This window comes from Cavia porcellus, unplaced genomic scaffold (assembly GCF_034190915.1).
Source record: "Cavia porcellus strain 051 isolate PalLab524CR breed Dunkin Hartley unplaced genomic scaffold, mCavPor4.1 scaffold_10, whole genome shotgun sequence".
Lineage (NCBI taxonomy): Eukaryota > Metazoa > Chordata > Mammalia > Rodentia > Caviidae > Cavia > Cavia porcellus.
This window is the reverse complement of record NW_026947493.1, coordinates 12,200,978-12,345,156: the sequence shown is the minus strand read 5'-3', so window position 1 is coordinate 12,345,156 and position 144,179 is coordinate 12,200,978. Positions and strand designations below refer to the sequence as shown.

Sequence of the window (144,179 nt, the reverse complement as noted above, 5' to 3'; positions counted from 1 at the left end):
GATATAAAGCCAAGTTCCATTACCTTATTCTCTTAACAAACCTTTAATGTGTTTCTTCTCTGTGCCAGGTCTTATCTGGCTCAGGCGATAACAAAGATGAACATGACATAGCATCCTTTTTTCCTTCCTTACCCAGGCTCCTAAGTGGATGAAATAAACAGATGGTCACAATATAGTCCAGTGTGTGCCCTGGCAGAGAGAGAGGTTGCAACTAAGAGCTGTGGATCCTAGCACACCTAAGAGGGGTGGGCAGGGCAGGAAGACGTCAAGAAAAGCTTGTTGGAAAAGAAGACATCGGAGATGAGGATATTACTTTTTACTTATGGTATTTTATCTCTCAAAATTTACATTTTATTGTAATTTCAGGCTTACAAAATGTTGCAAGAACAATGCAAAGAATTCTCCTTCACCTTTTACCCAGATTTTCAAATATTTTTGCACCAAAAAATATCTTTTAAAAAATTATTTGAGAATAATTTTCAGAAATTATTACTCTTAAATACTCCAATATGCTTCCTTAAAAAAATGACATTTTATTCAATAGCCAACATGTTACAAAATGAGGAAGTTGATACTAGTACAATACTATTATGTTATCTATAGATCTTGAAATTTCAGTGTGTCTAGGTAGATTTCATAGCAAGAGAAATTCCCAGCCTGTGCACTACACTCAGTTGCCAAATCTCTTTCCTACCTTATAGTTCAGAACAGCTGTAGAATCTTTAGCTTTCCTGGTCTTGTTCCTCTTGATGTACATACTTAAGTTACTGAGTTGACTGTCCCTCATTTTGGATTTGTCTGATGTTTTCTTATGCCCATATTTAACAGAAGCAGAAATAACACAGAGTGAATGTGTGATCTTAGATGAGTCATGAAGGACGGAGAGTCAGCTTTCATAACCTATTGCCATCCTCATTTATTTTTACACGCATCCCTGGGAGGACAGAGCAAGAAAGAACACAAGTATAATTAGATAGTATTCTTCAGGTACTCATTCAGTACCGGCTATGGTTCTAAAAGCACATTATTCAGGCTAACTCCACCCCTCAGCATCCTCACTTCAGTTGTGCTTTTACCAGTTTTCAGATGAGCACACACAAAAGTGATGAAGCTAGCATGCAAGGAAGATGCGATTTCAATCGAGGCATTCCGTCAGCACAGGTAACTTGGTGACAGCAAAAACTTATAAAAGAAAACTTTGGAAAACAGTATGCTTCCAACTGATCCAAGAAATTGCAATTAACAGAAAGAGCTCGGTGGCTGCGTGTGGCACGCTCGCCCTCTACCGGCTATACCTGGTCATTGCATTATTTTGACTGCTTTCCTCCAAATTGGATGGCGAAGGGGGCTGGGTACACAGAAGAGGACTTTGCTGCAGAATCACTGCAATTTGTGCAAACCCCTTGAATTATGTCTGACCTATCAACATGCTTCAGGAAGAATCTGTCATTCCTTCCATATTTGTTCTCTGGGCACCGCAGCCCTCTACCACCTTCTAAACGTTGTTCAGCAGCCTAAATCTTAAACCCTGTTCTCAATTTCTTTTCTGAAATGACCCTGGAGATTTTTTTTTAACCATGACGAATTTGGAATCCATTGAAGCAGCAAGGAAGCTAAAGTTGAATTAATCAGAATATAATCCCCAGACAAGACAATCATTACAGCAGAGGAAACCAGTAGGGAAGATGTTTGTCCCTGAAAAATATTTGAAAAAGATCCAGTGCCACTGAAACAAGCCACCTCGCAGTGGGCTCTGAAGAGCCAGTAAGATCAAATTACTAAGCAAGTAAGATGATGAAGAGGGAAAATTCCTCTAAACAATCATAAGAAGCCTCTATTTTCAATCAAATCGCCCTTCTCATCACAGATAAAAGCCTGTTCCTGGGAGATTTAGAAACCCCTGGGGCCTCCACAATATTGTATATTTTACTCTTTAAGGGGAAAGATTGAAGGTAAAAAATAAACCTACAAGACAATGGAATGATCTTAAAAGGAATACACACTGATTCATTCCCTATACGCCACAAATGGATATGGCAAGTAGAAAAATGTGTTTAAATTACCCAAAAATACATACTATTGGCAATTTGCTCAATGGCAAATACAGATATGACAGTGACCATTATTAAGCCATTTCTAACCTCTAAGAAGAGTGAGTTCTTTGCTGGAATCCTGAGAATGTGGATGCAAATAGATCCTATGTGAATATGAACTTAAGTTCCAGACATGAATGCTGAACCCTATGCCCCCAGATCATAATCACTCAATAGATAAATGCCTTGTGGGAGGTGCTTAGACTAAGGAAGACTGTCACCTCAGGACTTCTTGTTTATTTTAATAAAACATCAAGAATTCTGTGAAGGATTAATCAGAAATCTATATCTTCAATTTAAACACCCTCAAACCATCAGGGGCATCTGATGCGAGCATTTACTGCTCCCGTTTCTGGGACTGTCAGCAAGATGGCTCTTGAGGCACTACCTGGGCTCACTCACATGCATGATGCTGGGGAAACCATCTCTCATCATCTGGTAAGCTAACCACTAATGTTCTCATGACAGTGTTCTTAGCAGGGCACATGCTAAAACACAATGTCTTCTCAGACTTAGGCTCAGACATGGCATGCTGTCATTTGGATTCTGCTGGTCAAAGCACGTACAAAGGAAAGTCCAGATACAAGGGAAATGGATTCTGCCTTTTCACTGAGAGGAAATGCAAGGACAGCACAGAGGGTGTGAATACAGGAATAGGAAAAGAAAAAAAGCCATCACTGAAATCTGCTATGGGCAAGACCAAAACACCAGTAAAATCTACTAGATTATTCTAATTTCCCATATGCAATCATCCCAACAAGTGATTTACAAACTATGGTTCCTCTGTACTGTCCAGTAAGAGTTAAGAAAAAGGAAGATCTTAAACAGGAAAAATGTTCATCCTTATTAGACCTGAAGCACCTCAGCTAACTGAAGACATGATTCCTGGGTCTTTGCATCAGAAATAAATTATCAGTTTCTCACCGGTTCTTTGTCCAAATTTCATTCAAGAACAGTCCAAAGTTTAAGAAAAAGGAAATCTTTCATTTTTTTCTCCTAAAATATCACAATCTTTGGTCTAGAAAGGTATACTCATCTATATATATATATATATATTTTAATCAAGTAATGAATAATAAAATAAAGTCTAAAAATAAGTAAATTCAAGTTAATTTTTTGATTATTTGCATTAATTATCTGTGTAAAAAATTAAAATACATACACTATCTTGAATTTTATAATTGTCAGAAAAACTAAAAACTCTTTTCTTCCTTTTTTCTTTTTTTGTTTATTCTATCGGGTTGAATTCCCTTTTTTAATATCTTCATGTTATGACTATATACCTCTCAAGTGATAAGTTTTAACCATAACATTACTTCCTTTTTTCATCTATTTTCATTCCATAACCACTCTATTTACTTCTGAATAAATAAAATATAAATCAAAAGCATTATAAGACTCCTTTTTCCTGTTTATAGATTTATAAATGTAATTTAATGAGAGAACCTAATATATTTAGCAATTATTTTTACTACATTCCAAATGACTTTGCAAAGACAAAGACAACTCTTAATCTTTTTTTTTTTGTTTTGATTTGTTTTTTTCTTTTTGCCCCTTGTCTAAGACTAGGAACAGCAACATAATGAACCCTAAAACATTGCTCTCAGTTTCATCGTCCTGGATTGGTATACACAAAAGTCCAATATTGCCACAAAGGATAAACACACATTTAAAATAATAAATTCTTAAAAAAAACAAATATGGACATAATTTGAGATTCCCATTTCCCCACTAAATCTCTTAATATAACCCCTTAACTCTGAGTTCCTCGTTTCACTGTGTACAAGTTACTTTACCTGACAGTCTGCCTACTTTTTCATATGTTGGAATGAAAAAAAATTCAAGAAATAAAACCACCTCCTCTAACCTATCTCTGCTGATGCCAGCTATATTGATTGCTTGACCTTTAGTAAGTCCACAAACTAGATGGAATATAATATTTGGGGATTAAGGATGCTGACTTACTTCTTTCCCAAGTCAAATTTAACTCTGACTATCCAGAATCAAACCATGCAGACTGTCTCAAGCTGTGACCACTTTGCACAAATCTGTCTGACATTTGGACATCACTTATTGATTAAATTTTCAGCAGCTGTCATTCAAGGACACCCAGCTTTAACTGAACCATCATTAGACTGGCAGATTCCCAGGGGCCTGAAAATGACCCAGTTTGACCCAAATGTGTATAATAATTCTGCAGAAATAAAAAGGTTCAACTAGGTCATCTGTTTAACTGATAATTCTCATTCATTTATGATTGTCACAATTAAGAGACACTTTAGTAAAAGAGACACTCGGAGATTTTCCTTCTTTAAAAAAGAAATAAGGATAATTTAGCATTCTTACTCCTGAGTATTTGGTATGAAATCCATGTACTAGAATCTGTTTATAACAGATGAATTTTTAGCTTAGTGATATATGATTCTTTTTCATAACTCCCACAGTAGCTACCAAAAAAAATCCCATAATGCTCTGATAGAAAAAAAAGTCTGTCAAGTTTGATAATGAATCTAGAAAACTAGCCTTGCATGCATAGAGATTGAGTTTTACTTAGCTTGCAATTAAAAGAAAATATTTCAACTTTCAAAAAAAGATTCAAGGCACTTTTACAATGGCAAATGTATTTTTAAATTAAGTACATATCCCACTTTTGACAGCATATTTGCAAGTCACTCATGACCTTAAAAACAAAGGCCAACTCTTTAAATATCAGCTAGTGAGAAAGACATTTCTATCAGAAATTATCAACAAAGCACCACTATTGACTCAATTTAGAATTTTATATTAGGACATATTCTATATATCTTAGCATTTTGCATGGTTTCATTTCATGTTCAAAGGCAGAGGAAGACACTAGCCTAAATTCATTTGAGCAGTTTTTTCACTGACACAGGAAAGACTTTTAAAGTTAAATTGCATATTGTGTTTACACAAAATACAATTAGTTGGTTGAAATTTTTACATTTCATATGTTGTTAATTTTATTTTTGAAATAATTAAAGATAACAAAACCTTTCAAACATTTATTCACTCATACATTTGAAACAATTAATTGTGGAGGCTGAAAATATGATCACCGTATTTATATAACTCAGTAGGAAACAGTGGTCCCTATTCCCTAAAATAGTGGTTTCAAAATTTTAACATACATCACAATCAGCTGGAAGGCTGTTTTTAAAAGAAGCATAAAATAGTTTACTAGGCAGAATTGTTTTTTCAGTTCTTCGTTTCATTAGGACGCTTGCAGTACTCAGCACTTACATTCCTTGCAGGGAACCGGTGCACGTGCGTAACAGTTCAGTTTCGTGTTCATCCCCTGCCCTGCCACTCCTTTCTTCCCTCCAATTTTAAACAACAAATCTATTTCTCTACTTCTTATTATGTACATTTTATTTTGCCTCATTTCTTTTTTTGGTCTTCTCATATAACAGAAATCGTGTAATACTTCAGCTTGTGTGCCTGATTATCCTGATCCTTAACCCTGGAGATTCTGTTTCACTAGATCCTGGACGGAAATCAAGGACTTGGATGTCTAACAAGTTCAGAGATAATGCTGACAGAAAAAGTGCAGAGACCACACCTTGAGAAACACTGCTTTCTGGCTAATTTATGGTAATCACTAACCTAATAATTCTGTGATAACAGTCTACATGCCTTTCACTCAGGCTAGTGTTCTATTAGCTGTGTTTCCTGAAATACTAGACCAAATCTCATTAAATGCTTGTTGGTAATTCTGCTTTAAGGTCTGATGTCAAAGCTACAAAAAGTCTGACAAGTTCTCCACTTCACCTCTTCCTCAGTCCCTGGAGCTCTGTTCTTCTAAAACGCCAGATGCTACTTTCAGATGTGCAATTTAGAAGCTGTCTGCTCATAGCCCCAGCTGTTTAGGAAAACTGCAGACACTAATCCTTTCTCTCTCTTCCTCTCCCCAGTCCTCATAATAGAACACATAACTTTAATAGAACACATGTAACTCAAACGCAAAATAAAGCGAAAATAACTCCTAAGTTCTTTGACAAAATAGATTTAGCAGGGGCTAAATGAAGTTCTGTCATGGAAGAGGTATGAAGGGACACTATCTCAAGTGGAAACAGCCATGCAAATTGATCAGGGCCCAAGGAATTCAGAGCAGGAGGATAAATGGCTTCTCAGAGGCTCCTCTAAGCCTGCTTTCATTTTAGTTTAACAAACAATAATAAAGGCTCTTCATTCAAAAAAAATAAGATGATGTTTAGAAGGCCATTTTAGAAACTGGTCCTGAGGGAACTAGGATAAAGTTGATAAGATTAGGTATCAAGACAAATGATCACTAAACATAAATGTTGATGACATGAAGAGAAATTGTAAAGCAAGAGCTATAGAAAGGGGTCAGCTTCCCAGAGACCCACTGTCCCCTTGACTGCTTCAAGTTTTATCTCTGGTCAGATGTTTTCTCATTTTCTAATACATGGTTCTGTTATATCTAATTAGTACGTATCTAATTAGTACATTACCAGAAAGTTAGGAAAATTTTTAAAGAGAAATAATCTCTTTGCTCAACAACAAGAGGCTATTTTTATCTCTAGGCTAAACCATTTCTTGACCAGGGAAACATTCCTTAGACTTCCACTATAAAAAAGGAGATGAAATCTAAACTCAAAGCAAAACACTGAAAAAATAAAGCAGCCATGAGCCGGAAGGAGAAAGAAAGCCAATTCACCTTTCCTGGGAACCAGCAGCAACTGTGGACCAGAAGAAGAAACAAGAAGCACCCTTCCCATGAACCAGTGGCAGCCTTGAGCCAGGAGGAAAAACAAGAAGCCAAACCATCCTTGCTATAAGTCAGTTGGGGCGCAGGCTAGGAGACAAGAAGGGCCAAGCCTCCTCCCCATAAGCAGCCGGCTGATTCAGAGGAATACAGGCAGAGCTGATGGCAACTGAGGAACAAAAGCAGCTTAATGCTTGCATTGTTTGATTGGCTTTGCAGACCTATGGCTGGTAGTCTGACCATCTTTTTAGAGGACAACAGTATGCAATATAGCAACTAGGGGGGATTTCCTTCTGTCTTGTTTTTGAAATCCAGTATTGTTCTATTTTATTTTGTGCCATTTTATTGTTTTGCTTTGATTGATTTTATTCTGTTCTGTTTTGTTTGATTTTATTACATCTGATGGTATGGGCAGCAGTTTTGAAGATAACAGAGGCATTGTGGTAGCCATTTTGATTTCCTATTTTCAAGTTCTGCATCACTTTCATTGTTTTGTTTTGATTGGCTTTATTCTGTTTTATTTGGTTTGGTTTTATTTTCTTTAAAATAAAATTAAGACCAGCAAGCAAGCCCAGTTCAGGAACCAGTGCTATGTGCAGGCTGCCACCAAACTGGAACAGCAAGACCCCAGCCCCTTCCAGTGTACAGGCTGGCAAATAAGAATTACCAATATCCCCTCTCCCACCCACCATAAGTGACCAGATTTTCCAGAGAAACACAGGCTGTGATAATAGCTACGGACATGAAATGTAATTGGACGCCTGTGGTGCTTTGTTGTTTCACTAACATTGCAGATCTAGGGCCAGTGGTCTGATCATGGGTAGAGGATAGTGGCACACAGTGTGGCATTTAGGGGGCGTCTCCTTCTGAGGGTTGCAGCCATTGCTGACTCCCTATAGTCTTGTTTTGGAAGTCCTACATCATTTCCATTGTTTGTTGGGTTAAGTAGTATTCCCTTTTATTTTGTTTCATTATTTCAAACCCAATGGCAGGAACAGCTATTTCAAAGACATCAAGATATATTATGGTAGCCATTTTGTATTTACTACTGGCTTGTTTTGAAGTTCTTTTTTGCATTCATTGTATTGTTTTTATTGTAGAAACAATAAAATAGAATAGAAATTCTATTTTGTTGTTTGATTTTTACCATGTCCAAAGTTATCTGCAGCTATTTTGAAGACCTCAAATGGCATTATGGAAACTATTGTTGATTTTATAATGTTTTGAAGTCCTGTATCTCTTATAATGGTTTGTTTTGATTGATTTTATTCTGTTTTATCCTCTTTAAAATAAAAAGCATAACAAAATAAATTAAATTTTTTAAAGCACTGAAAAAATAAAAATAGAACTTTATTATTTCTTTTGCATATTATATTATTTACAGTAAGGGGTTTGCATACTTTCAAATCTGTCTCATTTAGCTTTAAATATCCTTAACAGGAGAAACAATGGATTTGCTCAAAATATAAATTAACCTTATTGTTAGCTTGAACAAAAAAATCTTGAGGTTGTAAATTCTTGTCCATATATACTTACTAGAAATTTCTGGCATATCCCTAAATTAGTGCTTTAAACCCATGTATAAAATCAAAAGTTATCATTTTGAGAAAAGTATTTATACTCTCCAACCTCAAAAGGGGGTAAAAATTGAAGTTAATAGCATGCCCACAATAGCAATGATATGTATAATTTCACCCCCATGTATCCTTCCTACCCAGAAGCCGCTAACTTTATTTTTTTCTTTCCTCATTCTCTGTCACACTTTTTATACCATCTAGATTCATCAGCCTTTGTAGGCCCTTGTTTTCCCACTGTATGATTCTTTAAATGATTCACACTTAAAAACAATAAAGATAAGAAGTTGGCATTCATATGAAGCCAGTTTAATTGCTTACCGGGTGCAAGATACTCTTATTCAAGAAGTATTATATAATATCTCCTAAATTAAGATGTGCTTTGTTAAGAATTCTGAATGTGCTAATTTAAACCCAATAGTTTTGTATCAGAACCTGAACAGATGTTTGCTTCTAGTACTGATAAACGGAGCAAGCCTTTATTAAACATATGCCAAATTCTCTAGACGTTAAATTCATTATAAAGAGGAAATTGCTGTTCACTATCAGCTTTTATTTACCTACTCATCTTTTCCGTTTCAGATCTTCTAACAATATTAAGTCATATCATCATATCCTCATCATATGCTGGGTACTGTTAAGCACTTTACACCATAAACTCAGTCCTTATTAGCTCACTTGATCATCGAAACAGTCATTTCACAACTACAAAAACTGAGTGTAAAAAACTAAGAATCATTCTGGTTCACACAGCTTGTTATGGCAAAGCTGGATTCCACACACTGAAGTTTCCAAGCTTATCTATTAAATTCCACACCCTGAAGACTTCCTTGAAAGCTATAATTCCAGGGAAAGAACTCAAAACGAAAATGATGGCAGAAGTTTTTCAAAGTCTAATGAGATCCACATGCCAACTAAAACTTCCCATCAGAACTATTCATTACAATTATCAGCTATTGCTGGCTTACAAATAGGTTAAAGAGGAAATTAGCTAAAGTAGATTGTAATCACTTAAATGACTTTTTTTCAACAGGTGATTTGTTTCACCAAAAGCAAATCCTCCCAAGAGAATTAGATAAATAAGGAACCTATAATTGAATGGTTCTTATCTAGTCTTTTTTGGAAGTTAGTGGAATTAGATTCATGGTTTCTGTGTTTTGGCTATGAAAAAAGTTAATATTTCAACTAATATAACAGAAAAAGAAGTTAACTGTGACATTTTATGTTTTTCTGTCTACTATGTTCAGCTTTTTATAGCTGAATAAATATTACCAAAATCACATGGATCGCTCAAAAACATGGACCTTGACTTTGCAAGTTATTTCACTATTAAAACAAATCAATGTGACATAGTTCTTTGGTTACATATATATTATTCATTTCTTTACCGTTGGCACATAGAGATTTCATCAAATCAATACTTGTTCAATAGTTACAATTTTAACATCTTCCTTCTTAAATAAATTTGGATGATGGGTTTCTTTTGAACACAAAGGAAAAGTTAAAGAATAGGGTGGAGGAGTAAAATTTCTAGTGAACTTAATTAGAAAAACCTGGGATACTATAGCTATAAGTCTTGAAATTAAAACCTTACTAGTAAAACACCTTACTAGTACAAGTATAAAAATAAACCTGCTAAAAACCCTAAACCATCTGACTCCTACTCATTTGCTTTTCCTTTGAATGTAATAGATAATTATTGAATGCATCCAAGAAGCCTACTGTACTATGTTAGGCTGGGGACATGGGTATCAAGAAAACAAGCATGGTTCCTACTCTTTTTAGAAAGCTGACAGTGCCAGTAGAGGAGATAAGTTTTAAGACTCCCTTAAGTTTAAAGACACATAAATAAGAGCGTAATCCTCTACATATCTCTAGAATTATGTTTTCTGGGAAAAGTTCCATGAAACACTGTCCAGAGTTCCCCAGCTTTGCCAAAGTATGCTCACCCTTATTTTCTTCTCACAAGTTTCATGGCCTTGAAAGATCACAGAATGCCAGACAAGAATTTACCTTTTTTTAAATTGGAATCTGGCGTATCTAAAGGCCGATGTGTAAAAGGATTGGTCCTCAGCTTGCTGCTGCTAGAGGGTGGTGGAAATTTTTAGCAGGTAGCGTGTAGTGAAAGATCTTTAGGTCTTTAGGGATTCTTGGGTGATGGTCTCTTTCTTTTTCCACTTCCTGGCTGCTATGAGATTAGCAACCTCCTCTGTCATGCACTGCTGCCATGGTTGGTGTCTCATTCCAGACTAAAAGTCAGCCACCTCTAGACTGAATCCTCTAAAACATTGTCTTTTCTCTTTTTAACTTGATTATCTTAGGTATTTTGTTACAGTAGTAGAAAGCTGCTGAACACAACCTCTAAATTCTGCGGCTAGAAAAGGTGGACACCTTCCAAGAGTGAATAAATTCTGAGATCTCCTACAGGGCATTAGTAAACACAATCTCAGAGACTCAAGAATAACACTCAAGCCAGGACCATGTTTTAAAATCCCCTCTTCATACTTATTTCAGTACTACACAAACAGAATCAGTGAAGACTACAGAGAACAAGATGCAATATGTGATGACAGGAATTTTTTCTCCATTATAAGTAGCAGAAACCAAAACAAAATTGATTCAAAAAGTAAGGGGAATTTTCACGTTCAAGTCACTTGAAAGTCCAGAGTTCAAATACTCTTTAATATTCTTTACAATTTCATCCAAGATTTACTTTTCTTTCCCTGTGATTCTTTGACACTCTGTTGTCTAGCCATTTGTTTTTCAAATGGCTTTTGTCATGTACTTAAGAGCATTGCTAGCAAAAAAAAATTTTTTGAGGCAGATATATTCAGGGAACAAGCTGATAGAAATTTGTACAACTGAATAAAACCCTCAAGCTTTATATTCTTACTGTTTCATCCCTCAACAATCTCTCTTACCAAAAGGAATAGCACCTAAATACTGCTTTCGGCCTGGGTCAGGAGTCCGCATTATTTGTGGCAAGAAAAACTGGACAATTCTCAGAAACCTTACCTACTTCATTTGCAGTGTATGAGATATGATCATAATAAACCCTAAAGTGTGATAAAGTGGAATGGATGACAGGAAGACAATTAGAATGTGCATTTGTGTGGATTTTTTAAATTTATTATCTGTCTGTAATATGTTTGCTCCTATCCAAAGCAAGATCCAGCAAGCTGACTCAAGACCCATAAAAGGAGGGCAGCTGTGTTTCAAAATTTTTATTCCAACCAAATCAATTATAGTGCAGAAATTCATGTGTGTTTCTCTCATAAACTTTATCAGCTACAGTAAAGAAACATGGATAACATCCCAGCTAATCTGTCAGCAGCAGCTGGAGAAAACATCAAAAATTAGTTTTTCGATTGTCTGTCCGAGTATTGTCTGCACTTAATCTCCACATATCCAACCGTTAATGCTAAGAGAATTCACTTAAACAAAACAACTGCTACAGCACTGTGGGCACAGAGCCTCATGTGACCGTCTTCTTAGAATGTTAATTAAGAAGTCCATATTCAGGGTAAGCTTTGCTTGCGAAATGTCCTTAAACCCAACAGAGCAGCCTGATTTCTTTGCTACTTGTTCTGATCCCCAAATGTCTTTAGAGGCTAGAAAATATTCTAGGTGAAATATAAATGTGTCCAGCTTTTTTGTAAATGAAATTTATTCCTTTTCAGTTTCATTTCTTAATAGAAAACAATATTTTAAACATTGGCACATTAGTCTTAATAAGCAACTTCCTTTTGTTTCCAATTTTATCTTTCTGCTTCCCACTATGACATGGCCAGTAAGAGCACATACTTGTTGATATGAGTCCTATATGTGAGATGTCTCTACTAGTTATGTACCAAATTTTTGATATCTTAGAAATAATTTTGAAAGTAAAAACATGACTTTCATGCAAATGAATACACCAAGAACATGTGTCAAATATTTTATTTCATGTATTAATGAAGGAACCAGTAACATATGCAAAGGATAATTCAAAAATGCACATATCCAAGCGATAGAGAATGCTGAATTGAATTTTGCAAATAGATTTATCTGTCCGCTGGGCAATAAGTCACTATATTTTATGTGCAGTTAATTTGCATTTCTAGGAAGAAAAATTATGATTATTCATTGTCAAAAGTTTCTAGAGTTGTAAGCTCAAAGATAAGAAGTATAGAGACATAACCCCAAAAAGTATACTAACAGAACAATTTTTCTTTCTCTACCATCTCAAAGCCTTTCACAATATTTTTCTGACAATAACTGTCACATACAAAACAAACCGACTGAGAAAATGAAAAGGCAAGACATAGGCAAGGAAAGTATATTTACCATAGACATATCTAATAAAGTACTGTTATCTAAAATATACAAAGAATCTTTAAAGATCAATAAGAAAATAAATGGGCTAATTTAAAAATTAGCAAAATACTCTGATGCCCCATCAAAAATAGATGCAGATGGAAATAAGTATATAAAAATGTACTCTACATCACATGTCATCAGGCAAATGCAAATTGAAATAATAAAATACCTCTATATAAGAGTAGCCAAAATTCAGATGTCACCAATACCTACAAGAATGTAGAACAACAAGAACTCTCATTTGGTGACAGGAATACAAACTGGCACATCTACTGTGGAAGACAATGTAGAAGCTTTTTACAAATCTACATAAGCTTTGCCCATGGGACTCAGCAATATGTTTCTTAGTATTTATCCCAAGGAGTGGAAAATTTATGTTCACACAAAAGTCTGCCCACAGATTTTTACAGTAGTCTTACTGATAATTGCCAAAACTTGAAAGAAACCAAGATGTCCTTCAATGGGTAAATAAACCACCAAATTAAAAAAATATGATATTATTTATTCCTAAAGAAAAATCAAGTATCAAATAATAAAAACACATGGAAAAAACATAATTATATATTACTCAATGAAAGAAGCCAATCTAAAAAGACCTCATTATATGTAATTCCAACTCTATGGTATTGTAGGAAAAGAAATCTATTCTGACAGTTAAAAGGTCAGTGGTTGCTGAAGGTTGGAAGAAGAAATGCATAAGAAAACACAGAGAGGGCAACTCACTTGGACCCCCTCTGTCTCTCAGTAAATATAACCTGCTCTTGATGTCCATTGTTCCTAAAATTCTTCTTCCATTTTAGAGAACACAAACTCAAACTGGATACCTAGTAGGTTGGGAGTTTCTTTCCCCTGCATCAGTTGGAGGTCTTTCACCAAGGTCATTGGATGGAGTCAGGGGTAACTCAATGTCAATGTCTTTTAGTCCTTTGGAATGCATTCTTAAGCGCTGAAAGATGTTCAACTCTTATATGTTGAAAAAAAAGCTATTTGATATTTCTGTACATGTGTGCATGACTTACTACCCCCTAGAACCAAAATGGAATGCAGAGGGAAGTATTAATTAGGATGCCATTTTTCAACTAGAGGCACATTGTAAAAAGGCAATGGTCAGCATTGTCTGCTGTTCAGACTTTCTTTACCTTGAGAAATGCTCCTTATTTATATTCTAAATGTAATGTGAGCCACAGGAAAACCAGATACCTCAGGCCCTTCAGATGTTTTCTTACTCTGGATCCTGAGACTGCTGCTCCCAAACTTTTGGAACCTGAGGACAAGACAGCCTTAATCAAAACTTCACCCACCATTACTGAACCTAAGCTTTCCCCTACTAGCCTCCCAATCTGAATGATGGGTCTTCTAGACCAACTGTAATACAGGCCTCTACAGGGACATAGCCATCCATAGCTGAGTTTATGCAAATTCTCAAGGACAATGTCCTTTACAGGAAGTACACTGACAATTTGGGAATTCCAGAATTCATGTGCCTTTTCAGTGACTTAAAACAGAGTAAGTCAGACCTCAGGAAATTTTCAGATGACCCTGATAACTACAGCGAGGTCCTTAGAGTACTTACTCAGACCTATGAACTAGATAGGAAAAATATAATATTACTCTTAAATCAAACACTGACTTCTAGTGAGAAACAAACAGCATTACAAGCTACGATTGCATTTGGAAATGAATATCATATTGTTAATTTTAGAAAGCCACAATATAGACAGCCAAGGGAACTACCAATTCCTACTGGTTCCCAAGCAGTCGCTATCCAAGGCCCCTAGTGGCTTAGCAACTGGATTGGAGAATGGAGTAGGAAACATTTCCAGACATCTATTCTTAAAGGTCTAAGAAGAATAAGAACTAAACCATTCAATTACTTTAAGTTAGCAGCTATTCAACAAGCAAAAAAAGGAACATCACTCTGCCTTCTTAGATTGTTTATGGAGAGGCATTACTAAAACATACTTCTCTAGTTTCTGATCCAATAGAAGGACAAATTTTGCTTAAAGACATGTTTATTACTCAGTCAACCCCAGGTATTAGTAAAAAGTTACAAAAGATTGCCTTTGCTCCACATACTTCACTTGATTGTTTAGTAAAAACTGCCTTAGTATTCTATAATTAGGACTAGGTGAAAACCAAAGAGAGAAAAAAAAAAAAAAAAGGAAAAGAAACCAAAAAGCAGCACTAAAAGAAACAGACCTTAAGTCTGATTCTTGGGACTCCAAGAATTGCTCAATGATGACATCTGTCTGCTATAGCTGCCACAAGCCAGGCCACCTTAAGAGGGACTGCCTTAAGAGGCCCCCAGGCAATGCCCTGTCTGTAAAGGCTGCCACAGAAAACAAAACTGCACTCTGAGGCAGAGACCCCAGATCTCAGATTTGTCTCCCCAGCTGCTCCAGCAAGACTGCAGGGCTTCAGTGCACTCTGCCTCCTCTCTCTGACCAGACTGTCATCTCCATGGAGGAGTCCTGAGTAATTATAATGAGAGGTAAAAGAAACCAGTCTACTGCTGGACATTGGCACACGTGTCCTTGTCCTTCTCCAACTCTGACCTTCCTTCCAGGCATTGTACCTCAATAAAAAGAGTCACCAAAACAATCTTTCCCAAGCTATAACTGAAATAACTTTCTCTTCACCTATTGCCTAAAAGCCCAGCTGTCATCCTAGAGAGATTTTTATCCTGTCTAAATACTATAGTGTAAAAATCGGGGGAAAATGGCGGCTTGCTAGGGGATCGGGCGGAGAGTATCTCCGGAGAAATCATATTAGAAGCTAGAATATGACAACATGGAGAGGGCCAGACAAATGGATAACAATTCTTATTAACCAAGACAGTGCAGCTGGAGGATTTAAAGTCGTGCTGAGACTGTGAAGGCTGATAACAGGAGGCTGCAAATCCCGCACCTTTAAATCAACAAACTGACCCGTGGACCCAACAGGAAAAGCTGTGTTGGCTTTTGGTGACTGCTGGAAACTGAGACCTGAAATCCCAAGAAGCAGCCAGGACTGCACCGCTGCACCAGAGGAGATCGTGAAAGGCTCTGGAGCAGAGCAGATTTCTGACCGTCCCGTGCTGTGCCGGGAGTGCACGCTGCATGGATTTCTGACTGTTTCGCGCTGTGCTGGGAGCACGGGAAAGGTGGGTGGCGTGGACCCTGGTGAGTACTGGGGACCCCGCGGCTGCTGGGGTTGGCCAGAGAACATCTTGAAACTGGGCAGTGCCCGCCACCACGGGGACATCAATAACACAGAGTCTGGTGGCAGCCATCTTACATTGGGCAGAACCTACAACTCAGTGGCATCACTGAGTCCCCTTGTAGAGAGGGCTGGTGGAAGGCATCTTGAAATTGGGCAGAGCCTAAGTACATGTAGGCTTCAGCGTCATACAGAGAACTAGTGGGAGACATCTTGGATTTGGGCAGATCTGCTGTTCTGGTGTTCCTGTCACAGAGAGGTCTGGAAGAGAACAGCTGGGATTTGGGCAGGACCCTGTGCCATAGTGACATTAGTCAGCTGCTTCTGGTACAAAGAGAACTGGCAGGAGCTACTGGAGCTAAACCAAGCCTCTGCTTGGGGCCCAATAAGCAGATACAAAATAGTCACAATTCAGTGACATCCAGAAAGTACAGCCTAATTTACGGATTGACTGGCGCAGAGGCTGGAGACTAGCCTGTACCGCCCCTGCATCCCAGCCTACCCCAGATAACAGCAAATTGGGGAGGACAGCAAAAGCTCAAGTCAGCACGCTTCTGAAAGGCCCTAAGCAATTCGGAGAGGGCCAGAGAACCCCAGGACAGTCTGAAAGAAACCAGAAACATGACAAGAGATAAAAATAAAAAAAATCTCCAGCTGCCCAACATGAGAAAATAAGCCCAGGAGAAGTAAACACCGAAGAGAACAAGCACAGTAACCATCCATTGCTTGACACAGCATCAGCCGAAATTAAAAAGTACCTACATGATCTCATAGAAGAATTTAAAGCTGTACTCCTGATTCAAGTGAGACAAGATATAAAGAGATTAATTAAAGAAATGACAAGCCCCGCCCAAGAGAACACAGATGGAAGAACTGAGGAAATCAGAAAAGAAAGAGAAACTTCTGAAGAAGAATTTAAACATAACTTAGAATGCATGAAACAGATCCAAAGAGAATACCAGGAAACTAAAAACTCCATTGAACACTGGCAAAATGCCTTGACAGAAACTAAAGACAGCCTTCTGAAACTTGAAGAGAGATTTATGGCATATGATCGTGAAAGAAAAAGCCTCTTAAAAATAACAAGGAACCAGAAAGAAGCAATTCAAAAACTAGAAGATGACAAAAAGATACATAACTTAAGAATAAAGAATGTGAGTGAGGAAGCAGGAACAACCAAAAATGAAATACAAAGAATATTCACAGATATATTAAAGCAAAATTTCCCATATATAGCAAAAAGAAATGACATCCAGATAAAAGAGGCATACAGAACACCAGCTACCTACAACCAAAACAGATCTACGCCTAGACATATAATAATCAAGATTCCAGAAATCCACCAAAAGAACAGAATATTAAAAGCAGCCAGAGAAAAGATGCAGATTACCTACAATGGGAAAACTATCAAAATAACAGCAGACTTATCAACACAAACTCTTAAGTCAAGAAGGGAGTGGGGAGAAATATTCCAAGTCCTGAAAGAAAATAATATGCAACCGAAGCTCATATACCCGTCAAAACTCTCTCTCAAAATTAATGGAGAAATAAGATACTTTCAAGACAAGGAGGAACTGTGGGAGTTCATGGCCACCAATCCAACCTTACAGAGAGTGCTGAAGGACATTACAGAGAAAGAGAGGAAGAGATACCAGGATTCCAGCAACAGTGGCAGAGAGGCCTCAGTGAATGGGGCAGACAGTGGAATGAGGGAATAAGGTGGACAAATTATAGCAGAAAAGTGGAGTAGCAGACATGAGGCAAAAACGGTAAGCTATAGTCTTTAGTATAGACAGCTCTGAAACTATATTTAAAAAAAAAAAGCAGAGGTCATTGTTAATGGTGTATAATGATTTAAAAGACACAGTAGTCCTAGTGCCATATTTAGTTTGAATTTAATTTGTTCTGGTCTGTCCACTCATGTCAGATTTGAGGGCACAGACCTCTTGAACCAAAAATAGCAGGTTATACCATGGTAACTATCCTTACTTTCCTATTAACTTAAACTGAAATCCTGTATTACTTACATTGTCTTACTATGACTGATCTTAATTGAATCTGAATCATAAGACTATTGGTTGGCCTTGGCTGATTTTATTTGAAATTGGTATGCTTGTTAGCATCAGCCCTAAAAGTAGAGGTAACTACTCTGAGCATGACAAGTTGTAAAGGATATCCATACTGGTATTAATTAGTAACAGCTCTCAAATCCTACAATGCTGTCAAAGTTAAGTTTTTATAAAAATAGGTGATACTATATTTAACTATAATAAACCAGTGTTGTGGTCAAATCTATTGAAAATAACAAGAGAAAACATAGTAACTACGGAAGATCATCTATATTGTGGTCTTGTATGTCTTATCCATTGCATGTTTTTCTAGGAAATTGTTTTGCTGTCTTGCTATGACTTGGTATTCCCTATAATATAGAGAGGATAGATATATATGTAGAAATTCACACATGGGTTTTTTTTTTCTTTTTAAATTATTTACGGGAACAGATTATATAATGCAAGATGTAATGAACAGATACTCTGAGGAAGAGACGCTAAGAAACCCGAGGCTAATTTTGTAGCATTATGAAAGAAAATCTAGCAATACTATTGTTCGCTGATTAGAATGACATTGGACTGGTTTCTTGAGTTCAATTTCAGCATATGTAGAGATGGGGACAGCTATCACAAAGAGAATGAGAGATGCGATGGTAGTTACGATTGTCTTCCCTAATTTGGAACTTGAGGACCTAAAAAGCCTCCAATGATTTGATTAGTTCTATAATATGCAATAAGTATATAAAGTCTGTGAAGATGGGGACAACTATTTGTAAGAAACTAGAGACAGTTAGATAGACAATGAAGATCTCCAGTGGGCTTGCTGCGAAATCTGTATTTCTTTAAATTGTTTTTTAACTGCTTTGTTCTGTTTTGATATGCTTAATCTTACCCTCTTTGAGATGTAAAGCAAATGTGTAGGACTGATAACCATATTACTGAGCTTTTGTTCGATCATAGAGCAGAACGGTTTGTAGTGTCACTTTATGAATGTATTCTAAATACTTTAATTCTATAACATGAACAGCTATTTCTAAGATGACAATGTGTAACTTATCAACCAGCAATTTCTTACCCTTTGTTTTTCTGTAAGTTTGTATTATTTCTACCCTTTTTTATCTCCATGTATTCTTTTGTTTCCTTTTCTTTAAATAAAATTTTTAAAAATAAATAAATAAATAAATACTATAGTGTATACCCGGTGCTAATCAAAATAATGCTGAGACTGGTTTTTACAAATACAGTACATGTTGTTATTCAAGTACAAAACTTAAAAGCTTTTTATTAATCTGAACAATGTATTAATCTAGTTCTTCATATGTCATCAAAAATTTAGAGATAATTATAACTAAAGCTAGAGGAATTTATAACAAAAATGTCAGACTCTATCGATAAAGAGCCAGTGAGTTACAATTTGTATCCCTTAAAAACAGTTTCTATCCCTACCTGACAGTTTTAATGCTCATGTTTTGATTATACAGGCTTTAATTTCTCAAACTTTGTTCTTGCCTAGATGATGCCAAACCCCAAGTAATCATACAGATAAAAAAGTAACAAATATGCTAGATTCCTTTTATTGAGGTCCACCAGATCTTGTCCAGAGAAAAGGTTATATATGACACATTTCGAGGCTTTGACTAACTATACTCAGTGGACATTAAATGACACTGCAGATGGTCTTTCTCTCTCTTAAATGAAGAAATAAAATTAATGAGACAGGTTATCATCCAAAATCAGATGGCATTAGACATTCTAACACCACAGGAAATACCTGTACAATTGTAAAAACTGGACATTGTGTGTACATTCCTGATCCCTCTACTAATATCTCAATAGCTGTTTGAGATATTAGATGACAAATCAAGACATGTCAGACTCTAAAATTCCCTGGACCTTGTCCTTATCCTCCTTATAGAAAGATATTACTAGCTCCTCTTGGTGGAAATTTTTGTTAACTGTACTTAAAATTATTCTGCTAATTCTATTATTTGGCCCATGGATTCTTAATTGATTGGGGTTGTTTTGTTTTGTTTTGCTTTGCTTTGCTTTGCTTTGGGTTTTTTTTTTTTTTTTTTTTTTTTTTGCCTTTGTCACCTCCAGACTTAAAGCTGTATGCCTACCCAAAATTAAAACATCTGGTGTCCACTAAGGGCTTTAAATAGATCTTCCACAGTGTATCCCTGGCTGCCAATCAACAACTATGACCCCCTTAACCATGAAGAAGCCAGATCAGTCATCACTCATCACTTCTTCATGGCAGCTTAGGTTATTTCTTCGGAGGGCAGATTGTTACAGGCAACTGAGTTAGACAGAAATATTGTTGGCAGTCAGACAGAGATGGGCCCTTGAGGAGCCAATGTAGGAGACCAGATACCTGGTAACTATGGAGGAGACAGACATCTCCCACTGTGGGCCAAACTTCAAGACAAAATATCAAACAAATATACTCCCTCTCCTAAGGATAAACATCAGAGATTGATATTCTAAATAGCAATCTGAGGAAGCCAGGAGTCACCATCCCAACCCCTTACAGGAAAAGTCACTGTTGTTTAGGCATGCCTGCTTCCTATGTGACTCTCTTCCCCACTTTTTCCCAATTTAATCAATTTTGCTTCAGCAATTAATCTTGTTAGTTGGCAACAGTTCTGTCCCATCTCATGCCCACTTTGCAAGTTTCCATTTTGGATCTGCCTCATTTTATAGTTTTGCTCTATAAAAGTACCTAGAAAAGACAGAGTCTTCTGTCTCTCTCTCTCAGACAGAAGCTTTCTTTCTCTCAATAAATATATTCTACCCTTAAAAAAACAGAATAATGAGGTAGTAAATTTGCTTATTATGACATTATAATGGTTGATATAAGTCATCATACTTTTCTCTAAACCTGTGCAATTTACAACACCAAGTGAAATCTAATGTAAACTATAGATTTTGGGTGATACTGATATACTGGTGAAGGTTGATTGAGTGTAACAAATGTACCACTTTGTGCAAGAAGCAGAAAAAGCACTTTTTTTAAAAAAAAGATAAATAACCCTACAGGGAACAGAATGGAGACATGAATGAATAGATAGATGGCCTGTTTGGACAGCTGATTTGGGAACAATTTCGCTAAGGTCTACTGATTCTCCAGGAGCGCTATGAAGAGAGATGTTACACATTCCAGTCTTCAAAACTGGGCCAAAATTCAGTGCCTAAGAGAAGGAGAAAACTCTACTATTTGTTCAGGTCAAGTCAATGGTATTTTCCTCAGCATGGTCAATAGGGACAGATGTTTGAACTAAATAAACATTTATGAGGGAAGGAATGGAAATTTTGAGGGTTGTGTATGGTTTTGTCATAGGTAAAAAGGAGTTCATTCTTGAATTTTATGTGAGTCATACAGGGAATAACAGTGGTTGTGATATTGTGACATATATATATATAGTCCCAATTTCCTGCCATACTACCCTAAAGCCATAGGAATCTCTGAAGTGACACACTGACTTTTTATGCTAATGAATGACCAAGGTCAAGACCCCCTAGATGGCTTCAAGATATGAGCTGGTCACTAAGAAAAATCAGAGCATGATTAGAAAGTTGGGACTGTCATCTACTCCCCAACCTGCAAGAAGGTTAAATTGGTTACAAGTGGTCAATAATTTAACCAATCACATCTATGTAATAAAATCTCCATACCCCAAATCCCAAACACAGGATTTGCATGAGTTTCCTGATACCTGCACACATGGATTTTTGTGGAGGGAAAGTTAATGCACCCTAAGAGGGCATGGGAGCTCTGCACTCCTTCCCACATGCTTTGCCTTTTGTGTCTCTTCTCTACAGCTGTTAATCTGTTTAATTTTTAATGTTTCTGCAGTAAAGAAAAACAAGTAAAGTATTTCCCTGAGTTCCATAAGCACTGTAGCAAATTCATTAAAACTGAAATGGGAGCCATGGGAGCTAGAGATTTATAGTTAACTGGTCAAAGGCATAAGTGACAACATATTATTTTTGACTGGTGTGTGAAGTAGAGGGGAGATATGTGGGACTGAGCTATGGGATCTGATGCTATCTCCAGTAAGGTGGGGTCATAGTTGGGTTGGGTTGGATTGGACTGGACTGGACTGGACTGGACTGGACTGAACTGGACTGGATTGGATTGGATTGGATTGGATTGGATTGGATTGGATTGGATTGGATTGGATTGGATTGGATTGGATTCAGTTGAATTACAGCTGGTGTCTGCTGGAAAAATCCCTGCAGAAATGATTGGTTGGTGGGCAGAGAAATACTCCAAACATGTAGGGTCACCAAAATGATCTGTATTGTGAGAACATAGTAGGAGGAACTGTTTTTGCTTTTCCTAAATCTCATAAAATATTATCTTGCTATAAAGTACAGTTTCTCTTAAAACTATTTACAGAACAGAAAAGAGAGGGGAGTTTCTTAACCCTCACTACTTTGTGGGAGCATAGGACTCAGGTTAAGTTCATCAGTGTCAGTCAACCTTTTTGTTTGAGATGAATGAATGTCATTATTTGCTAAATAACTCAGAGGCAATTATAAATCTCAGCAAGATCTCAGCAATAGCCTTTGGCAGCCTCTTAGGATTCTTCTTTTTAAAAAATTGTTGAACCACCTGTTCAAAAGCAGAAGCAAAGTTCAGTTATTTTAGGTTTTGAAAGAGGAGACATCTAAAAAAGAGAAATATTAATAAAAATATATTGCAGCAAAAGGCTGAACCATGAGGACATATCGCTCAGGTGGCAGGTAAAAGTCTTTTTTATTTTAGAGCACCACTTCAATTTCTAAAGGCTAAAATTTTAATGTTCTAGGTTAGTTGTCCAGTTTGGGTTACCTGTCACATAAAGGCACGTACAACCTGCGCCTGACTTGCTCAGTGGTCCAGCCAGTGCTCTGTACAGAGAGAAACCCATCCTGTGTCTGGGCTGTTACAGGGACAAGACTTTGAAAGTATGTCTCAAGTCAGCAGGCTTTATTAGCTCACTGATCTTCAGTAGTCTGGGGGAAGGGGGTGTCAGTTACAAGGGCAGTGAGGATATGGGAAATCAGGTTTTAGTTCTTGGTAATTCCAAGTAAGGATAAAGGAAGAAAAACTGGATATGTTCATTTGGAGGGTTATGATTGTAGGAAAGGGATCAAATAGACAAATTAAAATAGCAGGGTAAAGCCCTCAGTAAGCTTTTTGGCTAATCCTGACTAGAAAGAGTTACGGCTTAACCTGGAGAAAGCCATTAACAAAACAATGAAGCAAGCACCCTAAGTCAGCCTAGTTATGTTTCCTCAACTGACAAAGGAGACAAAGGCTGGTCACTTAAAAGACAGCTCCTTCTGTCCCCTCTCTCAAGTCTCCTCTGTCTCTGTCTCTCTGCCTCCCCACTCCTTCCTTGATTTAATTGCTAACTCAACATTATATACAAAGGCCTCTTTAAAAAACCATAAATTCTTCTGACAGGACAAAGGAAACCAAACGAAGTTTATGGAGGAATCTGCGCATAGAATATGGATACCTAGGAGAGGGTCCTAGGGCAGTACCCTAGTCCTAAAATAACCAGATTATTACAAATTCTATGCAGGGGGAGCCCTCACACTCAGTGAAAAGCAGCTGAGAACAAAGTGTCTTCAGGTCCTCCATCTTTCTGCAGCTAGTCTGATTTATAGGGGTAATTATCTCTCCTCTTTCCCTCTTTTCCAATAAAGTGTCCAATAAAAGTCTTCCTTTCCTTAAACTTTACATCTCTGAATATTCATTGGTAGGAAGTTGGGGAATCCGGGAGAGCTGTCCCCACAGAGGGGGAGGAATGCTCCTCCCCCTCACCAGGGCAGTAAGCAGTGCTGGCCCCACCCCTCAATCAGCATAATCAGATACTAAAGGACACTAATTAATTCACGATGACAAGACCAGGTATAATTCATAGGTGGATTACAGTAATAGAAGAAATAAATCTCTACCAGAAAAGATAAATGCTATGATTAAGAATTATTGCAATTCGTGAAGAAATACAAAATAGCTCAAAAACAAAGATCAGTCAGAATCTGATAACAGACACAGTGTGCTACGGTTTTCTACTGAAACACAAAATCTCTCTACTTGTCAGAGAGTTGAAATAGCATGGGCTTCATAGGGCTGCCTTTGGAGGACTAACAGGCCAAAAGTCTAGAACATGCCAGATTCTTAACCTAATGGTAGGTGCAATGTTAAACAAATGTGACTATTACTGTGTCTATTACTGTGACTATACTGTAGATATTAAAGTATTTATTGTTCATGCAATGTCACAACACCTTTTATTCGACTTTATTAAACTACTTTTAACTATACAATTCATTACTGCCCACTATCATATTGTCCAGATAAATTCTGTTAAAAAATTTAAATTGTTTTTTATCACTGCTTCTATGAACAAAAGGTCACAAACCAAAATGTCTAAAAATAGGAGAATAAACAACCAAACTGTAGTTCACCTGCCCAAAGATGGAAAAAATAGTAATCAAAGCAGCCAAAAGTGGATAGACAGTAAATAGACAGATAAATAAAAGATATAAAGCATATAAATGATAGAAAATTGTGTAAATAAATAAGATTGATAGACAATAGATTAACTCAAAATATGAAAACAACAGTTGCTATATCATTAGATTCTGCTTCTCTTCTTTTCACGATACTATGTTCTGAACATTTCCACACTTCTACAAACAGTCCTTGAGAATGTGCACTCTTAAAGATACAACACAAGACATATTGCCCTATGTTATTTTTCTATTAACCTCTGATGTTCTCATTAAGAATTATGTGATAGAGAATGGAACATTAAATTGGCAAGCTCATGCAGCAAGGAACCAAATAAATCTTCATTTGCAACACAGAATAGTCTGACCTATAAATGCCATGGCCAAAAGAGAACTAGATCAGAGAATTAATAGAAAACTGGTTACTGAAATTTTGAGAGAAATGTATCATAGGGTTTGGAATGAGCCAATCTGAAGACAGTGAGATCTCCTTCCCACCCCAAATGTGAACTAGAAAGTCAAAATGGCTGTTGTCTCGCTCGTGAGCTATCTATACTATATGCTAGCTCCCTGAACAGCCTTTTCTCTCACATCTGTTCTTCCACAGGCTGCTCTGTCTGGGTCTCTCACCCCCACCTGTTCATCTGGAAGATTCCCCCTTATTATTAAATGTTAGTACAAAGCTACCCCCTGTACAAAACTTCCCTTATTACCCCACGAAGAATTAGATTTTCTTTCCCTCATTTTCGTAAGGACCATCATTATGGCCACCAATTTATTAATGCCTAACTCTTTGCCTGTTGGTCCCCTCTAGTAGACAGTGAATTCCTTAAAGACAAAGTTTTCCCATCATTCCCAGCACTTAGCATACTGTAGATGCTTAACAATTACCTCATAATTATTAAATAAATGGAAAAACAAATAAAATTGTGTGGTGGAATGAAGTGGAGTTTAACTGATAATTTAGAAACAAAAATAAAGTTATGAGGCCATAGAAGGTTGAGCTTTCTAATTCCTAACATTTACAAGTCTTCCCATTTTACAAATAAAAAAACTGAGATCCAGAATGATTAAATAACTTACTCTAACAGGTAAATTTCAAAAAAAAAAACTAACTACAAATGGTTTGTGATTATGTGAAATGATATATACAAAGGAAAACCATCTCTTACTTGTCAAACTCTCAAGAAAAGGTGTTTTGTTTTGTTTTTTTTAGGTTTGATTTTCACTTTTGTTGAGCAATACAGACTGAGGTGCAGCAGTTCTTCCATACAGACAATTAGGGTAGGTTCTGAGGTCTAGTGACAGACAGAACACAGATGACAAAGTTTCAAGAAAGAACAGAACTATGTGACTGCAAGAGGTGACAGAAGGAGCTATCAGAGCCTGAGAAGCTCTTGAATTTTTTCATTTCCTTTCTGAATATCCAAAGCGTGAGTTACCTGACAGAGAAGCAGCATACAGGCAGAAAACAGCAAGTGCAGGTCATCCCAACCCCTTGACAGCCAACACCTCCTACAGAACTTCTGAACTTCATGTGCTTTTGTTTTTTGGAGGTCGAATCACTGGCCACTTCTGAGAATTTATCCAGGGGTCAGTCAGCTGATCCTGACAAACCCCAGGACTAAATGGCTCCAATTGACTCCCCTTACTCAACAGCTGGACAAGTGGCTCCTCTTAGAAGTCATGCATGACCTGACAAGAGGAAAAAGGGAAGCAACTTCTACTTTCTTGGGTCAGTCAGAGAAGGAAAGAGCAAGGACAGAGACAAAGGTGGGTTTCTTTCTGGTCAGACATGGAATTCCATGAAAAACAGATCTCAGACCTTCAGCTGACATACTTCATATAGGTATGCAGCCAGCATCTTGGTTCCTTCTATATAGTTATGCCCGTTGAGCTTTTCATTCTGAGAATGAGCACCATCATTTGCTGACCCACTGGTAAGAGCGTCATGTTCTTGCCTGTGGCCTCCAGAAAGGTCATGGTCACAGAAATACTGCCTCCTTCCCTGGTCAAATCTGGTTCAACACCAAAAACTGCTTTTAGAGCTCTTCTCCCAGCCATATAATGTGGGTAGCTGAAGTCAGATACCCATGACCCATGTACACCTGAAATTTGTTTGGGCTATGCAGTTCAGCAAACTTCTTAGTCAAGTATGTTGTAACCTGCTTGCTGATAACTTCAGCAGTCATGTTCAGCACAAGCCTGATGGAGAAGAAAACTTGCCAATCACTTTTCTTGACTCACAGGAATCACAGTCTTGGCCCCAGACCCAAAGAAGTCTCCTTTGATGCCATGGAGGGAGAGAGATGGGTACCACCATCGGTGCACCAGGATTTTTTTTCCTGCAGCTGTGCAGAAGGGTCTGCACACCAATGTCCTTGGTGAATTCCTCCATGTCAAAGTTGATGTGGTCATAGAGCTCGTGCTCCTCATTGATCAAGGAGGCAATGGCCTTGTTATTTCCAGGGATGAGAATTTTCCCCTTGTTGTCTATCAGAGAGCCCATCAGCGAGATCAGATCTGTCATGGCATCAATGACAGAGCTGTCATGTACTCCAGAATGGAGGTCTTTGTTCCTGCATTTCACCTTGATGAAGAAAGTAGCAAACACCCCTGAGACCATATGTGAGCCAGGGCTTCTTCTTTCCCAGCCAGTTGTTGTCAGAAAGGCAAATGTAGTCCACATTTTTAAAGAAGCTGTCTTTCTGGGAAAAAGTCAGCTCATCCAGGCCTTCAGAGCCAGACTCTTCCCTGCCTTTGAGGCAGAATCTCACATGGACAGGAATCTCCTGACCTGTCTTTGGATATGCTTCTAGGGCACTCATCCAGCCCTCACCATCAGCCCATCCTCTCCCATACACTTGTCATCCCGCTTTACCACAGTGAAGAGCTCTCTGTCCCAGTCATCCCCCTGGGCCAGGGGCTGTGCATTCAGATGCCTGTGAACACCCACAATCTTCTAGGGACCGCAACCCAGCTTGTCCAATAAAATGGGAAGAAGAGGTATTTCCAAGCCATCAGGGAACTCGTTTCCCAATACCCACCAGTTCCACAGAACCTCTCAACTGCTGGATGTCAGCAGAAGCTACTTCCACCATACTGATCTCTCCCCTCTTCTTGGGCCAGCTCAACACACACTGAATGGTCACCCATTTTGCAAATTTCTTAATGTAGTGGTCCTGGTTTTCATCAATATACTGAAACATGGACTCAGGGCTGACATCTTTCAAGCAGATAGCAGACAGTTCCACTGGAACAGCAAGAAAAGCTTTTAAAAGACCCTTTTACAATACTGTAACAGGTACACATACTGATGGGAGAAGAGTAACTCTACCATCTGTCTGTAATACCAAGAGGTTCGAAAGATCTCTGCCGTCTACATGCTAACCATAATACTGTACATAATAGCAGTGATTTTCAAAGTGTGATTCCTAGACAAAGCATCAGTCTCTCCTGGGAACTTATTAGAAAGACAAATGCTCAGACCCTCCACCCCAGTTTCTGGAAGCAGCCTTGGAAATAGAGCACATTAACCTATATGTTAACAAGCCCTTCAGGTAACTATGATTTGTACTAAAATTTATAAAACACTAAAGCAATAAAGCACATTGGAGGATGAAAGGACACTGCTGGTCATGAGTTGCTAAAGCAAGATAAACATTTTGTTGGATGAAGAAAATAACCCACAGAAGAGTGTCTGAAATACATTACCTTTTATGTAAAAGGGAAGAGGAAGTAAACTCGACTTTAAACAGCTTTTATGTGTATTTATTAAAATCTAAAAATTTCGGTAAATAGGAAATTTAAAAGAGTGCTTACCTACTGCTAAAGCATCTTGGCAGACGGAAACTGAATAAAGGACAGAGTTGGCATTATAAATTTTTTATATTTTGTGGTTCTTAGAAACACATGATTATATTAAACCTATGCTTGTTTCCAAAGTAGTACTTAGAGAGCACAGAGCTAAATGTTACCTACTATATCTTTATTAAAACCTTGCAGAATTACAAGCTGCTCTGGGCTTCTTTGATTGTTTTTCTTTTTTTTAAGAGGTGTTGATAACGTAATAAAATCAGGTAAACAATACATATATACTGTTACACAGAAACCACACACAAGTATTTAAATATACATAAAACTGACCGCTGTGCTAATGAGACAGTTGTCCAACTGCTATTTTTAAGTTTAAGGACATTTTCTGCCTCTATTCAGGAGTTCACTTAACTGCAGAAAAGCACATTTATCCAGAAACTGCCAGCTTAAATTGGGGCAATTGGTTAGACAGACCTAAATGTAAGAGCCATAATAATGCAATATCAGATCACACTAATGGATGATAAGTAAATTTAATAAGACAGTGCACTCACTATATGGTTTGTAACCCTATAATCTGAGCAAAATCCAACATTTTCTACAACTAGCTGAGACCAAGAAATGTTTTTGGTGGTTACACTAAACGATTTCATGAATATATAGCTATAATTACTTTGATATGACCCTCAATAATTCCTAAAGGATTCATTTGTTCTTTCTATTAAAATAACAATATAACCCTCATCTATCTCATTGGAATGTGATAATAATTAATTAGGGATAATTTTAACATAGTAATATATTTACTTGTCAATGCCAGACCTTATGCTGAAAGCAAATATCCTTGTCATAAATGTCTTATTATTTTGTCCTATTTTCAGTGTAGGGACATTCGGACAGAGTTAAATCCCAAGATCCTTTCTTGCTGCCAAACTTCAAAATAGAATAAACAGCAATGACCTCACCAAAATCTCCAGAAGGATGGAAAATTACAACTTCAGGTGGCTCTTTCTGGCTTCTATCCTCAGGAGACCTTTACAGGCCCTGTGCTAGGGTACATAAGACATACACTTGGCTTGTTCACTGTGCCGTTTGCTTTGATCTGAATTTGCCTTTGATAAGTACCTTTGAAGTCCACATATTTTCTGAGACTACTGCACTGCAAATACCCAAAAGGAGCCATGAGAACAATTAAATTGTGTCTTGACTTGCTGGGGAAGCTCAAATGAACCATCAGTAATAGGATATAAGAGAACCAAGAGAGACTATAGCCAGTGATGAGTACAATTGCTATCAGGGTACTTATCTATTTCAGAGACAGGCTGTAAAGATTTCAGGAAATGTTTGCCAAGTGCTTTGAATCCTAGAGAAAAAATATTACAGGAATCCTTTGAGACAAAGAAGAGAAAAGACATTTTCTTAAAGGCAGAAAGAACAAAGGGGATAATAGAAATCCCATCCAATAAATCTTGTTGAGTGCCTACCAAGTTACAGAGCCTGGGCTCAGTACCAAGTGGCATGAAGTGCGCACTGGGCAGTGCTCTGAGAGAAGAACAGGAAGTTAAGTTTAATAATAACAAAGTAGATTAAAGTAAATTTTATAAGAGAAGTAATTCTGTTTTATAGTTTTTGTTCATTAATTCCCAGCAATTGTGTGTGCATCACACAGAGCATATACTCAGAAATACGAAAGATGAGAATGAACAGATACAAAACACGGAAAAACTTATTTCTGGCCTCTTACCTCTTTGCCTGCCTTCCGTTCCTGCACATTTCCCAGCTCACAACTTTGAAATTCTAGTCGTTGCTTAAACATTACGTGTTTTTCAGAGGCACCAATTGTAGGGCTCAAAGTTTATCAGTGGCATCTGTTCTACCGCTTGGTTACTTACCATCAGCAAAGGCAGCTTGGAACTCTACTGAAACACTACAAACTGTATATTAGAAGTAAGGAAACCAATCTGTTTCATTTTTTAAAAACTAATTTAATAGTGAAAGTCCTACTTTATGGAAAACTTCTAAATTTCAATCAAACTTGAATGGTTGCTCACCATAATTAGGGCTCCCTATGGGTTTTTCCTCAAGTATTTTACCTGTATGTTTGAAAATTAAAATGCTAGACTGCTTTACATAATTCAGCTTAGCAATTTCCCTTCCACAACAATTAAAGCTCTCCCCATTTCTCAATGCCCTCTGAAATACATTTTTAATGTACATTTTTAATGACTCCTATTGCCCTCGCCCCCAAGGATTCAAAATTTTAGCACTAAAATATAGAATTAGCTAAACTAGTTCTCTTTTTACAGTTGAGGAAACTTGAATCCTAGAAAAGTAATTTGCCAGAGTCAGGAAATTTTTTAGTTGGCAGAGCAAGGTAAATCAATGCTATAGTTTCCCAGGATCCAAATTTATTCTCTTTCTTTCAGATGTAGATGTTTAAAAATATTTCTTGTGTTCAATAAGTTAAACATTAATTTCATATTCAATAAGCTCAAACTTCTAAATGTTGTTTGCTTCATTACTGGATTTGTCAGTTTCTAATAAAGTCTTTCATAATGCTTTTGCAATCATTACGTGATCTGATCAACAGTTGTCTGATTTTAAATAAAGCACTTGGCTAATGAAAAACTAAATTAGCACAAACATTTCTATCGATTTACAAACATTCTTTAATCATTCAGTGAGAAAGGAATTTCTGAAATTAGTTTCCTTTTTTTACTTTTTTTTTTATAGGTACTGGGGATCAAACTTACGACTGCCTGCTTAAGGCAGGCACTTATGCCACTGAGCTAAATCCCCAGCCCAAAAGTAGTTTTATACATCATTGTTTATCAAACTTCTTTCTCTTGCCAGGGTCTATTAGACTCCATGGCCAAGTAACACCAAAGATAGCTCATGAAGCATTTATCAGCTTAACAGTTATTTAACCTATAATAACCTTTGCAGGCAATTAAAAAATTCTAAGAATTGTACTGTAAAATCAGTATAATGCACAGTGATAAAATGTACAGATTTGATTTAAAAGTGAATTGAATCTCAGATATTCATACAACAAGTTTGAAGAAACTTGCCAATGAATAGGTCATTGATACTTAAGGTCACAGGTCAGGTCAGAGAAACCAAAGATGCTGGCTTGAAAGGAGAGGAATATCCCAATAGAAGAAAAGGTGGCATCAAGCTACTCTTATTCTGATGCTCCAAAATTCCACCATGTAACCAACTACCTTTATTTGTATTCTATTCTCCCTTAACACTCAACTGTGATTGAATGTTTCAAATAGTTTCCTACAAAGATAATACAGAGTAGCCAGAGAATGCCACTGTCCATTCACAGTGACCTTCATAGTAATCACTCTAAATTAATAAATTTTCATGCTGTTTAATAGATAAGTTTTCATAAATTCAGGTAACAAGTTCTGTTCCAAAGGAAGGTGCAAATCTCAGGTCACAGAAAACACTGGACTCTGTGAATTATGAAAAATTCACTTTGATGAATAGTTCCTCCTGCCAGTCATTTCGTCTTAAAGAGTGACTGATTGTCCGGAGCGCCATACCTTCCACCAAACACCATCTAATAACAATCATCATTTTACACATAAGAAAATGAAATCTACAACTTAAAGGCCTCGCCATGGTTACTCAGTATAATCGTGAATTGTTCTGTATGCATGAGGCTGCCTGTGTCTCCAGGAACCTGTGAGTATAGTGAAACCAGGAAGCCCTCATCTATTCCTCCATCTTTATCTGCATCAGACCTCAGTGTCTCAAAATGGACAAAACACTGAGCAATCCTGCAACTCTGGCAGGACTCCTCTCTGATCTCCAAAGTACGAGCTGGGTGGCTAAAGTCTGGGCGATAGAACCATTTAAAGGTTGGCTTACTCATCCATATATCTGCCATTGATGCTGACACTTGCCTGAGACCTTAGCTGAAAATGTGGCTGGAATAGCTAACACAAGTTCTTTCCATGTCACTGTTAAATTTAGGACAATCCAGTGCCTTCGGCAAAGCTACTCAGTAAATGTATCGCTACCCATGAACACAGGCTGGGTTTCAAGGGCACCCGTCCCAAGAGAGTCAGGCGGAAGCTCTACCACCTTTTGAAGCTGGCTTAAACAATCACCAGTTTGCATTCCACTCACTAGCCATGAGCCACTAAAGTTGGCTTTTATTATTTTTTAAGGGATTTGATATTTTTTCTCATTCTTTTTTATTGAATATTGAGCTTCATTTTGGCAGATTTGTATAGTCACGTACATACTTTATCATTTCACCACCCTTGTTACCCTCTTTGCTTGGTCCTCACCATGAGTTTTACATGTAAGGGCGTAGTTTATTGCATTTAATATATTATGCTTACATTCATGCCCCCATTACTGCTCCCCTCTCTTACTCCCTTCCGCTTTATTTTTTTCTTTTCTTTTTTTTTTTTTTTTTTTTTCATTAGTACACATTTGGAGTGCATAACATTTATATTCATTGTGTGGAACTGGTACGTGCATTTTTCACATCTTAATTACCTTTTTACCTCCTCCCTTTTTTTAATCCCCTTTCCCCCCCATCCTAACTTCCTCCATCTCTTGATGCCTTTCTTTCTTGACACAATTTTATCTCTCTATTCTCTCTTTTGCTTTCTTGTCATCTTTTTTCGATTCTACATATTAAGGCGAACATGTGGTATTTGTCTTCCTGAGTGTGGTTTATTTCACTCAACATGATGGTTTACAGATTTGCCAACAAATGACAGAATTTTGTTCTTCCTTATGCCTTAAGAATACTCCAGTGTATATACATACCAGATTTTTTTTTCTTTTGGTACCAAAGACCAAGCTCACAACCTCACACTTGCCAGGCAGGAACTTGTACCACTAAACTAAATCCCGAGTCCCCTATCCAGATTTTCATTTACATTCACCAGTTGATGGGCACTTAATCTGGTTCCATAACTTGACTATTATGAACTGTGTTCCAGTGAGTAAGATTAGGCAGATATTCCTATTGTATGCTCAGTTTAATTGCATTGAGTTGGCTTCTGCCAAAATGGTGGACAAAGTATCATCCATTGAGGAATCTGCTATTATAAACCCTGCAATACTATCTTGTTTTAAAGATCTGATCCTTGTATTCTCTAAACTGAAAACTAGTCCCTAGATCTAAACTACCAGAACTCAAAGATTTGTGATAGTCTTTAAAAAGCACACAATTCACTTTTCCATCAATCTATTTGGCAGATGGGCACCTAGATCAGGCTTAAATGCATTAAACAGCAACAAGACAGGTCAGTATTTCTCAAACTGCCCTATTCACTGTGAAAAATTCTGCTGAAATATTCTTCCTTATCAAAGTCTAACATTCCTTGAAAGTTTCAAGTCTTGGTTTTATATGTAACTGGAAGATTACACAAAATAAATCTAATCCCTATTGCACTTGGCAGCCTTTAAATACTACAGAAAGTATCTCCAAATCTTCTCTTTCCTAAATTTAACATCTCTAGCTTTTTTTTTAACCCTTTCTTACAAAATGGAGGCTTATAAGATCTCTCTTTAACTTTATTTTTTAACTGAGTACAATTTATACATATCTTAATTCAATTTTTTAACTATCATTATTCATTATTATCTGTTGTGATCTTGAGGAATTCTAATAGACTTAATTCTAACTAGACTTAATTTTTAAATAAAGTTCAAGGGGCCAAAAGTTTAGCTCAGCAGCAGAAGTACCTCCCTGGCAAGTGCAAGGTCGTGAGTTTGATCCCCAGTATCAAAAATAAATAAATAAAGTTCAAGACTCTATTTAAAAAATAATAACTGCCCGTCATCTGCTACTTTTTTGCAGGCATGTGGACATAGCAACCAACAAAATAGACAAGGTATCGGCTTCCTATGAGGAAAGACAGATAATAAGTAGTTGAATAAGTGAATAAAAACACATTAGAGTGATAAATGCCTGGGTCAATGGGTAAACCAAGGAAGGCTCCTTGAATAAAGTGACATTCTTAATGAGATCCCAATAAAATAATCAGTCCTATGGACATCTGAAGCCAGCAAGATATAAAAGAGAAAAAAAAACTATGGCCATTGTGAAAAACAAAAGAACAGCTAGCTTGGTTGGAGGTAATGAGGAAGGCAGCCAGTGGCACAAAATAAGGCCAGATATGGAGGAAAAGCTACTGCTTAGAACTACTGTAAGGTGTTCAGGTTTTGTTAAATGTGCAACTAGTAGCTAGGTGTAGGAATTACAGAAATTCCTGAGACCATCCTCATTCTGACACCAAATTAAATTCAGGGATCCCCCAAATCATCCTCAGGTTCCATAATTCACTAAAAGGACATACTGAGTCATTCAAAGTTGTTATACTTGGGTTACAGTTTATTATTATGAAAGGATACTGATCAAGCAAACACAGTGAGGCATAGGAAACAATATAATAGAGTTTCATTCATGGATTTCCCATATTTTCCCTATGGTGGAGTCATGGACAGCACTAAATTCCCTTGACAACTGTGTGAGACACTCTGTTGGGAATAGTGCCAGTGAGGAAATTCCCCTGAGCCTCAGTGTGTGTAGTTTTTATTGACTGACCTCATACACATGGGTTGATTGCCCACATCACTTGCTCCTCAGCCCTTCTAGCAGCTGATCTGGTGTTTCCTGGCCCTGTACTCCCACCATAAATCACACTGTCAGACAAGGAAAGCAGCAAGAATAAAGGAGACAAATATAGAAAAATTCAAAGGAGGGAAAAGCAGGCAACTCAGGAGCAGGTTAGCTTACCACTACCCACAATGGTCACTGTTTGCTAAGAGTACCTGCACTGCTAATTTAGCAAACTATTCTGAAGTTTCGGTAGAAATTGCAAAGTGAGTTAGTTATCTTAAGAATGTATACTTTTATCTACTTTTGAAGACCTACAATGTCTCCAATGTTTTGGTTTTGTCGGTTTTGTTCTTTACTGTTTTGTTCAATTGTATTATAACTAATGATATAGGCAATTCTATTAGAGATAGCGGGAGGCATTATGGTAACCATTGTTGATCACCTTGTATTATGTTTTTACATTATCTATTATGTCCACCCTTTTGACTTGACCGATTCTGTTCTGTTATGTCACATTTGGTTTTACTCTCTTCCAAAAAAGTAATAAGAACCGTGGGAGCAATGAAACCCAAAATGTGTAATAGTCATGGTACAAAAGAGAGGAAAAGAAAGTGCTCCAAACTATATAACTGCATGTATATTTAAGTGTATAAGATAGAAAATGATATCACAGAGTTTTATTGGATCAATGAACAGAACTGTTTGCAGTATCATTGATGGAATGTCCACTTTACAAGCTTTAATTTTGTGACTTGAACAATTATTTCTAAGATGACAATATGTAATCCATTAACTAGTGATTTCCTACTGTTCAATTTTTTTCTGTAAATCTGTATAACTTGTACCCTTTCCCTGCTTTTTTTTCTTTCTTTTCTCCTTAAATAAAATTAAAAATAATAATAATAAAAAAGAATGTATATTTTCATCTTTTAAAAGTTGTATATTTCCCATTCTTCCTTTTTTTGAAGATTTTCATGTTATCTTGATCATATAATGGTTTGAATATAATTTCTACAGTTACAAATTGGAGAATAAAAAAAATTTGAAGCACTTAATAAATGTCAGATAATGCAAGCCACATTTATGTTACTTCAGCAAGGTATACATTAAAAATTGTCTTAATGTTTATTTTAAAGAGAATAAAACAAAATAAAACAGAACAAAGAAAATCAGATCAGAATAATGCAAGCAACACAGGACTTCAAAACAAGACAACAGGAAATCAACAGTGGCTACCATAATGTCTCTTGTTTTCTTTGAAATAATTGTCAATACCTTCATACATAATAATAGCAAACATAACAAAATAGTACAAAACTAATCAAAAGAATGAAAGCATTACAGGATTTCAAAACCAGATAGCAGAAAATCAACAATGGTTACTATGATGTCTCATTTTCATCAAAACAGTTGTTCATGCTATCACACATAATAAAATCAAATAAAACAAAACAGAATGAAATCAATTAAACAAATGAATGAAAGCATTATAGGACTACAAAACAAGATAATAGGAAAACAACCATGATTGCCTTAATACATCCCAATGTGTTCAAAATAGCTGCCCACACCATTAAACAAAGTAAAATCTAACAAAACAAGACAAAACAAAGCCAAACCTAACAAAATTGTGAAAACAATACAAGCGTTCAAGACAAGACATTAAGAAATTAACAGTAGGTACCACCTTTCCCTCCTAGGTGTTTCTTCCCCTATCACTCTTACAATAACAGTTTTGCTTTTGGATCCCATTAACTCCTTCTGTTTCTTATGCTGCGGTTCATGCATATGAGTTCAAACTGTTTCACCCATGAACATGATCTCCAGTTGCATCCATTTACCTACAAAAGCCACGAGATTATTCCACATTCTAGCTGGCTAGCTTCCCACTGCATGAAAATATCGTATCTTTCTTATTCATTGACAGGCAAGCTACTCTTGCTCTTTTTTTTTTTTTTTTTTTTTTTTCTGGTCTCCTGTCACATGGAACAATTGTTTTCTCTCCTTTGACTTTCAGTCCCTAAATTTCCTCTCAAGTTAAATATGTTTCTTGCACGCAGTATATTGATGGGTGTTGTTTCTTGATGCACTCTACCTGTTTCTATTTATTGCTAAATTGATACCATCTACATTAATGGTTATAACCAGCATACACTGGATTGTCTCTGCCCTGCTAGCCTCCCTTTGTAGCCCTGACTTTTCATCTTCATTCAATTGCCCGTCTTGTTTGGCTATCAAACTCTGCTGCTGTTCCTGGAACCATGGTCAGCTTTATCTCTCTTTAGAATATTCTTCAGCATTCTCTGTAGTGTTGGTTTGGTGGTCATGAATTCCTTCAGTTGTTCTTTGTCATGGAAATATCTTATTTTTCCATCAATTTTGAAAGATATTTTTTCAGAGTACATCAATCTTGTTGGAAGTTGTTTTCTTTCAGGATTTGAAACACTTCACGCCAAATTCTTCTTGACTTGATGGTTTGTGTTGACAAATCTGCCACGATTCTGATCAGTTTTCCTTCATAGATGACCTTCTCTAACAGTTTTCAATATTCTGCTCTTGTGCTGAATTTTTGGGATCTTGATTATTATACATCAGGGTGTAGGTTACTTTGCTTATAGCTAGTTGGAGTTCTATTTGCCTCACTTATCTGTATGCCAGATCCTTTTCCCACATTTGGGAAGTTTTCTGCTCTTACTTTTATAAATAGTCTTTTTATTTTATTTTTGTTGACCCCTGCTTCTTCACTGATACCTATCACTTTTAAATTATGCTTCTTTGCATCATCTTGCAGCCATTGAATTGTTCTTTCCTGATTCCTTCTTATTTTTAAGAGATCTTTCCTTTCACAATCACTAGCTGCAATCCTGTCTTCAAGGTTTGAAAATCTATCTTCAGTCTCTTTCAAGCAGTTTTGTTTTGCCAGCTTTCAATTGAGTTTTTGATTTCCTGGCTATCTCTTTGAATCTGTTTCATGCATTGTATTTGCTTGCTATATTGTTTACTCAAGGTTTGCATCATTTTGCTATGCTTCTTTTTTAAGTCTTCTTTAGATATGCCGAGCAATTCTTTCAGTATGTTGGTGATTTCTTCTTTTACCTGAGACATTATTTCTGATTTGACTACTTTTACAGTCTCATTATGTTTTTTCTTTATTTTAGTTGCTATCCTCTCAGAGATTTCAGGTGTGTGACTTCCGTTTTCTTCTATAACTGTATCCCCCAGATTTGTTCTGTGTGGACTAGAGGTCTGAGATTGCCTTTTGCTCCTTTGTCTTGACATTCTCCTAGGTTCCTCCAACAAGCTGGTAGTGGGGCCCCAGACACTTCCCATGTTGGCAATCCCTCCATGGAGTACGGAAACAGAACAGGCACCTGGTTTTCTCTGATCACAGGTGTACAGGGAGGTAGCAGAGCATGGAGCAGGCTTCTCTAGACTTGTGAAGCTACCCTGGGGCTTCCCTGATGGCCAGGGGTACGTGGTGCTGGAACTGCTTCTCTCACCTGACACTGGGACTCCCACTATGGTGGCAGGCACTCAGGGGCGTGTTTGTCTCATTCTCCCAGAGAGTGATGGATACCAAAGGAAGCAAGGGCTTCCAGTAGTGGCCTACAGGTACCTGGGGCTTACCTGGCAGCATGTACCTGCTCCTGCTGGCTTCACACAGAAAGCAAACCTTTTAGTGATGGCAGCTGGCAGGTAGAGGTGGATTTGCTGGTCCTCTCTGCCTGTGCTGGGTGCCCACAGGAAAGAGCCTTTTGGTGGCAGCAGCTGGCAAGTAGAGGCAGATGTACTGGTTCTCTTTGCTCAGGATGCTGCCCCATGTCAAACAATTTTTAAGGAAGCTAAGACATAATTCAGCTAGGTCTGAAGTCTTGATTTTACACAAATAACTATCTCAGAAGATCAAAATGCAACCCTAAAGTCATGACTGCAGAATATATATACATTAACAAGTTCACTTATATAATATTTATCAGTTGCTCACTATATGTCTATAGGATTCAGTGCCACCATTGCAAACAGCAGACACTGGTGTCCACCTATGTGGAGTATACTGTGTACCTCTGCATGAGGAAGCAAAAAGCCCACAAATGGTTAGCACCAGGCACACCTCGATTAGAATGACCCAACTACTGTTATCTACTTGGCCGTGAACAAATTCCTGAACTTCTCTGGAACATAATTTGTGCATCTGCCAAACAAGACTAACACCACCCACCTTACAGGTTGTTGTACGGCATAAATAAGAGAATAAATACATGCAACATGCCTGGCCTATAGTAAGTTGTTAGCTTTCCTCTGACCTAGAAGTGATATCACCTATAAGCCACAGGTCAATCCTCAAATTCTTCTTATTTTTAAAAGCCAAGACAGAGTCCAAAGCTGAAATAGGACACTTAGAGTAATGGGATTATATGCTTCCTAAAGTAGAGAAAAATGTATTTTTATAGTCCATTAGAAGATTCTAAAACCACAGTACTAGTCTCATTTTCTGCATGACTTTTGGAGTGCCATGTTTCATAACCAGCCTCTACACTGACCCCCAGCAATCTCTACTTCCTAATATTCATACCTATCAACATACAATAGTGTCGATCTATATAACCAGAGGATGTTGTGAAAGTGACAGACAGTGACTTAAGTAATAGCCATTTACATTCTACCTTGCTGTCCCTTGGGTCACTCACTCTGGAGCCAGTAGCTGTCATGCATGAGGACGTTTGGTCAGCCATTGGGAGAGCCCCCATGGCAAGGACTGAGGCCTCCTGTCCAACAGCAGCACTAACTTGTGATCCATGTGGAAATGGATCCTCCAGTCCCAGAATGACCTTCAACCCAGTCCATCTTAAAATATCAAAAGAGAACCTGAGCCAGAACTACCTGCTAAGGCACTATCTGTGTGGAACCAAAAATGTTTACTGTGTTAAATTTGTAGATTTTGGTATTAGGTAGCAATAAATAATACACATACAACAGTCACTTGAAGAACCAAAATCAAATGACAAAGTGTTTTTTGAGACAAGTGTGATGTAAGGGCATTTCTCCTTTGTTTTCCAATATTCTTCAGAAGTTTTATTTGAAGGTGATTTTCTTTTGTTATTTGTTTCAGTGTTTCTCTTTGGCTTTGGTTTATGTGTTACTAATACAAAAGTGATGGCACAATAAAAGGCACACTGCTCATGAAAAACTAGGATTTAAAAATGTTAGAAGTGCTTCAGAGGAACCAGCCCCAACCTTGTAAATGTAATTTATTATCTCACCAGGATACAGGGTAGAAACGCAGGTTTTTATTTCAGAGGGTTCAAAAAATGTGCTGTAGAATTTTCTTGAAGTACAGATATAAAACAAACTACCAACAAATATTGCTTTCTTCCTATAAGTAAAATTGTGCATTTGGTAGCTGAGTTATTTCATATGCAATAATGTTACCTAACAAACTTATGGACCCAAAATTAAACAAAGAACTAAGACGATCTTTATGAAAGATGTAGATTAAGAGTTGAAGAACCTGAGGAGTGGAATGAAATATCACTGTGTAAAAAAAATGGACAATTTTCCATGAAAATGTATCTCCTTACCTAATTTTAATTTTCACTACGTTCTAGGAGATTAAAGTCATAATTCTCAAGTTCTTCTCTTCCATTTTTGTACTTTCAAACAGTCTACATTGTATACACTACAAACGCAAATCCATATCCACCCAACCTTCCCCTGCCAAATATGTACACAATTCCTTCTTCTTTGCAATAGCTGTAAACTTCCACACCTCACCCAAAGGAAGGTAAAAATTCAAATTCTCTTTTCACAGCAGGCTGAAAGAAGTCAGTCTACAGTTAAATTTAAGGCAAAGTCTGCATTCTCAAATACAAAGACTATAATTAGGCCTTATTTTTGTTCTGATGAAAGAGTCCATACTTTGGTTCTCTTAAAACTGGCTTCATGTTTGCAGAACTAGACTGCTTAGTTCTGTGCATCCCAGCAGGGCAAGCTCTGTTTACAAAGCCACACTCTCATCACTGCACCACCAGAGCCCTGAGCCACCCTGCAGGATTTTCCTACAGGCCCTCCTAAAGTCTCACTGGCGCAGCAAAATCTTAGCATCGCGTTTATAGAAAAGCCATTCTAAACTTGCTAAAAGTGATTATTATTTCTGTGAAGGTAACAACCCACAATTTACTTTGAAAAACTTTTTTCAGTACTATATAAATAAACAGAATGAAACTATTGTCAACAAATATTTTATCCTGACTCATAAGCACTATCCCAAATTCTAGTCTAACACCAATGGTTTAAAATATTCAGCTCTATCACTTAATCTCAGTTGCCATTCAAAACCAAGAATAATTCTAACAAAGTAATATTATGGTTTGGATACTAAATTATGGTTTGGTTATCTATCTTGCATACTTTTGATATTCTTCAAAGGTTCATAAGCTAAAAACATAAGAATGTACTGTTTTTCCACGGGTCCAAAACAACAGGACAAGTGGTCATGAACTGAAACCTCTTAAACCGTGAGCCAAAATAAACCTTTCTACTTGCTTTATTTCAGGTATTTTTCCAAGGAGACAAAAAGCTGACTAACAGAAATTATTATTTATTTTCTACTATTTATCTAAAGGTAATATTCAGGTTAAACTTTTGGATCATGAAAATTTTTGGATCATGAGAATTTAAATATCATGCACTAATCTTTCAAGATCTTTTTTTTTTTTTTTTTTTACTTTTTTTTTTAACTTTTTATCAGTACCGGGGATCGAACTCACGACCGCCTGCTTGCAAGGCAGGTGCTTATGCTGCTGAGCTAAATCTCCAGCCCCCAAATCTTTTTTAACAAAAATTTTTCATTGTACAGTTCATAATCTCTTTATAATCTTCAGTTCACTAACTAAAGTTTCTGATTCAAATATTTTATTCACAAATTATTGTCACTGACTACAAAGAAAACTGAATTGAGACAGAACACAAAAACATACGTGAGATTATATTGGTGAAATTCAATATACAGTTGGCATACATACCTAACAAAGGAGATGGCGCTACATTTAAGACCTGCTTTACTGCTTCATTCTGTTTGAAATATTGAAATATTTGTCTTGAGAGAAAGAAGTGGAATAGAAGAAATATTCTGTTATACGATCTGCAGGTCTTCTTTTGTTAGAGAATGAGATCATGTATCATGCATCATTGAAGTACTCAAAATTTTGATCTTCATTATTTTTATCCATAAATGTTCATACTTGAACATTATACAATGTACACATTATCAAAAAATAAGACAGTTTGAATCACTAGTCCTGATTGAGGCCTGTAGTGGGCTGTGAGGCCAGAGATACCTCAAAGGGCAACATTAGGCCACAGCTGTGGACACTCGGCTCCAACCCCAATTAACAAGATAGAAACTGCAACTGCAAAGATTACTCCTACAGTCTCACTTTTACCATGTCTTCATGATAAGACAGTTCTACTAAATTGACTTGATTCATTACTTGGAGACATCCTTGCAGTAACTCCCAAGGTCCTGCTCATTGCCTGCACTGACCTCAGTTTCCCTACCCTTGTTGGACCTAATAAATAAAGAGGGAAGTCCAGAAAACTCTTTGTCTTAGCCCTCAGAGTCAAGAGATTAATTAAAGGGTTTTTACCCTCTTGGAGCCCTAAAAAATTCATACGATTTATCTCTTTTTATTTAACCTCTACTTACACTTATTTGGGAGAGCAGGGATCTAGGTCAGGACCCAATAAACAATGACACTATAAACTATTCTGTTTTATGAACTAACAAAAACTTGGTAGTATGGTTATCTATCTTGCACACTTAAACCTACATACAGTTATATATTTAGAGCACTTTCTTTCCCTTTCATTATTACAACATCTATTATACATTGTAGATATTATCACTTCTTCAGTTTATTATTATTTTTATACTAGAGAGACAATACAATATTTACAAATGTGAATCTGATTTATTTCACTTATGAGGATAGTCTCAAGTTGCCTCGATTTACCTATAAAAGCCTCAAGATCATCCTTTTCATAGCTCAGTAATATTTCATTGTATAAAAAAAAACACATATTTTTTCATCCATTCTGTGGTGATGGGCATTTGGATTGTTTCCAAGATTTAGCTATTACAAATTGTGCTGCTATAAATATGGGTGTACATATAGCACTGTGACATGACCTTTTCAGTTTTTCTAGGAAAATACCCAGAAGAGGAATAGCTGAATTAAATGAATCTTCCAATCCTAGTTTTTTGAGGAATATCCATACTTGTTTCCATAGTGGCGGCACCAATCTGCACTCCCACCAACAGTGGACCAGTGTTCCTTTCCCCCCGCAGCCTCACCAACATTTGTTATCAGTTGATTTCTTGATGGCAGCCATTCTTTCTGGAGTGAGATGAAATCTCAATGCTGTTTTAATTTGCATTTATCAAATGACCAAAAGTGGTGAACATTTCTTCATGTATTTATTTGCAATTTGAATATCTTTATCTGAGAAATGTTTGATCATGTCAGATGCCCATTTTTGGAGAGGGTCTTGCATTTGAGGGACTTGACGTTTTTCAATTCTTTGAACGTTCTAGATACAAGTACTTTAAAGGGTTGCTGGCTAAAATTCTTTCCCATTCTATGGGTTTTCTTTTCACTTTGTTGGTGATTTCTTTTGAAGTGCAAAAACTTTTTAGTAAGATGAGACCCCAGTTGTTGATTCTTTAAAGTACTTCCTATGCAGTCTGCATTTTGTTCATGAATTCTTTGCCTACCCCTATGTCTCCAAGATTTCTACCTACTTTGTCTTCCAGTAGATTTAGTGTTTCTGTTTTAATATTTAGTGGGGGAAGCCCTGTAATTGGCTGCCACCCTATATCTGCAGGCAGTACCACCTTAACATCTGCAGGCCGCACCACCTTAACTCCCTCTAGGAGTTAAGTTTGGTAGTTAAGCAGCACCTTGCCTACCTAGCTTGTTTGGCCTATGCAGGAATTATGTTAATCAGCCTGCCTTATGAGCCCAGGAAATTTGCACTGATCTATAAAACCTCTCTTGCCACTGTTGCTTGCTAAGTTACCTGCTGATGTCTCAGCACCCAAATCCCTCCTCCCCAATACCCTATATATTTGTTACCCTTCCATGAATAAACAAGACTTGATTGGACTTCCTCAACTTGTCTCCGCTCTTTGTGTCTCTTGTTCCCTTTTCATCCCCACACCCCCTCTAGGGTCCCCATGGACTTACCTGCAGGCCGGGTCAATTTAGACCTTTGATCTATTTTGACTTTACTATAGTGCATGATGATAGACACAGGTCTAGTTTTAGTCTTCAGCATGTGGAAAGCCAATTTTTCCAACACCATTTATTAAAGAGGCTATTATTCTTCCAGTAAGCACATTTAGCCTCTTTGTCAAATATCAGATGGATGAGTGTCTTTGCAGTGTGTTTGAATCTTCTAATCTGTTTTGTTGATCTTCAGGTCTATTTCTTTGCCAGTTATAGTACTGTTTTCTAACAAGCACATGTTTATGTCTTTCAAAATCAGGGTAAGTGTAGTCGAGGTAAATTAACTTTCTAAACATTTTGTGGAGTCTTATCACAATAAATCTAATATTGCAGCAATGCTAAAATAGAGGATATTATGATGAATACTTACTGAAGTCTCAGGACTTTGTATTATAAATGTGGTTCTTCAAGACAAGCCCTTTTTTTTAAAAAAAAATCAAAGCTGGCCCAACAAAAGAAGACTTGCAGATTCTACAGCAGAATCACCAGTAACTAGGCCACATTAATAGCATTGCAGTATAACTGGGTGCATCCAAAAGATTCCATTGTTCTCATTTTCTATGGTTTGTTAAAACAGTATGAACTGGGAAGCCATTCCTACAGCCCACATCATTCAGAATACCACTTGGGCATGTAAACCCATCAAAAAAATACATCAAAACAAATTTAAAATAATTTTCTTATTTTTCTTACCTGGGTTCAGATTCCAAAGCACCGAATCCCTCTGTAGAAATCTTCAGGTTTTAATAGGTTAAGAGTCCAATTTCACCACAAGTAACTGAGGAGTAACCACCAAAACATCCTGATAAGTGTGTCTCAGACTATACTATCAAAAACACATCAGCACAGATTTTTGGGCCTCATCTTCTGAGTTTCTTATTCAGAAGTCTGAATTGGAACTTAAGAAAGTATTTCCAGGTAACACAGATGCTCTTCTTCTACAAGGATGACCATGAGGACGACTCCCCATGAAAGAAGAGCATTTGTTTCCATTTTGGCTACACCACGCCCTGAATCTATGTACTGACATGTACAGAGCCAGCTAGGAGACTTCTTTATGCCCTCAGTTGACTTGAAGCAATGAAAATGGGTCTAGCCAAGATGATGTCTTCAAAATAATGCATACATGTACATCATGTCAATATACTGAAACATCCAGAAATGTGCTCCACCAATCCCCTGGGTGGAACCCAAAGCCAATCAAACTACAATTCTATCCAAATCGCCACAAAAAGACATTAAAGATTTACCTCATATAATACAAGAGAAGTGTGAAGGGAGTAGAAAGTAAACAGAATTGGTCATAAATTCATAATTGCAGAACTTAGATGATGAGTATATGAGAATTTACTAGGCTGTTTTGTCTACTTTTATATACACTTGACATCTGCCATGACAAGATTTTTACACAAATATTCTTGATAGCATTATTAAGACTCTAAACCTGATAGGAAAAAAATCCATCAGTTGGTGATGAATAAACAAAATGCAGTATATCCATTCTGTGTGCCCACTGTGACCTAATCTATAAACTTTGACCACCTGGAACAATGCCATTCCTGAGCTCTCATCCAAGACTGAGATGTGAAGATTCCAGGCAAGGCTGGCTCCTGCTCAGAATCTGGCTCTGTTCAGCACAGTATTCAACAAATAGTGAAAGTTCAACACTTTCTGTGTGTTAGAAAGGCAGTGATAAAAAGTGTGATATAGATTCATCATCTTTCAAATTACACTGCAAGTTGATTTGTTTCAAATCCTGTTCCTTAATTCCCTGGACAAGCCTGTATTAATCAAGTAAATTGAACACTGTTGCACATTATGAGACTAAATGATTTAAGCAGATACAATATACATGTTCCTTAGCAGTTATTTTGAGAGGAATTCAGAAAGCACTAGGAAAGCATGTTTAATTATGAAAGGGCATGCTCTCGAAATCTCATAAGAAACACAAAGCAGCAATTATATACATTAATACACAAGAGTTCTAGAAACCAATGCAGCTAATAAGTACAGATTGGGTACTATGTTTTTTCTAAATTTTGTAAACAATGAATACAAAGATATAAAATCAATTGTCAGAGGCATATCTGATTAGATTCACACCTAAATGAGGTCAAAATAAAGGTGGCAGGTAAAGTTTTGAAATAAGCAATAATAAATACATTATTACTTCAAAATTTGATTTTTCAATCAAGTTCCTACATTACTTTATAAAACACCGTGTCAGGTACGTTTAATTACATCTCAAAGCCATGTTTGCTTATTAGTGCAAAAGCAAGAAATGCAACTTGATTTTATTATCTAGACTGAAACTGAAAACCTTCCAGGGTTATTTCCACTGTGTTGCAGAATTTCATCAGCATTACACTTGAACTTTATACCAACATGAAACAAAGATATTAAACAAAGCCTCTTACTCAAACTGTAGCAGTGGCCGTTTAGAACTATTGCTTGTTAGATTAGAGAAGTTAACCACTTGGAAAATGCTACAAAAGGCAAATCAGAAACCAAGATAACCACTTTCAAAGAACCTATATGCCTCTCTCTCAGTCTCAGACTGATTTCTGAGTTTAGGTTTTGACCAAATTTACTCTTCTTCCAGCTTCTGAACAATTCCCATTCTCTTCCTCCTTTCTTGAAATAAACTACTGAGGAACCATGTACTTTAAAAAGATAAATGAAAATAATTTTTTCGTTTAGAGACCAGATTGAGAATTTTGCTATATTTCTTCAGATAATTAGAAGCACCCTGGAGTATTACAATTCATGGTTTGGGGAATAGTCCCAGCCAACAATAAACATATGGTGCTGGGCACTAGTTCTTAGCAGGAAACTGCTGGCAACAAGGTCATAGGGACCAGTAATGAGGCCTCTGCACAGAAGGTGAGGTGATGGGTAATACTGGCTGGCTACAATCGCTCAAGAGCAAGCAGAGGGTAACTCTTCTGCCCTCTTGTAACAACCCTGCATGTTAGACAGATGCAACTTGTTCTCAAAAGGATCTTTGCTTTTGGAAAGTTAACATGGAGGCATCGTAAGAAGAACTGCCCAAGCTCTCTACACAGGATCAGCAGATATCTGGTTAATAGTCAAGCATTATCATTTAAGCAACAAAGAAGCCACTCAAGCAAAATCCAGAATTAAGTATCTATATCCATGCACATTCTTTTATTAACTTATGGGAACATATACTACAAGTTATATGGTAGCAATAGTTTTAGCATGAAATAAAAAAGACAAATCTGTGAAGTTAATGGATTCTCTGGGACTTGGTGTGCAAAGCTGATTGATTGGAGTTGAAAACCTCCAGTGCACTTTAAGTTTAAGCTTGATGTAAATAAATCTGTCCCTTTTGTAAGTTAAAAGAGGGGAGCCTCTTCCTGTGCACTGATATATAAACACAATATGACTATTGCTCTACATGGATATGTAATAAAAATGAACCTATATCTGGGTAAGCCCATGTTGGTCGTACAGTAGGGAAACATTTTTAAATACCTACTTGTATTCTTTGCTAAAATATAAGTTAATAAAAATTTACAAATAAGCATAGTTTTGATATATTATCTCTACTATGGTAACATATATTTTTTTTGGCGGAGGTGGTGGAGACAGGGTCTTGCTATGTAGCTCAGGCTGGCTTTGAACTCATTAAGTAGTCCAAGCTGTTCTTGAACTCATAGCAACCCACCTGCCTCAGCCTTCTGAGTGCTGGGATTACAAATGTGTGCCACTATGCCTGGAAATGTGGTAATATAAATAACTGGTAAGAATAAGTTAAAATTAATCATCTACAAGGTAGATTTAAGATATTAGTAATTTTATTAAAAATTTCCCTTGAAAAGTTAGAATGGAGTGCATCTGACCCAAAACCGAAACAGTGCCCAGGGAGGAAAGGAATCAGGTTCACAAGACTGCCGAGGAGATCGAGGAAGCTCACTGCGGAGCAGACTTACTGTGAAAATAAAGCGGAGGGCATGGGGAGCAGAAAGGTTCCGGTTTCAGAAAACACCACCCATCCATCCAGAGCCGGCAAAGTGTTGGCAGGAAGCCTCATCATTCTGTACCTGCTCTGATAAAGACAGACGGGCAGGAAGACCTGACAGAAAGAAAGGCAAGAAAGCATTTGTATGTAACATGGCACATCTTCGGCAGAAAACAACTACTACAAACTAGATGTTTATTGTTAAGATCAGCAACTGTATAAACATTGGGTATTGATATGCTTTCAATACAGCAGTTTTGCAGGTAACGATCTAGGTTTAAAATATTCTCAAAGGTGTGCCTTTTAAGGAATAAATTGTTAAATTAGTAATAACATGCAAGGAAAGCATGAGGAAGCTCTCTAGTTAGGTCCTTTAGTGGCTCTTCCATCGCCTTTAATATAAAACCCAAGACAGAGTAACTCACGATGAACTCTGCCAAAAGTCTCAAGCTTTATTTTCCATCACCCCTCCTCTCCTACATTCTACTTCATAAAAATAAATAATTCATACTTCTTTGCACATAAAATGGGTTGGCAACAATTGTGAAAGACTTTAAAGTAAGGGAAAATGATTACTAGGTATCCTGATATGCTCTTGCAGATTGCCTTCACCTTTCATTGTACTTGAGTTATTTTTCAGCTCAGTAAGTTACAGAAAACTGATTGTAATGCAAATGTGTATTGGTATGTTAATGCAAATGAGTTATATCCTAGGGAAATGCAGTTAATTTTTGTCCCTGGGATATTGACCAATTTTGCAACTATTTATAGATGTATAGCACTGCTCCTGATTGCTTATATTTACATGTGTTTTTTTCAAATTTCTTTTTTAAATTAGTTGTGATAGCTTCATGATTCTTTAACTCATGAGTTATGAAACCTTTGACATACTTGTTTTATATTTGTATAAAGCACAGTTTAACTTTTAAAAATACATATTTTGGGGGATTATGGGTTTACCTCAATTTTCAAGCACTTGCCTAGCATGTGCAAGGTGCTAGGTTTAATTTCTTGCACCATAAATAAATACATTATAGATGTGTGCATACAAATAATGATTCACTCCTCCAAACCTTTTTACATATAGCCTATGGTTCTAACGGCCTCCATCATCTTCAGGACAAAGAATAAGGGATAGCAGAGGCCTGAGTGAGCAGGGAAATGAAGAGAAGATAGTTAATGAATATAGTCACAACCAAAAAAGAGGAATAAATTCTACATGTATTCTACACAAAGGATACTTATAGTTAATAATAACATATCATGTATCTCAGAACAGCTAGAAAAGATTTTGAATATTCTCACCATAAGAAATAATAAATGTCTGAGAACATAGGTAATTTAAATATCCAGTTAATACACAATGTGCAGAGGGACCAAAGGTTACACTGTACCTCATAAAGACTACAACAGTCATCTGCCAATTAAAAAGCAAATCCTTCATGACTTAAATTACTTAGTAACATTATGTTTTAAATAAGCTCTATTGCCAGTGATTTTTTTTATCACTCATGCTTAATCTTCCTGGCCAGACATCATCCTCTTCCAAAACACCCTTGTAATCACTTAGCTATCTATCAACAAAGAGATGTGACTCTCCAGATAATTTGCTTTTAGGAAGCCTCTGTATCTCAAGGGAGCCAGACTGGTTTATGTTACACAAGAAGTTTAGTGTGGGTGGAGACACAAAGGGGAAAAATGATGAGCAATGACCATGTCAGTTAGTGCCTGACCTAAAATCAAGACAAAACCATTGACATGATGTGTTACATGAGATTGATTTTTCTTTGTTTTTATGTTTTTGAAAACATCATAGTTATTGAATGAGAAACATAGGCAATAGCTTAAAGATCAATTTAGGAGACAGAAAAAGACCACATAAAGAGGCTATAGCAATTGTTCAGATAAAAGGTGAAAGCAACTTCAGGGTATTGGCAGTAAAGGTAAAATAATAACAAGGTGGGTGATTTAAAAGACCTTTGGGAAGGAAAATAAACAGGATTTGATGATGAGTTTTTAAACATGGAGCAAAGAGGTGGCAGTTATCTAGGAAGACTGTGTTTCTCTTCTACTTAATAAGACAGAAGAGGGTATACCCCTTGAAAAAAGAGTATGGGAAAAGAAACTGACCTGATGGACTCAAGTATTGTACCCTTTGAAATGGAATCTTCAAAATTAAAAAAAAAAAAAAAAAAAAAAAGATGACTCATTCTCTAGAGCTGGACACTTCCTGAAACACGGATGATTACACACACAAAAGATAAATTTTCTGGGTGGAATATTTTAGTCCATTGTTGGATGATCCGTTAAAATCAAACTACTATCTCAGGAAATATCCAGGCTGTGAATTTTAAAAAATGAAGAATAGCTGATAGCCTAGACAATGCGCAATGATGAGAGCTTATTCCAGCTCTAGTTTTAGAATCGTGTGGCCTTTTCAAGTGACTTTAATCCTTGTCCCTTCATCTGAAAAGAATATGTGGAAAAAGAACACATGAATAGCAGCTTTACCCCAAGTGCGAGATGAATTCAGTCTTCCTGACCTCATATTTCATCTGTGATGTGATTCATCCAAGGTGGGCCTTTTTTCCTTGAACTACCCAGTTTGACTATCTTAATCAAATTGTCCAAATAATTACAAAGTACCTGTATCAGTTTATGATATAGATTAAAAATTCATTTTACATTGGACATTCTTTCATTAACTAATTCTTACAGATTTATATTTCAGATCTTCTCAACTTTTTATAGATTTTTAAAATGACCTCCAAAATTTCAACTAAAATTGATATTTATACTGAATACTACCTGAAAATTTTATATCACTATTAGGCCAATAATAAATTTAATTTAATTATAAAAATAATTAAAAATCAAATACAATCAAGATATGAAACTAGTGAGTGCAAAATAATGGAAAAATTAAAATATTTGAGAAGGGATTATTATGACCTCATTAATTTCAATAATTCATATCTAGTTAAATATAATAGTAAGTTGGAAGAAAATTCAATTTCAAATAAATTTATGAGACATAAGTACAGAACCAAGACAGTGGTACAGTACTTGCTTGGCAAGCTCAAGGTCCTGAGTTTGATGCCTATTACAAAAAAAGCACAAATTGTTACATTATTTAAATTCATCATTTGACTTACATCAGCAGAAAATTAACAATAGTAATTTTAAGAATTTGTGAAGCCTTCGAGTGTGATAGGGATTATAAATGATTTCTATAATAATATTTTTATTTAGAGACTACAAACCAACAATACTTCTGTTCATGGAGGAATTACAGTGCAAGCAAGGTGTATAAAAGAATCATTTTTCCCTGGTAATGAAAATTTAATTTAACTTTTTTTTTATTTTAGCAAGTCTTAATTGAAATCCTTTTAGATGTACCAGAGATGCTTTCTAAGAAGAATGTGGGAGCAAACACATTTATTTAAAATATGTCCTAATGCCCAATGAAAATTCTAAACCAACAAAAAAGGTTAAAAAAATAATCTGTACTAGAGCTGGGGTTTTAGCTCTGCAGTATAAATGCCTGCCTGGTAAACGGTGAGGTCATAAGTTTGATTCCAGGTACTAAAAATAATAATAATAATAATAATCTGTTCTAATACCAGAAAGGGCTCAAACTTATACAAAAAAAAACATAAGCAATGTTTAATCATTATACATAACTCACAGTATAGACCAAGTGGAGCACGGGTAGTAGAAGCAGTCCCATTCCCTGGTGCACCATGAAGCAGTGCAGGAAGGAAGGAGAACTCTCTGGGCTTGCACTAACACCAATGAAAAGGGAGAGTCTAGGAATTTAGGAAGCCTCATCTTTGGTAAATTTCCCTCCACAGATCAGCAGTGAAGGGAGAATTAAAGGAAATGCTCAGAAAACTGATGCTTCCTGAGATCAGCATTGATGATAGCCTAGCTTTTCACTGAGAAATACGATGTCTGTACCAAAAATAAAACATTCCCACCAAAATAAGAAAAAGGTACTTCTTTATGAGTCATCCTTTTAATCCAACCTTTGACCAAAGAACATGCTATATGAAGAAAACAAAGATAATTCATATTTAAAACAATCCCCCTAAGACATTATCACAACAGCACATATCAAAATTGTCTGACCCAATGGGTGAGTTATGTACTAATCCTTTTGAAGTGCTGTAATGAAACTCCCAGTGCTGAAGCATGGGAAGTTCAAGGTCAAAGCACTACCATGTTCAACATCTACCAAAGGCTCCCTACCTCACAGATGCTGGCTTGTTGCTGCATCCTTCCACCGAAGACAGGAAACAATTCTCTGGGGTCTCCTTTAAGAAGGTACTGACCATCACCAAATGCCCATCTGCGATGTCATCACCTTCAGAGTTAGACTTTCAGTAAACTTTATGAGGAAGCAAAATTCTCAGTTTGTGGCTTTGCATCTCAACCATCACTAACAAGCTGTGTAAAGATAAGCAGAGAACACGTGTGGCTATCTTCTATCAATTCGGCTCAATTTATTAATGGAAGAGTCAAAACCAGGACAAGTTAAAGGTACATTCAACCCTGAAGTAAGGTAAAAAGCTCCAGATTTGCACAAAACTTCTGGGGGGAAAAAGTAAGAACAGGAATACAGAATGCAAAAGATAGGTGAAGACAGCACCTGGAGAGATTCGTTGCAAGACACAAAAGAAATTTTTAGAATAAAATTATTTCACACTCTCAGATAAATTTTTAAAAATGAACTTTATGAAAATGGAAAATGGTGAAAGCGAATTTTCTTACCACTTAGCAATGGTAAGGAAAGAATTAAGGAGGAAATAAAATGAAGCTGCTACAAAATTTTGAGTAGCAATAAAACAATATTTTAAAAATATACAAATTTGTATCAAAGAATGAACTTAGTACTTCAAAGGCTTAATCAGTGGCAGGGAGGACAGACTACAAAGAAAAGAACAACAGAAACTTGACCAGGATCACAGACACAGAGGACAGCTATTGGAGATCCAGTCTATGAATCACCATTATGCTTAAAGAAAATGAAGGTTTTTTCATAAGAAAACTTCTCTAAAATGCAGGACACAATTGTATTTCTTGAAGATATTGAAAGTATTTTAGAAAAAAGCTATGATTGAAAAATGTCAAGATGTATAGTGAAGAACAAAACCCAGAGTGCACAAGAAATACTTTAAAGAACCAACAACTGGATCTTATTAAAAGCTGTTGCACCGGACTTCCGGGAGAACATGGTGGACAGATAACAGCAACTACCGGAGGCTCTCTGAAAAACTAGGCTCAGAAGCCAGGTATGGTGCGGACTAAAGAGACATAAGCAGGTGGAGTTATGCTCTGCTGACTCAGGAACGAACTCGGCTGAGAGAAACCAACTTGGAATGTAGTCCTGGTGCTAAAACAGGAACAGAAAAGTCTCGCTGCTGAGGCTGGACCCTGCGCCATTGGAAGCCGCGATTTGGGTTTCCCGCCGTGCGGTGGCTGGCTGCCTCTACATCAGCTCGGGAAGGAGAGAGACGCGCGGAAACTCTGAGAACGGGAGTCTGCGAACGGAGTCGAAAACAGGACGGGCAGGGAGGCATGTTCTGACTTGTGGCGAGGTGAGTGAGAGAAACTGACACTCCACCACAGTTTGACTCCAGAGGACTTTCTGGGCCCGAGCAGTCCTGCGGGAGCAGGGCGCGCTGGCGACTCCAGCCACACATTCCCCTCTCGGGCGGGACTGGTGAAAAGTGCCTGGCCTGCGTGACGCTGCCGGCGGACCCCATAGGCTGGCCCAACCCAGATCCCAGAGCCTGACGGAGGCCGGGAGGGGCGGGCCCCCGCGTAGGCTGCCTGGTGCGCATCGGTGAGTGGGAACACCTAACCGGCGCAATTCGATCAGGCTGTGGCTGACAGGGAGAGAAGCTGGGCCTCTCATATAAGCTTGAATATATAAGGAACAGAGAATATGGGAAGAGGCAGCAACAAGAAAGGCTCCTTGGCCCCCAATTCTGAGAAACAGGCAATAGCGGACACCGCACCAATACACATAAAGCACCATATAGAGAGCCTCATAGACCAATTTAGGAATGAAGTTATCAATGACCTGAAGCTAGAAGTATGCAAAATAGTTAGAGAAATGCTAAGCCCCACCCAAGAAAAAACGGATGGTGGAATGGAAGAACAGAAAAAGAGGGGAGAATTGTTTGATGGAGAAAACAGGGAAAGCATAGAATACGTGAAGCAGGTTCAAAGGGACTACCAAGAAACTAAGAAGTCTATCGAAGACTGGCATAACAGCTTGAAAGAAACTAAGGACAGACTATCTGAACTGGAGGGCAGAATTGTAATATGGGAGAATGAAATGAAAAACTTCTTAAAAATAACAAAGAAACAAACAGCAATAATACAAAGACAAGAAGATGATAAGAGGATCCATAACTTAAGGATTAAGAACATAAAAGAAGAAGTAGGGACACAAACAAATGAACTACAAAAGCTACTCACAGAAATAATCCAGGAGAATTTTCCTAATTTAGCAAAAGGTAAAGATACTCAGATGTATGAGGCATACAGGACCCCAGCTACCTACAACCCAAACAGAGCAACACCCAGGCATATAATAATAAAAATTCCAGAAATTCAATACAAGAACAGAATATTAAAAGCTGTCAGAGACAAGAAACAGATCACTTACAAGGGAGCACCCATCAGAACAGCAGATTTCTCTGCACAAACCATCAAATCACGAAGAGCGTGGGGGGAAATAATTCAAGCTTTGAAAGATAATAATCTCCAGCCAAGATTGAGATATCCTGCACAACTGTCCCTGGAAATTGATGGGAAAACAAGGTGCTTCCAGGATAAAGAGGAACTGGGGGAATTTGCAACCACCAATTCAAATCTACAGAGAGTATTGCAGGATATTCTAAAAAAAAGAAAAATACAAAGAATCCAGAAATAGTGGAGGCCACGACTAATGGAGCAGAGAACAAAGTGAAGAAGACAAACTGACAGCTACTGACAGAATAAGAGCTCAACAGAAATGAGGCAGAGAAGATTGGATGATAGGAACAGCTATTTTGGAGAAAATGACATCTTAATAGGTAATACTGATTTAGTATCATCTTGTTTTGAAGTCTCATCTAGCTTTTGTCCTTCTGTCTCCAATGGTCTAAATAAGTTGTATCTTACTGGATTTTATTATGTACAATAGTATAAGCAAAAACCTTTTAAAGACAAGGAGTTTATACAGAAACCATTATTCATTTTCTGTTAGTCGATTCTAAATACTCTGTAATGCTGTCATTCTCTTAAATGGTTTTACATTGTTTTGATATACTTAATGCTACAGTATACGAAGTTGTACTCAAGGATTTCAAGGAAAGAGACAATATGGTAACTACTTTTAGGTCAGGATTATCTGGTGGTGAAACACTATTCTGCTTAAATGGTTATATTTTGATCTGTGCTGTTTTGTTGTTATGCCCTCTTTTATCTCAATCTCCACTCCATTATTTACTTTTTTAATACTTTTTAAAAAATTTTTTTATCCTTTTAATTAAAGGAAAAAAATAGCAGGATATATTATAGTAACCCACTTTGACTTTCCATTACCTCGATTTAAAGCCCTGTATTACTCTCACCATCTGGTTTTTAACTGATGTTCCCCTATTCTGTTTTGCTGGATAGTATCAGGTTCGAAAATTTAGGCATCAGCTGTGAAGATAATGAGATTCATTATAACGCCCATTCTCGTTGACTTTTATCTACTTTTGAAGACCTACAATGTCTCCAATGGTTTGGCTTTGTCGGTTTTGTTCTTTACTGTTTTGTTCAATTGTATTATAACTAATGGTATAGGCAATTCTATTAGAGATAGCGGGAGGCATTATGGTAACCATTGTTGATCACCTTGTATTATGTTTTCACATTATCTATTATGTCCACCCTTTTGACTTGACCGATTCTGTTCTGTTATGTCACATTTGGTTTTACTCTCTTCCAAAAAAGCAATAAGAACCGTGGGAGCAATGAAACCCAAAATGTGTAATAGTCATTGTACAAAAGAGAGGAAAAGAAAGTGCTCTAAACTATATAACTGCATGTATATTTAAGTGTATAAGATAGAAAATAATATCACAGAGTTTTATTGGATCATTGAACAGAACTGTTTGCAGTATCATTGATGGAATGTCCACTTTACAAGCTTTAATTTTGTGACTTGAACAATTATTTCTAAGATGACAGTATGTAATCCACTAACTAGTGATTTCCTACTGTTCTTTTTTTTCTGCAAATCTGTATAACTTGTACCCTTTCTCTGCTTTTTTTTTCTTTTCTCCTTAAATAAAATTTTTAAAAAAAATTAAAAAAAAAAAAGCTGTTGCACCACAAAAGTAATCACAAACAAAGTGAAAAAACAACCACCAGAGTAGAAAAAAATTTATCCTCAGACAAAGGACTTCTATCTAGAACATATAAAGAATTGAAATCAGATGCCTGCCCCCACGAAATGCAAAGACCCAATCAAAACTTGAGCATTTGAGATGAAGACACACTTATCAGATGAAGAAATACAAATGGCAAATAAATATATAAAACAATGTTCAATGTCACTGGTCATTCAAGGGATGCAAATTAAAACAACACTGCAATTCCATCTCACCCCAGAAAGAATGGCTATATCAAGAAATCAACCAATAACAAATACTGGAGTGACTGTGTGGAAAAGGAACCCTTCTCCATTGTTGTTGGGAGTGTAGACTAGTGCAACCACTGTGGAAACCAGTGTGGAGATGCCTCTAAAACCTAGGATTAGAGGTCCATTCCACCAAGCTATTCTGGGTATCTTCCCAGAAGAATTAAAAATAGCATACCACAGAGATATATATGCACCCATTTTTATAGCAGCACCATTTGTGATAGGAAAATGTGGAAACTACTCAAATCCCCATCAAATGAGGAATGGGTTAAAAAATGTATTTTATACAATGGAGTACTACTCAGCCATAAATAAGGATAAACTTGAGACTTCTATTGGTAAATGGATGCAACCACAGAACATATTCATAAGTGAAATATCAGACTTACATGTGTAAACATCATATTGTCTTCTTGGTGTGAGAAACTGAAAGAGTAAGTAAGTTCTAAAATGTAAAATATATATATATATACTGAAATGGAAAGAATTGTTCAAAAGGAAAAAAACTAGAATGGATAAAAGACAAAAGTACAGTAGGGAAAAGAGAAAAAGTAAAAATGAGTTATACTATTAGTGTCTCTTAGTTCATTAAAAAGCAAGGTCTGTGCAACATCAATTGCAGAAATGTTTAAGCCCATCCTGTCTACCCTGAGCAACTACTTTACAGATAACAACATGCAATGTATTGACTATTGTTATTCCATTACTTTGTTATGAAATTTTGTTGTACATTTTCGCATAAAACAAAAAAGATATATGTACAGCTTTTATACTGCAAATTTGTAAAAGAATTCAATGAATTTTTTTGTTGTTGGACTTTTCTATAAAGAGCTGAGTGAAGATTTGCATTCACAATTTTATCACCAAACAGTGAAATCATATTACAAGATTAATATGTGCATCTTCACAAACAAGAACACACACTTTATTTGGGGAGGTGTAATTAATGAAATGCAAAGTTAGTGCACCTTGAAAGGTACTGGAGGTCTGCATGTGTATGCACTCACACACAAACATACACACACAAATTCAAATGTGGACTCTTGTGTTTTTTGGAAAGTGTAGTTAAGAGATAATTCAGATCCTAAACTGAAGAGAATTTTCAATAATGGAAAAGACTGTTTTGGGCATCCTTCTCCTAAAAATTTAATTTGTTCTGTTTTCCAGGTATTATTTCTGAGATTTGTTTCTCACAGCTAAAGAGGTGCAAGACAGCAGCTCTTCTTTCTGGGCGTTTGCATAGAGAATTCATAAGGCAGAGGAACACCTCACAAAATTCTTACATTTCCTCACTTTGTGAAACATAAGAGGGTAAGATTAATTCTGTTAATAAGCAAAGGAAAATGGAGTAATTATGATCACAGATTATAGCCAGACTGCTTTATCACTACAGGATGCGACTATAATTAAGTCACTATTTTTTGTACACAGTTTATTCATCTATAGAATGGAGATAATGATATGTAGTTAGCAAACTTAAGGTAAAATTTAATATATGTAAAAAATATATAGCATGGCACAAAGTAATTTTAAATAAGCATCGGTTCTTATTTCACTAATTTGGGATGTTTGTTCCTTAATGACTAGCCTTGGACAACCAATAGGGCCATTAATAATCCTATCACCTCTGACTACCAAATCTGGACTTGTGGACCACCAATGAGACATCAACTACTTCAAGGAAGTGGATGCATTGGATGGCACAGAAAAAGAAAATAACTTAAAAGCATGGGAAAGGATAAAACTAACTTACACATGTAAACACACCAATTCCTAGTGAAACACATTTGCTGATTAACTCTGAAAACACAAATAGTACTTAATTTTAAAAGGTCAACCATATTTTGCTTCAAAAAGTATTTTATCAAATGGTTTCTGCCAGCATTCTTAAGAAATACCTCACCCAAGTTGATTGACTAAATGCACACAGTCAAAATCATTAGAAATGAAGCAGCAGAACATCAACAATGACATTTTACTAAGTGCTTATACAGCACTATTAATTTACAAGTGTTTTTCACATATTAATTTATTCCATCTTTACAAAATCATACATAATAGATTCTTATACACATAAGTAAACCCATAAAAGAGATGTTTCACTCCAGAGGCTGAGGCAAGAGGATCATCGCAAATTTGAAACTAGCCTGGGCTACAAAGTGAGCCCAAGGCCACTTGCATAGTGAGACCTGTCTCAAAAGTACTAATAAATAAGTAAACAAATATTTCATCCCTTATGAAACAAACACTAAATATAAAAGTGCTGGTGGTTTTCTCAGAGTGTTCCTGAAAGACCAACGTAGACTGAAGATTTGGGTGAAGAATCAAAAGTGAGAGTATAGAAGAGAGGAACAAAAAACAAGAGGAAAGGCCAACGCTGAAATGCAGTATTCAGTGGGCACTGTGGGGTTTTTTTCTTGATTTTCTTTGAAGACAGTAAAAATATATCAGAACAAGACAAAACAAAGCCAATCGAGACAATGCAGTGAAATTACTACAGAACGTCACAGCAGGAGACTGGGATAGCAGTAACAGGTACTCTAGTATATCAATATCTTCACAATAGTAGTCCAGTCAATTAGTTGTAGTGAAATCACACCAAAAACAGAACATTACAAAACCAATTGAAAGAGAGTACTGAGTGGAATAAAACAAACATAACAACAACAACAAATCTTTGCCTTCAAACAGAAGATACAAGGAAATCCCCCATATTTTCTGTATTGCACATGGTCATCCACCCAAGAGATGCTAAGACTTCTGTCCCCAGTTGCTACAGGGAGGAGGCTGTTTGATTCTCAGCCCGTGCACCAGTAGCTCACGGAAGCCACTGATTCTCCTCCTGGCCTGCACCAGAGGCACTTACCAAGAAGGCAGATGAATAAGCTGCCTAAGTTCCACTATGGCTGGATCTTAGGAGTGCTGGTTCTTCTCCTGGCCTATGCCAGGAGCACTTACCAAGAGGGTGGGCAAATAGGCTGCCAAAGTTCCACCATGGCCAGATCTCAGGAGCACTGGTTGTATTAGCCCATACCAGGGGGGCTTACCAAGAGCAGATGAATAAGCAGCCTAAGTTCCACCATGGCTGGATCTCCACAGCGCTGATTCTCCTCTTGCCCTGCACCAAAGGTGCTTACCAACAGGACAGGCAAATAAGCTACCTAAGTTCAACCATGGCTGGATGTGAGAGGGTACCTTTATAAATGTGTTTCAGAACTGCCCACCCAGGAACAATTCATCGCACTCATTCATCATCACTGGTCAAATGACCTGCTGAATGTTAGCTCAGTGCCACTACTTTACAGAGTACTACAATGATTCTCCCAGGTGTTCCTTGATATCATTTGACAGAGAGAAGTACAAGTGCTTTGCCTTGGCAAGAGACATTGTCTGTTCTAATCCTCCTGAAGCCTACCAAATATCTGGGAACATGTTACTACAGCAATGGCAAAAGCAAACTGTGGAGCCAAGAGGGTTTGCATTCAATAGAGTATCTCAGAATTTATCTTTGTATCGCCCCTGGAATTATGCAGAATATTTTCAAACAGAAGGATTCATCAAAACGTCAAGAAATTTGACTTGAAGAAAATGATGATGTCTTATTTCAAGGCTGAAAAATTTGTAAAAGTTGTCACTAGAAACATAATATTGAGTCACAGTTGTCAAAAAGCCCTTTTTAAAATTTTTTATTTAAAGAAAAAAAACAGAAAAAGGGTAGAAATACTACATAATTTCAAAAAATAAACCGTAAGAAATCACTAGTTGATAATTACGTATTGTCCTCTTAGAAAATAGTTGTTCAAATTACAAAACTGAAGCATACAAAGTGGACATTCTAACAGCGAGACTGCAAACAGTTCTGCAACCATCCAACAAAAACTTAGTAATATGGTTATCAGTCCTATACACTTTAACATGCATACATTTACATCATTTAGAGCACTTTCTCTTCCTCTCTTTTTTACAATAGCAATTACACATTTTAGGTTTTATTACTACTACATTTCTCATTACTTTTTGCACTAGAGGCACAATGTGATATATATAAATATGATTCTTATTTATTTCACTAATGATGATAGCCTCAAGTTCTCTCCATTTACCTATAAAAGCCTCAAGATTATCCTTTTGTATAGCTGAGTAATATTCCATTGTATAAAAATACACTTTTCATCCACTCTGCAGTTGATGGGTCTCTTGGTTGTTTCAAAGATTTAGCTATTACAAATTGTGCTGCTATGAACATGGGTGCACATATATCACTGTGTTATGACCTTTTCAGTTTTTCTAGGAAAATACCCAGGAGGGTAATAACTGGGTTGAATAGAAATTCCAATGCAAGTCTTCTGAGAATTCGCCATACTGACTTCCATAGTGGCTGCACCAGTCTACATTCCCACCAACAGTGTAGCAGTGTTCCTATTTCCCCCACAGCTTCTTCAACATTTGTTACCAATTGATTTCTTGATGGCAGGTATTCTTTCTGGAGTGACATGAAATCTCAATGCTGGTTTAATTTGCATTTCTCAAATGACAGTGATGTTGACCATTTCTTCATGTATTTATTTGCCATTTGTATATCTTCATCTGAGAACTGTGTATTCATCTCAGATGTTCATTTTTGGAGAGGGTCTCTGAATTTGAGGGGCTTGATTTTTTCAATTCTTTATATGTTCTGGATATAAGTCCTTTGTCTGAGGGGTTGCTTGCTATAATCTTTCCCATTCTGTGGGTTTTCTTTTCACTCTGTTGATGATTTCTTTTGAAGTGCAGAAACTTTTCAATAATAGGGATCCCAGTTGTTAATTCTTTCTTGTCCTAGCTGGTGGTTTCTTTCTGTGGATTTTCTGGGGATTGTGGTCATTTTTATCTCTATGTAGTATGCCTTTCAATACTCTTTCTAAGATTGGTTTGGTGGACATGAATTTCTTCAGTTGTTCTTTGTCATGGAGGTATCTTGTTTCTCCATTAAATTTGAATGAAAGTTTTGCTGGGTACATCAGTTGTTTTCTTTTTTGTCTTTTTCATTTTTATTGGTACCAGGGATCAAACTCACGACCGCACACTTGCAAGGCAGGCGCTTATGCCGCTGAGCTAAATCCCCAGCCCCATCAGCTGTTTTCTTTCAGGGCTTCAACTACCTCACTCCAAGCTTGTCTTGACTTGAGGGTTTATGTTGAAAAGTCTGCCATGATTCTAATAGGCTTTCCTTGTTAGGTGAGTTGTGTCTTTTCTCTAACAACTTTTAGTATTCTGCTTTTATGTTGAATGTCTGAGATCTCAATTATTATATTTCTGTGTGTAAATTTATGTTGGTTGTGAGAGTTTGGCATTCTATATGCCTCACTTATCTGCATATCAGATTTTTTCTCCATGTTCAGGAACTTTTCTGCTGTTACTTCTGTGACTACTTTAGGTATGTCATTTGTATTTATTCTTGCATGTTCACTGATGCCTATTAATCTTATATTGTTATTCTTGGCATCACCTTGAAGCTGCTGAATTGTCATTTTATGCTGCTTTGTTATTTGCAAAGTTCTATCCTTTCATGATTGTTAACTGTGATCCTGTTCTCAAAGTCCAAAATCCTATCCTCAGCTTCACTTAAATGGTTTTGCCAGCTCTAAATAGAATATTTTGTTTCTTGGATGTCTCTTTGAATTTGTTTCATGAATTATGTTTGTTTTCTATATTATTCATTAAAGTTTCAATCAGTTTCCCATGCTCCTGTACTTTTTTTTCTCTATTTCTTCTTTAACTGTGCTCAGCAACTCCTTTACTAAGGTAGTTATTTCTATCTTTACATGTGAGAGTACTTCTAATTTGATTTCTTCTATAGCCTCATGGAGTTGTTTTTTTTTTTTTTTTAACTTCACTCGCTATCTTTTCAGAGATTTCTGATGTGTTGCTTTTGAAGTCCTCTATTTCACTGTCTCTGGTAACTGCTCCTTGTGGACACACTGACAGAGCCTGCTGAGATCTTCCATTTGGGTGAGGCAGTTACTGAATCTCCCTTTAAGCTAGCACAGTTAATCTGCTGTATTCCAAGGTTCAGGGAGACAGGTTGGAAGCTGAAGATCAGCAACAGTATTAGGTCCAGGAGATACGGTGTGTCCCAAAGGGGCCAGCAGATGTCCTGGATCCGGGCATCTGCTGGGCATGGGCCAAGGTCCTAGGGCAGCATGGCATTCCTCAATGCTGACTGAAGTCATGCAGGAAGTATGCATCTGCATGAACCAAGGTCCAAGAGCAGCATGAGTTCCCAGGGCTGGCAGGAACTCACAATGGCCCAGGCCAAGGTCCCACGGTGGCGTGGCATTCCACAGTGCCAGCTGGAGTCGTGCCTATTTTCGGGTTTTGACCGATGTTTCAAAGCTTCCTCAGTACACTGGGAATCACCTGGCCCATTTTTGGCTTCCAGGGCAGACTGCTGGCAACAGCTTGCCACTTGGAGCTCTCTAGGTGTGGGCCAGTTGGGCCCTCAGTGACTCCATGTGTCTTCTGGTGATTTGAGACCCAGGGTATTGTACTGCCTGGGAGTGAAGTTCTAAGGCTTCCTTGTGACTAGAATTCAACCTACACACAGTCAGGGCCTGGCACTGGATTCCAGACCCTGCTTGCTGCTTGGAGTTAGCTAGGCATGGCCTGGTAAGCCCTTTATTTTTAGAAGAAGCAAGGCAGTTAATATTTAAATTTGCCTGTATGTTGTTATAAGAAGTATAAAGATCTATGTACTGTCGAGGTAAGGAGTAAAATTTCTTGTGCTTATGTTTTTTAATTATATGTCATCCTGAAAAAACAAAATCACCCAATAGATTGAAAGAATGTGGACAATGTACAAATATCACTAATTTCTATGGGTGATTCCTTAAGTTCAATTTTACAATGAGACCCCTCCATCCTAATAGAGAAACAGTAAGACCTTTTTAAAAAATATATCACTTGATCCAGGCATTAACTTCAGAAAGGTAAACGTAATTGTTTATATACTATTTTAGTATACTATGCTAATATATACTAACTACAAATACTCCAGGTGAAACAAATTCTACAGTCTCCAAAAGGGTGTATAGTTTACAGAGAGGAAAGGCAATCACTACTGTACAGAACTACATTCCCTAGCAAAGACGGAAATTCTTGTTTAATGTAGGTATACCTTTTATTATCTTGAATCAACATCAAATGTTCAAGACTTCTTAGGAGTTGGGACAAAGAAAAAGTCATACCATTGTTCATAGTTTCCTTACATACTTGTTCTTTGACAACAGTGTGTGCCAATAGAGATTTCTCAAGTGATATATGACTTTGGAACCCAAAGCTTATAAAAAAAATCACACAGCAAATTAATAAGCAATGCTCCTTTAAAATATTTTATCACTTTCATTAAAAATAAATCAAATGTAGGAGTCTTTTCATTTTAGCCTTTGTACTAAAAATCAAAAATATATATTTTTAAACCTAGATGCTTTGTTTTTCTGGATAATTGATAATAGATGTAACAGCTAACATTTGGTGAGATTTTATGCTGTAATCAGTGAGCTACATGTTTTGAATACACAACTAAATATTTTCACAAGATTATGGAGTATGTTTTGGTCTAATTTCTGTTATTGCTGAATACTATATACTGGGTAATTATTGAAGAAATTTTTTTCTTAGAATTCTGGAGACTGAAAAAAATACAAGATTGAAAGTCCATATCTGGTAAGCACCTTCTTGTGGGTAGAAATTCTGCAGCCCGAAGGCAGAGTCTCTCTTCCTCTTCATACAAAGATACTAATGTAATCATGGGGCAGATAGCCTCATACTTTCATCTAATCCTTGTTATCGCTCAGAGCCTCCATCTTCAAATATGTTTCCATTACATGAATTTTGGGGATGCTTAAGGCACAGCAAATAGAGTCTGGAAACCAGCACCATGCATTTGCCACCACCAGGCTGGGACAACCAGACCCAAGCCTCTCCCCATGAGTCAGTGCCATTCATAAAATGGAGGAGACAGAGAATAAGGCCACACCAGCAAACAAGCCCAGTCCGGGAACCAGCGCCATGTGCAGGCCACCACCAGACTGGGAGCTGCCAGACACCAGCCCTTTCTGGCACATGGGTTGGCAAACAAGAAGTAGCAAGCATCCCCTTACTTTCACCCAATGCGTAAGCAACCAGCTTATCTGGCAAAACATAGGCTGTGATGATAAACATGCAGGTGGAATGGTTTGATGTTGCACTAACATTGCAGGTCCAGGGTCAGTGGTGGTTCAGAGGATAGCAGTACTCAGTGTGGCATCCAGGGGTTTCTCCTTCTGAGGGTTACAGCCATTGTTGATTCACTATGGTCTTGTTTTGAACTTCTATATCATTTCCATTGTTTTGTTGGATTAGGTTTTAGTCTCTTTTTTTGTTTGTTTGATTATGTAAATCCAATGGCAGGAGCAGGTATTTCAAAGATAGCAAGATAGATATGGTAGAAATTTTGGATTTAATATTGGCTTGTTTAGAAGTCCTCTATTGCATTCCCTGTTTTGTTTTTATTGGTTCTATTCTGTTATGTTCTGTTCTGTTTGATTTTTACTATGTGTGACATTCTCTGCAGCTATTTTGAAGACATCAAAAGGCAGCATGGTAACTATGTTGATAGTATAATATTTTGAAGTCCTATATCTCTTACACTGGTTTATTTTGATTGGTTTTTTGTTTTATCCTTTTTAAAATAAATTTTTAAAAAAGACACACAGCAAATAGATATTATTATCCTAATATAAGACATGAGAAAACAGACAAATTGTTTGAATCACTGGCCCCATGTTACTCATCCTGGGTTAAAAAATAGCTGACCTATTTGGGTTTAAAGTCATGCTCTTGCTGACTGTCATACTTTGTTATTTTAGTGTCCTTGAATTTTAAAAAGAGTCTTTAAGCTTCTTCTGGTTTTTAGTTTTTTAATCATACAATTTATGTATTTTATATATCTCCCAATTTCTTATAAATCCTTTTTCATAGATCTCTGCTTTTACTTTGCAAATCATGTTTATTTCTGCATTTTCTCTGTTAAATTAGTACATTTTTCACTTATCTTTCCTGAGAAACAGATGTTATCCTATGTTACAAATTACAGTCACTCTGGAGGCCTGGGGTTGCATTTTGCTTCTGCATCCTGTAATTTTCTATTATATTATTTTACTTTATTTTGTATTATTTTATTTTCTGTGTTGAGGACTTTCAGTTTCTTACAGCAGATAGCATTATCTCTAATGTCAAGACTTCTATAACAGATATATGTTCACAGAAATGTGTTCTCGGTGTAAGGGGTTTTTAATCTTTATGCCTATCTCAAGGCCCTGTCCAATTTATTAAGGATGAGATGTTGCTATCTACTTGGCTCTTTTGGCTAAGTACATAGTTTTTACTTTTCTTTTCTTTCTTTCTTTTTTTTTTTTTTTTTTTTGTACCAGGGATTGAACTCACAACCTCATGCTTTCCAGGCAGGCACTTATGCCTCTGAGATAAATCCCCAGCTTGAGCACCTAGTTCTTTGTTACTGGACTATAGTAATAATTATGACCCTAGACAGTCATAATGTTGTCTTACATGGGAGAACAACTGATTCAAAGAGAGTTTACATCCTGCCTAAACTAATACAATAGGCAATAACATTAAGCATCAAGCACAGCCTAAAATCTGACAAAATGTGGTAATTATTTTTTATTTTAAAGGGAAAAAATCAGAAAAAAAACAAAAGCAAAAGAGACAAGTACAACAACTACAAGAACAACAACAAAAAACCAATAACAATATATGCTTTCAAAACAAGATGATAGGAATTTAACAATGGTTGTTATAGTGCATATTATTATCTTCAAAAGAGTTGCTTAGATTACTAAATACAGACCTACAAAAATTCCATAAGAGTATTAACTGTTCTTTTCCAAGAACTAATAGAATTAGTAGAATAATCATCTTAGCTATCATATATATAGATATATACACATATCTATATATATATACAAATTTATGTCTTTTTCTTTTCACTTCTTTCTTTTCTCCTTTCCCCTATCCCAGTTATTTTTCCACTTTGAGGAGTTTCTCACCCTTTCACAATATTCATTGTAGATCCTCTTTACTTATTCAGTTTCTTACACTAGGGAGACAATACAGTATTTCCATATGTGAGTCTGATTTATGTCACTTATGAGTATGGCCTCAAGTTGCATCCATTTACCTATAAAATCCTCGATGTAACCCTTCTTTATAGCTGAGTAGTACTCCATTGTATAAAAATACCGCATCTTTTTTGTCCATTCCTCAGCTGATGGACATTTGTGTTTCTTCTAAGATTTGGTGGCTTATAATTGTGCTGCTATAAACATGAGTGCACATATATCACTGTGGTATGATATTTTCAATTCTTTTGGGAAAATTCCTAGAAATGGACAGCTGTATCTAATAGGACCTCAAATCCTAGATTCTGAGGAAGCTCCACACCGATTTCCACAGTGGTTGCACCAGTATACACTCCTACCAACAGTGGAGGAGGGTTCATTTGTCCCAACAGCCCCTCCAGTATGTGCTACTGGTTGATTTCTTGACCTTGGCCATTCTTTCTGAAGTGAGATGGAATCTCAGCATTGTTTTAATTTGCATTTCTTTAATGACAAATGATGATAAATATTTTTTCATATATTTATTTGCCATTTGTATTTCTTTACCTGAGAAGTATATATTCATCTAAAATGCACATTTTTGCGTTGGGTCATTGAATTTTGGAAGCCTGATCTTTTTTTATTTCTTTATATGTTCTAGATAAAAGTCCTTTGTCTGGGGGACAGTTGGCTAAGGTTTTTTCTCAATTCGTAGGTTTTATTTTGATTCTGTTGAAGATTTGTTTTAACATGCAGAAACTTTTTAATAAGTGAAATCCCAGTTGTTGATTCTGGGAAGTATTTCTTGTGCAGTTTGATTTTTGTTTATGAAGTCTCTACCTACCTCTATGTCTTTAAGATTTCTACTTACTTAATCTCCCAGAAGATTTAGTGTTTCTGTTTTAATATTTAGATCTTTGATCTGTTTTGGTATTAGTTTAGTGGCTGTTGGCTTATCATATATGGCTTTTATAAGATTGAGGTAAAAATCATCTTTTCTAATTTTCAGTAGGGTTTTTTTATCATGTTGGACTTTATGAAAAGCTTTTTCAACATCTATTGACATGATCATATGAGTACTGTCTTTGGCTCCATTGATATGGTGCATTAAACTTACTGATTTGTGTATGCTGAACCATTCCTGGGATGAATCCCACTTGGTCATGGTGTATAATCTTGATGATTTGCTGTTTGCCAGTATTTTGTTCAGGATTTTTGTATCTATGTTCCTTAGGGAGATTGGCCTGTAGTTTTCTTTTGTGGTTGGGTCTTTCTCTGGTTTGGGTATTAGGGTAATACTTGCTTCCAGGAATGAGTTAAAGAGAATTTCTTCCTTTTCAATTTCATTGACTTTGAGGAGTGTTGGAAGAATTAGGTCTTCCTTGAATTTCTTGGAGAATTCAGCAGTGAATCCATCTGGACCTGGGCTTTTCTTTTTTGGTAAGGTTTTAATTACATTTTCAATTTCATGAGTTGAAATTGGGTTTTCAACAGATTTATGTCTTCTTGATCCAGCTTTGGTAATTCATATGTTTCTAGATCTATCCATTTGTTCTGTGTTATCAAATCCACGACAGTAAAGGTTTTAAAAGTAGGTATTGATGATCTTCTGTATTTCCACAGAGTCTGTAGTGATTTCACTGATTTTATTCCTTATTGCATGAATTTGATTTTTTTCTTTCCTTTTTTTGATAAGTTGGCTAGGGGCTTATCAATTTAATTTATTCTTTCAAAGAACAAACTCTTTGATTCATTAATTGTTTTTAATGTTTTCATGGTGTCAATTGCATTAATTTCTGCCCTGATCCTTATAACTTACTCACTTCTTTGGGTTTTGGACTAGACTTGTTCTTCTTTTTCTAGATATTTGAGGTATAGCATTAGGTTATTTATATGTGTTCACTCTGTTTTCCTGATGTGAAAATTCACTGCCATAAATTTCCTTCCGAGGACTGCTTTCATTGCACTCCACTCGTTCCAGTAAGTTGTATTTGCATTTTCATTTGCTTGTAGATATTGTCAAATTTCTTCTTTAATTTCCTCTATGACCCAGGAGGGTATTACTTAGTTTCCATGTGTTTATGAAGTTTTCACGATTTCTTTTTTCATTAATTTCCAATTTCATGGCAACATGGTCAGATAATATGTATGGGGTAATTTCAATTGCTTGGTATTTATTTAAGCATGTTCTATGAGCTAGTTGATGGTCTGTTTTAGAGCATGTCCTGTGTACAACTGGAGAGAATGTATATTCTGATTTTGTTGTGTGGAATACTCTGCACACATCTACTAAATCCATTTGTTCACAAGTTTGATATGGTTCTATTATTTCTTTCCTGTTTTTTTTTATCTACTTGATCTCTCTTTGTGACAATGAAGTGCTACAGTCCCCCATTCTGACCCTTTATTGTTTATTTGATTTTTCATGTCTATTGATATTTGTCTTAAATACTAGGTGCTCCCATAGTTGGTGCATATATTTATAAGTGTTATCTCTTCCTCTTGAAGTTTTCCCTTCACATGCTTATAGTGACCTTTTTTATCTCCTTTGATTATTCTTGGTTTGAAGTTCACATTTTCTGCAAACAGAATTTCTAATCCTGCTTTTTTCTGAGTTCTTGTCACATGGAGTATTGTTTTCCATCCTTTGACTTTCAGTCTATCAATTTCCATTTGAGTTAAAAGTATTTCTTGCATGTAACATGTTGTTGGATTTTGCTTCTTAATCTACTTTTCCATTCTCTTTCTTTTGATTGGTGAATTAAAACTATTTACATTAATGGCTATAATTGACATGCATTGGATTATCTTTGCCATTTTAATCTTTCTGCTATAGGTTCCCTACTTTCCCCTCTGTTAAATTGTTTGTCCTGCTATCATGGGTAATTGTGGTCATTTTTAACTCTTTCTAGAGTGTCTTTCAGTATACTTTGTAGGGTTGGTTGGGTGATTGTGAAGTTCTTCAGTTGTTCTTTGTTATGTAAGTATCTTATTTCCCCATTGATTTGGAAAGATAGTTTGCAGGGTGCATGAGTCTCAGTTGGAAATTGTTTTCTTTCAGTACTTGAAATACTTCTTTCCATGTTCTTCTTGACTTGATGGTTTGTGTTGAGAAGTCTGCTGTGATTTTAAGAGGCTCTTTCCTTTATAGGTGATCTGTTTCTTTTCCCTAGCAGCTTTTAATATCTGATCTGTTGAATTTCTGGAATCTTGATTATTATGTGTCAAGGTGTAGATTTATTTATTTTTGTTATGGGCCATTGGAGTTCTATATGTGTCACTTATCTGTATGTCTGGTTCCAGGTCTTTGGGTACAGACAACCAGTTCCCATAGACTTTACTGAGGGTTTCCAGATTACTGCAGGTTCCTGGTTCCTGACAGTCTAAGCGATGGTATTTAGGTGTGGGTAGGCCCCTGTGCACAGCTTCCCAGCCCCCAAGAGCCTCAGTGAGGGTTTCTGGATGACTACTGATCACTATGTCTCAAAACAATAATTTCATGTGAAATAAAATGTACCAATGTGAAAATATTACACTATCTCTCTGGTGTAAGAATCCAAATGTATAAATAAGAACAAAAATGTGTAACAGATATTGTGAAACATGAAGAAATGTTTCAAAAGAAAAGGGAAGGAAGAAAAATAGAAAAAAATGAGAAAAAATAATAAAATGGAAATGAAACATAAATAAGGAGAAGAACAGGGATTGAAGAAGAGGAGGGGAATGAGAAAAAAAGAGGAATCAAGATAAATCATGTAAAGATACAAATTCTCTATGGTGAATGTGATCATTAAATATATCTAAATGTTATGAATAAACTCACTACTACTAATAATAATGATCATTGTATTGCTTGTGCAAATGTGTTCAACTTTACATGTTATACAGATTACTTTCATATATTTTGTTATAACTATTCAAGTACTTCTTTTCAGGCAAAAAGTAATGTTTAGTTTACCTTTCCATAAATATTCCATTTGCCACTCTCCAAGGTGTTTTGTAACTGAAATATTTTTATAACGACACAATGCTTCCCTTACTGAGGACTAAAATCCAAATTGCTACTGGTTTTTCTACCTTCTGACTTAGTAACTCCTCTACCACCAGAAAACTTCAGCACACAATCCCTTAATCTTTGTAATTTTCAATAGTCTTCTGACACTGACTGTATGTTTGCCATGTTCTGTTCCCATCTTTTCTTGGATCCTCTAGTACATTTCATTATTTTGACTCATTTTCTTGTTCACTGCTTGTTATGGTTTGTGTCTAGATGTCCCGAAAGGTCTCTTTCTAGGTGGGGCTTTCCAGAGGTGGCTGGATCTAGACTTTGTGATGCTGGGATGAAGGGTGAGTTAATGCTAAAACAGTCCACACTGATTTGTTGTGCACCACACTAATTTCAGTAACCTAGATAGAGCACAAAAGGATAGAAAAGAACTGCTGAAGTCGCTTGCTTGCTTTGGTATCTTCTGTTGCCATGAACTGCTTCTCCTCTGTGATGTTTGTCTACCATCCCACCCTGCCTTGGAACCACTGGACTACATAGAGTAGATTCATCTCTACTTACATAAAGTAAATAGATTAATCTGTTTCTGTTTCATTTTCAAAGTTGACATGTTTGCAATATCAGGTTCTGCTCACTGAGTAACAGGATAACTTTATAAAAGTTTTCATTTCATATTTTTATTAATGATTTACTCTTTATATACTTCAAAACAAGAATTTCTAGGGCTTATCTGTCATATTGTACACTTAGACTTAGTCAGAGAAGCAATGATATTTTGTGTAACTTCAATGATTCATGTAACTTTCATGATTCAGTTACAAATATAAAAGATGAAGACTAGGAAAATAAAATACTTTCAATGAAAATTTCAAACTGGAAAATACAAGAAAAGCATGCAAGTTTTCTTGTGTTGTAATCATGATAAGAGCATACATATATTTTGTGTATTTACACAAATAACCTAACTTTCTATGAAATATTATAAGAAATAGTGTTTAATGATTTGCACTGCTGGTCATTTAGATTATGAAGCATTCAGAATTTAAATTACAATGAGTTAGATACCCATGAATTGTAGGAAACTGAATAGTCATATGTTGATTAAATTCATAGATGTGAAACATACATACACAGAGTGTCAAGTGTATCTTACAGTTCAGTAGGAAAAAACAGTTACAAAGCAGTCAAAAGAATTAAATAGACATTTGTCCAAAAAAAGAAAGAAAAAGACATACAGCATATATATGAAAAGGTGCTCAAAGGCACTATTTCTCAAGGAAATGCAATTTAAAACCACAGTAAGATATTACCTCACACTTGTTATGAAAGCTATTGATGCTTTGAAAAAGAGAAATAAACTTTAAATTTTGGTAAGAATGTGGAGAAAATTAAACTATACACTGCTGCGAATGCAAATTGGTGTGACCACTATGGAAATAGCACAGATGTACCTCAATACTTAAAATAAAATTACCATGTGACCTAACGAACCCCTTTCTGGTTATATATTCAAAGGAATTGAAATCAGAATCCCAAAGAGATCCTTGTATTCCTATGCTCACCGTAGCATCAGCCACAGCAGCTAAGACATGGAAGCAACTTAAAAGTCTAGCAAAAGCAGATAATGTGATATGTACACATGATGAAGGATTATTCGACTTTTAAAGAGCAGAAGATTGTAACCTATGTGAGAGTATGAATGAACCTGGAAGAAAAACATAATGCTAAGTGCAATAAACTAAGCACAGAAAAATAAATATTATATGATACTACTTTACATGATGAATCTAAAATAATCAAACACATAGAAGCAGAGAAAGGACTTATGATTGCCACAGTGAATGAATGTAGAACTGATAGAAAAGCAGCAAAAAGTTCCAGTAAGGCAAAATTAGTAAATCCTACAGATCAATGGTGTAGCATATAGTTCCTACACCTAATAATACTATATTTCATAATTAAATATTTGTTAAGAGTAGATCCTAACTGTCTTGACAACAATAATAATAATAAACAAGATGTAGCTTTTGGAAGTGATGGATATGTGTAATGGCATAAATCATGATGATGGTTTCACGAGTATATACTCCTTTTTTCAAATTAATCAAGTTGTATACATTAAATATATACACCCTTTGTATGTCCATCTCGATTTCATGGTTTATCTTACATGAGAAACCCATTTCCTAAGTAAATTAAATTGCAAAAAAAAGACAGATAATAGGAAACTGGGAGATAGTTCTTTCAGAAAAAGGAAACAAGCAACAGATAGAGGGAGGGGGTACAGAGGAGAGGGGGAGAACAGGAACAACTGAGGTGTAATATTTCCATAATGAATATAATCATTATATTCTAATAAATATTGAAAAAATTTTTAAGAAATTTTTTGAAACTATTAGGTAAAAGAACTACCTAAATAAGGTATTTATGGAGGTAAATACCAAGACCATCAGCTAAAAAGATATGAAATGGTTGTCTCTGGTAAGGAGAAAATAAGACAGTAGAGAGATGAACTAAAAATAATTTTCATAATAAGCTTTATAAAATTTTTTGCTCTTTATATTTATGCATGCATAAGATGGATAGAAATAAAATAAATATGACTCATATCATCCAAAAGAAAAGAAAAGAAGATATTTTTCAAAAAGATTAACAGCAATATTGAAGGAATTGATGTTCCTATATTAAAGGAATTGATGTTGGCAAGATCAAATTGCTAATGCCTGCCGGCATCCAAGCTCTTTGACATGTGATTTTGCAGTTTATTTCATTCAAAGGGTAAAATATATTTTCTCAGTTCTTAGCTTTATGTTTGATCATATGACTTGCCATGACAAATATTGAAAAAGTGTACCATTTCTGAACATGGATCTTAAGCATCCTTGTTTTCATTTGATCTTTTGTATCTCTACATCCTGTAATAAGAAAAACATGACTAGGAAATCCTGCTGATTCCAGAAAAAAAGGATGAGAAATTCATAGAACAGACTCTCACAGCTAGAAACCCTAGCCAAGAACACCCCACTTTAGTGAGCTACCTACACTTGTTTACACTAAATAAATGTTTGCTGACACATGCCACAAAAAAAAGTGTAATTCTACTTTTGTAACAAAAGCTGATATGGAGACTCATAGGAAAGAACTGTGCTAATATTGGTAATCATCTTTTGGATATATGCGTATTCACCTTATAACAATTACAGGCCAGTCAAAATCAAAATGACCTCTCCATTAATCATTCTTAAATATCCCATTTTAAGAAAAGTAAAGATTCTGAATCCAAATGTGTTAAGTACTGCCGGTTGCTTAGTTCTCATAAACAACTACAGTAGTAAAAATAAGCAGTCCTGTATGTATAGACTTTGAATTCCTTTATCAAAAAAAACATAAAAAATGACACTGCTAGTCCATGGCTACATAAGAAAGGCAGATCAGAAGGCCACCTTTAAAAGGGAGGAAATTTTACGTTACCTGGATTCATTACATGACTAGCGTTATCACTTTTCAATTCACTTAGGATGTTTCCTATGAGACTTTGTTGCTACTATTACAAGATTTTTTTTTCTTTTTAATTCCCTTGGGTCAGTCCCAAATTTTAACCAGTATAATAGCAAGCTTAATTTTATTTTTGCATTCCACAGTCCTTGATAATAGCAAAGTAATTTTTGTAGGTGCATTTGATGAAAATATGCTGATGGAACTCATATTTCACAGCATTGACTATAATGAGCTATTTTATCAAACTGTCCATATGACAGTGTTATAGAGAAAATGATAAATCTACTAATTTATTCACTTGAGATTCCATTTGAAATTTTTAAAAGAAAGGAAAAGATCAATGAAGTCAGCTAAATTAGGCTTTCCCAAATGATATGTTGCATCTATAAAAAACAATAGCACTAACCATCCCTGCTCTTAATGAAATGCTAACTTTAAATAAAGGTTGATTAATTATTTCTCCTAATAAAATTCTTCAGAACAAATAAGAAACTATGAAATGCTCTACTGTGAACACGCATGAACAATACCTATAATAACTGCCATGATTTCAAATAGAATTAGTTTTTTTACACTTTGATAAATTTTTTTATTTTTATTGTCTTTAACTTACAAGTGATCAGTAAGCAGATATAACAATTAATGAAAGTTACTAGTTATTTTATGGAATTAGAACTTTATGGGATTAAAATTACTAGTCATTTTATGGGATTAAAACTTTGGAATAATTAGAAACTGTGGCATAGGAATTATTTCTGGGACTTTAGAGTGCCAGCTGGAATAGACGTTGCTAAAGTTGGTACAAAGAAACCAGACACACAATATGCTAAAATATCTTTCGCCAGTAATTGTGCTCTATGGAACTTATGTACACTGACCTCCAGAAACACCACTAACCTAGCATAGATCAGGGGATTTGCTGGTCTGATTAAATAATTGTCAAGACCATGACATTTTGTTTGAGAATTTTTGTTGATACAAAATAAATGTATTGATTTTGGGGGGGGGTCCATTAACAGACCATCAACAGTACAAACAATTACTCTACTAAATTAGTTAACTTGTTCACTTCTTAATGGCTTCATTTCACTATGCACCTTTCTCACAAAAAAAGAAAACATTAATATAGTAAAATTATTTTAAGTGATAATTATATTCCTGCTAACTGCTCACGGAAAAAGACATTCGGGCCATTGCAGAGGCTGTTTCTTTGCTTTCTTGTTCTATTTCAAGCATTTCCCAATTTCTAAGTTAAATTGCCACTTTTCCCTCCATTCAATCAGTAAGTACTCTCCCAAATTCTAAGACAATAATGAATTCTAAGCCGTTGTGATCTTTTTGATCAGCCCACTTTTGCCCTCTTTCTGCCTTCAATGAATGTATTCTGGCTGCTTTTTCAAGGTGTCTTGCCAAATTCCTTGTTCAGAACACCAAGAACCTGGAAACAATCCCACAGGACCCTCCTCCATCCACTAACATTTCTTGGACAACCCAGCCAGGAGTTAAGAACCCCCCTGGCGGAATTTTTTTTCTTTTTTCTCTTTATCATTTGTTTGTCTTTTATGTCTTTGGCCATTCATTGTGGGCATGTGCTGGACTGTTTAAAAACTATAGGGCATCTACTACTTGAAAACTCTACTGACAAGAAAATAGCTCATGGAATGGAACATGTTGGCTGCTGTTGGGCACAAGACAGATACATGTTTCATGTGTGTGAGACCTAGTTTAATGTGTGTTTTTTGCTCCATTTTTTATCCTAATACTTTATCATTCTCTTTCTCTCTCTCTCTCTCTCTCTCTCTCTCTCTCTCTCTCTCTCTCTCTCTCTCTCTCTCTCTCTCCCTCCTTTTTTTAGAACAGTTTTCAGTATTCTGGTCTACCCAAGTAGCCACCTATCCCAACCTGCCTCTTTTTGTGTTCACCACAATTATAGTCTCACTTGGACAATTCCCTTAGATCACCTTTTATCTCTGATTATCCTTATAGTGAGTCACTTGCTTCAGGGCCCCATTTCCTAAAAGCCCAGGGCACCATCCCAGTTCACCTTTCTGTCAGGTTTCACAGTTGTTCTCATGCATACCAGAAAATATAGAAGCTTCCTCCTGTGTCATTTCTAAATCTAGAAATCGCCTCAGTTCATCTGATAAAACTTCATGTCATTTAGGAACAAATGTGTTTGCAGGCCTCAGTGGAACAAAGGGAACAGGCAATAATTGTCCATCTACTGGGAAAAAGTAGCTGATTTTTAGAGGAGGGAGAGATGGAGTATTTTATCCAACAGATAACAGACCTAACCTTGGGAGCTGTCACTTTCCAAGACATTCCTTTAAGTGCTGAGGGAGAGGATTCTATTTCTACTGCTTTAAAAAAAAATTTACCTTTACAAGTCTTTCATTGTTGAAATAAATAACAAAAATACAATACTGTTTCTCAACGTGTTAGATATAGAAGGAGGCTCCACTCCAGCCCACAAGGAATCATAGTGGTCTGAAAGCTACGGAGAGATCACAGAGAGAATACGAGAGCACTATTGCCAATTACTGCCAGAGAGATCGGGTAGGAAATTTGAGTGTCTGGGGACACAACACAGCTCAAAGGATCTCTGTCTTTCTTTCTTTATTTATTTATTTAATTTAAGGAGAAAAAGAAAAAAACAGAAAAAAGGTACAAGTAATACAAAATTTAAAAAATAAACAGTAAGAAATCACTAGTTAATAGATTACATATTCTCATCTTAGAAATAGTTGTTCAACTTACAAATTGAAGCATATAAAGTAGACTTTCAAACAGTGAGAGTGCAAACAGTTTTGTTCAATGATCCAAGAAAACTCAGTAATTTGGTTATCTATCTTACATACTTAAACATAAATGCAGTTATAACCTTTAGAGCACTTTCTTTTCTTTTCTTTTGTACAATGATAATTACACATTTTGGGTTTTATTACTCCCACAGTTCTTATTACTTTTTTTGAAGAGAGTAAAACCAAATGTGACATATCAGAACAGAGTCAGTCAAATCAAAAGGATGGACATAATGAATAATGTAAAAACAAAATACAAGGTGATCAACAATGGTTACCATATTGCTTCTTGCTATTTTAAGAAGAATTTCCAGTTACAATAAAATTGAACAAAACAGTAAAGAATAAAACCAAAGCATTGGAGACATTGCAGGATTTTAAAAGAAGATAATAGTCAACCAGAATGGGCATCATAATGAATCTTATTGTCTTCACAGTTTTGCCTATACTTTCGAACTTGGTACTATCAAGCAAAGCAGAATAGGGGAAAATCAGTCAAAACAAGATGGTGAGGGCAATACAGGATTTCAAATCAAGTTAATAGGAAATCAAAGTAGGTTACTATAATGTATTCTGCTATTTTTTATTTATTTTTCCCTTAATTAAAAAGATAAAAAGAAAAAAGTAAATGATTTTTAAAAAGGGGTATTGAGATAAAAGAGAGCATAACAACAGAACAGCGTAGGTCAAAACATAACCATTTAAGCAAAATAGTGTTTCACCACAGATATCCTGACATAAAAATAGTTACCATAGTGTCTCTTTCCTTGAAATCGTTGAGTATAATTTCATATACTATAGCACCAAACATATCAAAACACTATAAAACCATTCAAGAGAATGACATTATTAAAGGGTATTTAGAGCTAATTAACAGAAAATGAACAATGGTTTCTGTATAATCTCCTTGTCTATAAAAGTTTTTACTTATATTATCATATATAATAAAATCCAATAAGATACAACCTTTTAAGACCGATGGAGACAGAAGAATACAAGTTTGATGGGACTTCAAAACAAGATGATACTAAATCATCACTAGCTATTATGATGTCTTGTTTTCTCCAAAATAGCTGTTGCTACCATCCAACCTTCTCTGCCTCATTTCTGTTGAGCTCTTTTTCTGTCATTTGTTGTCAGTTTGTCTTCTTCATTTTGCTCTCTGCTCCATTCATTATGGCCTCCCCGCCACTATTTCTGGAATCTTGGTATTTTCCTTTTTTAGAATGTCCTGCAGTATTCTCTGTAAAGTTGAATTGGTGGTTGCAAATTCCCCTAGTTCTTCTTTATCTTGGAAGCACCTTGTTTTTCCATCAGTTTCTAGGGACAGTTGTGCAGGATATATCAATCTTGGCTGGAGGTTATTACCTTTCAAACCTTGAATTATTTCCCCCCACGATCTTCATGATTCAATGGTTTGTGCTGAGAAGTCTGCTGTAATTCTGATAGGTGTTCCCTTGTAAGTGATCTTTTTCTTTTCTCCGATGGCTTTTAATATTCTGTTCTTATATTGGATTTCTGGAATTTTGGTTATTATATGCCTGGTTGTAGCTCTGTTTGGGTTGTAGGTGGCAGGGGTCCTGTATGCCTCGTACATCTGAGCATCTTTACCATTTGCTAAATTAGGGAAATTCTCTTGGATTATATCTGTGAATATCTTTTGTAGTCCATTTGTTTGTGTCCCTACTTCTGCTTTTATGTTCTTAATTCTTAAGTTATAGATCCTCTTATCATCTTCTAGCCTTTGTTTTGGTGCTATTTGGTTTTTTTGTTGTTGTTGTTATTTTTAAGAAGTTTTTCATTTCATGCTCCCATATTACAAATCTGCCCTCCAGATAATCTATCATTAGTTTCTTTCAAGCTTTTATGCCAGTTTTTGATAGAATTTTGAGTTTCCTGGAAATCTCTTTGAATCTGCTTCACGTATTCTATGTTTTCTCTATTTTCTCCATCAAACAATTCTCCCCTTTTTTCCTGTTCTTCCATTCCACCATCTGTTTTTTCTTGGGCAGTGTTTACCATTTCTCTAACTATTCTACTTATATATTGCTTCGAGTCATTAATAACTTCATTCCTGAACTCGTCTATGAGGCTCTGGAGATAGTGCTTTATGTGTATTGGTGCCATGTCTGATATTGCATGTTTCTCAGGATTGGAGGCTGAGGACCCTCTCTTTTTTTTTTTTTAATTTAAGAGGAAAAAGAGAAAAACACAAAACAAACCAAAGCGGTGTAAGGGTACACGTAATACAGAACTACAAAAAAACAAAAAAAACAAAACAAAAAAAAAACATAACAGTAAGAAATCACCTGCTAGTAGATTACACACTATTTTCTTGAAAATAGTTCCTCAAATCACAGTATCAAAGAACACAAGGTGGACATTCAAACAGGGAGACTGCAAACAGCTGTGTTCAACGATCCAAAAACATTGATATAGTCAGCTATTTAACACCCCTAAACACACTTGCTGTTATATCTGTTAGAGCTCTTTTTCTTTTTTTCTTTTCCCTCTCTTTTTTACAACAAAATTTACACATTTTGGATTTTATTACTCCTTAGTGCTTATTACTTTTTTTTTGGGGGGGGGGAGAATACAGTCAAATATGGCAAAACAAAGCTGTCAGTCAATACCAAGGATAGACATAGCACATGGTGTAGAACAGAGTACAAGTTTATCAACAATGGTTATCAACGTTGTCCCTTGTTTCCTTAAAAAGAATTGTCTATCTCATTAGATATTATAAAGTTGGACAAAACAGTAGAGAACAAGACCAATAAAACTTAGGCGTTGTAAACATTACAGGACTTCCAAAGAAGACAATAGTCAAACCAGAATGGGTATCTTAGTGAATCTTATTGTCTTCAAAGTAGTTGCCTATGTCTTCAAACTTGATACTATCATATAGAATGGAACAGAGTCTAATCAGTCAAAACAAGATTGTGGAAGTACTACAGGACTTCAAAACAAGTTAATAGGAAATCAAAAAGAGTTACTATTTATATATCCTAATTTTTTGAATTTTTTATTTAATTAAGACAAACATAAGAAATGACTAAATAATTTTTTTTAAAACAATAAGGGGGAGATTGAGATAAAACAGGACATAACAATATAACAATAGAGATCACAGCATGACTGTTTCAACAACCTAGTACTTCACCACCATATAATCTGACTTAATAGTAGTTACCATAGTGTCTTTTTCCTTGAAATATTTGGATAAAACTTCATATACTCTAGCTTCAAATATTTTCATATCAAGAAGCCCAGAATAAAGCCTTTCTAATTAATGAGTGAAAACTTTATAAGGCTCCAAGGCCACCTAATGGGGAATCATGATTACCACATATTTTTATATATTTGAATCATTACTTACATTAGGGAAACTATTCGGTATTCACGCGAGATTGATTTATTTCACTTATGAGTATGGTCTCAAGCTGCGCCCATTTATTGATGAATATCTCAATGTGACCCTTCTTTATAGCTGAATAATACTCCATTGTATAGAAATACCACAACTTTTTTATCCATTCCTCAGTTGATGGACACTTGGGTTGTTTCCAAGATCTGGCGATTACAAATTGTGCTGCTATAAACATAGGTGCACATATATCACTGTGGTATGATGCTTTCAGTTCTTCTGGGAATATGCCTAGAAGTGGAATAGCTGGAATAAATGGGATTTCCAGTCCCAACTTTTTGAGAAATCTCCAGACAGATCTCCACAAAGGCTGTACCAGTCTACACTCCCACCAGCAGTGCAGGAGAGTTCCTTTTTCCCCACAGCCTCTCCAGCATTTGTTGTCGGTTTTCTTGATCCTGGCCATTCTTTCAGGAGTGAGATGGTATCTCAGTGTGGTTTTAATTTGCATTTCTCTAATGACCAATGATGATGAGCATTTTTTCATGTATTTATTTGCCATTTGCATTTCTTCATCTGAGAATTGCATATTCATCTCAGATGCCCATTTTTGGATTGGATCTTTGAATTTCGGAGGTCTGAGTTTCTTTAATTCTTTGTATGTTTTAGACAAGAGTCCCTTGTCTGAGAGAGAGTTCACTAAAATCTTTTCCCAGTTTGTGGGTTTTCTTTTCACTATGCTGGAGATTTCTTTTGACATGCAGAAACTTTTTAATAAGAAGTGGTCCCAGTTATTGATTCTGGGAAGTATTTCCCGTGCGGTTTGAGTCCTGTTCATGAATTCTTTACCTACTCCTATGTCTCCAAGGTTTCTACCTATTTTGCCTTCCAATAGATTTAGTGTTTCTGCTTTAATATTCAGATCTTTGACCCATTTAGATTTTAATTTAGTACATGGTGATAGACATGGGTCTAGCTTTAGTTTTCGGCAAATGGAGAGCCAGTTTTTCCAGCACCATTTATTAAAGAGACTGTCGTTTTTCCAGTGAACCTGCTTGGCTCCTTTATCAAAAATAAGGTGGTTGAGTGTGTTCGTAGTTGTGGTTGTATCTTCTAATCTATTCCACTGATCTTCAGCTCTGTTTTGATTCCAATACCATGTTGATTTTACTACTGTTGCTTTGTAGTATAACTTCAAGTCAGGGATTGTGATGCCTCGTGCTTTGTCTTTGCTGCTTAGAATTGCCTTTGCGATTCTAGGTCTCTTCTGGTTCCAGATGAAATTTAGGAGTGATTTCTCTAGATCTATAAGGTATGTTGATGGTATTTCTATTGGGATTGCATTGAATCTGTATAACAGTTTTGGGAGAATGGCCATTTTCACAATGTTTGTTCTTCCTATCCATGAGCAAGGGATGTCTTTCCATTTTCTGAGATCAACTTCAATTTCCTTTTTCAGTGTATTATAATTTTCACTGTATAAGTCTTTCACTTCTTTCGTAAGAGTAATTCCTAAATATTTCATTTTTTTGCTTGCTAATGTGAATAGTCCAGTTTCTCTTATTTCCCTCTCTGTAATTTTGTTGTTCGTGTATAGGAATGCTATTGATTTCTGAGTATTGATTTTGTATCCAGCCACATTACTGAATTTATTTATTGTATCTAAGAGTATTTCAATGGAGTTTAGGGGGTCTTCTATGTAGAGTATCATGTCATCTGCAAACAGTGATAATTTAACTTCTTCTTTTCCTATCTTTACCCCTTTTATTTCTCTTTCTTGCCTAATTGCTCTGGCTAGTACTTCCAGTACTATATTAAATAGGAGTGGTGATAAAGGACATCCTTGTCTTGTACCCGATTTTAAAGTAAAGGCTTTCAATTTTTGGCCATTTAGTATGATGCTGGCTGTTGGTTTGTCATAAATGGCCTTTATTATATTGAGGTAAAGACCATTTATTCCAATTTTCTGTAAAGTTCTTATCATGAATAAGTGTTGGACCTTATCGAAGGCTTTTTCTGCATCTATAGAGATGATCATGTGATTCTTATTTTTGGCTTTATTGATATGGTGGATTACATTTATTGATTTGCGTATGTTGAACCATCCTTGCATTCCTGGGATGAATCCCACCTGGTCATGGTGTATAATCTTCTTGATGATTTGCTGGATCCTATTTGCCAATATTTTATTGAGGATTTTTGCATCTGTGTTCATTAGGGAGATCGGTCTATAGTTCTCTTTTATAGTTGGGTCTTTCTCAGGTTTTGGTACTAGAGTAATATTTGCTTCCAGGAATGACTTAGGAAGGATTGCTTCCCTTTCAATTTCATTGAATAGTTTGAGGAGTGTTGGCATTAGGTCTTCTTTATATTTCTTGTAGAATTCTGCAGTGAATCCATCTGGGCCTGGGCTCTTCTTGGTGGGCAAGGACCCAATTACATTCTCAATTTCATTAGCAGAGATTGGGTTATTCAACAGTTTTATATCCTCTTGATCTAGCTTTGGTACTTCATATGCTTCTAAGAATCTGTCTATTTCTTCTGTGTTATCAAACTTTTGAGAGTAGAGGTTTTCGAAATAGGTGTTGATGATCCTCTGTATTTCTGTTGGGTCTGTAGTGATTTCTCCTTTTTCATTTCTTATTGCATGAATTTGAGCTTTTTCTTTCCTTTTTTAAATAAGGTTGGCTAGGGGCTTATCGATTTTATTTATTCTTTCAAAGAACCAACTCTTTGATTCGTTGATTCTTTGGATTGTTTTCTTAGTCTCTATTGCATTGATTTCTGCTCTGATTTTTATAATTTCCTCTCTTCTTTTGGCTTTGGGCTTGACTTGCTCTTCTTTTTCTAGCTGTTTGAGGTGTAGCATCAAGTTATTTATTTGTATTCGTTCTGTTTTCCTGATGTGGGAACTCAGTGCAATAAATTTTCCTCTCAGAACGGCTTTCATTGCATCCCACAGATTCCGATAAGTTGTATCTGCATTTTCATTTTCTTTTAGGTATTGTTTAATTTCTTCTTTAATTTCTTCTGTGACCCACTGATTACTCGAGAGTGTGTTATTTAGTTTCCATGTGTTTGCGGAATTTTTGCAGTATCCTTTGTCATTAATTTCTAATTTCAGAGCGCTATGATCCGATAATATGCAAGGGATGATTTCAACTCTTTTGCATTTGCTTAAATATGTTCTGTGAGCTAATATATGGTCTATTTTAGAAAATGATCCATGTACTGCTGAGAAGAATGTGTATTCTGATGTTGTTGGGTGGAACATTCTGTATATGTCTATCAAACCCATTTGTTCACAGGTGTGATTCAGTTCTGTTATTTCTTTGCTCATTTTCTGTCTGGTTGATCTGTCCCTTGGTGTCAGTGGTGTATTAAGGTCTCCTGTTACAATTGTGTTACTGATAATTTGAGTTTTCATTTCTGTTAATAATTGTTTTATATAACTGGGTGCTCTGGAGTTTGGTGCGTATATATTTAAGATAGTTATCTCTTCCTCTTGGAGTTTTCCCCTTACGAGTATGTAGTGACCTTCTTTGTCCTTTATGGTCATTGTTGGTTTAAAGTTCACGTTGTCTGCAAACAGAATGGCTACTCCTGCCTTTTTTTGGATTCCTGCTGCATGAAGAATTGTTTTCCATCCTTTGACTTTCAGTCTGTGAGTATCTTTCTGGGTTAGATGGGTTTCCTGTAAACAGCATATGGTTGGATTTTGTTTCTTGATCCATTCTGCTAGTCTGTTTCTTTTGATTGGTGCATTGAGACCATTTACATTAATGGTTATTACTGTTAAGTGCTGGTTAATTGTAGGAATGTTATCTCTCTGCTGTTGCATCTTTATCTTTCGGTTCTGTTTAATTATTTGCTTTGCTTAGTGTTTTTTTCCTTTGTGTATCTAAACTGTCTTTCAATATTTTTTGCAGGGTTGGTTTGGTGTTCATGAAGTTCTTCAGCTGTTCTTTGTCATGGAAGTATCGTATTGCACCATCTATTTTGAATGATAGTTTTTCAGGATATATCAGTCTTGGTTGGAAATCATTTTGCTTTAGGATCTGGAATACTTCACTCCATGCTCTTCTTGACTTTATCGTTTGTGCTGAGAAGTCTGCTGTGATTCTGATAGGTTTTCCTTTATAAGTGATTTGTCTTTTCTCTCTGACAGCTTTTAATAATCTATTCTTGTGTTGGATTTCTGGGATGGTGACTATTATATGTCTGGGTGTAGTTTTATTTTGGTTATGACTGTTTGGAGTTCTATATGCTTCACTGATCCTGATGTCAGTTTCTGATCTCATGCTTGGGAAATTTTCAGCTATTACTTCTCTAAATATCCTCCTGACATCCTTCATGTTGTCTCCCTCTCTTTCATTAATCCCTATCATTCTTATGTTATTCTTCTTTGCATCGTCTTGCAGTTGTTGAATTGTTGTTTCCTGGTTCCTTGTTATTTTCAAAAGATCTTTCCTTTCCTGTTCACTAGCTGCAATCCTGTCTTCAAGGTCTGAAATTCTATCTTCACTTTCATTAAGGCGGTTTTTACAACTTTCAGTGGAGTTTTTTATTTCCTGTATATCTCTGTGCATCTGTATTATGTATTCTGTTTGTTTCTTATATTGCTCGTCTAGGGATTCTATCTTTTTGTTTAGTTCCTCCAATTTTTTATCTGTGTTTTCTTTAGATATATTTAGAATCTCTTTCATTTCTTTTATCATTTCTTCTTTTATCTGGGAGATTATTTCGAGTTTGAATTTCTTTAAAGCTTCCTGGAGTTGCTTGTCAATTTCAGTGGCTATTGTGTCCGATATATGAGGTGGATGGGATATATTTTCTTCTATATACATCGCTCCTAGGGTTTCTTGAGATGGGCTGGAGGTTTGAGGTTGTAATTTGGTCTTTCGTTTTGTCATTTTCCTATATTTCTGTGTTTCAAGTGTTATTTGAAAGCTTCCTCAGGATCTGTTGAAAATCCCCTTCTATGTTTGGAGCTACTGGGACTCTGGCGCCACGCTACTCCAAGCCATTAGGCCTACAGATCGAGTGGCCCTCCTCTGCCTGCTCAGAACTCCACAGTTCCAGACAAGCTGGGCCTCAGGGACACTGTGCGCCCACCTGCCCCTTGGAAGCTCCACAGTTCTTCAATCGCAGCCGGGTTAGGGTACTCACCACAGGCCGCAGTGCTTCAGGAACCTGTGGACCCTCCCTGGTTGCAGAGATATCCACAGTCCTCCAGACATGCAGAGAGGCCAGTGAGGGCACCCCAGATCTGCCCAGCTCCTCCTCTGCAGACCTATGGCCAGGCGCGGCAGCTAAACAGGCTGGGCTAGGCTGGTAGTGTGAGCCAGCCCACCTATCGGGAGCTCAGCAGGTCTCCAAATGAAGCCAGGAATGAGGAGGCTGATGTGGAAGCCTCAAACCCACCTCTCTCCTTCACTGCACCTGGAAGCCTGAGGGAACTCCAGCAGTCTGGGCGCAGAAATCCAGAGTTCTCCAGACACGCAGAGAGGCCAGTGAGGGCACCCCAGATCTGCCCAGGTCCTCCTCTGCAGACCAATGGCCAGGCACGGCAGCTAAACAGGCTGGGCTAGGCTGGTAGTGTGGGCCAGCCCACCTATCGGGAGCTCAGCAGGTCTCCAAATGAAGCCAGGAATGGGGAGGCTGATGTGGAAGCCTCAAACCCACCTCTCTCCTTCACTGCACCTGGAAGCCTGAGGGAACTCCAGCAGTCTGGGCGCAGAAATCCAGAGTCCTCCAGACACGCAGAGAGGCCAGTGAGGGCACCCCAGATCTGCCCAGCTCCTCCTCTGCAGACCTATGGCCAGGCGCGGCAGCTAAACAGGCTGGGCTAGGCTGGTAGTGTGGGCCAGCCCACCTATCGGGAGCTCAGCAGGTCTCCAAATGAAGCCGGGAATGGGGAGGCTGATGTGGAAGCCTCAAACCCACCTCTCTCCTTCACTGCACCTGGAAGCCTGAGGGAACTCCAGCAGTCTGGGCACAGAAATCCAGAGTCCTCCAGACACGCAGAGAGGCCAGTGAGGGCACCCCAGATCTGCCCAGCTCCTCCTCTGCAGACCTGTGGCCAGCGTGTCTTATACTCTGAATAACTAATTTAAAAATAACAATATGGGAGAACATTCAATACCTCCCAAGAATGGGCCATGCTCGGATTTGGGCGACCAACCAAGAAATCAACTAGCCAGCCTTCCTGGTAAACTGCACAAACTGCCTCCATTTCAGAGAAAAGACAGCACATCCCATAAGCCTACTGGCATGCGGGCTGAAAAATCAAATACTGTCCATAGCACCCCTCCCCACCCTGTTAGCAACCTGTGGGTTCTGTGGTCAACCTGAGTTGATAGCATAAGGTACATAAAGCAACTAAATGCTTGTGTTGTTTGGTTGATCATGCAGGCCTGGGGCCACCGGTTGAGCATCTTTTAGGAGGAGGACAGCATGCAAAAATGGGGAATTTCCTTCTATCTTGTCTTTGAAGTTCAATATTATTTTCACTGTTTTGTTCTGTTCTAATTAATGGTTTTTGTTTTATTCAATATTATGTTTTGATTGGTTGTGTAGTGTTTTATTTTTTGGTTTAATTTTGCTATACCTCATGGAATGGACAACTATTGTAAAGATAACAAGATGTACTGGTATCTTACCAGGAAGGCTGGCTAGTTGATTTGTTGGTTGCCCAAGTCCCAGAATGGTAGCTATTATTGTTTTCCCATATCCTGCTTTGAAGTTCCATGCCAACTATACTGGATTACTCTGATTGGCTTTGTTCTCTATTGTTAATTTTACTATCTTTAAAATTTAAAAAAATAACAATATGCAATGTATTAACCATTGTTACTCTTCTATTACCTTGTTTTGAAATTTTGTTTTATCTTTCTCTTTAAAATAAAATTTAAAAAACAAAAAGGAGAATATGATATCCTTAATAGTAATAGATATAAAAAGAATGAAATTATAGTTTCTGGAAAATGTCAAATTTTCATTAAAATAAATATTGGAAACACAATTGAGCACCAGAAATTAAATGCTAAACCCCAACATCCTCTATCACTGTCAGGTCAGGACTGGGGAAAAGAATGCTTCGAAAATAAATTACTTTCATAAAATCTATTTCCTGGTTCACAATGCCTAAGTTCTTTAAAATAATAGCTAAAGACAAAGGAAAAGTTTATCTTACTTTGGCTGAGCTGAGTAAAAATGAATGGTCTGCTGCATATGCAATTTTGTAAACAATGCTATGGTCATCAATGACTCTATGTTTCATCATAAAATACCTGATCATCAACATAACAACTCAAATTATTGATTATCATGTGACAGGCTCCAAGAATGTTCTTAAGTATTCCTAATCATTCATTTGTCACATAAGGAAAGTGAGGTTCTGATTTAGTATATTGTCTGAATTCACAGAAGAATTTTAAATTGACAATGTAGCTGGAATCAAGCCCATCAAAATCTAATATTTCTTAATGTTGAAAATTTGCTCTAATTTCTGAAGTTTCAAATGAGGCTCTATGCTATAATGATAAATGAGAAACTATTTATTTTCATGACAGAAAGAAATATAGCACATAATTATCTTCCCACAGTGTCATCAATAAAGTACTGAACTAGTAATAAAGTTCCATGTCTGATGATAAAAGTTAGGATTGGACAACTTGGTATTCTCAGAAAGTGGAAAAGTTCTGTAAAGTGACTTGTTTTGAAAGGTGTCTTTACTGTGAGATATTTCAACTCTCATATTCTGGAGTCCTGTACACCTAGTGATTAGATCAACTGTTTTACTGTGAAGTTCTGTATGTCACATAAGTCTGCATACAAAGCTAACACTAATTTTAAAATTTAAACTATGAAAAAATAAATAAAAATTCAAAATTAAACTATGTCTTAAAAAGAGCTACACATCTCTTTTAAATAGATGAATAGATTTTTTAAAATGGCACACAAACAGATGAATGGTGAATGGGGGCTTCTGACTGTGGTTACTCAGTGTGGGGTGGAGTGCGGGTGCCCGGCAGCTTCCCTGGGTCCTCCTGGTGCTCCACTCTGCTTCATTGCTGGTTGCTGCCTCTCACTTCAACTGGCTTCATTCGAACTTCTATTAACTGAAAAAAATTTCTTGACTACCAGAACACTGGTTCTGGTCTAACAATACAGTTTATTTTCCTCTCTGTCACGGGTAGGTTGGCATTAGGAAACTTAAAAAAATATTGAAAGACCTCAAAAGTTCCCATGGTAAAACTGAAAGACAATTATGATAATTCAGTAGTAGAATGGCCACTCAGAAAAATATTTGTTTTGTTTGTTTTTTCCTTTCCTATCGTGAGAATTGTGTAGTGAGCCCTCTTTATCTTCTGCTTTGGAGGAGACCAACAGCAAATTTGTAGCTTAAATTTTGACAGTATTTGAGACTTGACCATATTTAGTTGTTGTTTTCCTTCTGGTATAATTTACTTCATTTTCATTGTTCCTGCTCCTGATTTTATTTATATTTAACTAGTAAATATAAACAAACAAATTTTTTATATTTAACTAGGCATTTCTCCAAATGGTTTCTTATAAAACTAGCTCTTTTATGTATTAATATCTGTACAAGGAAAAAAATACTTTTAAAATGTATTTGGTAAATACAATATCATCCTCAAAAGACACAATGTACCAGAATTAAGTAAAACTTCCAAAATTCTAAGTAAATATGAACACAGAGCAATTTTGTCATGGTATCTTCTAACATCTGAGAATACAATTTGGAAAACACTGTGCTTCTTCATTATGTGTATTTCCTGTAAGCTGCTTTCTATGCCTGAAGAAATAAAGGTATGAATATATGTATTGGTGGATGAAAGAAAAACTGAATCAAAATTGAAATTTTTTGAAATTGCAGTGTACCATCTCAATCACCAAGATTAATTCAAGAGCACATCTGATATGTAAAATTTTCTATACTGACTACAACAAAACTACTTGAAGAAAGAATTTGAAGCTGTTAGTAAAAGTAGAGCCTTCTTTTTTTAATTCCTACAGGTTGAATTCTAAGAATAAGGTGGGAAAGGGAGAAAGGATTAAATCTAGAAAAATAAACCCCATGAAAGATAAGATGCTCCAAAGGACTACAAAATTTATCTCAGAAGTTCTTATATTCAAAACAAGAAAAAAAAAAAAAAAGAAAGCATGTAAGGGGTTTGCAAACCAGTATTCTCTAATAAAGCTAGGAAAATCATTAAACTTTGTCTTTCTAAATTCTAAGAGAAATTTATGTCAAAAAGAGTTATTAATTGAGTTATATTAGACACTACATAATATTTTAAATGTGTCTAATTATAAGACTATCTATATCAAATGATTTTTAATAAAGATCTTATAAATTATAAGTGTAATGCCTTCTATAAATAATACTGCAATGGGTAACTTTCTACCTCCATTTTAACAGCAGTATCCCAAATTTAGTGAGACCAAGCTCACTCTTAAAATGCAGATTTTATTAGAAAAGGAAAGAGATTTCATAAACTCGCATATTCCTCGAAGAGACAAGCAAACAGAAATGCCTCCGTTTCTTGGTCCCTTTCCTTTTTGCAAAAGATTTATGTCACTATTTCCTATTATCTATTTTTATTTTGCTCTTTATTTGTATTTTTTGTTGCTCCTGTAAGAAAAACCATGGGATATTAAAGCACATGTATCTGATTTATTTCACTTCACATTAGGATTTCAAGGTATGTCCATTTTTGCTACAAATGACTGAAGCTTATCCTTCTTTATGGCACATTTGTACTCCATTAGGTATAAATACTACATTTTCTTTATCCAGTTATCTGTTGGTGGACACATAGGCTACTTTTGAGATACAGTTATTGTGCTGCTATAAATATAGGTATGCATATATCACAATAATATTAAGATACCTAGAAGGGGAATAACTGAGTGGAATGTGATGCCTTGTTTTAGCCTTTTAGAAATCTCCACACTGATTTGCATAATGGCTATATAGTTTACCTTCTCACCAACCATTTACATGGGTTTCTTCATGGCCTCACCATCATTTCTTGTTTTTTGACTTCCTGATGGTTGCCATTGTTTCTGAAATAAGATGGATTCTCAGTGTCATTTTAATTTGCGTTTCTCCAACAGCCAGGGATGTTTAACATTTTTCATACTTTATTTATCCATTTCTTCTTCTGAGAAATGTTGGTTCATTTTAATTTCCCATTTTTTATTGTGCCTTTTATTTGGGGATCTAATTTTTGTAATTTTTATGTATTCTAGATGTTAGTTGTCTGAGAAGAAAGTACCAAAATTTTTTCCTCGTTCTGTCAATGTTTCTTCATTCTGTCAATTTATTTAACTGTGCATAAGATTTTTATTTAATATGATTCCACTTTGTTTTTTTTTATTATTTTGAGGGTAGTAAAATACAACAGAACAAGATGGAACAAAGCCAAGTGGGACAGTGCAGTGAAATTGGTACAGAACTTCACAACAGGTTACCAGGATAATTGCAATAGGTACCATAGTATATCTCGTTATCTTCACAATAGTTGTTCTTTCAGTCAGGTATAGCAAAATCAAATGAAATACAGAACATTATAGAACTTATCAAAACAGAATATTGAATAGATCAATACCGTTAACCATAGCAAAGCAAAACAGTGATAAAAATATTTGCTTTCAAAGAGCTGGTAGAAGGAAATCCCCCCTATTTGCTATATTGCTTATAGTCAACCTCCCAAAAGATGCTCAGATCTCTGGCTCCATTTGCTAATGGAGCGGGAGTGGGTGGGTTGGATGTTTGCTTCTCAGCCTGTGTGCAGATAGGCATACCAGGGAGGCATGCCAGTTGCTTGGTTTCCCAGTGCCCCAAGTTCCAACATGGCATGGATATTTCTTGATGTTATTTTTTAAATAACTGGGGTTTGTTCAGAAAGTTTTTGCCTATGCTCATATCTTTAAGAGTTTTATCTTTGTTATCTTCCAATGTTGTCTTTCTGTTATAATATTTACATTGTTCAATCATTTTGATTTGTGTTTAGCATGCACTAAAAGACATGGGTCAGATTCAATCTTCTTCATGCTTATAGACAGTTTTCCTGACACTATTTGTAAAAGAGGCTATCTTTCCTCCAGGATAAATTTGTTGTCCCTTTGTTAAAGATCGGGTAGCTTCTATATTCTTGAAGTTGTTTCTGCAACCTCTGCTCTGTTCCATTGATTCATGTATCTGGTTCATTTTGTTGTAACTGTTAGGAGTAGCTTTGTTTTATTTTGTTTTGCTTTTCTTTGTTTTATGTTTATCAAAACTATGTATTTTTATCCTAGTAGAACTGAAGTACAATTAGAAGTCTGAAATTGTGATGCCACTTGCTTTGTCACTGATGCCCAGGATTACTTTGTTATTCTTGGACTCTTCTGGTTCTGTATGAATTTTAGGCTAGTTTTCTCTAGTTCTGTGAGAGAGGCTATTGGGATTGTGTTAAATCTGTGTATTAGTTTTATAAATATGGTCATTTTGATTATATTGTTTCTGCCTATCCAGGACCAGAAGATAACTTTCTATTTTCTCATGTTCTCTTCCATCTCCTTTTTTATAGAGTACAGGCGTTTTCACTGTAGAGGTTTTTTATTTTCTCAGTTACATTAATTTCTAAGTACTTATCCTACTATAAGACATATTGTTTCCCTAACTTCTTTATTGATTAGTTATTATTAGTGCACATAAACTCAATTTAGGTGTGTTAACTTTGTATCCTGATACACTGTTGAATTTGATTATAAATTCTACGAGTCTTTTAGTGGAACTTTTGGGGTCTTCTATGCAGAGGACCATGTCACTTGAAAACACTGGAAACCTGACTTCTTCCTTTCATGTACATATCCTTTTTATACACTTTTTTTTTTTTTTGGTATCAGGGATTGAACTCATGATCTTGCACTTACCAGACAGGCGCTTGTCTGCTGAGTTATATCCCTGGCCCACAAATCCTTTTTATTTCTTAATCTTGTCTGACTGAGATTTTTGAACAGTACAGTTGGTAGTAGACATCCTTGTCTTGTTCTTGATTTTAGAAGGAAAGCTGTCAGTTTCTCCCCATTTACTATGATAATTTGTCATAAATGGCCATTAACAGATTGACATAAGATTCATCTATATCTATTTTCTTCAAAGCTATTACCATTAATAGACACAAGGTTTTTTCTACATCAGTTCAGATGATCATGCGAGTTTTGTGCTTGCTTCTGTTTATGTGATATATTACATTTATTGATGTGCATATGTTGAATCATACCTGGACCTCAGGGATGAATCCTATTTAGTCATAGCGGATTATTTTTTTGATAATTTGTTGCATCATGTTTGTCAGTATCTTCTTGAGAACTTTTGAGTCTATGCTCATTAAAGAAATTGGTCTGAAGTTCCCTTTTTCAGCTGGTCCTTTTCTGTTATTAGAATCAGCATAATGAAAGCTTCACAGAATGACTGTGAAAGTACTCCACTTTTGATTCCATAAAAACATTTGAAGAGTCATGGCAATATATCTTCTCTACAATTGTTGTACCATATGGGAGTGAATCCACTGAGACCCAAATTTCTTAGTTGATTGTTTGTTTGTATATTCATTTGTCTTTTTTTTTCTATCTCACTGCCTGATATTAGATTAGTCATTGTTTTTGTGTCTTCTTGGCTCAGCTTTAGTACTTTATATGTATCTTGGAATCTTTCCTTTTCTTTCAAGTTTCCAAGAAGATTCCCAAAACTGCCATTAATAATCTTCTGAATTTTGGAAAAGTCTACTGTGATTCCATTTTTTTTTATCTCTAACTAACTTGGTTTAGGTATTTTCTTTCTTTGTTTTGGTAAGTTTGGCAATGGGTTTATTTCTTTGGTTTATTTTTCAAGCAACGAACTCTGTGATTCACTGATTCTTTGTATTTTTGTCTCAAATTTCATTAATCTATTTTCTTTTTGTTTTTGTTTTTTAGGGAGTTGTTTGTTGAGGTTTTTTTTGTTTGTTTGTGTTTTTTGTTTTTGTGTACAAGGGATTGAACTCATAACCTTGTGCCTGACAAGCAGGCATTGTGATACTGAGCTATCTCCCCAGCCTTAATCTCTATTCTGATCTTTATAATTTTCTTTATTTAACTAGCTTTGGATTTGAGTTTCTCATTTTTCTAGAAACATGTGAGGTATCATTAGGTTATGTATTTGGACTCATTATGTTTATATGATGTTAGAATTTACAATTACAAATTTTCCTCTTAAGACTGCTTTTATTGTATCCCACAGGTTCTGGTGTGTTCTAATATTATAGTTTGATGCAAGGAAATAATTTCATCTTTAATTTCTTATGTTACTCATTGATTAAGCAAGAGGGTATTATTTAATTTCCATGTATTTAAATACCTTCTGTGGTTTCTTTTTCAATTGAGTTCAGTTTCATTGCACTGTGGTCTAATAATATGCATGGGACAATTGGAATTATTTTGCATTTACTTACACATGGTGTTATGGATTATGTCTAGATGTCTCCTCAAGGCTTCATGCAGTCACAAGGAGGAGCTTCTCAGAGGTGGCTTGATCTAAAGTATATGATGCTGGGATCAAGGATGTATGATTACTAAACTATTCCACTGATTAGTTTAGCATAGTTCTGAATGGTTATAACAGGAAAGCTCACTCTGGGAATGAATACTACCTGCCTTAAGGATAGTCAAATGGATAAATTTTAAGGTACAAAAGAGGGCTTCTGTGGTTGCTTGCTGCTTAGTTCAATGCTTGCCTTTTTTTCTGCTACCTCCTGCTCTCTATCTTCTGCACACTATGGACTGTTTCTGATGCTCCTCTGTCAAGCCACATTTCCTTGGAGCAGGACAACTATGCACTGCAATCTTAATAAACCATGAGCCAAATGAATCTTTCTCCCTTTAACTTTGGGTGTCGAGCATTTTATCCCAGCAACAAGAAAGGTTAACTACAGAGTAGGAGGGTTGTTGCTGTGACTGTACCTGACCATGTGATTTAGGAGCCTGGGAAATTGGCTTGAGGGAAGAGGCTGGAAATGTTTAGAGATGATGACTGAAAAATCAACTGTGAAATGTCTTCACATGTACTTGATGTGAGCAGAGAAGACCAGAATGCTAATTGAAATTTTTCCAGAAAGATGAGGCTCCAGAAGTTTCAATTGGGAAGAAGTCTGTGGACTGGACTCCAGATCATGTGTGCTATGTTTTGACAGAAAATTTTCCTGCATTTGGCTCAAGTCCAAAGACTTTGCCTGAGACTGACACTAAGAATAACAGACTAAGTAATTTGGTAAAAGAAATTTCAAAACAGTCTAATGTTGAGGTAGTGGCATAATTATAGTTGGAAAATTTTAGCCAGGTCTATGAACAAAGAGTCATGCAGAATGATTTAATACATAATAAGTGTGGCCAGAAAGAATGATTTCAATAAAGCCACCAGCTGCCAAGAGGAAACAAGAATTTGATAGGTAAAAAAGAGGACAATAAAAAATGATGGCTTGAGGACATAACAAGCACCAACAGAACTCTGCTTTGCAGCCTCAAAATTACAAAAACAAAATACTTTGTTTTGAAAAGAGATCCCCAGAGTGCCATATTCCAGAATGTAAGTAGCCTACAGAAGATTTGCTCCTCAGTTTGGGTTAATACTGCTCAGCAATCCTGGCAATCAACACTTACAAATGAGAGAAGGAAACCTCACTATTTTTCCAACTGGTGGCAGACTCTGGTGTCACACACATAGTGCTTGTTTTAGTTGCATACCAAATGCAAGATTTGTGAGATGAGGAAGGGTTCCACCCAGAATTCATAACAAGGCCTGGGGGCCCAGGCAGTGTGCTCCTGAGAGGACAGGGTATGAAGCTGAAAAGAGCAATGAAAACCTCAGATGACTAAAGCCAGGAGCATTAATCATCTGAGAAAAACTGCAAAAAATGAGCAAAGGCAGAAAAAGAGAGAAACTATGGTAGCTACAATCACCAAAGGTCCCGTACAGGTTAGGCCACACAAAGCCCTTTGGAGTTCATAAGCTGCCATAGAGCTCCTGGAATTCTGGACATAGAATTATGTTTGCCCTGCTGGATTTTGGTTTTCGTTTCTTCCCCTTTCTTCTGATCCCTTTCTTTGTACTTGTTGGAATACAATGTCTATCTTGAGCCATTGAATGTTGCAAATATTTAACTTTCTTTTCATTTGTACAGGGGCTTGTACAAATGTAGCTAAGAATTTGCCTTAAATCTCAAAGGAGACTTGGGCCTTGGACTCTTCAGCAACACCAAAATTATTAGCACTTTGGTAACTCATAGAGATGAACTAAATGTCTTCTACATGAGTCTTTGGGAATCAAGGGACAGAATGTTATGGCTTTTGTCTAGAAGTCTCCCAGAACTTCATGTGGTCTTAGGTGGAGCTTTTCACAGATTACTGAATGTACAGTGTGTGACACTGTGATTAAGGATGTATGATTACTAAATTGGTTTGGAGTAGTTCTGGGAGTGGGTTGGGAGTTCTACCTGCCATAAGTGTGGGTCAGTTGGATAAAATTTAATAGGCAAAAATATGGTAGCTATTGTCTCTTGTTTCTTGCTGCGAATACAAGTGTTTGCTTCTTTTGTTGCTTCTTGCCTTCTAGCTACTGTCCAACAAGAACTGTTTCTTCTCTATGATGCCCCTCTGCCAGCCACCTATGGATGGAAATCTGTACAAACTGTGAGTCAAATAAACTGTCTTAGTTACCTTTCTCATCTCGAAACAAAATGCCCAACACCTAAAGTTAAGGGAGGAAAATTTTATTATAGTCACATTTTGTAGAGGTTTCAATCCATACTTGGTTTTTTCTCAAGCAAGACAGCATAACATTGCAAAGGAAAACAGTTTATGGCAGGCAGAAGACAGAAAAAAAAAAACCAAGGAAATAACCAGCTACACGTAACTAGAACTCAGGCTCTTTCTGTCCTTTTATAGCATTTAGGTTATCTACCTTTAGGATATATAGCATTCATGACCTTAGTCCCAGCACCCTTCATCCTAGTATTCCACCAAGAATTAACCCCAGAGTCACATACTCTAAATCCAACCAACTCTGAAAAAGCCCCACCTATGATCATATGAAAACTCTAGGAGAATAGCTATACACAAGCCATAACATTGCATACCTAGCTTCCCAAAGACTTATGCACAAACCTTTATGAAAAAGGCATTTAGCCTATCTCTAAGAGTTGGTAAAGTACTAACCATTTCAGCATTGTTTAAAAGTCCAAGCCCCAAGTCTCCTCTGAGATTGAAGGCAAGTTCTCAACAGTGAACCCCTCTACAAATTAAAAGATTAAATACTTCCAACATTCAGCGGCACTAAAGCAAGAGACAAACAAGATCCCAAGCAAAGCCATTCATACATGGATTAGGAAAAAAGAATGTCTTTAATCTTTCAGTGTCGCTGCTCTCCTTTGAGAGCCCTGAACAAAGATTTGTTTGCACTTTTACATTTTCTTTTCTACAGGAAAATTTTTCATTGTAAAACAGTACAAAGTAAGATTATAGAAGCAAATTAGTGATAAGAAAGTGAATGATGATCAAGAAAAAGAAGGAAGTTTTGACAGAGCTCTAAGTCAGCTATGCACCACCAATATTACATCATAGCTATACTCATACATACTTATGGCCATAATCATCACTTTCCTCAGGGAGCTTAGCTTATGGTTATCCCATAGTTACCTAGTTTCACCCCAGGATGTGGTTCCCTCTCTTAGCACATTTCTATTCCAAAAGGTACAAAGAGGAAAAAAGAAAGGAATGGTACCAGAGGAAGTCCAAAATCCAGCAGGAGAAATATTAAGCCCTATAGTTTCATGCCCAATGTCCCCAGAAATCTGTGGCAAAATGTGAATTCCAAAGAACTTGGCTGGCTCCAGCTTTATGGTACAGTCAATACTGTAGTTCTCATGATTTTTCTCTTGCAGCAGCTCTGCTCCTTCCTTGCAGGTTTCCTCAGATGATTCATGTTCCTAGATTCTCCCAACTTCTGGGGAATCCACTGCAACTTTCTCTTAGTGTTCACAGCTTCACATAGGGCACCCTCAGAGACAAGCTGCCTGGCCTCCCAAGTCTTCTTCTGAAATCTGGGAGGAAGCCTTCGTGACCCCACCACTCTTGCAGTCTGAATTCACCTAAAACCAGAACTGCATGGATGATTTCATGGTCTGTCACCAGCTGGAGCAGTAGCCAGTCTTCCTTCAGTCTTGATCATAGGGACTAAGTAACTATGAACCAAGTCCCAACAAACAGCTTCCCCAGGCTATTACCAATCTAGATAATGTTGACCTGAGGCTTCCTCCTCAAAGTGAATTCTTTCACCTTTGCAATTAAGGCTGCAGAGCCTGGAGTCCTGTTGGTTATTGTCATGTCTTCAGGTCATCTTTTCTGTTGTCTTCTTCTGAAACATCTGGTTTTCTCTTGATAGTATTTTCAGTGGCCAGTTTCTTCCCTGTTACATCTTTGCAACCTGCTACTTTACTGGACCTTCCTTTCCAGTCAAACTCAAAACATTTTAAATTGTTTTGTTATGTACTTTGCTCTTGATTCTCAACATAAATCTGGCTAAAAGTCCCAACAGTGGCCATACCATGACCCCAACATAGATTTCTCTGAAATTTCTTGTGCCAAGTTAATTCATCCACTGTTGTTAATCTCAGTCTCTGACAAGATCTCTGGACATGAACAAAATGCAGACAAACTTTCTGCTAAGGAATCATATACATGATCTGGAGTCCAATGGCCCCTACAGTTCTTTTTCTCAGGAGAAATCTTCTGACGTGGTCCTTACTGGCAGAATTTCTATCAACACTCTGATCTTCTGAACTCTGACTAGAATCTCCCATCAAGTATAGCCTCAGGTGTTCCAGCTCTACTTTTTCAGATGACAATTGCAAAATTTTCACAGCTCTTCACCTTCCCACAGGCCAGCTCCAAATGCTCCTAAACCATATGGTCAGGTATAGTCACAGCAACAACCCCACTTCTCTAGTACCAAATTCTGTCTTAGTTACATTTTTCTCATTGCTGAAATAAAATACAGAACATCCAAAGTTAAAAGAAGAAAAGTTTATTTAGCTCACAGTAGGTAGAGGTTTCAGCCTATAATTCACTGACTCCAAGACGGGGTGGCATCAAAAAGGAGAAACAGTTCAACAAGTGATGAAACAGGGAACAAGTGATGCCCACTATACCTTATATCGTATCCAGACTACTTAGAGAAGGTAGCACTTACATCTTTGTCACACCCTTCATCCTGGCTTGCATCAGGAATCAACCACAGCATTACATATTCTACATTCAGCAACCTCTGAAAAAGTCCCATCTGTGACTGCAAGAGATTTTGGGAGTTCTAGACACAAGCCACAACAATGACTCATTTTTAAATAATAACATTCAAAGTGTGATTTAATCTAAACATGAAAATAGCTTCCTGTAGTATTCCTTTTACAAAGTTTTCAATCTGCAAGGACACTTACTTTATGCCCAACAGACTTAACCTTCACACTTTAAGAACTGTTACTGTATTCAGTTGCCTCTTGGGTATTGAAAGCAATTCTTTACACTTTATCAACTTTTGACAATAGGCACTTATGGACCTGAGTAATCTAAAGTAGATTAATGAGGCTCTAAAGTACATTAATGAATAATAGAGCATTTTAAAATTTATTTTCTTTTAAATTCATTTAACTACAATTCATTTAACAGCTGAAACACTCCCTCTTGAACATATTAAAAAGCATACTACATAGAGACTATTAATTTATTATGTTTCAGTTCATTTATAATGTATTCATTTTATTAATTTATTCAGTGAATTGAGTTTTACCATATAAATATTGTAAAAATCAATTATTTCATTGGTTTGTGAATGCAGTGTCATAGATTTCAGGAGGTTAATCATCAACATTGGAATTTATGAGTAAGAATACCTGCGGTATAATGTAAAACATGGGTTTCATCTCAGAGAACATACAGCAAGTACAGTCCCCACACAAATTTTGATTCTACACATCTTGCAAGTTAAAAATTTTTAAATAATTAAAGATAGTTTGGAAACATCCTACATTCTTCCTCTTTTGTTTCATTAACATCCACCAGTAACATTTCCTTTTTCTACCTCAGAGATTCTCTTGTTGTTTAAATCTATCTCCTAACCTCTTCTAATGATCTAAACAATAAAAAAACATAATGAACTGATTTGCACAGATTCCCACACATTTCTAGCTAGAAATTATCAGGAGTAAGGGGGAAATTTTAAGTATCTACTCTAATATACAAATTGGTAAATAATATTTGGCAGGCTATGTGACAAAGACTACTTTTTCATACAACAAGACAAAGATATAACAGTGGTTCATACAGAAGATCATTATTGCTCTTTACAGTGAGTTACATGATATGATCAAAAACTATGGTGAATATTTAATTATAGCATTACCATAAAAGACATGATCATTAATCCCTCTAAAAATACTACCCATTGTTTGAACACAATTACTTCAACATTCTTGCTACTTTCTGAAGAAGTACTCAAAGTTTGTGAGTGTCTTAAGTACACTGCTACGGCTGTCACAATGTTTTGATGCAATTAGAAATATTTACCTTTCATAGTCATTTTTCACTTTGAAGAAGAGCCAGAAGTCACAAGGTGCCAGATCTGGCAAAGAAAGTAGATGAGAATGCATTGTGATGTTTTTATGAACCTGAAATTCTATTGAATGACACCTGGCAATAGCATTCACTATATTTTTTATCACACCTGACAAAGACACTCAACAAGCAGCAGTTCCAGAACTGCCTAAAAAAGTAGCAAGAATAAGTGTGCTCAACAAGAAGGAAGTATTTTGATAGATTAGAGGCAATACGAATTTTACTAAAATAATTAGTTTTTAAAATTTAAATATTCACTATGTACCTCAATCACACCCCCTCAGGCTTTACTTTTTTTAATATATTTATTTTCAGTGGATTAAAACCTTACCTGGGGGGCTGGGGATTTAGCTCAGCGGCATAAGTGCCTGCCTTGCAAGCAGGCAGTCGTGAGTTCAATCCCTGGTACCGATAAAAACGAAAAAGACAAAAAAAAAAAAAAAAAAAAAAAACCTTACCTGGGAGGTTTAAACAGAAAATACTTTGCTTTTTGGCCTCAAAGGAACAAAACTATGAAAAATAGTCTCTTTTTATGAAAACTTCTTTCCTTGAGGAACTCAACTTCCTTGACCATTTTAAGACTCCACCTTCCAAAAGAATTTTATTCTTTTTTTATTTAAAGATAGAAAAAATAAAACAAAATAGTAAAAGAGTACAGTTAATACAGAATTTCAAAAATAATAAACAGAAAGAAATCACTAGTTAATACATATTGTCATCTTAGAAATAGTTGTTCAAATTACAGAACTAAAGCATACAAAGTAGACATTCAAACAGTGAGATTGCAAACAGTTCTGTTCAATTAGCCAACAAAACTTTATAATATGGTTTTCTATCTTACATACTCAAAAATACATGCAGTTATATCCTTTAGAGCACTTTCTTTTCCTCTTTTTTACAATAACAATTACACATTTTGAGTTTTATTACTCCCACAGTTTTTATTACTCTTTTTTGAAGAGAAAAAAACCAAACGTGACAAAGCAAAACAGTCAGTTAGAACAGAAGGATGGACATAGCACATGATGTAAAAACAGAATACCAAGTGATCAACAATGGTTACCATTATCTTCTTAGAGTTGCCTATATCATTAGATACCTATTATACAATCGAATTGAACAAAACAGTACAGAACAAAACCAATAAAACCTAAACATTGGAAACCTTACAGGATTTCAAAATAAGATTATAGTCAAACCAGAATGGGCATCACAGTGAATCTTACTGGCATCAAAGTAGTTGCTTATAAACTCAAACTTGATACTATCAAGCAAAACAGACTACAGTAAAATCAGTCAAAACAAGACGGTGAGAGCAATACAGGGATTCAAATCAAGCTAGTAGGAAAACAAAAAAGTTACTATAATATAGCCCGCTATTTTTTAATTTATTTGTTTGTTTTATTTGTTTATTTGTTTTATTTAATTTATTTGTTTATTTGTTCCCTTAATTTAAAAAGTAATTTAAAAAATTAATTTTTTTAAAAAAGGGGACATAGACATAAAAGAGGACATAACAACAAAACAACACAGGTCAGAACAGAACAATTTAAGCAACATAGTGTTTTACCACCAGATAACCTGTCATAAGAGTAGTTACCGTATTGTCTCTTTCCTTGAAATATTTGAGTAAAACTTCATATACTATAGCATCAAACATATCAAGACAGTGTGAAACCATTCAAGATAATGAAAGTATTACAGGGTATTTAGAACCAGCTAACAGAAAACAAACAATGGTTTCTATATTATCTCTTGGCCTATAAAAAAATTTATTTTATCACATATATTAAAATCCAATAAAATATAACATGATAAAACCAATGGAGACAGAAGAAAAACAGCTTGATGGGACTAAAAAACAAGATGATATGAAATCAGCACTTTTATGATGTCTTGTTTCCTTCAAAATAGCTGTTCATACTATCACAGACAATAAAATCAAACAATCCATAATAAAATCATTCCAATTAATGAGTGAAAATATTATATGGGTTCAAACCAATATAATGGGGAATCATGATTACCATATACTTTTATGTATTCTTATAATTTCTTACACTAGGGAAATTATTTGGTATTTATACATGTGAGTTTGATTCAATTAACTTATGAGTATGGCCTCAAGCTGCACCCATTTATTTATAAATATCTCATTGTGATCCTTCTTTATAGCTGAGTAGTAATCCATTGTATAAAAATACCAACTTTTTTATCCATTTCTCAGTTGACAGACACTCACCATCTTGTTTTTTACTGATGTCCCCCTATTCTGCTTTGCTTGATAGTACCAGGTTCAAAAGTTTAGGCAACAGCTGTGAAGATAGTGAGATTCATTATGACGCCCATTCTCGATGACTTTTATCTACTTTTGAAGACCTACAATGTCTCCAATGTTTTGTTTTGTCGGTTTTGTTCTTTACTGTTTTGTTCAATTTTATTATAACTGATGATATAGGCAATTCTATTAGAGATAGCGGGAGGCATTATGGTAACCATTATTGATCACCTTGTATTATGCTTTTACATTATCTATTATGTCCACCCTTTTGATTTGATTGACTCTGTTCTGTTAGGTCACATTTGGTTCTACTCCCTTCCAGAAAAGGAATAAGAACTGTGGAAGAGGGGCTGGGGATTTAGCTCAGCGGCATAAGTGCCTGCCTTGCAAGCAGGCAGTCGTGAGTTCGATCCCTGGTACCGATAAAAACGAAAAAGACAAAAAAAAAAAAAGTAAAAAAAAAAAAGAACTGTGGGAGCAACAAAACCCAAAATGTGTAATAGTCATTGTACAAAAGAGAGGAAAAGAAAGTGCTCTAAACTATATAACTGCATGTATATTTAAGTGTATAAGATAGAAAATGATATCACTGAGTTTTATTGGATCATTGAACAGAACTGTTTGCAGTCTCACTCTTGGAATGTCCACTTTACAAGCTTTAATTTTGTGACTTGAACAATTATTTCTAAGATGACAATATGTAATCCATTAACTAGTGATTTCCTACTGTTTATTTTTTTCTGTAAATCTGTATAACTTGTATCCTTTCTCTGCTTTTTTTTTTCCTCCTTAAATAAAATTTTTTTAAAAAGTTGTTTCCAAGATCTGGCTATTACAAATTGTGCTGCTATAAACATAGGTGCACATATATCATTGTGGTATGATGCTGTTCAGTTCTTCTGGGAATATGCCTAGAAGTGGAATAGCTAGAACAAATGGGACTTCCAACCCCAGCTTTCTGAGAAATCTCCAGACTGACCTCCACAATGGCTGCACCAGTCTACACTCCCACCAACAGTGCAAGAGAGTTCCCCACAGCCTCACTAGCATTAGTTGGTGGTGGTTTTCTTGATCTCAGTGTGGTTTTAATTTGCATTTCTCTAATAACTAATGATGATGAACATTTTTTCATGTATTTACTTGCCATTTGTAGTTCTTCATCTGAGAACTGTGTGTTCATCTCAGATGCCCATTTTTGGATTGGATCTTTGAAATTTTGGGGTCTGATTTTTTTTTTTACTTCTTTATATGTTTTAGGCAGAAGTCCTTTGTCTGAGGTACAGCTCACTAAGACTTTTTTCCCAGTGTGTGGGTTTTCTTTTCACTATGCTGGAGATTTCTTTTGATGTGCAGAAACTTTTTAATAAGAGGTGATCCCAGTTATTGATTATGAGAAGTATTTCCTGTGCAGTTTGAGTCCTGTTCATGAATTCTCTACCTACTCCTATGTCTTCAAGCTTTTTACTCAATTTGTCTTCCAATAGATTTAGTATTTCTGTTTTAATATTCAGATCTTTGATCCATTTAATTTAGTACATGGTGATAGGCATGGGTCTAGTATTAGTTTTCGGCATATGGAGAGTCAGTTTTTCCAACACCATTTATTAAAGAGACTGTTGCTCTACCAGTGAACCTGTTTGGCCCCTTTATCAAAGATAAGGTGGTTGAGTGTGTTTGTAGTTGTAGTTGTAGCATCTAATCTATTCCACTGATCTTCGGCTCTGTTTTGGCTCCAGTACCATGTTGATTTTACTACAGTTGCTTTGTAGTATAGCTTCAAGTCAGGGATTGTGATGCCTCCTGCCTTGCCTTTGCTGCTTAGAATTGCCTTTGCTATTCTAGGTCTCTTCTCACTCCAGATGAACTTTAGGAGTGATTTCTCAAGACCTGTAATGTGTGTTTATGGTATTTTTATCGGGATTGAATTGAATCTGTATAACATTTTTGGGAGAATGCCCATTTTCACAATACTTATTCTACTTATCCATGAGCAAGGAGTGTCTTTCCATTTTCTGAGATAATCTTCAATTTCTTTTTTGAGTGTATTATAATTTTCCCTTTATAAGTCCTTCACTTTTTTCATGACAATAATTCCTTTTATTTATTTTTTTTTTATTTAAGAGGAAAAAGAGAAAAACACAAAACAAACCAAAGCAGCGTAAGGGTACACGCAATACAGAACTACAAAACAAAACAAAACAAAACAAAAAAACATAACAGTAAGAAATTACCTGCTAGTAGATTACACACTATTTTCTTGAAAATAGTTCCTCAAATCACAGTATCAAAGAACACAAGGTGGACATTCAAACAGGGAGACTGCAAACAGCTGTGTTCAATGTTCCAAAAACATTGATAAAGTCAGCTATTTAACACCCCCAAACACACTTGCTGTTATATCCATTAGAGCTCTTTTTCTTTTTTTTTTCCCTCTTTTTTACAACAAAATTTACACATCTTGGATTTTATTACTCCTTAGTGCTTATTACTTTCTTTGGGGGGGGGGGAAGAATACAGTCAAATATGGCAAAACAAAGCTGTCAGTCAATACCAAGGATAGACATAGCACATGGTGTAGAACAGAGTACAAGTTTATCAACAATGGTTATCAACATTGTCCCTTGTTTCCTTAAAAAGAATTGTCTATGTCATTAGATATTATAAAGTTGGACAAAACAGTAGAGAACAAGACCAATAAAACTTAGGCATTGTAAACATTACAGGACTTCCAAAGAAGACAATAGTCAAACCAGAATGGGTATCTTAGTGAATCTTATTGTCTTCAAAGTAGTTGCCTATGTCTTCAAACTTGATACTATCATATAGAATGGAACAGAGTCTAATCAGTCAAAACAAGATCGTGGGAGTACTACAGGACTTCAAAACAAGTTAATAGGAAATCGAAAAGAGTTACTATTTATATACCCTAATTTTTTTGAATTTTTTCTTTAATTAAGACAAACATAAGAAATGACTAAATAATTTTTTTTGAAACAATAAGGGGGAGATTGAGATAAAACAGGACATAACAATATAACAATAGAGGTCACAGCATGACTGTTTCAACAACCTAGTACTTCACCACCTTATAACCTGACTTAATAGTAGTTACCATAGTATGACAATAATTCCTAAATATTTAATTTTTTTGGTTGCTAGTATGAAGGTTGTAGGTTCTCTTATTTCTCTCTCAGTGATTTTGTTGTCAGTGTATAGGAATGCTATTGATTTTTAAGTATGGTTTTGTATCCAGCTACATTGCTGAATTTATTTATTATATCTAAGAGTCTTTCAATGGAGTTTTGGGGGTCTTCTATGTAGAGTATCATGTCATCCACAAATAATGGTAATTTAACTTCCTCTTTTCCTCTCTTTACCCCTTTTGTTTCTCTCTGTTGTCTAATTGCTCTGGCTAGTATTTCCAGTACTATATTAAATAGGAGTGGTGATAAGGGACATCCTTGTCTTGTGCCTTATTTTAAAGTAAAACCCTTCAATTTTTGGCCATTTAGTATGATACTGGCTGTTGGTTTGTCATAGACGGCCTTTATTATATTGAGGTAAAGACCATCTATTCCAATTTCCTGTAAGGTTCTTATAATAAATGAAATTTGGACCTTATCAAAAGCTTTTTCTGTGTCTATAGAAATTATCATGTGATTCTTTCTTTTGACTTTATTGTTGTGGTGGATTGCATTTATTGATTTACATATGTTGAACTATCCCTGCATGCCTGGGATGAATCGCATTTGGTCATGATGTATAATCTTGATGATTTGCTGCATCCTATTCACCATATTTTATTGAGGATTTTTGCATATGTGTTTATTAGGGAGATTGGTCTGTAGTTATCATTTTCAGTTGGGTCCATCTCAGGTTTTGGTACTAGAATAACATTTGCTTCCAGGAATGACTTAGGAAGGATTGCTTCCCTTTCAATTTCATTGAAGAGTTTGAGGAGTGTCAACATTTGGTCTTCTTTGTATTTCTTGTAGAATTCTGCAGTGAATCCATTTGGGCCTGGGCTTTTCTTTGTAGGTAAAGCCTTAATTACCTTTTCAATTTCATTAATAGAGATTAGGTTATTCAGCAGTTTTACATCTTCTTGACCTAGCTTTGGTACTTTATATTCTTCCAGGAATCTGTCTATTTCCTCTGTGTTATCAAACCTTTGAGAGTAGAGATTTTCAAAATAGGTGTTGATGATCTGGATTTCTATAGGGTCTGTAGTGATTTCACCTTTTTCATTCCTTATTGCATGAATTTGAGCTTTTTCTTCCTTTTTTAAGATAAGGTTGACTAGGGGCTTATCAATTTTTATTTATTCTTTCAAGGAACCAATTCTTTGATTCTTTGGATTGTTTTCTTAGTCTCTTTTGCATTGATTTCTGCTCTTATTTTTATAATTTCCATTGTTCTTTTCACTTTGGGCTTGGCTTGCTATTCTTTTTCTAGATATTTTAGGTGTAACATCAGGTTATTTATTTGTATTCGTTCTGTTTTCCTGATGTGGGAACTCAGAGCAATAAATTTTCCTCTGAGGACAGTTTTCATTGCATCCCACAGATTCCAGTAAATTGTATTTGTGTTTTCATTTGTTTGTAGGTATTGTTTAATTTCTTCTTTAATTTCCTCTATAACCCACTGATTACTCAAATTTTCTCTATGACCCACTGTTATTCAGTTTCCATGTGTTTGTAGGATTTTTGCAGTATCTTTTATCATTAGTTTTCTAATTTCATAGTGCTATGATCCAATAAGATGCAAGGGATAATTTCAAACTCTTTTGCATTTATTTAAATATGTTCTGTGAGTTAATAAATGGTCTATTTTAGAAAATGTCCCATGTATTGCTGAGAATGTGTATTCTGATGTTGTTGGATACAACACTCTGTATATATCTACCAAGTCCATTTGTTCACAGGTATGATTCAGTTCTTTAATTTCTTTGCTGATTTTCTGTCTGGTTAATCTGTCCGTTGGTGTCAATGGTGTGTTAAGATCTCCTGTTAGAATTGTATTACTGCTAATTTGGTTTTTCATTTCTGTTAATACTTGTTTTATATTATTGGGTGCTCTGGAATTTGGTGCATATAAATTTAAGATAGTTATCTCTTCCTCTTGAAGTTTTCCCCTAACCAGTATGTAGTGACCTTCTTTATCTCTTCTGACCATGACTGGTTTGAAGTTCACATTGTCTGCAAACAGAATAGCTACCCCAGCTTTTTGGAGGGGTTCCTATTGCATGAAGTATTGTTTTCCTTCCTTTGACTTTCAGTCTGTGAATATCCTTTTGGGTTAGATGGGTTTCTTGTAGACAGCATTTGGTTGGATTTTGTTTGTTGATCCATTCTGCCAATCTGTTTCTTTTAATTGGTGCTTTTAGATTATTAACATTAATGTTTGTAACTGTTATATGTTGGTTTATTGTTCACATATCATCTTTCTACTGTTGCATCTTTCTCTTTCTATTCTGTTTAATTGTCTGCTTTGCTTAGTGGTTTTTTTCCTAAGTGTATCTAAACTGTTCTTTGCAGTGTTGGCTTGGTGATCATGAAGTTCTTCAGCTGTTCTTTGTCATGAGTATCTTACTTCTCCACTGATTTTGAAGGACAGTTTTACAGGATACATCAGTCTAGGTTGGAAATCATTTGCTTTTAGGATCTAAAATACTTCATTCCATGCTCTTCTTCACTTTATTGTTTGTGCTGAGAAGTCTGTTGTGATTCTGATAGGTTTTCCTTTATAGGTGATCTGTCTTTTCTCTCTGACAGTTTTTAATATTCTTTTCTTTTGTTGGATTTCTGGGATGGTGATTACTATATGTCTCAGTGTAATTTTGTTTTGGTTAAGGCTATTTGGAGTTTTATATGCTTCACTGATCCTGATATCAGTTTCCAATCTCATGTTTGGGAAATTTTCAGCTATTACTTCTCTAAATATCCTCTTGACATCCTTTATGTTGTCCTCTTCTTTTTCATTTATCTCTATCAACCTTGTGTTGTTTTTGTGTGTGTGTGTGTCATCTTACAGGTGTTAAGTTATTTCCTGATTTCTTGTTATTTTTAAAAGATCTTTCTTTTCCTGTTCACTGGCAGCAATCTTGTGTTCAAGGTCTGAAATTCCATCTTCACATTCATTGAGGCAGTTTTTACAACTTTCAATGGAGTTTTTGATTTCCTGTATATCTCTTTGCATCTGCTTTATGTATTCTGTTTTTTTGTTATATTGTTTATGCAGGGATTCTATCTTTTTGTTTAGTTCCTCCAATTTTTTAACTGTGTCTTCTTTAGGTATGTTCAGTATCTCCTTCATTTCTTTCATCATTTCTTCTTTTACCTGGGAGATTATTTCTGGTTTGAATTCCTTTAAAGCTTTCCAGAGTTGCTTCTTTATTTTGGTTACTATTATTTCAGGTATTTCAGGCATATGGCATGTATTTTCTTCTATGTAGATGGCTCCTAGGCTTTCTTGGGATGGGCTGGGTGTTTGAGAGTGCATTTTGGTCTTTCATTTTGTCATTTTCCTATATTTCTGTGTTTCAAGTGTTGTTCCAAAGCTTCCCCTAGGCATGTTGGAAATTGTCTCCTATGTACTGGGCTCCTGGGACTCCTCTGGTAGCATAGCCTACTCCTTGGCAGTGAGGCCCCCAGATTAAAAGAAGGTAGCCAGGCTCCTCTCAGGTAGACCTAAAGCCTCCTCAAGCTACACAGTTCCCCCCTCTGGCAGCAAAGCTCCCCTGACGGAAAGAAGGCCACCTGGTGTTGTCCAGGCAGGCCCAAATCCGGATAAGCCCAATCTGTTGTGGCTGCAAGCCCAGCAGGCCCCCAAACCCCTAGAGCAAGAATCTCATTCTCTCCCGGGGATTGGATGTTGTGGAACCATCCACCTCCTTGGATGGCAAAGCTCCCCAGGCTGATAGAGGGTCCCCCTATGGCCTAGGTAGGCCTCAAACCTCAACAGGCCTGCTCCCTCCTCCAGGCAGTGGCAGTAGTGCTGGTGCTCTCCAGGCAGAAAGAAGGTGGCAGGCAAAGCTGGAGCGGGTTCCCACAGCTTGGCCCAGCTCCCTCCTCCAGGTGCACAGCTGTGGTGCCCAAACTAATTTTTAAAAGTGACTACTCACTGCCTTGCTTAGCTCTCTGACCCCAGTAACTTTACTGAGGTATATAAATGGTATCTGAAAGTTTAGCTCGCACCTGAAAGGAACTAACCTGTGGATCACTCTTGTTGCTGAAAATTTTCCAAAAATAAAACTCCAATTATTTGATCACTAAGGTCTTAATTATAACTGTTGAACTTCTTCCCTTTCCTCATACATGGCCATAAAAAATTTTTAACAGCTATAAGTCATATGAATAGATAAAATTTTAAAATTCCATTTTTATATTTGTGCCATTTTTTATTTTTTTATTTTAAAGAGATTAACACAAAAGAGGACATAACAAAGCAGTTCACAACAGAACAATGTAAGCAACACAGTACTTCACCACAGGACAATCCTATATAACAGTAGCTACCATAATGTTTCTTACTTTGAAATAGCTGAGCATACCTTCATATACAATAGCATCAAACATACCAAAATAGTATAAAACCATTCAAGAGAATGAAAGTAGTACAGGGCTTTGAGAACCAAATAACAGTAAATAAACAATGGCTACTATATTATCTCATTGTCCATAAAAAATTTGTTTATACTATCACACATAATAAAATCCAGTAAGATAAAACATGATAGAACCAATGGAAACAGAAGAACAAAAGCATGGTAGGACTTCAAAACAAGATGATATTAAATCATCAATGGCTGCCATAATGTCTTGTTTTCTTCAAAATACCTCTTCATACAGTCACACATAATAAAATCAAACAAACAAGGATAAAACTATTCAAACTAATGAATGAAAACATAAGGCTTCAAAACAATGTGATGGAGAATCATGATTACCATAAATTCTTATGTCCTCTTACCATTTCTTACACTGGGGAGACTATATGGTATTTGTATATGTGAATTTGATTTATTTTGCTTATGAGTATAGTCTCAAGTTGCATTCATTTATTTATAAATATCTCAATGTGATCATTCTTTATAGCTGAGTAGTACTCCATTATATAAAAATATGACAACATTTTACCCATCCTCAGGTGATGGACACTTAGATTGCTTCCAAAATTTGACTGTTATAAATTGTGCTGCTATGAACATGGGAGCACATATGTCACTGTGGTATGATGTTTTCAGTTCTTCTGGGAATAAGTCTAGAAGTGGAATAGTTGAGTCAAATGGGACTTCCAATCCCAGGTTTTTTAGGAATCTCCAGACTGACCTCCACAGTGGTTGCACCAGTGTACACTCCCACCAACAGTGCAAAGAGTTCCTTTTTCCCCCACAGCCTCTCCAGCATTTGTTGTTGTTAGTGTTCTTGATCCTGGCCACTCTTTCTGGAGTAAGATGGAAGCTCAGTGTCATTTTAATTTGCATTTCTCTAATGAGTAATGATGATGAACATTTTTTCATGTATTGCTTTGCCATTTGTATTTCTTCATCTGAGAACTGTGTATTCATATCAGATGCCCATTTGTGGATTGGGTCTTTGAAAATTCAGGGGTCTGATTTTTTTTCAATTATTTATATATTTTAGACATAAGTCCCTTGTCTTAGGGATAGTTCACTAAGATTTTTACCAATTTGTGGGTTTTCTTTTCACTATGCTGGAGATTTCTTTTGACATGCAGAAACTTTTTAATAAGACATGATCCCAGTTATTGACTTTGGGAAGTATTACTCATGCAGTTTAATTCCTGTTCATTAATTCTCTAGATACCCACATGTCTTCAGGATTTTTACCTGATTTGTCTTGCAACAGATTTAGTGTTTCTGTTTTAATATTCAAATCTTTGTTCCATTTAGACATTACTTTAGAACATGGTGATAGATAGATAGACACGGGTCTAGTTTTAGATTTTGGCATATGGAAAGCCAGTTTTTCCAGCACCATTTAATAAAGAGACTGTTGTTCTTCCAGTGAACATGTTTGGCCCCTTTATCAAAGATAAGGTGGTTGCGTGTGTTTGTAGTTGTGGTTGTATCTTCTAAACAACTCCATTGATCTTCAGACTTCTATTTATTCCAATACCATGTTGATATTATTACAGGAGCTTTGTAGTATAATTTCAAGTCAGGGATTGTGATGCCTCCTGCCTTGCCTTTGCTGCTTACAATTGCCTTTGCTATTCTAGGTCTTTTCTGGTTCCAGATGAATTTTAGGAGTGATTTCTCGAGATCTATGAGGTATGTTGATGTTATTTTCACTTGGACTGCACTGAATCTGTATGACAGTTTTGGGACAATGGCCATTTTCACAATATTTACTCTACCTATCCATGAGCAAGGGATGTCTTTCCATTTTCTGAGATCATCTTCAGTTTCCTTTTTCAGGGTATTATAATTTTCTCTGTACAGATCTTTTACTTCTTTTGTGAGATTAATTCCTAAGAATTTCATTTTTTAGATGCTAGTGTGAAGGGTGTGGCTTCTCTTATTTCTCAGTGATTTTTTGTTAATGTATAGGAATGCTATTTATTTTAGTGTATTGATTTTGTATCCAGCTACATTGCTGAATTTGTTTATTATATCTAGGAATCTTTCAATGGAGTTTTGGGGATTTTCTATCTAGAATATCATGTCATCTGCAAATAATGACAATTTAACTTCCTCTTTTCCTATCTTTATCCCTTTTTATTTCTCTCTCTTGTCTAATATTTCTGGCTAGTATTTTCAGTATTATGTGGAGTAGGAGCAGTGATAGGGACATCCTTGTCTTGAGCCTGATTTTAAGGTAAAGGCCTTCAGTTTCTGGCCATTTAATATAATGCTGGCTGTTGGTTTGTCATAATTGGCCTTTATCATATTGAAGTAAAGACCATTTATTCCAATTTTCTGTAAGGTTCTTATCATGAATGATGTTGGACCTTATTAAAAGCTTTTTCTGTATCTATAGAAATGATCATGTGATTCTTACTTTTGGCTCTATTGATATGGTGGATTACATTTACTGATTTATGTATGTAGAACCATCCCTGTATGTCTGGGATGAAGCCCACTTATTCATGGTGTAAAATCTTTTTTGATGGTTTGATGCAGCCTCTTTGCCAATATTATATTGAGGATTTTTGCATCTGTGTTCATTAGGGAGACTGGCCTGAGGTTCTCTTTTTTAGTTGGGTCTTTCTCAGGTTTTGGTACTAGAGTAATATTGCTTCCAGGAATAACTCAGGAAGCATTGCTTCCCTGTCAGTTTCATTGAAGATTTTGATGAGTGTCGGCATTAAGTCTTCTTTGTATTTCTTATAGAATTCTACAGTGAATCCATCTGGTCCTGGACTGTTCTTTGTAGGTAAGGACTTAATTACATTTTCAATTTCATTAATAGAGATTGGGTTATTTAGCAGTTTTACATCTTCTTGATTCAGCTTTTGTATTACATATATTTCTAGGAATCTGTCCGTTTCTTCTGTGTTATCAAACCAATGAGAGTAGAGGTTTTTGAAATAGGTGTTGATGATCTTTTGTATTTCCACAGAGTCTGTAGTGATTTCACCTTTTTTATTCCTTATTGCATGAATTTGAGCTTTCTTTCCTTTTTTTGAATAAGGTTGACTAGGGCATTATCAATTTTATTTATTCTTTCAAAGAACCAACTCTTTGATTCATTGATTCTTTGATTGCTTTCTTAATATGTATAGCATTAATTTCTGCTCTGATTTTTATAATTTTCTCCCTTCTTTTGGCTTTGGGTTTGACTTGTTCTTCTTTTTCTAGATGTTTGAAGTGTAGCATCAGATTGTTTATTTGTATTCATTCTGTTTTCCTGATGTGGGAACTCAATGCAATAAATTTTCCTCTGAGGACCACTTTGATTGCATCCCACAGAGTCTGGTAAGTTGTATTTGTATTTTTGTTTGCTTGTAGGTATTGTTTAATTTCTTCTTTAATTTCCCCTGTAACCCAATGATTGCTTAAGAGTTTATTATCCAATTTCCATGTGTTTCTCGGGTTTTTATAGTTTCTTTTATCACTAATTTCTAGTTTCATTGTGCTATGATCTGATAACATGCATGGAAAGTTTCAATTCTTTTGCATTTACTTAAATATGTTCTGTGAGCTATTATATGGTCTATTTTAGAGAATGTCCCATGTACTGATGAGAAGAGTGTATATTCTGATGTTGTTGGATGGAACACTGTGTATGCCTAGTAAGTCCATTTGTTCACAGGTATGATTCATTTCTGTTATGTCTTTGCTGATTTTCTGTCTAGTTGATCTGCTCTTGGTGTCAATGGTATGTTAAGGTCTCCTGTTATAATTGTGTTATTGCTTATTGATTTTCATTTCTGTTAATACTTGCTTTGTATAACTGGGTGCTCTGGGATTTGGTGCATATATATTTAAGATTGTTATCTTTACCTCTTGTAGTTTTCCCCTAACCTGTAGGTAGTGATCTTCTTTATCTCTTAGGATCATTGTTAGTTTGAAGTTCACATTGTCTGCAAACAAAATAACTACCCCAGCTTTGGTAGGGTTCCTTTTGCATGAAGTATTGTTTGACATCTTTTGACTTTCAGTCTGTGAGTTCCTTTTTGGTTACATGGGTTTCTTGTGGACAGCATACGGTTGGTTGTTGTCTCTTGATCTATTCTGCCAGTCTGTTTCTTTTAATTGGTGAATTGAGACCATTTACATTATACTACATTATAACTAGCCCCTCGAGCCTAGTTATAACTGTTATATATTGGTTATTGTTGAAATGTTATCTTTCTGTTGTTGCATCATTATCTTTCCATTCTGTTTAATTATCTGCCTTGTTTACTGGCTTTTTCCTATGTGTATATAGACTGTCTTTCAATATTCTTTGTAGATTTGGTTTGGTGATCATGAAGTTCTTCAGATGTTCTTTGTTATGGAAGTATCTTACTTCTCAATACACTTTGAAGGACAGTTTTGCAGGGTACATCAGTCTAGGTTGAAAATCGTTTTCTTTTAGAATCTGAAATACTTCACTCCATGGTCTTCTTGACCTCATTGTTTGTGCTGGGAAGTCTGCTGTGATTCTGATAGGTTTTCCTTTGTAGATGATTCATCTTTTGTCTCTAACAGGTTTTAATATTCTATTCTTATGTTGGATTTTATGTCTGGGTGTAATTTTATTTTGGTTACGGCTATTTGAATTTCTATATGCTTCACTAATCCTAATGTCAGTTTCCATTCTCATCTTTGGGAAATTTCAGCTATCACTTCTGTGAATAGCCTCTTGATATCATTTGTGTTGTCCGTTTCTTTTTCATTTATCCCTATTAGTCTTATCTTGTTTTTCTTTGCATCACCTTGCAGCTGTTGAATTGTTATTTCCTGATTCCTTGTTATTTTTAAAAGATGTTTCCTTGGAGCTGGGGATTTAGCTCAGCAGCATAAGCGCCTGCCTTGCAAGCAGGCAATCGTGTGTTCAGTCCCTGGTACCAATAAAAATGAAAAAGACAAAAAAAATGTTTCCTTTCCTGTTCACTAGCTGCATTCTTGTCTTTGAGGTCTGAAATTCTATCTTCACTTTCACTGAGGCAGTTTTGACAACTTTCAATGGAATTTTTGATTTCCTGTAGATCTCTTTGAATCTGCTTCATGTATTCTGCTTATTTCTTATGTTATTCAACCAGGGATTCTACCTTTTTATTTGTTCCTCTAATTTTTAAACTATATCTTTTTTAGATGTGTTCAGCACCTCTTTCATTACTTTTATCATTTCTTCTTTTATCTGTGAGATTATTTCTGATTTGAATTCCTTTAAAGCTTCCCAGAGTTGCTTATTTATTTCAGTTGTTATTTTTCAGATATTTCAGGCATAAGGCATATATTTTCTTCTATGTGCATGGCTCCTAGGCTTTCTTGGGATGGGCTGGAGGTTTGAGATTGCACTTTGGTGTTTTATTTTGTCATTTTCCTGTATTTCTATATTTCAAGTGATGTTCTGAAGCTTCCTTGGGAGTGTTGTAAATTGTCTCCTATGTCCTTGGCTCCTCAGACTGAATGGAGGTTTCTGAGCATGGATCAGTCAGGCCCACAGGACCTCCTGTGCCACCTCCATTTTTCCAGGAAGATAGGCAGGCACCTAACCACTGTGGATGATGGTACAAATCTCTCCCTGGTCAAACACCAATGTGCTGGAACTCACTTCACATGCCCTCAGATGCTTTGATTGAAGAAGGTCACTAGGCACAGTCTAGTCAGGCCACATAATCTCCCAAGCCTAGTCCAGTGTAGCTAGAAGCTGGGTGGGTCCTTGACCACTGGGAACAATGATTTCAGACTCTCCCAGGGCCCAAGCTGTTGTGCAGGAATTCACCTCCAGCAGCTCAGTTCCCCGGATTGAAAGAAGGTCACTGGATGTGGCCCAGACAGGCCCAAAACCTGCAGAGCCTAGGCTAGTGTAGCTGGAAGTTGGGTGGGTCCTTAACCACTGGGAGTGATGATCTTAAACTCTCCCCAGGCTCACGCTGGTGTGCTGGACTCACCTCCCGCAGCCCAGTTCTCCCATGTCTACCATTCTTAACTAGTGTCTCCACTTTCCTTTTTTCTTTTCTTTTTAAATAAATTTCATTATATATACTTAAGTACAAGTCATGATATGGAATAAGAAAAAGATAGTAAAAAGTTACAGTAGTGAAACAAATTAATACACTCCTCATCTCACAGCCTTTTTTGTTTTGTATTTTTGGAAAGAGTAAATGAAGTCCACTTCTTTAGCATAAAACTTGCACAATATAATTATCTATAGTCTTCATGTTGTACATCAGATCTTGGGCTTCTTCATCCTGTATGTCTGCTAGTTTGTATCCTCTTACCTATATCTCCCTATTTCCCCTTGCCAATCACTCTACCAATAACTGTTTTGTTCTTAATATCTGTATTTTGAAACTTTTTAGGTTATATTAGCAAGATGAAGAATGCCTTCTTCTTTCTGCTATATTCTATTTAGCATAATAATGTAATTCATGATCATCCATATTATGACAAACTACAAAATCTCATTCTTGGAGATTAAAAATGGCAAGACAAAGACTGGCATCAAAAACAGCCTCTTGGAAACCTGCTGTGACCTGAAATTGAGACAACAAGAAAACAATCTGGAGAGAACTAAATGCAGTTGATCTCTGACAATCAAGAGCAAATCATCAGGGAAATGAGAAACTGGAGAATCTGAAAACAATGCATAGAAAGAATGAAACATTCTAGAATAATAGCCTAACCCTAGCCCCTGGGATGGGGGCCTCTTTCTACAAACACAAGGCAAACCCAGAGTGGGTCTGTGACCCTAGGGAGAAACAACAGAATTAAGTGGAAGCACTAGCCCCAAGAAAAGCCCATTATTATTGTAAGTTGCAAAAACAGAATGGAGTTTTACTCTGAAACAGAATCCATACACATAACCAGCTAGAACTAGAGAAGAAATCAGTGCAGCAACCACCATATTTGAAAGGGATTAACCAAAAGCCAGTTTGGGAAGAAGTTGTTTAACATTCAGCTGCTCTAAGAATCACATACCACAAAACAACTACACTTCAGAGTTTCTTGGGTCATCCTGCCACAGTAACTAGTTGGAGACTGTGATAGCTCAGACGCTGGAATAAAACCCACGGAAGCAAGAAATTAAAATTTGGGGAGCAAAGGCTTTATTTTAGGCCAGGCCTGGTGACCCAGCCTCCAGGAGCCAATACTGCGCACCTTACAGCTTTTTAGGTTGGGTTTTAAAGCCAAAAACCACAGGAATGTTGTGAACTTTGACCCAGTTTGATAGCATCTGGGCTTCTTGGTATCTCCTGTAACTTCCTTGTAGTTAAAGGTTTCTTAAGGACAGTACATTGTATTACAGATAGGCTGAAGGGGTAGGGGGGATTACAAGGAGCTGAAACTTAAATCTTTACTGGAGATGGAATTTTAATCTCTATTGAAATGGCACATACAGAACAGAAAGGAGGTGCATTGGTTAGAACTAGGTTACAACAGACAGTCATGAAATACAGGCACAAAGAGAATGCTGGCTAAACACAGACTCCCTGATAAGTTTAAACTCAGGCAGAGAAGCACACAAGCGTCCTGCCCTCCATGGTGAAGAGGGAGGTCTATCATGTGTGATTTTTGAGGAGGAAAATGCCAGCTTTAAGTCCAGTAGACTGTTTTGACACTGCCATGCTGACTACAGACATCACAGATTTCAGTGGTATGCTTGCTTGCTTTTCTGATCTGCAAATGTGATCAGGAATCACACTAATTCAGATGGCTGCCACAGCATGGAACATATGAATAGAGGGGCTAGATGGAGAGAATCACCTCACAAATCCACAGGCCATAAAAATAAGTGGAGAAAGTTATGGCTAGGTGCATGTGAGAACTTGGCCAGAGGTATGCATGAGGTGGATATTCAGAGGTAAGGAGCTTTTGGAGCCAGAAGCCTGAAATATGGAGTGCTTGGTAGACATTAAAAGACAGCCTGCTGGATCACAAGGCACAGGAGGAACAAACTGCATTGCCTTAAGGAGTGAATGCTCTGGCTTTTGTCCTCTTTATATTCCTTTATCATTTAAATTAGTGCCTAAGTCAGTTACTTAGTTAAATTAGTGACTAAGTCAGTCACCCCCTTAGTCTTCCCCTGCCCAGATGCCTTGCATTTTTCCTTGACCCTTGTTTCTTTGTTCTATCAGTAAAAGGTCACAGTGCTGGGGATATAGCTCACTGACACAGTATCTGCCTGGCAAGCACAAGGTCCTCAGTTTGATTCCCAGTCCCAAACAATAAAAAAGGGCACAGTGGCTTCAGTTGCTTGAGATTTTCTCTCAGTGAGGGATCTTCACTAATGGCAGCCATTCTGGACCTTCTTGGAATATGGGTTGAGCACTGACTTTGAGTGATATTTGAGAAACCTTTCATTCTTTTGCACCATGCCATGGTCATGAACTGTAACATGGGCACATAGAGGGACACAGAAATTGAGAATGAATTGAGTGAATACAGATCTGGATAAACAAAACAAGACAACAACAACAACAAAAAAAGTCAGATCAATAATATGCTCGGTGAGCTGAAAGATGATATTACTAAACAGATAGTGGACTTAAAAAAAACTGAATGATCAGAGAGCTTAAAAAAGACATTAAGAAAAAACTAGCTGTGCTAAACAAAGTGATACCAAAAAATGAACAATCCCAGGTGTATTAGTTCACATCTGTAATACCAGCACTCAGGAGGCTGAAGCAGGGAGGACCACTATGAGTTGAAGGCCAACCTGAGCTACATAGTGAATTAAAGTTTGCCTGAACTACATAGTGAGAGCCTGACTCAAAAAAGAAAGGAGAGAGAGAGAGAGAGAGAGACAGAAAGAAAGAAAGAAAGAAAGAAAGAAAGAAAGAAAGAAAGAAAGAAAGAAAGAAAGAAAATGATTAGTTTAGCAAAGAATTACAGGCGAGGAAAAGATATCAGCAGAATTCTAGGACACTAAAAATGAGTGCTTTCAGGCCAGGGATTTAGCTCAGTGTCATAAGCGCCTGCCTGGCAAGCATGAGGGCATAAGTTTGATCCCCAGTGAGAGGGTTTTGGCCCACATAAGACACTGTAGCCAGGAAAACCTCAACCTAAAGCAGGAAGCCCTATCGCCCCTGCCCCTAGGAAGTTACCTGTGACGCCATCTTCCCACCCCTGGAAATTTACATATGGCGCCAAACCTAGGACCAATGGGCTACCTGTTCATCCCTAATGCCCACCTTAGGTTCCACCCCAAACCGAGGCTATTTACAGGCCCCCATGCCACGTGTCCACCGGAGAGATCGCCGGATGCCAGCGATGGGGGTGCCGGTCATCTCTCTCCGTGTTCTCAGAATAAAGGCCGCTTTTTATTTTATACTTCTCATCTTTTGGAAATATTTTTCATCTTTTGGAAATAATCCTAGCACCCAGTACCACAAAAAAAAAAAAAAATGAGCTTTCTTTCCAGCATCTGCAGTCTTGAAATCCAGTAAGTCACAGTTCTTGTCACTTCACTTCATGGCCTGTGCATTTTAGAGGCACTCCACTCTTCTCTGATAAACTCCTCTGTCCACGCACTCCAGGCTGTGGCAAGCTTCCAAGCCAAGATAAGTCCTCACTCACATGGATAGATAGCAAAAGCAATCCTGCCACTGTACAGGATGTAGGCAGCAGGGCAGCAGTTCAAACAGATTTCTGGACATAATGTATACTTCATGTCCAGCCACCTCAGAAAGCCACATGTGCTGGGCACATCTTCTTACCACAGAGGGAAGGGCCCTGTATGCTTCTCAGCCAATGCTTAAACTTGGAGGATCTGTATAGCCTGCACCCTTTCCACTGTCTCTGTCTCTGGTTTCTATCTCTCACCCAGTCACTGTGGTCAGATAATGCTAGAAATCCTGAAGTTATTTTATGTTATTCTGTGGGTCCATCATAAACTTATTAACCCTTTCCAAAAATTACTCCTAATTACATCCTCTTGAATATGTTGGACTCCAACTCTATCTTGCAATATGGAAAGAATTACTTTTAGAGTAAGATTCTGTTCTGTTCTTGAAGTTTATAATACTGTGGACTTTTGGGAGGGGCTTCTTCTGCTGGTCTCACATGCTTTTTCTTCCTGGAGCTATGGACACTCTCAAGGCTTATCATCTCTCCCCAGACATGGCCTTCTTTCATGAACAGGCAGATTGGTCTTTCAGTTGCTACCTCTGCTGCTCCATTCTGAGGAGAAACAAAACACAAAGTAGGCTGGCCAGGACACCAAATCTATAGGCAAAGAGTTGACTGAGATTTGAATGCCATTTTGGTGAGTTTCAGTGCCTCTGGGACTCTTGGCCACCTTCTCTGTGGTCTCCCTGCTTTGATTTTAGAGAAAAATTTTCATATCATTCAAGAATTCTCCTGTAAAGTTTAATATCCAAGTTTGGAAATACATTTTCATGAGACTGATCCCTATAATAGATGGCTCTGAGCCATGATTTTATATTCAAACCTATAGCTTATCCTCTCTTTTCTAGTTCCCTTTAATAATCTCTGCTATATGTCTAACATAGACTGTCACTGTCTAATGTCTGGTTTTGACACATGGTTCCTTGCTCTTTTGAAACAAAAAGAAGAAAAATATATTACAAATACAATGATTGCTACACCCACCTTTAGTGATACATTTTCACACACTGAAATAAAACACTGAAATTTAGGGGAAGAATTTCTTCTAGATTGTGTCAACTCTCTGCTAGCTCATTTCCTATACCCTGCTGTTAAATGCCATCAGAAAACATTCAGTCAAAAATACTGACTGTCTATTATGTAGCAGGTTGGAAGATATAATGCTAAACAAGGCAAACATGAATCTAGCTTTCACAGCCTTCACAAGTAACTGATTTTACATAGATTTCTGTCCCTGTGAATTCATGATTTCTAAGACAAATGGTTTCTCAGCTCTCTCCAACCATTTTGTGATCCTGGGTGGTCTCTATCACAGGGGGAAACTACCTGGGAATGAGTGGATATGGAAACTACCTGCAATGAGTATGTAGTTGCGCTCACTGCAAGCTCTTCCTCCATTCTTACTCTTTGGCCAGAGCATAGCTTCTAATTCATGGGAGGAAAAAGAGTTATCACTCAAGGATTTGTTCAAATATTATCTCCCTCCTCAATACAAACATGTGGGCAACTTGACTTCTTTCCTCCTGTCCAATTAGAAAAAGTATCTTTCCTTGTTCTGGAAATAAATCTGAAACTATATTCTGGCTTCTCCAAAGATTTCCATTCAACTTCATTTCTCTTCCCTGTGTTCTCAGTTCTTTGTCTACACTGATTACTGTTCAAATAGACTGAAGTATTTTACAGTTAAAATGCCTCCCACCTCAATACTCTCTCTGTTTCTTCCTTTCAATGTCAAGCTTTAAAGAAAATTTGATTCACTTGTGGTTTCTATATTTTCATCCTTAACCCTCATTTAGTCTCCTTCTCCTATTTATCTTGAACACTTCTTTATTGATTCTAGCTTCAGACAAGTATTAGAACAACTGTATTGATACATAATGCTTTTTCATTATTATCTAGTTGGATTTCCTTGATGCATTTCACACCTCTGATTCCTCCAATACAATTGAAATGTTCTGTTTTTGTGGAATCCATGATCCTCTATTCTCTGGTTGTCTCTTACAAGGTTGGCTACTCCTTGGTTTCCATAATGAAGTCTTTTTTAGATGTCTGATCTTTGAAGGTTGTATTCTCAAGAAGTCCATCTTCAGACCTTTGTTTTTACTTTACACACTCTACCTAGGATATCAAGTCAATATATACAGCTTCACCTATCATCTTCACACTGAAAATATCGCAAAGGTATATTAGATTTATACCTAAGACCAAGTAAGATGTTTCATATATATCAAGTGGGAGAAAGATAAGGTTATTACAAGGAATGATTCTGTTTAATAGATAAGTGAATAATTAATCATGATAACATCACCTAATCTTTAAGTGGAAAGAGAAAGAAATTGCATTCTTCAATTCCTGCCCCTATCTTGTACAATCCAGACAGCTTACTTGACTCAAACTGAACAGAGTCCTAATTAAAACTCAAAAGCAATGCTATCCAGTTTCATATTCTTTCACAGACTTTTAATAAATAGTCTCAGTTTAGAATTCTATTGTAAGAAATATTTGGAGGAGTGATCAAAGGTCATTAAACTAAAAGATCTGTCAAAAATTTTATAATTTTACAAGTTTATACTGCTTATATTTGGGATGTATACAAAACAGCAAATTTCAAGTTCATTGTTTTCACTCATATTTTTACTTTTAATGTTAACAGTAGTTTCATTTTATTCCCCAGGATGGCCATCACCTAAGTCATTATGATTATACCTGTACACCACCACACATGACTAAATTTGTGTTTATTAAAAATCATAGTTTTAAAGAATTTTTCACAGAACTATAAAATAATAATGTTAAGTGAAAATACCCATAAAATGAAAGAAATAATTTCCAATATTATGATAGACATCAATTTCTTTTATAATTAGAACTTATATTTTATAAAAGAAAAACAAAAAAAAGTATCCTCAAAATAAGCATTTTGCCTCTGAATCTTCTCAAGATAATTATCTACATAAATATATATTTACACACAGGCTTTCAAAACTAATTTAAGCAAAAATAACATGAATATAGAATGTCCAAGATAATTATTTTGAGTAATGCCATTTTGATATGACTTTGCAATATATACTGATGACTGACTTGATATTTAGCAGATTGTTTAAATTAAACTATCCTAAATAAATCAACATCCCAGCAGTTTTCCACTAAAATTAGAGCTACATAGTGGTGGCTTTTTGGCAACCATAAACTATAATATAAATTCAGGAATAAGCTAAGCTTGAAGTAAGTTGCCATAAATACGTCTTGCTCTGGTCAATTTTGGCATCATTGAATATATAAAAATAATTAAGGAATTCAACTTCTCTTCACTTTTAGATACTGTTGTAACAATATCTATTTTTAAAGGCATTATTATTGCACCAAAGCCTCATTTTAATTTTTTAATACACTGAAGAGAGGAGAATGAACAGAATGTAAAAGTATACTTAGAAATATGACTAGAACTATCTGGTAATAAAACTTCACAGAAACATTCATAGTGATTTTTAATTCTGTCCATAACCTGTCTGCTCAGATATCTTCTGTAACTGTGTGGCAACAGTTTGTCAATTTTCACTTTTTTACAATTGCATTTGTTGTTGCTTTACTGTCATATACTTGGATATAGCTTGATTACACTTTTCTTCTCAGATTGAATACAATTGAATAATACTTCAAGTTTTATATAGCATATTAGAAGGCACTTCAAGCAGGGAATACCCTAAAATTGCTCTGGCCTTTTTCTAAAAATGCAATCAATCACACTCAGATAAATGCATCTACATTTTAAGTGTGATTTCTCATTATTTAAGTGCAGTTTTCCATGATGTTAACCTATTCTACATTCAGAATTTAAAACATAAGAAACTATACAACTTTACATGAGGGAGAAAATCCATCTGCTTTATGTATTAATTGTTCTCTTAGAATGTTTAAGCATGTATACATAAATGCTTTTTTAAATAACATTCTATTGAAAATGACAAAAGAAAATTAGTATAATTTTCAGTACAATTATAGTATAATTATATAATTACAGTATAATTATATAAAATCCATGAATACTATGCAGGTAGCTAGTTAGAAATTATATAAAATACACAAAAAGATTCTACATGAAGACTTTACATAAAGTCTTCATGGATTATTTTATATGCATTCTAGAAATTTAGGTAAAATAAAATTATCAGGAAAGGTAAGGAGGTAAAGAAGCTTTCTTGGAAGCAATTACAACAATTAGATAACTTTTCTATTATTCAGTGGAGCCAATGACATACAAAATTAAAATATTTTACCATGTTTATTGATCATGTCTGTGTTTTATAGAAGTACTAGGAATAAGCAGACAGTTTTTAGAAGAAATAGGCTTAATACATTGAGCTTAACATATAGATTGATACTGTTAATATAAATTGTTCACAAGTACTAGGAATAAACAGGCATTTTAAACAAAGAACTAAACTAGGTTACACTGAGATTAACATATATACTGATACTGTTAACCCAGATTGTTTGAAAATTATGGCTAGATATCTATATTTTAATTAAAATTATAGGGAAACTTAAAGAGCTAAAGCTAAGAAAAATCCCTATTTTTGCTACCTTCCAAATACTAACTCTCTTCTTATGAGATTATAAGATACACATTACATATACTAGATCACACACTACTGAAATTTATAACCTTTTCTCATTTTATTACTTCCATTTCTTCCCCCCAGTGGTTAATCTACTTGGATAAGAAGGTGGATTGCTTCTATTCTAAAAGTTACACTACAAGATATATTTTCTGCCTGTTTCATTTGCTTGACAGATCCTTTCATTGCTTCTCCACATAGCCTTCATCAATCTCTTCCTGCCTACCTAACAAGAATGGTTAAAAATTTAACTGCAAACACGTTCAGCATATTTATCTGTTTCTTAGTTTCCAGCCTGATATTTTTTCATACTAAATTTCCTCTTTTCTGTTTCTGCTTTTGTACATTTAATGTCTCACCTTTTTGTCTTGTAGAGCTGAAAATATGACAATGTTTTTTGATTATGTCTAAGAATAAATTCTCAATAAATTATTTCAAAGCAATTTTGAAAGGTTTCTTATTCAGGAAAAAAACTGAGATTTATTTGCCTAATGAGCAAATAAAGGCATAAAAATTGGGGATGAAGGAAAACTAAAATAAAAATAAAGATAAATTACAGACACAGAATCCTAAGATCTCAAGGCCAGGATTTCCACATAATATTTCTAAATAATTGAATATTAAATATATATTTAATATTTTAATATATTTGTAGCAAAATTGTAAACTATAGCCTCAATAAATATTCATGGGTTAAAGGTAGATTATCCCTATCATCTCATTTCTAAATCTTTATTTAACTTCCTTTTTACTCAGTTGGCAATTTACAAAATCATTAGTATCTGTTAATTATCAATAACTGACAAGAAGAAAACTGATAACGCTTTTTTAAAAGGGAAGCTTTGAATATTTTATAGAGAGACATTCAGCAGGACATACATTAATCTCTAAAGAGTGAATAGATTTAGTCTGAAAGTTAAACTAAACATCTTAGCAGGAAGGTAATGTAAATATTTATCTGTGATATACTAAGATTCATGTATTTTTCTATGTAGTTTCCTTTACTATGTCATACATAGCAAACACTGCTGAAGACTTAAAAGTCTTCATATTGGTTTATTCAGTCCACCTTTTGCCCCAGAGGAAAACTGCACAATATAACTGCCCAAAATTTTACTACTCCAATATAAATTACTAATGTCCTCAGGCAAAAGAGCCAAGCTTCTAACAATGATACTGTGGTATAATCAATAAAACTATGATTCAATCAATAAAAGAATGACAAGTTCAAGAAATAACATTACAACTAAAAAACAATAATAGAGAGGCAACATAACAACTGATAGGACTAGTGATTAATTTGTGTTTTTCTCCAGATGGTATAAAGTGAATTCCTTGGAGCTGTAAAGTAGTGCTCATATTTACCTATTCAAGAACCAGTTCCCTTTCTTGTTGACCATGAATTCTAAAAGCTTCTGCCCTCTGGAATTACAAAAAATTTAACAGAGATTTAAATAATAGTAGCACATGATATCAACAAGCATAGGTTTATATAATTATTTTAATGGTAATATGCTATATCATTGACACATCTATTCTCAAATATATTTATCTAATTTTCTATACACAAATTTTATACTGATTCAAATTTTTTTATCATAAACAGTGCTAGTGGCTACTTGTGATACATTAGCATGATTATCTTTCATAATATCTGCTTTGTACATAAATCCATATTATTGTCACTGATTTTTATTGTTAAAGATGGTATAGTTGCTGCTTCTAATTGTTTTTTATTATATATCAATACCTGCTTTAATTTTGTGTTGCCAATATTAATATAGGATTTTTCCCCAATTTGATTCTAAAGATCAAACCTCCAAAAAATATCTGGACACTAAGAAGAACTTCAAATACAAGAAGACATATCTTTCCAAACCAGTCATTTATAAAATCATTAATGGTTCCAAAGATGGTATAAACAGATAAATAAAAGAAGGAAGAAAATGTAGTATATAAAGGAGAAATTCAGCAAAGAGATAGGGAAAAAAAGACAAAAACAAAGAGATGGAAATTCTGAAGAACCAAACAGAAATCCTGCAAATGTAAAATCCAATAAATCAAATCAAAAACTCAGTGAAAAGCCTCACCAATAGACAAAATCTAGCAGAAGACAATTTTACAGATTAAACAGAAACTATTACATGTCACAAGGATTAGAACCACATGACCATCTCAATAGATACAGAAAAGCAACTGACTACATCTAACATCCATTCATAATAAAAAAAAACTGAATAGCAATAGAAGGTCTTATCTCAACCTGAAAAAAACCATCTATAACAAATCAATAGCCACCATCATGCTAAGTGGAAAGATGAAAGCTTTCCCTCTAAAATCAGGAAAAATACAAGGTTTCCATTATCACCCTTCTATTAGATACAGTTCTAAAAATATTAGTTACATCAATAAGACAAGAGAAAAAAATAAAAGAGTTACGGGTAGGGAAGGAAGAAGTTAAGTAATCATTATTTGCTGACAATAATGATTCTTGACTTAGAATACCTCAAACACATTGCCAAAGACTTCTAGAACTAATATCCAAATTCAGTAGTATATCAGAAACAAAGATAAAATAAAAAAGTCAATGGCATTCCTGTACCAATAACTCACCAAAAAGAAAATTAGGGAAATAATATCCTTCACAATAGAATCAAGAAGGATCAAATTAATCTTAGAAATTAACATAACCAGGAAAATAAAAGGCCTCTACAATGAAACTATAATATTCTGAAAAGAGGAGATTGAAGAACATATTAGAAAATAAAAATATATTCCCTATTTCTGGATAAGTGTGGTGGACTAAAAATTGGCAATCAAGGGGCCTAACCACAGGGCCCCATTTGCAGCCTGGCAGATCTCTCTCTCTCTCTCTCTCTCTCTCTCTCTCTCTCTCTCTCTCACCTGGGGCTGCACCACAGCATCATGCCAGGAACAGTGAGGCAGGTCTAGCCACAGGACCCCATTCCAGCCTTGCCAACCACACTCTGTCACCCAGAGGGCACATGGCAGCTGCCCCACCTGAAGGAGGGAACTGGGCCAAGCTGCGGGACACTGCTCTGACCTTACCTGCAATCTTCTTTCCACCTGGAGAGCTCCCACACTACTGCGACCACCTGGAGGAAGGGGCAGCCCTGCTGAGGAGGGGAGCTTTGCTGCCACAGGGGGAAACTGTATAGCTTGAGGAGGCTTTAGGTCTACCTGAGAGGAGCCTGGCAACCTTCTCTTAATCCAACAGCTTTGCTGCCCAAGGAGGGAGCTACACTACCAGAGAAGTCTCAGGAGTCCAAGACATAAGAGACAAATTCCAACACACCCAAGGGAAGCTTAGAACAACACTTGAAGCTCAAAAGTATAGGAAAATGACAAAGTGAAAGACCAAAATAAAATTTCAAACATCCAGCCAATCCCAAGAAAGTCTAGGAACCATATACATAGAAGAAAATACATGCCACATACCTGAAATATCTGAAATAATACTAACCAAAATAAAGAAGCAACTCTGGGAAGCCTTAAAGGAATTCAAGCTAGAAATAATCTCTCAGGTAAAAGAAGAAATGATGAAAGAAATGAAGGAGATGCTGAACATATCTAAAGAAGACAGTTAAAAAATTGGAGGAACTGAACAAAGAGATAGAATCCCTGGATGAACAATATAACAAACAAACAGCATACATTAAGCAGATGCAAAGAGATATACAGGAAATAAAAAATTCCATTGAAAGTTGTAAAAACCGCCTCAATGAATGTGACAATAGAATTTCAGACCTCAAAGACAAGATTGCAGCCACTGAACAGGAAAGGAAAGATCTTTTAAAAATAACAAGAAATTGGGAAATAACAATACAACACCTGCAAGATGATGCAAAGAGAAACAACATAAGGTTGATAGGGATAAGTGAAAAAGAAGGGGACAACATAAAGGATGTCAAGAGGATATTTAGAGAAGTAATAGCTGAAAATTTCCCAAACATGAGATGGGAAACTGATATCAAGATGAATGAAGCATATAGAACTCCAAATAGCCATAACCAAAATAAAACTACAGCCAGACATATAATAATCACCATCACAAAAGAATAGAATATTAAAAGTTGTCAGAGAGAAAAGACAGATCACCTATAAAGGAAAACCTATCAGAATCTCAGCAGACTTCTGAGCACAAACAATAAAATCAACTACAGCCAGACATACAGTAATCGCCATCACAAAAGAATAGAATATTAAAAGTTGTCAGAGAGAAAAGACAGATCACCTATAAAGGAAAAGCTATCAGAATCTCAGCAGACTTCTCAGCACAAACAATAAAATCAAAAAGAGCATGAAGTGAAGTATTTCAGATCAAAAAGGAAAGTGATTTCTAACCTAGACTGATGTACCCTGCAAAACTGTCCTTCAAAATCAAAGGAGAAATAAGATACTTCCATGACAAAGAACAGCTGAAGAACTTGATGATCACCAAGCCAACCCTGCAAAGAATACTGAAAGACAGCCTAGATACATTTAGGAAAAAGCCACTAAACAAAGAAGACAATTAAACAGAACAGAAAGATAAAGATGCAACAGCAGAAAGATAACATGTCAACAATAAACCAATATATAACACTTATAACCATTAATGTAAATGGTCTCAATGCACCAATTAAAAGAAACAGACTGGCAGAATGGATCAACAAACAAAATCCAACCATATGCTGCCTATAAGAAACCCATCTAACCCAAAAGGATACTCACAGAATAAAAGTAAAAGGAAGGAAAACAATACTTCATGCAACAGGAACCCAAAAAAAAGCAGGAGTAGCTATTCTGTTTCCACACAATGTGAACTTCAAACCAATAATGATCAGAAGTGATAAAGAAGGTCCCTACATACTGGTTAGGGGAAAACTTCAAGAGGAAGAGATAAGTATCTTAAATATATATGCCCCAAATTTCACAGCACCCAGTTATATAAAAGAAGTATTAACAGAAATGAAAAACCAAATTAGTAGCAACACAATTCTAACAGCAGATTTTAACAAACCATTGACACAAATGGGCAGATCAAGCAGACAGAAAATCAGCAAAGAGATAAAAGAACTGAATCACACCTGTGAACAAATGGACTTGATAGACATATACAGAGTATTCCACTGAAAACAAAATACACATTCTTCTCAACAGTACATGGGTCATTCTCTAAAATAGACTATATATTAACTCACAGAACATAGTTAAATAAATGCAAAAGGGTTGAAATTATCGCTAGCATGCTATTGGATCATAGCACTATGAAATTAGAAATTAATAAAAGATACTGCAAAAATCCCACAAACATATGGAAACTGAATAACACACTCTTGAGTAATCAGTGGGTCACAGAGAAAATTAAAGAAAAAATTAAACAATACCTACAAACAAATGAAAGCACAAATACAACTTACTGGAATCTGTGGGATTCAATGAAAGCTGTCCTCAGAGAAAACTTATTGCACTGAGTTCCCACATCAGGAAAACAGAACGAATGCAAATAAATAACCTGAAGTTACACCTCAAACATCTAGAAAAAGAATAGCAAGTCAAGCCCAAAGCCAAAAGAAGAGAGGAAATTATAAAAATCAAAGCAGAAATCAATACAACAGAGACTTAAAAAAATCCAAAAAATCAATGAATCAAAGAGTTGGTTCTTTGAAAGAATAAATAAAATTGATAAGCCCCTAGCCAACCTTATTTTAAAAAGGGAAGAAAAAGCTAAAATTCATGCAATAAGGAAGGAAAAAGGTGAGATCACTACAGACCCAATAGAAATACAGAAGATCATCAATTCCTATTTGAAAACCTCTACTCTCAAAGGGTTGATAACACAGAGGAAATAGATAGATTCCTAGAAGCATATGAAGTACCAAAGCTAGGTCAAGAAGATGTAAAACTGCTGAATAACCCAATTTCTACTAATGAAATTGAAAACATAATTAAGTCCTCATCTACAAAGAAGAGCCCAGGCCCAGACAGATTCACTGCAGAATTCTACAAGAAATGCAAAGAAGACTTAATGCCAACACTCCTCAAGCTCTTCAATGAAATTGAAAGGGAAATAATCTTTCCTAAATTGTTCCTAGAAGCAAATATTACTCTAGTACCAAAACCTGAGAAGGACCCAACTGAAAAAGAGAACTACAGACCAATCTCCCTAATAAACACAGATGCTAAAATCCTCAATAAAATATTGGCAAATAAGATGCAGCAAATCATCAAGAAGATCATACACCATGACCAAGTGGGATTCATCTGAAACATGCAGGGATGGTTCAACATACGTAAATAAATAAATGTAATCCACCATATCAATAGAGCCAAAGGTAGGAATCACATGATCATTTCTATTGATGCAAAAAAGGCTTTTGATAAGGTTCAACATTCATTTATGATAAAAAAAACTTGCAGAAAATTGGAATAGATGGACTTTACCTCAATATAATAAAAGGCCATCTATGACAAACCAACAGCCAATATCATATTAAATGGCCAAAAATTGAAGAGCTTTACTTTAAAATAAGGCACAAGACAAGGATGTCCCTTATCACTGCTCCTATTTCATATAGTACAGGAAATACTAGCCAGAGCAATTAGACAAGAAAGAGAAATAAAGGCATAAAGATAGGAAAAGAAGAATTTAAATTATAATTATTTGCAGATGACATGATACTTTACATAGAAGACCCCCAAAACTCCATTGAAAGACTCCTAGATATAATAAATAAATTCAGCAATGTGGCTGGATACAAAATCAATACTTAAAAATCAATAGCATTCCTATACACTAACAACAAAATCACAGAGAGAGAAATAAGAGAAGCACACCATTCACACTAGCAACCAAAAAAATTAAATATTTAGGAATTACGCTCACAAAAGAAGTGAAAGTCCTATACAGGGAAAATTATAATACACTACAAAATGAAATTGAAGAAGATCTCAGAAAATGGAAAGACATCCCTTGCTCATGGATAGGAAGAATAAATAATGTGAAAATGGCCATTCTCCCAAAACTGTTATACAGATGCAATGCAATCCAGATAAAAATACCATCAACATACCTCATAGATCTCAAGAAATCACTCCTAAAATTCATCTGGAGTGAGAAGAGACCTAGAATAGCAAAGTCAGTTCTAAGCAGTGAAGGCAAGGCAGGAGGCATCACAACCCCTGACTTGAAGTTATACTACAAAACAACAGTAGTAAAATCAACATGGTACTGGACCCAAAATAAAGCTGAAGATCAGTGGAATAGGTTAGAAGATAAAACCACAACTACAAACACACTCAGCCACCTTATCTTTGACAAAGGGGCCAAACATGTTCATTGGAAGAACGACAGTCTTTTTAACAAATGGTGTTGGAAAAACTGGCTCTCCATATGCAGAAAACTAAAACTAGACCCATGCCTATCATCATGTACTAAAATAAAATCTAAATGGATCAAAGATCTGAATATTAAAACAGAAACACTAAATCTATTGGAAGACAAATTGGGTAAAAACCTTGAAGACATAGGAATAGGTAGAGAATTCATGAACAAGAATCAAACCACATGGGAAATATTTCCCACAGTCAATAATTGTGATCACCTCTTATTAAAAAGTTTCTCCGTGTCAAAAGAAATCTCCAGCATAGTGAAAAGAAAACTCACAAACTGGGAAAAAATCTTAGTGAACTGCCGCTCAGACAAAGGAGTTCTGTCTAAAACATATAAAGAATTTTAAAAAATCAGACTCCCAAAATTCAAAGACCCAATCCAAAAATGGGCATCTGAGATGAATATACAACTCTCAGATGAAGAAATACAAATGGCAAATAAATACATGAAAAATGTTCATCATGATTAATCATTAGAGAAATGCAAATTAAAATCACATTGAGATATCATTTCACTCCTGAGAGAGTGGCCAAGATCAAGAAAACTACCAACAACAAATGCTGGAGAGGCTGTGGGGAAAAAGGAACTCTCCTGCACTGTTGGTGGGAGTGTAGCCTGCTGCAACCACTGTGGAGGTCAGTCTGGAGACTTCTCAGAAAGCTGGGATTGGAAGCCCCATTTGACCCAGCTATTCCACTTCTAGGCATATTCCCAGAAGAACTGAAGACATCATACCACAGTGATATATGTGCACCCATGTTTATAGCAGCACAATTTGTAATAGCCAGATCTTGGAAACAACCTAAGTGTCCATCAACTGAGGAATGGATAAAAAAGTTGTGGTATGTTTATACAATGGAGTACTACTCAGCTATAAAGAAGGATTACATTGAGATATTTTTAAATAAATGGACGCAGCTTGAGACCATGCCCATAAGTGAGATAAAGCAAACTCACATGTATAAATACTGAATAGTTTCCCTACTGTAAGAAATAAGAATACATAAAAGTATGTGGTAATCATGATTCCCAGTCATATTGGTTTGAAGCCATATAATGTTTTCATTCATTAATTGGAATGGTTTTAATCTGGGTTGTTCGATTTTATTGTCTGTGATAGTACGAATAGCAATTTTGAAGAAAACAAGACATCATAATAGCTAGTGCCGATTTAATATCATATTGTCTAGAAGTTCCATCAAGCTGTTGTTCATTGGTTTCCATGGGTTTTAACATGTTGTATCTTATTATATTTTACTATATGTGATAGTATAAACAAAAATTTTTATAGGCAAAGAGATAATATAGAAACCATTCTTCGTTTTCTGTTAGCTGGTTCTAAATATGCTGTAAGTCTTACATTCTCTTGAATGGCTTCACACTGTCTTGATATGTTTGATGCTATAGTATATGAAGTTATACTCAAATATTTCAAGGAAAGAGACACTATGGTGACTACTATTATGTCAGGTTATCTGGTGTTGAAACACAATTATGCTTAAATTGTTTGGTCCTGACCTGTGTTGTTCTGTTACTGTGTCCTCTTTTATCTCAATCTCCCACTTTTTAAAATTAATTTATTTTTTCTTACTTTGTAATTAAGGGAAAACTAAATTAAAAAATAGCAGGATATATTACAGTAACTTTTTTGTTTTCCTATTAACCTGATTTTAGCCCCAGTATTGCTCTCCCCATCTTGTTCTATCTGATTTTACTATATTCTGTTTTGCTTATAGTATCAAATTTGAGGGTACAGGAAGTCACTTTGAAGACAATAAGATTTACTATGATGCCCATTATGGCTTGACTATTATCTTCTTTTGAAGCCCTGTAAGGTCTCAGTGTAGGTTTTATTGGTCTTGTTCTGTACTGTTTTGTTCAGTTGCATTATACTTGATGATACAGGTAACTCTTTTCAAGATAGCAAGAGGCATAATGGTAATCATTTTTGATCACCTCGTATTCTATTTTTGCATCATATACTATGTCCATCCTTCTGTTCTGACTCTGTTTTGTTTTGTCCCATTTGGTCTTATTCTCTTCAAAAAAAAAAGTAATAAGTACTGTGGGAGTAATAAAACCCAAAAAGTGTAATTGTTAATGTAAAAAAGGAAAAGAAAGTGGTCTGAAGGATATAACTGCATGTATATTTAAGTGTGTAGGATAGAAACCTATATTACTGAGTTTTTGTTGGATCATTGAACAAAACTGTCTGTAATCTTACTGTATAAATGTCCACTTTGTATGCTTTAATTTTGTAATTTGGACAACTATTTCTAAGATGACAATATGTAATCTATTAACTAGTGATTTCTTACTGTATAATTTTTTCTTGAAATTCTGTACTACTTGTACCCTTTTACTGCTGGTTTTTTTTTTTCTAAAATTGGTGATCAACAACACCAGCAGAGCGGAATCAGTGTGGTGCTGAGTGGGGAGCCTACCTGAGGATTGTTGCCAGCATAACAAGGAGACCTGGAGAAGAAGAGGAATGTTGATGTTTGGTGCGTTGGTTCCCGTGTTGCCATGGGTTCTCCTGGAGGAGCTTGCTGAACTTGATTCCTAATGTGAACTTCACTGTTCTCATTGTCAAAGGAGTTCAAAGCCTTTTTGCTGAGCATGGCTGCAATTTACTTTGGATGAGTTCTGTTCCTTATTCTGAGCATCATTTCCTCGCTCCAGAGGGGAAGATGTTGTGCTACTCAGTCTCCCAGAGAAGCTTATCATGCTGGCTTCCTGATATGAACTCAGCTGTTTTCATTGTCAGAGGAACTTGGAACCTCATTATCACCGAGGATGGTTGTGTGTCTTTTCAGGAAAGCCCTGGTTCTTACTTTGAGCATTACTTCCTGGTTCCAGTGAAGAGCCCTCAAGTTAGTGGCATAGATCCTTCATCCCCCGGCACAGAATTTGTAGCTTTTATGCTGACTTTCAGGCCTTCCCAGTGCAGACTGCATGAGTTATTGTTGTGGGCTTTAGGCCTCCAGCTGGACTTGCAGGAGGCATTTTCTTGGGTTCTAGGTTTTCAGCTGAACTCGTGAAAATTATTGCAATGGGATCCAGGCTTTTAGCTGGATTTTCTAGGTCTTTAGTGTGTGGACAGATATCCTGCACTTTCTCTGTATTTGACTCCTTGGTTGACTATTACAACATAATCCTGTAAGTTATGTGTTCTATATTGTCTTGTTCTCCTTGCAAAACCCTGACTACAACAATAGGCATCAGCAGTATGGTCGATATGGCCACACTTTCAAAACTGCTGTAGAGACTTAATGGAATCTCAATCAAAATAACAATAACATTCCTTGCAGAACTGGAGAAAGCAATACTAAAATTCATTGGGAACCAGAAAAGAGCTATAGCAGCAAAAGCAACTCTGGAAAACAAGGGTAAAGCAGGAGGCATCACAATCCCTGATGTGAAAAGTTTTACTACAAAGCTAGAGTAATAAAAACATCATGATACTGACAGGAAAAAAAAAACGAAATAGAGACTCGAGGACCACGGAAACAGAACAGAAGACACAGAAATAACTCTAGGTACACTCTGCTATGTTATTTTTTAAAAGAACCAAAGCCTTTTGCTGAAGGAATGATAGCAACTAACAAATGGTGCTGGGAAAACTAGCTACACACATGATGAAGGTTAGCCTTAAAACCATATCTCTTATCATGCATTAAACTAAAATCAAAATGGATTAATGATCTAAACATCAGAATAGAAACAATCTGTGGGAAGACAAAAGTTAAACTCTTAAAAGACATAAGTATAGGAAACATTTTCTGAACAAAATCCTGGATTGAACAAAACAGGCCCCAGTGGCACAACCAGAAGCCAGGATCAGCCTCAGCTTCTGTGGTACTGAAAACACCAGAATTAGCACCCCATACTTTTCCTACTGTAGTCTTGCTGGGATCATCCACACCCCTCCCTAATCCTGCAACAGGCTTCTGGAATCGCCCAACACAGATCTGGATCTGTCTGCCTTCCTGGTTTATGAAAGGCAGCAGAGAAACACCCTAAATTGGACAACACCACCAAACTATACACTACAGAAAATAATCAATGGCTTGACATCTTTTTTTTTTCTTTTTGCTTTTTGCTTTTATTTTTCTTTTTCTTCCTTTTTCTGATTGTTTTTTCATGAATGTGACCATTGTTTTTAGCTTTTGTGGTGTTGCTTCATTCTCATTTTTTTCTGACTTTCTTTCTATCCTGTCTTCTTCACTAGTTTCCCAAAGACTGGACAATCTTCTTTTGTCCTTTAGTCTTGCTTCTAATTTATTTCTGGTCCTCTATTTCTCTATTTTTTTCCTCTTATTCCTTTTAAATTTCCTCATCTTATGGTAAAATTACTCTATTGAGTGAATATTTGTTAGGTTAGGTTAGGTTAGGTTAGGTTAGGTTAGGTTAGGTTAGGTTATATCTAAATTTTGGTTGTTGGATCTACCCTGTGCAATTACTAAGTTGATCTGCCATCTAGTTTGGCACAGTTCTTCTGGGGTCAAGGATGTGATACTGGATCAATTCATGGCACAATGCTAGGACGAAGGGTGTGAGTGATACCTGTCCTAATGGGATATCCTGGATAAGCTTTGAAAGACAGAAAGCGTCTTGCTACTTCTTGCTGGTCACTTGCTTACTTTGCTACCTTCTGTCCACAATGGACTGCTTTTCCTCTCTGCTGTCTGTCTTCCACACCTTCTGCCTTTGAGTAAGCTAATTATGAACTGATACCTCTACAAACTGTGAGCTAAATGAACCTTTCCTCCTTTAAATTTGGTATTTTGTCTCAGCAATCATAAAAGTAACAAAGACAAAATGTTATACCGGAGAAGTGGGGTCATCACTGTGCCTGTATCTGACCATGTAATTCAGGAGCCTTTGGCACTGGCTTGTAGAAAGAGTTTGTAAAGGTTTGGAAATGCCACTTTCAGAAGCAGCTTTGATTCTGATCATAGGTCAGAAGACCAGAATGAATAGAACTTCTGCCAGTAAAAACCAGGATCAGAAGATTTCTTCTGGGAAGAAGGAGTATATTGGCTGTTGGAATTCAGGTGATATATGTTAGGCCTTGGAAGAAAGTTTCTCTGCATTTTTCTCATGTCCAGAGACTCCCTGATTCAATTCCTGGTACTAAAAAAAAAAAAAAAAAAAAAAAAAAAAAGACTGAGATTAAGGGCAATGGGCTAACAAACTCAGCAGAAGAAATTTCAAGGCACTTGAATACTGAAGCAGTACCATTGATACTGTTGGGGACTTTTAGCTACATTTATGTTGACAGTCAAGAGTAAAACAACCAGCAGAGTGATTTAAAATGTTGTGAGTTTGGCCAGAAAGGAAGCTCCAGAAAGGCTGTGTACTGCAAAGATAGATCAAAGGAAATCTTTCTTGCTGAGAAGGAACAGGAAAGTAGAAAAGATGTCCTGAGGGCATCACAAGAAGCAGCAGGACTTCACCCTTTGCAGTCTCAAAATTGCAACAGTGAAAGGTTCTACTTTATGAAGAGAGTTCCAGACCATCATGTTCCAGAGTGCAGGTGACCTAAGAAAGATGCTCCCCAGGATTTGGTTCATAGATAATTAATCCCTATAGCCAAGAAAGGAGGAAACCTGGCTGCTTCTCCAGCTGATGGCACACCTTTGCTTCATCGGTATGGCACTGGTTTTAGGCGCATGCACAAGATTTCAGGGGGTAGAGGCAAGATTAAAAAAAAAATTGTGTTGAAATGTGTTATGAGCATATGCCAGTGAATGTAATAATTATGTACTGTGGATATGTACTAATAAAATTCAAAATGGAAACTATTACATGTCAAGAATAAAAGAAAGTCCTACAAATTAAGAACAAAACAACCAAGAACTTTGAAAAATGATAAGATAAATTTACAAAGTTTTGGTGTAGAAGATATTCTCAGATATCAGACCAATGGCACAAAAAAACTAATGAAATATTAACAGAAAATTTCCAAAATTGTGGGGAATATGGACATTCAAGTTCAAGAGGCATTCAGAATCTCAAATAGGAATGAGCAGAAATGAACCTCCACACATTGTGTTATAGTTAAAATGGCAAGAATACAAGACAAGGAAAATATTAAAAGCAATGAGGGAGAAATACCAAGTCATTTAAAAATGCAAAACCAGCAGAATAACTCCAGACTTCTCTGTAGAAACTGTGAAGTCCAGAAAATTGTGGAATGATGCATTTTAAGCCCAGAAAGAAAATAACTGACAATCCAGTCTATTTTATTCAGCAAAGCTATTCTTCAAATTTGAAGGGGTCATACAGACTTTCCAAGGTAAACACAAAAAATATGAACACTAACACAACATTTTAAAAATGTAAAGAAATACTAAACACAGAAGAAGCAGAGTAGATGAGCCATTGAAATTTTGAAATGAATCAAAAACTAGAAAAAATGAAATGGCAGCAATTAGTACATATCTTTTGATAATAATTCTAAATGTAAATGATTTTAATACTAAAATTAAAATACACAAACTGGCATACTGGAATAAAAAACAAATCCTAACTCTTTACTACTTGCAAGAAACACTCCCCACACTAGCAAAATTATACACACATGGAAGTGAAAAGATAGAAAAAGTATTCTAAACAAATGGAATATGAAAGCAAGCAGAAGCAGCTATATGAGTATCTTAAAAAGCAGACTCAAAATAAAATTAGGCAGGTGAGAAAAATAAGGGTGCTAAATATTGGTAAAGAAAATAATCCACAAAAAGATTATAATACTTGTAAATATATATGCACTGAAAATTGATGCACCCAAATTCATTAAGAAACCCCACAAACATAAAAGGATATATAAGCCCAAATCCAATAATTATACTTCAGTATTCCACTCTCACAAATAGATAAGTCATCCAGACAAACTCAATACAACAGCATCAGAGTAAAACTACACCAAAGATCAAATAGATTTTACAGATATGTATGGAACATTCCATGAAACAACTATAAAATATACTTTCTTTTCAGCTGCTCATGAAATATACTCCAAAATATGTCATAATTTAGGTCAAGAAGCAAGCTTATCAAACACAAAAACTTGAAATAATTTTCATTTTATTATATCACAACAGAAAAACATCTACAAATCACCAGCAAGAGACACCACAGAAATTATACAACACAAGGAGACTGAGCTTTTGAATAATCAATGGGTACTTAAAGAAATGAAGAGAAAAATTTTAAATCCCTAGAATTCAAAGAAAATAGAAACCCAACATATCAGACTCTCTGAGATACAGAAAAAGTAGTTTTAAGAGAGTTTATAACTATAATGTCTACATAAAAAAGCAGATCTGTCAATCAAGTAAACTAATAATGCTGCCCAAAGTTCTTGTAAAACAACAACAAACCAAACCAAAACTAACAGAAGGATAGAGATGATAAACATCAGATCCAAAACTAATGAAGCAGAGACTAAAAGAACAACACAAAGGATCAATGAAAAAAAGACCTGCTCTTTGAAAAAATAAATAATATTGATATACCTTTAGACAAAGTAAGCAAGATAAAAGACACAAATCAATGCAATTACTGATAAAAAGGGGTATATTACAACATATACTATTAAAATTCTGAGGACTTGGGGGACAACATTGGAAACCGACATTTTAATAAACAGGAGAATCTAGAAGAAATGGATAAATTTATAAACACATATGGCCTACCAAAGCTGAGAGCATTTTAAAACATAAAGATAGCTAGCAATGAAATTGAATAAATAGTAAAAGATCTCCCAACAAATAAAAGCCCAAAACCAGATGGGTTCAGTGCTGAATTTTATTAGTCATTAAAGAGGAAAAAATAACCATGCTCTTTAATTCTATGAAACAGAAAAGAAAAGCATGCCTACAAACTCATTCCATGAAACACCACCCTATACCAGACAAAGAAACACTATAGAAAAAACTATAGTCCAATATCTTTGATGAGCATAAATGCAAAAGTCCCTAATAAAATTCAAACCAAGTTCAACAACACATTCAGAATATCTTACACTGTGATCAAGTTGGCTTCATTCTAGGATGCAAAGTTCAACATATGGAAATCAACAAATATAACACACCATGTGCCCGCATCAAAGATAGATATCACATGCTATTTCAACTGATGGAGAAAAAACTTGATGAAATTAAACTTTCCTTCATGATAAAAGCCTTGAAAAAATTAGGTTCTGAGAGACTATTCCTCAATATATAACAAATTCACAACCAAAATTATTCTGAATGGGAAAAATTGAAAGCATTTCCTCTAAAATCAAGAATGAGGAAAGGATTTCTTTATCTTCTTTTTTTATTTAAAAAGATTGAGATAAAAGAGGACATAACAAAACAGATCAGAACAGAACAATTTAAGCAACATAGTATTTCACAAGACAATCCGACATAACAGTAGCTACCATAGTATCTCTTTCCTTGAAATATTTGAGTATACCTTCATACACTATAGTATCAAATATAACAAAATAGTATAAAATCATTCAAGAGAATGAAACTATTACAGGGTTTTCAGAACCAACTAACAGAAAATGAACAATGGTTACTCTATTATCTTCTTGTCCATCAAAAATTTTGTTTATACTATCACACATAATAAAATCCAATAAGATGCAACATGATAGAACTGATGGAGACAGAAGAACAAAAGCAAGGTAGGACTTCAAAACAAGATGATATTAAATCAGCACTGGCTATTATAATGTCTTTTTTTATAAAAAGGTACGATTAAACATAACAAAACAACAAAATAGACCATAAGGAAATTTCGAGACATTTTAAGAAACATGAATTTCAAAGAAAGTCCACTTGAGATCTTCACTGTCTATCTTATTGTCTCTAGTTTTCTTCCAAATAGTTGTCCCCATCTTCACACATTGAATACATACTGAACATTATAGATCTAATCTAATCATAGCAGGATGATGAAGGCTTTTTAGGTCTTCAAGACCTGACAGTGGGGAAGTCAATAGTGACTGCCATAATGTCTCTCATTCTCTTCATAGAGCTGTCCTTATCTTTATGTATGCTGAAATTGAAGATGAGACTAGACTAATATCATTCTGAAAAGTGGATAATAGTATTTCTAGATTTTATATCATAATGCTACAGAATTAACACTGGGTTTCTTAGTGTCTCTTCTTCTTCTGAGTATCTGTTTATTACATCATGCATTATATAATCTATTCCCATAAACTGTTTAAAAATTCCCCCATATGTGAATCTCTACATGTATATCTATATTATAGGGAAAAACAGATCATAACAAGACAACAAAACAAATTTATGGAAAAACATGAAATGAAAAAGACATATAAAACCACAATATTAGGTGATCTACAGTAGTTACTGTGCTTTCTCTTGCTATTTTCAATAGAATTGTCCACATCATCACACATACATAGCATTACATAGCTATTTTAATAAAAACACAACTTTGGAGACATTGTAGGACTTCAAAAGCAGTTAATAATCAAACCAGAATAGGTATCTTATTACACCTTATCATCTTCAGAGCAGTTGCCTCTACTCTTAGACTTGATACTATCAAGCATACCAAATTTGAATAAAATCAGTCAAGGTAAAAGAGTGGTCTAACAAACCAGCTCAAATAAGATCAGTTACAGTAAGACAATGTAAGTAATACAAGACTTCAATTTAAGTTAATAGGAAATTAAGGATAATTACCATGGTATAGCCTGCTATTTTGGGGATAGCTGTCTGTGCCCTCAAATCTAGTATGAGTAGACAGATCGGAACAAAATAAAATCAAACTAAACAGAGTGATAAGACTACTATGGCTTTTAAATCCTGATACACTATTAACAATGTCCTCTGCCTTCCTTTTTTAGGCAGTTCCTCACCTTTCCCCTTCTCAGGATGCTTTGTATATTTTGAGTCCCACTAGCTCCTTTAGTTTTTAGATTAGGGGGTCAACCCATTATCTATCTGAGTGGCGCTGAACCATTTTACCCCTGAGCTTGATCTTGAGCTGTACTCTTTTACTTACTAAAGCCACAAGGTTTTCCTTCCTTCTAGCTGGGTAGTTCTACACTGCACAAAAGTGTCATAACTTTCCAACCTATCTGCGGCTGCTAGATGAGTTGTCCCTATTTCTCTCTGGTTCTGTGTCACATAGTGCATTGTTTTCTCATCTTTGAATTTCAGTTTATTAACCCTCTTTCAGGTTGAGTATATTTCCTATGCAGAGAATCTCAATGGATCCTGCCTCATAATCTACTCTGCCTGTGTTTCTTTTTGTTAGTGTATCAGGGCTACCTATATTAAAGATTATAGCCTACCTTCTCTGCTTCACCTCTGCAATTCTATTTTTCTTCTATTATTTGTCCACTTTTCTCTTTCACTCCATTGTCTGCTTCATTTATTGAGGCCTCTCTGTCACTGTTGCTGGAATTCTTGTATTTTTTCTCTTTCTCTAGAATGCCCTTCAGTATTTTTTGTAGAGTTGGATTGGTGGCCATGAACTCCCACAGTTCCTCCTTATCTTGGAAACATCTTGTTTCTCCATTAATTATGAGAGTTTTTCAGGGTACATCAATCTGTGTTGGAGGTTATTTTCTTTCAGGGCCTGGACTACTTCCCCCCAAGCTCTTCTTGATTTGATAGTTTGTGTTGAGAAGTCTGTCATTATTTTGATGAATTTTCTTTTATAGATCATCTGCTTTTTCTCTGATCACTTTTCATATTCTATTCTTGTGGTGGATTTCTAGGATCTTGATTATTATATGTCTGAGTATAGATCTGTTTTGGTTATAGTTGCTTGGAGTTCTGTATGCCTCGTTTATCTGGATACAATTTCTTTTTCCTATGCTTGGAAGGTTTTCTTTAATTATTTCTGTGAGTATCCTATGTAGTTACTCCTGCTTCTTTGCTTACTTTTTTATTCTTAAGTTATAGATCTTCTTGTCATCTTCTAGCCTTTGAATTATTACTTCTTGGTTCCTTATTTTTAGTAGCTCTTTTCTTTCACAATCACACACACAAAATCCCTTTTCAAGTTTTGAAAGGCTAACTTTAGTTTCTGTCAAGGCATTTTGCCAGCTTTCAATGGAGTTTTTAGTTTCTCTTTGGATCTGTTTCATGTATTCTAGATTTTATTTTATTCTTCACCAAAGGTTTCTCTTCCTTTTCTGGGTTACTCCATTCTTCCATCTCTGTTTTCTTGAGAAGAGACTTAGCATTTCTTTAATTAATCTTTTCATATCTTACTTCACTTGGATTAGAATTTCAGTTTTAAGTTTGTCTATGAGGTCATGAAGGTATTTCTTTATGTCTGCTGATGTTGTGGCTAATATTGCATGATTGCTGCACTGGTTCTCTTCTGTATTTACATCTGCTGGGCTTATTTTTCCAGGGTCAGTGGCTGGAGGTTTTCCTTATTTTTTCCTCTTGTCATGTTTCTGGTTTCTTTCAGACAGGTGTGTGGTGCAAGTCTCAGGCCCTTTCCATATTGCCTATGGTTTTTCTGAAGCATGCTGGCTGTGGGCTTGCTGCCCTCTACAGTATGCTGTCATCTGAGGTGCACGCAGGACTGTGGGCTAACCACTGTTTTCTGAGTCAGTCAACTAGCAAGTGCCTTCAGCAACTTAGGCTGTGCTGTGGGAGGGGTCACTGGGTTACGACAGTTTCATCCTGGGTGTTAGGTCCTGACCAGGGGTGTGGCTCAACCCAAGTTGATCCCACCAGTCCTCTCTGGGCCAGGGGTCACTGACTGATTGCCACCATGGTGCTGGGCTCTGCCCCACTCCAAGATGTCTTCAAGCCAGCCACACCTTCCATGGGACCCAATTTCCAGCACTCACTGAGAATTAATGCAGTTCTCCACCTTGACACCACTCCAGGCTGCACCGCATCCTCCTGGGGGCCCAGGACTCACCAATTCCTGTTATCAGCAGCTGCTTCTTCAGCGCAACCGTGGATCGTGTGACTCCATGGCACTCCCAGCACAGCATGGGACAGGGCTCAGGGAGCATGTCCAGCTGCAGCCCTCCACATGTGTTTTTTCTTCCTCTTCCTATTTTTCTTTTTCCCTCAATTTCCACCTCGGGTCATGAGAATCCCTTTCCACTCATCTGGCCCTCTCCATGTTGTCAAATTCCAGCATCTGAGTTGTTTTCCCCAGAGAGGCTCTCTACCCAGCCACCTAGCAAGC

General features: G+C 36.0%; 1 pseudogene; it reads right to left on the bottom strand.

The window, feature by feature from the left end:
- Positions 1–26,351: 26,351 nt before the first annotated feature.
- LOC100718177 (cytosolic non-specific dipeptidase-like) lies at positions 26,352–134,599 on the bottom strand (annotated as a pseudogene).
- Between the last annotated feature and the right edge of the window lie 9,580 nt (positions 134,600–144,179).